General features: G+C 40.9%; 3 protein-coding genes across 6 annotated transcripts; 1 reads left to right on the forward strand and 2 right to left on the reverse strand.

The window, feature by feature from the left end:
• Positions 1 to 2,838: 2,838 nt before the first annotated feature.
• Positions 2,839 to 66,710, reverse strand: LOC129541063 (guanylate-binding protein 5-like). 4 transcript variants are annotated; one of them, XM_055402716.2, is made up of 12 exons: positions 66,537 to 66,710; positions 51,688 to 51,844; positions 40,985 to 41,188; positions 39,926 to 40,053; positions 38,429 to 38,538; positions 37,975 to 38,171; positions 37,169 to 37,411; positions 35,623 to 35,903; positions 34,276 to 34,488; positions 33,402 to 33,504; positions 32,916 to 33,091; positions 2,839 to 3,087 (listed from the first exon to the last, which is right to left on the reverse strand). In XM_055402716.2, the coding sequence occupies exons 3-12, from the start codon at positions 41,178 to 41,180 to the stop codon at positions 2,854 to 2,856; spliced, it is 1,881 nt and encodes a 626-aa protein (XP_055258691.2). In that variant the 5' UTR covers positions 41,181 to 41,188; positions 51,688 to 51,844; positions 66,537 to 66,710; the 3' UTR covers positions 2,839 to 2,853. The 4 variants fall into 4 exon arrangements, with proteins under 4 accessions (XP_055258691.2, XP_088691588.1, XP_055258693.2 ...); XM_055402720.2 differs by lacking the exon at positions 2,839 to 3,087 and adding an exon at positions 30,969 to 31,192 and having other exon boundaries at positions 66,537 to 66,701; XM_088835462.1 differs by lacking the exons at positions 51,688 to 51,844; positions 66,537 to 66,710 and adding an exon at positions 44,181 to 44,259.
• Positions 42,149 to 45,178, forward strand: LOC129541065 (C1GALT1-specific chaperone 1-like). Its single transcript, XM_055402721.2, has 2 exons — positions 42,149 to 42,302; positions 42,426 to 45,178. Exon 2 carries the CDS (start codon positions 42,431 to 42,433, stop codon positions 43,385 to 43,387), a length of 957 nt encoding a protein of 318 aa, XP_055258696.2. The 5' UTR covers positions 42,149 to 42,302; positions 42,426 to 42,430; the 3' UTR covers positions 43,388 to 45,178.
• A 33,610-nt stretch (positions 66,711 to 100,320) lies between the features above and the next one.
• Positions 100,321 to 117,091, reverse strand: LOC129540380 (uncharacterized). The gene is made up of 15 exons (XM_088835464.1): positions 116,899 to 117,091; positions 111,048 to 111,132; positions 110,497 to 110,687; positions 107,994 to 108,042; positions 107,269 to 107,427; positions 106,727 to 106,914; positions 105,211 to 105,295; positions 104,727 to 104,882; positions 104,231 to 104,389; positions 103,700 to 103,878; positions 103,114 to 103,162; positions 102,585 to 102,743; positions 102,037 to 102,195; positions 101,502 to 101,689; positions 100,321 to 100,543 (listed from the first exon to the last, which is right to left on the reverse strand). The coding sequence occupies exons 2-15, from the start codon at positions 111,091 to 111,093 to the stop codon at positions 100,487 to 100,489; spliced, it is 1,824 nt and encodes a 607-aa protein (XP_088691590.1). The 5' UTR covers positions 111,094 to 111,132; positions 116,899 to 117,091; the 3' UTR covers positions 100,321 to 100,486.
• Between the last annotated feature and the right edge of the window lie 19,371 nt (positions 117,092 to 136,462).

Raw genomic sequence — 136,462 nt, forward strand, 5'->3', positions numbered from 1 at the left:
GTTGGTTTGCATGCCACTTTCTGAGAGGCTCCAGCCAGTTCCCCGGTCCCCTTCTCCAAGCTGGTTCTGCCCATGGTGATCCCTTATACACATCTTCCCTAACAAAAGGTAAGAATAGCCTTGTCTCACATCACTGATGGTTACTGCTGGGTAACGCTTGAGACTCCTAGTCATTCTTCCTGTCAGGAGGTGTTGGGGTCCTTTAATGGACCAGGACCTGGTGGTCCAGAGGCGACGATAAGAAAGTGAAAGAGAGAGCCAGAGGGAGGGAGAGAGAGAGAAAGAAAGAAGGAAAGAAAGAAAGACACGGGGATCCAAGCTCTGATGGAGCAAAGGTGCTTTACTGATTTTTCTGTAAGTATATATAGGCTGTGAATGTGAAATTGAAGTCGCTCAGTCGTGTCCAATTCTTTGCGATCCCATGGACTGCAGCCTACCAGGCTCCTCGGTCCATGGAATTCTCCAGGCAAGAATACTGGAGTGGGTTGCCATTTCCTTCTCCAGGGGCTCTTTCTGACCCAGGGATCAAACCCAGGTCTCCCGCATTGTAGGCAGACGTTTTACCATCTGAGCTACCAGAAGAGCCCATATATAGGATGTAGTACAAGAAATTTCTTTCATCGATGATAAAGATCAGAAAACCAAATGTACAGTAACCGTTACCAAGGGAACAGGGGATAATAATGGTCACAATGTCAAAAGACAATCCATATCTCAAGAAAGGGGGTACAGACTAAGCAGTTTTGTCGTAAAAAGAATGTTTACTAAAGGAGACCCAAGCCTGTCTCACACAATGACCTCAGTTCCTGGGAGTAGTGTGCTACTCCACTTGAAAAGAAACAGAGGACTTGTGAGAAACAGCACGTAGGAATCCTCCTGTTAAACACTCCCCGACAAGGGGGCCCTTCACAGACTCACTGATTTGTAAACGAGTTGAGGTTGAAAAAAAAAAAAAGCACCTTATCCATCTTCCCACGATCCAATCTGGAAAAGATCATAGTAAGAGTCAACTAATGTGCCCTCTCCATGGGCGATGCATTGGTCTTGGTGTGGAGGAAAAGTGAGCCTAATTCTCAGTTCCATTGAGGTAGCATCTAACAAATAATGGGAACTGTTAACCCTGTATAGAACACTGGCTAACAAAGTGAAGTGTGTTAGTCACTCTTCGTGACGTGATGGACTGTTGTAGCCTGCCAGGCTCCTCTGTTCATGGAATTCTCTAGGCAAGAATACAGAAGTGGGTAGACATTCCCTTCTCCAGAGACTCTTCCTGACCTCAGTATCAAACCCGTGTGGGTCTCCTGCTTTGCAGGCAATTCTTTACCGTCTGAGTCACCAGGGAAGCCCAGGTTAAATTAAAGAAAGCATTTTACTCAGTGTTTATAAATGCAACAAGTTTTAGAAATGTCCACATCCTGAATTCCATATTGATCAAGCTTGATACTTGTAAGTCTAAATGTATCTAATTCGGGTCTCTCTGATAGTTGTACCAAGAAAATTAGGAAGTGTATAGGCTAAGGCTCTATTCATTTAGGACACAATGAGGCCATCCTATAATCAACATACATGGAAGCCCAGCTCCTTGGGAGATGTTACATGTACACTCTAAAGCCTAACATAACAGAAAATGGTGGACTCTTATAGATTTAAGGGCTTCAGCAGAATCCAGACGGATTTGAGGCAGTTGGTGAATCAGAAGCCATTTGTGTTTTTCTCTAAGATCATGACTTCGCTTAAAACTTGGGGTCAGTGCTTCATGAAATGCCTTGGCATTATTCATCAGGCATTGCCCAGGTTTGATCTAGACTTAACTTCAGTTGGTGCTTTGGCATTTTTTCCCATTCTCTCAGCCTTGAGTCAGGGTCTATTTTCCTTAAAGTTTTTATCTTTTTTTTTTTTTTTTTAGAATGTATTTATTCTTAAATGGAAGATAATTCTTTTACAATGTTGTGTTGGTTTCTGCCATACAGCAACATGAATCAGCCATAGGTATACATATGTCCCCTCCCACTTGAACCTTCCTCTCACCCTATCCCACCCCTTTAGGTTGTCAGAGATCACTGAGTTTGAGCTCCCTATGTCATACAGCAAATTCCCATTGCCTATTTATTTTACATATGGTATTGTGTATGTTTCAATGCTATTGTCTTAATTTGTCCCACCCTGGCTTTCCAGGTGGCACTAGTGGTAAAGAACCTACCTGCCAATGCAGGTAGACAAAAGATAACAGGGGTTCGATCCCTGGGTCAGGAAGATCCCCTAGAGGAGATCTGGAAATCTGTCCATGGAGAATCCCATGGACAGAGAAGCCTGGCAGGTTGCAGTTCTTAGAGTTGCACAGAGTCGGACATGACTTAAGCAACTTAGTATGCACTCCTTCCCCTACTGTGTCCACAAGTCTATTCTCCATGTCAGTGTCTCTGTTCCTGCCCTGCAAATAGGTTCATCAGTACCATTTTTCTAGATTCCAGATATATGTGTTAATATAGAACTTTTTTTTTTTTTTACTTTCTGACTTACTTCACTCTGTACAGGAGGCTCCAGGTTCATCTACCAAAAGTTCACTCTTGAGCCATCATCTGTTGCTGCTTCTTTCATAGTTTCTGACTTAGTAGCTCCCATTCCTTCTTAACTGCTTCCTTAGCCCAGTCTACTACCCATGAAGGTTTTATGAAGAAAGCAACAGTTAGACCTATGCTTTGCTGTCCTGAGACCAGAGAAATAAAGTTAAGAATAGTTGCAAAATTTCTGAATCCACTCAGTGTACATAACATCAAAGGCATGTATCAGAATATGACGGGCAACTCAAGGCCTGTCTGGCTGGACGTCCAACTATAACCTCACTTGTTATTTTCAGATAAGGCAGAATGTGTTCCACAGAAAAAGATGATGCTCCTCATTATAGGAAGATACCCCACTCAAATATGTCAGAAGGCACTGCCGAAACCTACTCATTTGCTGTGACCTGAGCCCTGCCCCTATACCTGCTAGGTCCTTCTCTCCATTGGTGAGAGCTTTGTCTATCTGCAGGATGGATTCCTGTATTGTTTTCTGTGACTGCAGGGAACACTGGGAGACTTCAGTCACCTGAGGAAACAAGGAACAAAAGTATTTCAGGTAAGAAAGATCTAGAGGGCTTCCTGGTGGCTCAGCAGTTAAAAAAAAAAGAGTCCACCTGCAATGCAGGAACAGAGAAGGCAATGGCAACCCACTCCAGTACTCTTGCCTGGAAAATCCCATGGACGGAGGAGCTTGGTGGGCTGCAGTCCATGGGGTCGCAACGAGTCGGACACGACTGAGCGAACTTCACTTTCACTTTTCACTTTCATGTATTGGAGAAAGAAATGGCAACCCACTCCAGTGTTCTTGCCTGGAGAATCCCAGGGATGGCGAAGCCTGTTGGCTGCCGTCTATGGGGTCGCACAGAGTCAGACAAGACTGAAGCGACTTAGCAGCAGCAGCAGCAGCAATGCAGGAGATGTAGGAGATGTAGATTTGACTGGGTCAGGAAGATCCCCTGAAGAAGGGAATGGCTCAGTTCACTTCAGTTCAGTTCAGTCACTCAGTCGTGTCTGACTCTCCGCGACCCCATGAATCACAGCACGCCAGGCCTCCCTGTCCATCGCCAACTCCTGGAGTTCACTCAAACTCATGTCCATTGAGTCAGTGATGCCATCCAGCCATCTCATTCTCAGTCGTCCCCTTCTCCTCCCGCCCCCAACCTTTCCCAGCATCAGAGTCTTTTCCAGTGAGTCAACTCTTCGCGTGAGGTGGCCAAAGTGTTGCAGTTTCAGCTTTAGCATTAGTCCTTCCAATGAACACCCAGGACTGATCTCCTTTAGAATGGGCTGGTTGGATCTCCTTGCGGTCCAAGGGACTCTCAAGAGTCTTCTCCAACACCACAGTTCAAAAGCATCAATTGGCAATTTGATGTTGGCAATTTGATCTCTGGTGCCTCTGCCTTTTCTAAAACCTGCTTGAACATCTGGGAGTTCACGGTTCACATATTGCTGAAGCTACCCACTTCAATATCCTTGCCTGGAGAATCCCATGGACAGAAGAGCCTGGTGGGCTACATACAGTACATAGGGTCACAAAGAGTTGAACAGGACTGAAGTGACTGAAAATGCATGCACATGAAAGATCTAAACTCTTGCTAGGGAAATTAAAATGCCAAATCTGACCTTGTAAACTTTGTATCAGTTAGGAAAATTAAACAGATAACCTTGTTTAGGCTTCAGAGACAAAACAGAGCATGCCTTGACCTTGCTTCTAACCTGCCTGGATACTGCCCTGATTGTGAGTACCCTGACTGCCTGCTGTGAGTACAAGCCTTGAGGCCCCATAGAAGATAGAGGACAAATCTTGAGATTTTTGAGCCTCTGGAGGGGGTCTGGCCAGTGAAGCCCAAGACTTAACAACATTCCAAGTTTTTACACAAAACAAACAGCATTAACAAGAAATCAGAACTGCAATTTTCTGACAGATTGATGATGATATCAATTTGCCTCCTGTGATTATAAGCAGGAATCCCAAATTGCAATTTTTGACATCTCACCCATGAAGAAGACACACTGCCTGGGACATTTCCCCAGTCAGGACTCCAGATGTGCTGTGTCATGGGACTTGCCGGCACTATTTAAGTCTTGGGTGTTGGTCAAAACCCAATTTGGTGATGTATCCTCTGCTGTTTCTATTTCTGTTTTCTTATAATGTTAGTATATTGAAAGCTTCTCTAGTGGCTCAAGCAGTAAAGAATCCACCAGCAATGCAGGAGCTGCAGGAGACACCAGTTCAATGCCTGGGTCGGGAAGATCCCCTGGAGGAGGGCACGGCAACCAACTCCAGTATTCTTGCCTGAAGAATCCCATGGACAGAAGAGCCTGGCAGCTACAGTTCACGGGGTCCTAGAGTCAGACACAACTGAAGGGACTTAGCACACACACATTTTGAAAGTAAGCCAGATAATTCTCAAATAAATATTGGTATTATTTATTTGTATAAAACAAGTGGCTTATTTTAACAAATCCTTTGAATGTGAGATGAAAGTGAAAATTTTCTGCAAAACAGCACCCAAAGATCTTGCTTTGTTTTGTCTTCTTCCTTATCACTCACAAACAGCAAATATTTGCTCCTTGCAATTCTGGAGTCTGGGAAGTCCAAGATCAAGTTGCCAGAAAATGGGTGTATAGTGAGAGTCACTTCCTGGTTCATAAACAGTGCCTTCTCATCATGTTGTGACATGAGGAAGTTGTGGGGGAGCTCTCTGGGTCCTCTTTTATAAGGGCACTAATCCCACTCATGAAGGATATGTCCTCACGGCTTAATCAGCTCCCAAGAGTCTCACCTCCAAATACTTTAGGGATTAGATTTTAACATATGAATTTTGGAGGGAGAAAAATATTCTGTCTGTAGCACAAAGGAACTGTTAACAGATTGATACTAACTAAGGAGACGTGACAACTAAATACATTTTGGGTCCTGGCACAGAAGGGCACTCAAAGATGTGTGGAATAAATGATTAGCATCTGGATTTTCATAATAGAAGCAGAATCGGTCTCCAGTACAAGAATCTTCAGAGAAACTGCAACTGCTCATATTGATGAGAAAGCCTTGTGTCCTGAGAAATCAGATCATGGAAATAGAGTGAAATACAGTTGGTTTGGACTGAATTTCCAGGCTATGCTGTCTCTCTGGGCTCCTTTGGATGGTTTGAGGTGCTAGTGCTCATTTGTGAAGACAAGATGTGTGTAGATGAAGGTGCAGATAATGATACATCAGCCCAAGCGTTGTAGGTCTGGAGAAGAACTGGAGGAGAGCTTTGTCCTGAAAACAGAATCCCTTCTGGAACAGCACTGGCAGGACATCATGGGGCCTGTGTTTCAGCACTTTGTTGATGGGTCCCTGTGGTTCCACAGGTGGCCCAGCAGGGGACTTGGTCCACATTTGTGTCTTTATTTCCCTGGTCATAATATACATTCCAAGCTGTTTGGTGGGACCTACAAACCCTCCTTTGTTTTCACTTCTCTTCTTTTCACAGGTATTTGTAAGGTCTCTTCAAACAACCATTTTGGTTTTTTTTTTCATTTCTTTTTCTTGGGGATGGTCTTGATCCCTGTCTCTTATACAATGTCACGAACCTCTGTCCATAGTTAATCAGGCAATCTATCAGATCTAGTCATTTAAATCTATTTCTCATGCCCACTGTATAATCACAAGTGATTTTATTTAGGTCATATCTGAATGGTTTAGTGGATTTCCCCACTTTCTTCAATTTAAATCTGAATTTGGCAATAAGGAGTTCATGATCTGAGCGACAGTCCGCTCCCAGTTTTGGTTCTGCTGATTGTATAGAGCTTCTCCACCTTTGGCTGCAAAGAATATAATCAATTTGATTTTGGTGTTGGCCATCTGGTGATGTCCATGTGTAGAGTCTTTGTTGTGTTGTTGGAAGACAGTGCTTGCTATGACCAGTGAGTTCTCTTGGCAGAACTCTATTAGCCTTTGCCCTGATTCATTCTGTACTCCAAGGCCAAATTTGCCTGTTACTACAGGTGTTTCTTGACTTCCTACTTTTTCAGTCCAGTCCCCTAAAATGAAAAGGACAACTTTTTTGGGTGTTAGTTCTAGAAGGCCTTGTAGGTCCTCAAAGAACCGTTCAACTTCAGCTTTTTCAGCATTACTGGTCGGGGCATAGACTTGGATTACCGTGATATTGAATGGTTTGCCTTGGAGATGAACAGAGATCATTCTGTCATTTTTGAGATTGCATTCAAGTACTGCATTTTGGATTTGTTTGTTGACTCTGATGGCTACGCCATTTCTTTTAAGGAATTCCTGCCCATAGTAGTAGATATAATGGTCATCTGAGTTAAATTCACCCATTCCAGTCCATTTTGGCTTGTTGATTCCTAAAATGCCAACGTTCACTCTTGCCATCTCCTGTTGCTGCTGCTGCAAAGTCACTTCAGTCGTGTCCGACTCTGTGTGACCCCATAGATGGCAGCCCACCAGGGTTCCCCGTCCCTGGGATTCTCCAGGCAAGAACACTGGAGTGGGTTGCCATTTCCTTCTCCAATGTGTGAAAGTAAAAAGTGCAAGTGAAGTCACCCAGTTGTGTCTGACTCGAAGTGGCCCCATAAACTGCAGCCTACCAGGTTCCTCCATCCATGGGACTTTCCAGGCAAGAGTACTGGAGTGGGTTGCCATTGATTTCTCCAGCCATCTCCTGTTAGACACTTCAAATTTGTCTTGATTCATGTACCTAACATTCAGAAAAAGAAACACAAAAAAGCAAAATGGCTGTCTGAGGAGGCCTTACAAATAGCTGTGAAAAGAAGAGAAGCAAAAAGCAAAGGGGAAAAGAAAAGATATACCCATTTGAATGCAGAGTTCCAAAGAACAGCAAGTAGAGACAAGAAAACCTTCCTCAGCAAAGAAACAGAGGAAAACAAGAGAATGGGAAAGACTAGAGATCTCTTCAAGAAAATTAGAGATAACAAGGGAACATTTCATGTAAAGAAGGACCGAAATGGTATGGATGTGACAGAAGCAGAAGATAGTAAGAAGAGGTGGCAAGAATATACAGAAGAACTGTATAAAAAAGATCTTCACGACCCAGATAATCATGATAGTGTGATCACTCACCTAGAGCCAGACATCCTGGAATGTCAAGTCAAGTGGGCCTTAGGAAGCATCACTATGAACAAAGCTAGTGGAGGTGATGGAATTCCAGTTGAGCGATTTAAAATCCCAAAAGATGATGCTGTGAAAATGCTGCTCTCAATATGTCAGCAAATTTGGAAAACTCAGCAGTGGCCACAGGACTGGAAAAGGTCAGTTTTCATTCCAATCCCAAAGAAAGGCAATGCCAAAGAATGTTCAAACTACCACACAGTTGCACTCATCTCACACGCTAGTAAAGCCATGCTCAAAATTCTCCAAGTCCGGCTTCAACAATACACAAACCATGAATGTCCAGATGTTCAAGCTGGTTTTAGAAAAGGCAGAGGAACCAGAGATCAAATTGCCAGCATCCGCTGGATCATGGAAAAAGCAAGAGAGTTCCAGAAAAACATCTATTTCTGCTTCATTGACTATGCCAAAGCTTTTGACTGTGTGGATCACAATAAACTGTGGAAAATTCTGAAAGAGAGGGGAATCCCAGAACCCCTGACCTGCCTCTTGAGAAACCTGTATGCAGGTCATGAAACAACAGTTAGAACTGGACATGGAACAACAGACTGGTTCCAAATAGGAAAAGGAGTATGTCAAGGCTGTATATTGTCACCCTGCTTATTTAACTTATATGCAGAGTACATCATGAGAAACACTGGGCTGGCTGACACACAAGCTGGAATCATGATTGCTGGGAGAAATATCAATAACCTCAGATACACAAATGACACTACCCTTATGGCAGAAAGTGAAGAGGCACTAAAGAGCCTCTTGATGAAAGTAAAAGAGGAGAGTGAAAAAGTTGGCTTAAAGCTCAACATTCAGAAAACTAGGATCATGGCATCCGGTCCATCACTTCATGGCAGATAGATGGGGAAACAGTGGAATCAGTGGCTGACTTTATTTGGGGGGGCTCCAAAATGACTCCAGATGGTGATTGCAGCCATGAAATTAGAAGACACTTGCTCCTTGGAAGGAAAGTTGTGACCAACCTAGACAGCATATTAAAAAGCACAGACATTAATTACTTTGCCAACAAAGGTCCATCTAGTCAAGGCTATGGTTTTTCCAGTGGTCATGTATGGATGTGAGAGGTGGACTAAAAAGAAAGCTGAGCGCCGAAGAATTGATGCTTTTGAACTGTGGTGTTGGAGAAGACTCTTGAGAGTCCCTTGGACTGCAAGGAGATCCAACCAGTCCATCCTAAAGGAGATCAGTCCTGGATGTTCATTGGAAGGACTGATGTTGAAGCTGAAACTCCAATACTTTGGCCACCTGATGCGAAGAGCTGACTCATTGGAAAAGACCCTGATGCTGGGAATGATTGTGGGCAGGAGGAGAAGGGGACAACAGAGGATGAGATGGTTGGATGGCATCACCGACTCAATGAACATGAGTTTGGGTAAACTCCAGGAGTTGGTGATGGACAGGGAGGCCTGGCTTGCTGCAGTTCATGAGGTTGCAAAGAGTCAGACACAACTGAGCAACTGAACTGAACAAACCCTCCGTCACAGCTTTCTCTCTAGCTTTCCATCCTTATCCCATAAGTGATGCCTCCCACCACCCACTGAGTTACAGCATACAAGAACACAATTTCTGTTTTTTCATATATTTGTATATATTTTTTCTTGTGCTTTGATGCTCATCCACCCTTTCTCAACCAGAGTAACACTAAGTGATACTACTTCTAGTATCTTGTATCTCTTCTTCCCCCGACTTTTCCTAAGCTCTCTTCCCAATTTGGAATGGCTGTCAGGTCCTTTGAGTCGGCCCTTAGCTATACCACATGTCTGATGTATGACTTTGAATAACTTAACTTCTTTGTGCATCGCATTTCTCAATTGTATATTGTGGGCAGCAGTAGAATCTAATCCATAATATTATTCTTGAGTCTTAACTTGGTAATCCAATGAAAGCACCTTAGAATATGCCTGGTACAAAAAATGCGTACTCATTGTGCATTAGCTGTTAGGAACCTTTCTTCTTATACTATTCCTTGTCCATCATCATCATCTTCATCATCATCATCATCTGTGTATTCTAGTATAATAACTCTTATTAAACTGGATTCAATCAACTATTATATTTGCATTTCAGAATAATCACTGTGCAATCAAAAATGTGTCTTAAATATTGTATCTCCTGTTTTAGAAAAAGTCAGTACAAGAAAGAAATCTCATTTACTTGGATTCATTATTCTAAACTATTTTTAGAAATATTTGTGGTCTCTTCAAGAATATCTAATTGTGGTTATAAAAAGATAAAAAGTCAAGCTATCACCATGTTCTACTTTTCCCCTACAGCTGGTACTGTTTGGTCTTAGGCCTTCAGAAAGAGGAATAAAGACCATTTGACTTCTTTCATTTACCCATCTCTGATCTCTCCTTGGGCTTCCCTGGAGACTCAGATGGTAAAGAATTTGACTGCAATGCAGGAGACCTGGGTTTGATCCCTGGGTTGGGAAGATCCTCTGGAAAAGGGAGCAGCAACCCACTCCACTCTTGCCTGGGAAATCCCATGAATTGAGGAGACTGGTGGGCTAAAGTCCACAGAGTTGCAAAGATTCCTTATCTTAACTCTTTTCCTGGGCACTAATTTATAGTCAAGTTCAACCTTTTCTTTGCCTCTAAGTAGAGATTGTGTCCTCCAGGAACAGAGAAATCTCTTGAAATAGTCTCCACTGTGGGCTCTAAAAGCAGTTTCAGCTCAGCCTGGCAATAACTGACAGATGCCTTTTCATTCTGCAACAATAAATCATCCTTCTTTTTTCTATAGTATCTTGCCAGGGAAATGTAGAAAATATAAAGAAGCTGCTATTAACAGAAGGGATGCTCCAACTGTGATTCTGATGGTTTTAGAGTGGCTGGAATTTGGAATGGGCAAGGTATCTAGAAACTTGTTTGAGAGTCAGCCACTTCTGACTAATTTTCAAGGTTACCTATGGAAATTCTCTTAACTCCCTGGGGCCAATCTCATTATCCATAAAATGATGAGTTTGGCAACCATGAACTAGAGATACCCTGGTACAACTGTAGTATGATTAATAGTGACCCAACAACCAATAATGAGCAATAGAAAGTTGGATTGTGGCTGAAAGCAGAGCTTCCTCAAATAACTTGTATTGCTATGAATGAAAATTTACATGTAGAAAAAGTAACTTGCCCAGTAATGGCTCCAAGCACTCTGAACATAGTGTGGAACCTTTCATAAGTACTTTGATGATGACTTGAAGGTGTGAAGATACGGAAATGGACAAATTCCCTTGCTTTTGATAATTACAATTCAGATTGTTTTCTGGCACTTTATCAATATGAACTAAGACTTTTTTGGTCAGACTTTATTTAGTCTGATTCATGTTGATATACAGCAGAAACCAACACAACACTGTAAAGCAATTATCCTCCAATTAAAACTAAATAAATTAAAGAAAAAGAAATTCTATATGCCAAAAAAAAAAAAAGACCGAAAAAAGCTTTCAGTGATTGTGTCTCTAGTAAGCAGAATTAAAAAGTCCCTGGAGATATCTCTCCTCTAATATATATACACTGCATTGTCCCTGGAAACTGGCTGTTTTCATCCTATGCTTAGGCTACATTATAGAACACAATTTAACTTTTAAGAAATTGGAAGCTGACCAGGGTTGCATTACCTAATCACATGAGAATATTTCCTGGTGCTCTCCAGAACTGTGGAGCTCAGGCCTGTCCCCAACAACTTGCATAGCCTCAAGAGTGGAGGGAATACAACCGATAAAAATCATTCTGAGGTTCAGTTCAGTTCAGTTCAGTTCAGTCGCTCAGTCGTGTCCGACTCTCCGCGACCCCATGAATCACAGCACGCCAGGCCAGCAGCTATAAATTGGTGATAGTCAATCTCCATTTGGAAGGGCTGCCTGAGAGGCCTTGGGATTCTCCGGAAATCAAGGCCGCCGAGTGTCTCTTTTTGGAGGATACCTGAGCTAGCCACCCAATTCTCCCAGGTAAGGCAGTCCAGATTTTCTCAGTTCTGCCTTTGGGGGAATATGTGAATTTGTGTAAGTTAGGTCTTGGAATTATGTAGATGCCTTGAACTCCCAAGAGTCTGCTCCTATGAACAGGTTTCTTCTGACACTTGCCCTGTGCCAGGTCCCTAGCTAACCTGATCTGCTTGGCCCACCCATGCACAATATGAACACTGTTAGCCAGACTTGGGAAGGCCCAAGTTTTATTTCTCTCTTGGTAAGAGTTGGAAAGTCTTGCATGGCACAGGGAACTCTGCTCAATAATTATTGCCTATGAAAGCATGAAAAAAGATCTTACCTCTGTGAGCCTCCATGTTCTTAACAATAGGTAGGTAAAACAATAATTCTTTCTGGATTTGTTACTGTATTGGTTGATAACAAATAACTTAATAAATCATTTTTATTTTGCCAGGATTAATATACTACTTCTTCAGTGAGCAAGTGAGGCCATGAGTTCATATGGCCATACGTCCTGTAAACTGTAAAATGCCTAGAAATCTGATTGACAGATTATTTTGTCAGAAAAAAAATATAGATTGGCTTAACACTTCTCCTCTGTATGAAATATCTTATTTCATTTTATCTGTTGGGGAGCAATATGAAGTAAAGCAGGGTTTTGTTTTTTGGGTTTTTTTTTTTTGGTGTCTTATAAGCAGGAGAAATTAAAGAGTTCTTGGAGTTAATATTTCAAAAAGCTTTGGGGAAGAGTTTACACAGCTGGGTATTTCAGGTGTTTTGTTTTCTTTCCTTTGTTTTTTGCTTTTACTGTAAAGGAGATATCCAAGCAAATAAGCTTTAAACTTTAATTAAACAGGTAAATTAGATTATTAGATTGTATAGATGACTAACAGCTTCCAAAAGTTTTTATCTGTAAAGTCTTCGTGATGATTAAAAATGTCCCAAATCCCTATGTACAGCAAGTTACCACAGCTGATTCTGATGTAACTTGTGCATGGGCCATGCTTTTAAAAAGTGCACGCTAAATGAGTAAATTTATAGCTATTTTTAACAGTTTGTGAGTGTAAAGAGCTCATCAGGCACTCTATCTATCAGATCTAGTCCCTTAAATCTATTTCTCACTTCCACTGTATAATCATAAGGGATTTGATTTAGGTCATATCTGAATGGTCTAGTGGATTCCCCACTTTCTTCAATTTAAGTCTGAATTTGGCAATAAGGAGTTCATGATCTGAGCCACAGTCAGCTCCTGGTCTTGTTTTTGCTAACTGTATAGAGCTTCTCCATCTTTGGCTGCAAAGAATATAATCAATCTGATTTCGGTGTTGACCATCTGGTGATGTCCATGTGTAGAGTCTTCTCTTATGTTGTTGGAAGAGGGTGTTTGCTATGACCAGTGCATTCTATTGGCAAAACTCTATTAGCCTTTGCCCTGCTTCATTTCGTGCTCCAAGGCCAAATTTGCCTGTTACTCCAGGTGTTTCTTGACTTCCTACTTTTGCATTCCAGTCCCCTATGATGAAAAGGACATCTTTTTTGGGTGTTAGTTCTAAAAGGTCTTGTAGGTCTTCATAGAACCGTTCAACTTCGGCTTCTTCAGCTTTACTGGTTGGGGCATAGGCTTGGATTACTGTAATATTGAATGGTTTGCCTTGGAAACAAACAGAAATCATTCTGTCATTTTTAAGATTGCATTCCAATCCCAAAGAAAGGTAATGCCGAAAAATGCTCAAACTACCACACAATTGCACACATCTCACACACTAGTAAAGTCATGCTCAAAATTCTCCAAGCCAGGCTTCAGCAATATGTGAACCGTGAACTCCCAGATGTTCAAGCAGGCTTTAGAAAAGGCAGAGGAACCTGAGATCAAATTGCCAACATCTGCTGGATCATGGAGAAAGCAAGAGACTTCCAGAAAAACATCTATTTCTGCTTCATTGACTATGCCAAAGCCTTTGAGTGTGTGGATCACAATAAACTGTGGAAAATTCTGAAAGAGATGGGAATACCAGACCACCTGACCTGCCTCTTGAGAAACCTGTATGCAGGTCAGGAAGCAACAGTCAGAACTGGACATGGAACAACAGACTGGTTCCAAATAGGAAAAGGAGTACATCAAGGTTGTATATTGTCACCCTGCTTATTTAACTTATATGCAGAGTACATCATGAGGAACGCTGGGCTGGAAGAAGCACAAGCTGGAAACAAGATTGCTGGGAGAAATATCAATAACCTCAGATATGCAGATGACAACACCCTTATGGCAGAAAGTGAAGAGGAACTCAAAAGCCTCTTGATGAAAGTGAAAGAGGAGAGTGAAAAGGTTGACTTGAAGCTCAACATTCAGAAAACAAAGATCATGGCATCTGGTCCCATCACTTCATGGGAAATAGATGGGGAAACAGTGGAAACAGTGTCAGACTTTATTTTTTTGGGGGCTCCAAAATCACTGTGGATGCTGATTGCAGCCATGAAATTAAAAGACGCTTGGAAGGAAAGCTATGACCAACCTAGTCAGCATATTAAAAAGCAGAGACATTACTTTGCCAACCAAGGTCCGTCTAGTCAAGGCTATGGTTTTTCCCGTGGTCATGTATGGATGTGAGAGTTGGACTGTGAAGAAAGCTGATCGCCGAAGAATTGATGCTTTTGAACTGTGGTGCTGGAGAAGACTTTTGAGAGTCCCTTGGACTGCAAGGAGATCCAACCAGTCCATTCTAAAGGAGATCAATCCTGGGTGTTCGTTCATTGGAAGGACTGATGCTAAAGCTGAAACTGCAATACTTTGGCCACCTCACGCGAAGAGTTGACTCACTGGAAAAGACTGATGCTGGGAAGGATTGGGGGCGGGATCACCGACTCGATGGACATGAGTTTGAGTGAACTCCGGGATTTGGTGATGGACAGGGAGGCCTGGCTTGCTGTGATTCATGGGGTCGCAAAGAGTCGGACACGCCTGAGCAACTGAACTGAATTATTCCATAGAATATAGCTTTGTAGAATATGAAAATAAATATAGTTATTACAAAAATAAGCAAGAAAAAACCTACTGCGATGTAAACTGTCTGTAGGTAGGGGCCCTCTTGTCTCTTTTTCTCGGTTTCTCCAATGCCCGATAGGGGGCAGTTAGAAAATGCTTGCAGGAGGGAGGAGGAGACTGGAGGAAGCGACCCCACCCCGGACCTCAGCAAAGGGGCTGAATTTTGATCCTCAGTCAGAGAAGGGATATCAGCCTCCTTTCCGCAGTTGAGGTAGGATTCATTCCTCTGCCTTTGTAGGGCTTTGTAGGGCTTTTTGTGAAGCCCCCAGGAGGATGCTGGAGGAGGAGCAGCGCATCTTGCTTTGGTCTCGCAACCGCAACCACCACACAGCATCGCTGCGCGGCGGCCAACTACCTTTCAGCTTGCAGGGGAAGCGGGGGTACGGCAGTGCGGTCTGTGCCGGAAATTTTTGTTGTTGTTAGCTAACGGAAATGTGCATGGATGACCACACTGTGGAGCGAATTTGTGTAGTGCGCGGGGGAGCTGTAGCTGGGGGATAGGTTCTCAGTTCTCAGCTGCCTTTGCTCGCCCCTCGCGCTCTCCCTGCGTCTGGCTTCGGAAATCGATTGTTTCAGTTCAGTTCAGTCGCTCAGTCGTGTCCGACTCTCCGCGACCCCATGAATCACAGCACGCCAGGCCTCCCTGTCCATCACCAACTCCCGGAGTTCACTCAAACTCATGTCCACAGAGTCGGTGATGCCATCCAGAAAAGAAGAGAGGCGAAAAGCAAAGGAGAAAAGGAAAGATATAAGCATCTGAATGCAGAGTTCCAAAGAATAGCAAGGAGAGATAAGAAAGCCTTCCTCAGTGATCAATGCAAAGAAATAGAGGAAAACAACAGAATAGGAAAAACAAGAGAGCTCTTCAAGAAAATTAGAGATTCCAAGGGAACATTTCATGCAAAGATGGGCTCAATAAAGGACAGAAATGGTATGGACCTAACAGAAGCAGAAGATATTAAAAAGAGGTGGCAGGAATACACAGAAGAACTGTACAAAAAAGATCTTCACGACCAAGATAGTCACGATAACGTGATCACTGACCTAGAGCCAGACATCTTGGAATGTGAAGTCAAGTGGGCCTTAGAAAGCATCACTACGAACAAAGCTAGTGGAGGTGATGGAATTCCAGTTGAGCTATTTCAAGTCTTGAAAGATGATGCTGTGAAAGTGCTGCACTCAATATGCCAGCAGATTTGGAAAACTCAACAGTGGCCACAGGACTGGAAGAGGTCAGTCTTCATTCCAATCCCAAAGAAAGGCAATGCCAAAGAATGTTCAAACTACCGCACAATTGCACTCATCGATTGTTTAGTAGCTGAAAATCAAGCAGGGATGTTAAAGCCCTTGGGGATAAGGCGAACCGAAAGAAGAGTTCATTTTGTGGTTTAACTGTTGGAGTTTTTAACGTGTGTGTTTTTGTTTTTTCTTTCTTAAAAAACTGGGGAGCGGTCTGTGGGATGAGGCTGGTGACAAGTCGGCTTGGTTCCTCTACACCCAGCACTGGAAACCCAGGTGTTCCAGAAACAGGCCTGGCCCGTGTATCACGGGTGGCTTGGGTTTCCTTGGCCTCAATAAATACAGAGCAGCAGCCGTGAATGTGACAAAGTAACTGTGGGATGAAATAGTTCAACAGACCTTTTCTCAGGGGTGCTTTGTCAGGAAAGAGGTTTGGGGTTTTGTTTGCGTAAATGGTTAATTTTGGTAATTTTTGCTTACGCATTTCCTTTTTTTTTTCTTTCTCCCACAGCTTTTAAAAAGAGTACTTTTGTCGTTAACATACCTACTCTATTCATAACAATAAAGATATGTGCAGTATGTTCGTGTATGAAGCCTTGATATTATATAGATATTATAGATACAATCACTACGATTTTGATGTAGATTCTTCCTGATTTTTTCCTTTCTTATATTAAGGTATATCTGTATTTTGATATCCTGAAGCTTATATAATTTGGGGTTCTACAGAAAATAAAAAATAAAAATTAAAAAAAATTTTAATTAGCAAATAAATTCTAAGTAACATTTTCTTAAAGCGGGGAGTGCTACAGAACTTTATATTACCTTTTTTTTTTTTTACATTTGTTAGAGTACTTTCTTCTTATTATCATATTTGAATTTCATTGTACACAATAGTTTCTGGTATTCTTAATAATGTTGAGCCATACAGAAGAAACATTTTTAGTGCATTTTAAAATTTCATTCCATTATACTGAGCAACAGAATGACAGTTATAATTAAATCGACCTTTTACTGTTTTTGTTGCCTTCTGAATAGTTACAGGTAGGAGCTGTTTTGCTAGAACAGCGTGGTCTTTGGTTCATTAGCTAGCTTTCTTTTTTAATTTATTTTTTAATTGGAGGATAATTGCTTTACAATGTTGTGTTGGCTTCTGCCATACAACAATGTGAATCAGTCATTTTATATGTGTGTGTGTGTATATATATGTACACACATATATACTCCCTCTTGAGCCTACCCCCACCCTCTCCCCCTAGGATCACAGAGCACAGAGGCTGAGCTCCCTGTGTGATAAAGCAGCTTCCCACTAGCTATCTATTTTACACATGATAGTGTATATATGGCAACGCTACTACTTTCTTAGTTTCTCCCACCCTCTCCTTCTGCTGTTGTGTACACAAGACAAGCCTGGACACATGACTCCACCCCTTCATCTGTCTTAGGGTTCTTTAGATCTTTAGTTGTAGATCTTTTCCGGAAGTTTCCAGTTTTTTTCATCCATGGTTGTTCTGCAAATGGTTGTGACTTTGGTGTGCCTATGAGAGGAGGTGAGCTCAGATGAGTGTCTTTCTACTCTGTCATCTTGTGTGGTCTCCTGAATTTAATATTGAGTTATTAAAATCCATTTTTCTTTTATATTTGATGTAATGCTATTCATCACATTTTCTTAGGAAAGTTTACCTTTAAGTTGTGATTATATACGATCTTTCCTAATATTAAAGCTAAAATGTACTCGTCCAATATAGTATCATGGTGAAATTAGATGATACGTTACTTTCTTTTTCAAAAAAAACTTTACAAAATGTGTGAAGTAAACATAATTTTCTATTTCAACATTGCCAGCATACCATCTTTTGACATTAGTTCACTCAGAGTCTGAAAGGACTTTGAGAATTCTGTTAGTTTTTCTTAGTGAAGTTTATTTATCTCTAAGTGGATTTAGCTAATCTCTAGTATTTGTTTGTACTTTTCCGATTTATGATATTAAAATCAATGCAGATTTTCAATTCGCTTAACTCTAAGTTGGCAATAAAAATATTATTTACTCAATGTGTACCTCAAAGGGTTGCTACATATGTAAGCTATTAGAATGAATCTTCTAAGGAATAATTGGCATTAAACTGAAAGCTGTATTTCTTTTTTTAAAAACTATTTTAACACTTGGTATGTACCCACAAAGATGGACTCTTTAATCTTTAAGTCAGTTTAAAAAAATCAGTACAAGTAAATGAGTAATAAATGTGATTGATTCTATATTGATTCAGTTCAATTTGACAGACATTTAATTGTGTAATTATTATATGCTTATCCCTGTAATAGGTATAGACTGTGACATGGTCCCAGATATTGAAGTGTTTACAATCTTGAAAGGTGAGAGTTTTCTAAGAAAAACAAACAGAGGAAATCTGGTGGTGGTTTAGTTGCTAAGTCATGTCCGATACTAATTCAAATAATAATTAGTATATGAATATGTATGTGTTAACATGAATGTATACACATGAATGAGTATATACATATAAAGTTTCAGGTAACAATGAAGAATGGTAACAAGTATATGGGTGATGGGCATAGGAGGTAGCTATTCTAGCTGTGTTAGTCAGAAAAGGATTCTCTGAGGAGGTAACACATACAAAAGTTGTAAATAAAGGGAGGGGGTAAGCAGTTTGAAGAGGTAGTGGAATAGTGTTGCAGGCAGGAGATCAGCAGGTTGCTGAGGTGAGAACAAGCTTGGTGTGCTCAGGAAACCATGAGATGGCCTGTGTGGCTGCCACGCCGATTAGTGTTTCCAATTGTCTTTATTTGGAATGGTTAAAATTGAGCAATACTGTCTTTTGCCAGCAACACCTGAACTCTCATTTTACTGGTACATGTAACCCTGTGAGATACCCATTGTCACTGGATATTTAAAGCAAATTTCTCACTCTTGGCAAACCTATACCTTGAAGGGGGCACATAGTATAAAATAAGGTAGAAAGATAGCAGTGCTATCACAATGTTACAAATGAAATATTTAAGTCTGTTTCAGAGCAATGATTATATTTGGCAAGGTTATAGATGGTTTCAAAAGGAGGTGTACATTCTTCTGGGTCTTGAAGGGTGACTCAGATTTCATCAAGGAGAGATTAGAGGAAATGTGTTTTAAAGGAATAGAATGAGAAAATATACAATGGCAATGAATAAGGGTTACACATTAGCCGGAGTCCACTGTAGCCAAAAGGCCCATTGCAGATGAATTTGAAACATCAGTTGTGACCTAGATCATAGACTTTCTTCCAAAGACAGGTAGTCTTTGTAGATTACCAAGAATGCTCAGAATTGTGCTTGCTATCACTGGAGAAAGAGTTCATTTAGGCGGCAGTTGCTACAGCTTAGAAGACATGTTATTGTCCCTTCACTCTTGGCTTGAGTAGGAATTTTGCTCCATGAGATCATTCAGGGATGCAGCTCCCTTGCATACTGTTGTTCTCTACCTATCAAGTCATTGTATTCACCTGCAAGATCAAAGCTTGACTGCTGCCACATCTGTGACCCAGGCAGTAGGAAGGAAAAAAAGGATTCAGAGTCCAAGTTCAGAGTTCTCTCGCCCAGATGCAGTAGTGACATACATATGTAATGTAATGTAACGTAACGTAACGTAACGTAATGTGTGTGCTCAGTCATGTCCGACTCTTCACAATCCCATGAACTGTAGCCCGCCAGGCTCCTCTGTACATGGAATTTTCAGGCACGAATATTGGAGTGGGTTGATATTTCCTTCTCAGGGGATCTTCACGACACAGGTATTGAACCCACATCTCTTGCATCTCTTGAGTCTCCTGCATTGGCATGTGAATTCATTACCACTGGGAAATTCATTACCACCTGGGAAACCCTGAGATACATCTACTTTTATTTATATTTCATGTGACGCTTAATCACTTGTCCATACCGAGCTGCAAGCGTAGCTAGAAAAATATTGTCTTAGTTGGACTGCATCATCTTGTGAAATATAATCATACATTAAGGAGTGAAAATTTTGTTATAACACTAAAAATATATGCAACAATATATCAGAGACAAATTTCTTTAATGAATCCTGAAACAGTCTTGGCCATTTTGAGAGCTGAACCCAAGCTGGGCTAAGTATAGTGGCCCTGTACTTCCTGAGACACAGATTGACGTAGAAGGAGGGTGGGCACATGACTCAGACCTGAATAATAACAGTCCTTTATCTCCTCACTGGATCCAAGAAGTCCTCTTTTCTCTCTTACATTTTTGGCTTTATTTTTAATATGGCTTATTCAGGCTATAAAGATGGGTTTCTAGAGAAGAAGAGTCTAAGGAGAGTTAGTTCTTTTTGAATGTAAACAAGATACCTTTAATATTTAATAATGGAGGCAAAAATAAATTCAGATTATTTCTTCCAGATTCCATGATTTGTAAATGTTCCAAGGAACATTTTTTAAATTACACTTGAAAGTTCTGTTACAAGAGTATAATATTGGTAAAGGAAACTTTATTAAAATGGCTTATTAAACTGGTAGAATTTAATGGGGCTGCATTTAAGTGATATGAAAATTTTCCTATTCTATTAGTGAATTCCAGAAAAAATGGTCTAGCATGTTGTTTTAGAAATGGTGGGATTCTTTGAAACCTAGGGTGCTCAGCTATTGGGCCTAGTGAAAATATTCAGACAGGAACAATCTCATTATTTAACATCCTGCTACATAAAGTTTGGAAAAGTTGAAAAAGCTGACCTCCATCGGGTGCTCACAGAAAATATTAAGTGTAGGGCAGGAGGTATGAGGAGCTGCCTTGGTGGGGCAGGCAGGCTGGACATTTCATGGTCAGAGGTTATGCATCTGTACCTAGAGAAGAGAGATGACTGATATTGTCACCAGGAGACTTGAGATGAATTTCAGGTAATTGCAGCCCACCACAGGGATAGAAATAAGATCATAAAGAAATAAAAGACCCATATGATGCAGGTGTTCAGAGTCTGCTAAAACTGGGAGTGGAGCAGCAATACTGAGAAAAACCTTTTGGCATTCCAGGTTTTACATAAAGAACAATGTAATTGCAGAACTCCACTGGAGAAATTTGAGGCTTTATTCACTTAAATTAGCTATATCATAAACAAAACCCATGTCCACCTGAACTATAACTATACTGAATCATCTTAACAGAAAAGAGATGTACCCATTTCTAAGCACAAATACTCTTTCAGTCCCAACTATTTTTTACACAGTCACCAGCATTCAGTAAAAAAATATGAGACACAGAAAAAAATTGAAGGAAAAGCTATCCATTGTGAAAACATAAAGCAAGCAGCAGAAATAGAGATAGACCAAGTGCTGGAACCATCAGACAGCCCTTTTAAAATCACTATGATTATTATGTTAAAGGATCTAGTGGGAAGATAAACACAGTAGACAGATGTGAATTTTCAGCGGAGAACTGGAAACTATTAGTAGAGTCAGATGGAAATACTGTAAATGACAATTAAGGCGTCCTTTATAGCCTTGTGGGCTATAGTCCATGGGGTCGCAAAGAGTCGGACGTGATTGAGAGACTAACACACACTTTAATGGGTTTAGCAGATGACCAAGTGAGTACACAGTGGAGGAAAGAATCAGAGAACTTTAGACAGGTCAATAGAATTTAAACTGAACTGTGAAGTTATTCAAGGAATGAAGAAATAGCTGAGCATCCAGTAGCTCAGTTATCATAAAACAATATCAAAAGCTTTGCTATACATGTAATATCAAAAGATCAAAAGGAAAGAGAACCTTCCAAAATTACTGAAAGACAGCACACTACAGCTTCAGAAGTTCAGAGAAACCCAAGCAGGTTAAATGCAAAGAAAAACACAACATAGGCAGAGTAATGAGATCTAAACAAAAAGATCTTGAAGGCTATCAGAAAAACAGATGCTACATACAGGGAAACAAGGGTAAGAATATGAACAACTTCTTTCTGGAAACTCTGCAAGTTAGGGAAAATGGAAAAACATTTCTAAAGTACTGAATAAAACAATATTAACTCAGATTTCTTTACTCAGTAAAAAAGTCTCTAAATGGATATAAAAATACAGAGATTTCATAGCAAAGCTGATAGAAATATATTTTAATGGACTCAGTGTAAATCCAGTGAAAATTTATACTATTGTTGGTGGAATAAGAAAGTGAAGTCACACAGTAGTGTCCAACTCTTTACGAGCCTATGAACTGTAGCCTACCAGGCTCTGCACTCCATGGAATTTTCCAGGCAAGACTACTGGAGTGGGTTGCCATTTCCTTCTCCAGGGGATCTTCCCAACCCAGGGATCGAACCTGGGTCTCCCGCACTGCAGGCAGATGCTTTACCATCTGAGCCACCGAACCCCTGGCGAAATAAAGGTGACTCTAAAATTTATATGAAGATTTCTTATTTGTAGGATAGATACAAGAAAGTATCCCTCTAAATATGGCATCATGTATTTGTGAATGTGAAAAAGACAAAAGACTCTCTCCTATCACTCCTTGAGAGGCACTGATGTTCCTTCTGTCCCTTTTCCTTCAACACGGGTTCAGCTGTTCTTTTCTAAGGCTAACTGAGTATATTCCCTTTAAGCTACATCATCGATGGTGACCATAAGCACTACTACAGATCCAGCCCCGGAGTCTTGACTGTTCCTCGTTTGCCCTAACACCATTCCACAGGAACAGATTTGGTGCCTCTCAATTGAGGCCAATTGGAAATAGTATCTTCACCTCTTGGTCTTAAGATCCAATCTGTGAAATTAAAACAACAGCTATATAATTTGACATCCTTTGTTACCTGTGACATCTATTTCCAAAGGTGTAGATGTATATGAGAAGATTATCATAAATTTGAAATGTATACATTTCTAAAGCATTTCAAGACTACTTCATTTTAGGTTAAGAAGTTTTCAAATTTGTGAAAAATTTGGGCCTCATGTCAATCAAACTTTGCTGTCAAAAGCAATTTTGCATCTTGCCTATATGTCATTATTATAGCTCCAGTGCCATCAAAACCAGCATTTGTATTGATAAACAGAGTTAATAGACACAGCATAGTCTATTGCTGTGTCTTACTTAAGAGCAGTAAGTATATTGGAAATCTGACAGTTTGTAATACGCTCTACGTTAACCATAGCAAGCTTGGAACTTTCGATAAGTGACTTAATTTTACCCAGTCTCATCTTTAAAAAATCTTTATAAAAGAAGGAATAATGAAATCAGTATTGATTTTGAAGATACTGTTCTTTTCAACCAAGACAGTTCCTTGGAAATTAAATTGTACATTATCATTTTCCTTTATGAATTATACAGCTTGCAAAGGCTGTATAATAATAAAGTATTATTAGTAAGTGCTCCAGCAAAATATGCTGTGGTCTTTGACACCTTTGAAAGTTCAGTTCAAGTCTGGAAGTACAGCTGAACAGTAAGAACAAGACTCTATCTGATTGTGGGAAATTCAGCATAATAAAACTCTGCAAAGAACAGGAAAAAGATGTTAAAATATTTGTTTTTCTTCCTTTAATAACAAATCATATTTTGAGCAACTAAAAAATTTCCAACTCCTATAATGTAACCCAATTGGGTAATTCATATAAAACCCCACCAGGGCTTCCCTGGTGGCTCAGTGGTAAAGAATCTGCTTGCAATGCAGGGGACAATGGTTCAATCCCCGGGTCAGAAAGATCACCTGGAGAAGGGAATGGCAACTCACTTCGGTATTTTTGCATGGAGAATTCCATGGACAGAGGAGCCTGGTGGGCTACAGTCCATGGGGTTGCAAAGAGTCCAGACACACTGAGCTACTAAGTTTCACTTTTTGTGTAATGTTTCTATAGGCTTCCCAGGTGGTGCAAGTGGTAAAGAACCTGCCTGCCAATACAGTAGACATAAGAAATGCAGGTTCCATCCCTGCATTTGGACGATCCCCATTGGGAAGGGGGCACAGCAACCCACTCTAGTATTCTCGCCTGGGAAATCTGTGGACTGAGAACTCTGGTGGACTACAGTAGTCCAAAAGGTTGCAGAATCAGATATGAGTGAAGTGACTTAGCACACACGCACCATGATATTTCTATAATTTTTAAGAACTATTTTCCTGGAACTCTTTTTTTCATGAACTTCTTATTGTAAAATTCAGACTTAAATTGAAGAAAGTAGGGAAAACCAGTAGACGATTCAGGCATGAACTAAATGAAATACCTTATGATTATACAGTGGAAGTGACAAATAGATTCAAGGGATTAGATCTCATAGAGTCCCTGAAGAACTATGGATGGAGGTTTGTGACATTGTACAGAAGGCAGTGATCGAGATCATCCCCAAGAAAAAGAAATGCAAAAAGGCAAAATGGTTGTCTGAGGAGGGCATACAGAGCTGAGAAAATAAGAGAAACAAAAGGCACAGGAGAAAAGGAAAGATATACCCATTTGAATGCAGAGTTCCAAAGAATAGCATGGAGAAATAAGAAAGCCTTCCTCAGTGATCAATGCAAAGAAATAGAGGAAAACAATACAATGGGAATGATTAAAGATCTCGTCAAGAAAATTAGAGATACCAAGGGAACTTTTCATGCAAAGATGGGCACAACAGAGGAGAGAAATGGTATGGACCTAACAGAAGCAGAAGATACTAAGAAGAGGTGGCAAGAATACACAGAAGAACATTAAAAAAAAGATCTTCATTACCCAGATAATCACGATGGTGTGATCACTCACCTAGAGTCAGACAGCCTGGAATGCAAAGTCAAGTAGGCCTTAGGAAGCATCATTATGAACTAGTGGAGGTGATGGAATTCCAGTTGAGCTATTTCAAATCCTAAAAGATGATGCTGTGAAAGTGCTGCACTCGATATGTCAGCAGATTTGGAAAACTCAGCAGTGGCCTCAGGACTGGAAAAGGTCAGTTTTCATTCCAATCCCAAAGAAAGGCAATGCCAAAGAATGTTCAAACTACCACACAATTGCACTCATTTCACAGGCTAGCAAGTTCAGTTCAGTTCAGTCACTCAGCTGGGCTCGACTATTTGCGATCCCATGGACTGTAGCACACCAGGCTTGCCTGTCCATCACCAACTCCTGGAGCCTACTCAAATTCATGTCCATCGCATCGGTGCTGCCATCCAACCATCTCATCCTCTGTCGTCCCCTTCTCCTCCCGCTTTCAATCTTTCCCAGAATCAGGGTCTTTTCCAGTGAGTCAGTTCTCTGCATCAAGTCCCCAAAGTTTTGAAGTTTCAGATTCAGCATCAGTCCTTCCAATGAATATTCAGGACTTATTTCCTTTAGGATTGACAGGTTGGATCTCCTTGCAGTCCAAGGGACTCTCAAGAGTCTTCTCCAACACCACAGTTCAAAATCATCAATTCTTCAGTGCTCAGCTTTCTTTAGAGTCCAACTGTCACATCGATACATGACTACTGGAAAAACCATAGCTTTGACTAGATGGACCTTTGCTGGTAAAGCAATGTCTCTGCTTTTTAATATGCTATCTAGGTCGGTCATATTTTTTCTTCCAAGGAGCAAGCATATTTTAATTTCATGGCTGCAATCACTTCCTGCAGTGATTTTGGAGCACCCCTCAAAATAAAATCTTTCATTGTTTCCATTGTTTCCCCATCTATTTGCATGAAGTGATGGGACCGGATGCCATGAACTTAGTTTTCTGAATGTTGAGTATTAGGTCAACTTTTTCACTCTCCTCTTTCACTTTCATCAACAGGCTTTTTAGTTCTTCTTTGCTTTCTGCCATAAGGGTGCTGTCATCTGCATATCTGAGGTTATTGATATTTCTCCCGGCAATCTTGAATCTAGCTTGTGCTTCATCTAGCCCAGCATTTCTCATGATGTACTCTGTGTATAAGTTAAATAAACAGGGTGACAACATACAGCCGTGATGTACTTACTTCCCAATTTGGAACCAGTCTGTTGTTCCATGTCCAGTTCTAACTGTTGCTTCCTGACCTGCATACAGATTTCTCAGGAGGCAGGTCAGGTGGTCTGGTATTCCCATCTCTTTCAGAATTTTCCACAGTTTGTTGTGATCCACACAATCAAAGGCTTTGGCATAGTCAATAAAGCAAAAGTAGATTTTTTCTGGAACTCACTTGATTTTGTGATGATCCAGCGGATGTTGTCAATTTGATCTCTGGTTCCTCTACCTTTTCTAAATCCAGATTAAACATATGAAAGTTCACGGTTCATGTACTGTTGAAGCCTGGTTTGGAGAATTTTGAGTATTACGTTACCAGTGTGTGAGATGAGTGCAACTGTGTGGTAGTTTGAACATTCTTTGGCATTGCCTTTCTTTGGGATTGGAATGAAAACTAACCTTTTCCAGTCCTGTGGCCACTGCTGAGTTTTCCAAATTGCTGGCATATTGAGCGCAGCACTTCCACAGGATCATCTTTTAGTATTTGTAATAGCTCAACTGAAATTCCATCACCTCCACTAGCTTTGTTCGTAGTAATACTTTCTAAGGCCCACTTGACTTCACATTCCAGGATGTCTGGCTCTAGGTGAGTGATCACACCATCATGGTCACCTGGGTCATGAAGATCTTTTATGTATAGTTCTTCTGTATATTCTTGCCACCTCTTATTAGTATCTTCTGCTTCTGTTAGGTCCATACCACTTTTGTCCTCTATTGTGCCCATCTTTGCGTGAAATGTTCCCTTGGTATCTCTAATTTTCTTGAAGAGATCTCTAGTCTCCCCCATTCTATTGTTTTCCTCTATTTCTTTGCATTGATCACTGAGGAATGCTTTCTTATCTCTCCTTGCTATTCTTTGGAACTCTGCATTCAAATGGGTATATCTTTCCTTTTCTCCTTTACCTTTAGTGCTAGAAAAGCAATGCTCAAAATTCCGCAAGCCAGGCTTCAATAGTATGTGAACTGTGAACTTCCAGATGTTCGAAGTGGATTTAAAAAAGGCAGAGAAACTAGAGATCAAATTGCCAACATTTGTCAGATCATCAAAAAAGCAAGAGAGTTCCAGAAAAACATCTACTTCTGCCTTCTTGACTACACCAAAACCTTTGACTGTGTGGATCACAACAAACTGTGGAAAATTCTTCAAGAGATGGAAATAACAGACCACCTGACCTGCCTCTTGAGAAAACTGTATGCAAGTCAAAAAGTAGCAATTAGAACTGGATATGGAAAAATAGACTGCTTCCAAATGGGGAAAGAAGTATGTCAAGGCTGTTTATTGTCACTCTGCTTATTTATCTTCTGTGAAGAGTACATCATGAGAAATGCTGGGCTGGATGAAGCACAAGCTGGAATCAAGATTCCCAGGAGAAATATCAATAACCTCAGATATGCAGATGACAGCACCCTTATGGCAGAAAGCGAAGAAGAACTAAAGAGCCTCTTGATGAAGGTGAAAGAAGAGTGAAAAAACTGGCTTAAAACTCAACATTCAGAAAACTAAGATCATGCCATCCAGTCCCATCACTTCATGGCAAATAGATGGGGAAATAATGGAAACAGTGAGATACTTTATTTTCTTGGGCTCCAAAATCACTGCAGATTGTGACTGCAGCCATGAAATTAAAAGATACTTGCTCCTTGGAAGAAAAGCTGTGACCAACCTAGACAGCATATTAAAAAGCAGATACATTGCTTAGCCAACAGAAGTCCATCTAGTCAAAGCTATGGTTTTTCTAGTAGTCATGTATGGATGTGAGAGTTAAGTTATAAAGAAAGCTGAGCACTGAAGAATTAATACTTTTGAACTGTGGTGTTGGAGAAGACTCTTGAGAGTCCCTTGGACTGCAAGGAGATCCAACCTGTCAATCCTAAAAGAAATGAGTCCTGAATATTCATTGGAAAGACTGATGCTGAATCTGAAACTCCAGTATTTTGGCCACCTGATGTGGAGAACCAAATAATTGGAAAAGACCCTGATGCTGAGAAAGATTGAAGGATGGAGGAGAAAGGGATGACAGAAAATGAGAATGAGACGGTTGGATGGCATCACTGAGTTGATGGACATGAGTTTGAATAAGCTCCAGGGGTTGGTTATGGACAAGAAAGCCTGGCATGCTGCAATCCATGGGATTGCAAAGAGTTGGACATGACTGATGACTGTACTGAACTGATTTTACTGGGGCTGGATGGCATCACCGACTCTGTGGATATGAGTTTGAGTGTACTCCGGGAGTTGGTGATGGACAGGGAGGCCTGGCATGCTGTGATTCATGGGGTCGCAGAGAGTCGGACACGACTGAGCGACTGAACTGAACTGAACTGAACTGACTGAAAATAAAGAAACAAAAAGGAAATAAAATGTATAAGAAAATATTTAACTTTTACTATTAAAATAATTTTCAGTCATTTGGGGGAAATACAGAAATCCCTGAAGATGTAACTATTGGGAGAAAAAGAAGCCAAAATGGTAGAATTATTTTTAAAAATTTTATGGTTATTTACAGCTAAAATATATATATACATATATTTATAAAACCTATAGTTTTTTAATAAAAATCAGTAGGCTTTCATATGTGGTTGCAGAGTTACACTCAGTTCATTTTAGTACTGTAAAGTGAAAGAATTTTCAATCATTTTAGGGAAATACGGAAATCCCAATAGACATAACTATTGGGAGAAAAAGAGCCAAAGTTGTAGAATTATTTTTAAAAATTTTATGGTTATTTACAGTTAAAAAATATATGTACATATATTTTTATAACTTATAGTTTTTAATAAAAATAAGTAGGCTTTCATATATGATTGCAAGCAATTACACTCATTTAATTTTAGTACTGTAAGCAAGAACAAAGCTAGTGGAGGTGATGGAATTCCAGTTGAGCTATTTCAAGTCTTGAAAGATGATGCTGTGAAAGTGCTGCACTCAATATGCCAGCAGATTTGGAAAACTCAGCAGTGGCCACAGGACTGGAAGAGGTCAGTCTTCATTCCAATCCCAAAGAAAGGCAATGCCAAAGAATGCTCAAACTACCGCACAATTGCCCTCATCTCACACGCTAGTAAAGTCATGCTCAAAATTCTCCAAGCCAGGCTTCAGCAGTATATAAACCGTGAACTCCCAGATGTTCAAGCAGGTTTTAGAAAAGGCAGAGGCACCAGAGATCAAATTGCCAACATCCGCTGGATCATGGAGAAAGCAAGAGAGTTTCAGAAAAACATCTATTTCTGCTTTATTGACTATGCCAAAGCCTTTGACTGTGTCGATCACAATAAACTGTGGAACATTCTGAAAGAGATGGGAATCCCAGACCACCTGACCTGCCTCTTGAGAAACCTGTATGCAGGTCAGGAAGCAACTGTTAGAACTGGACATGGAACAACAGACTGGTTCCAAATAGGAAAAGGTGTACGTCAAGGTTGTATATTGTCACCTTGCTTATTTAACTTATATGCAGAGTACATCATGAGGAATGCTGGGCTGGAAGAAGCACAAGCTGGAATCAAGATTGCCGGGAGAAATATCAATAACCTCAGATATGCAGATGACACTACCCTTATGGCAGAAAGTGAAGAGGAACTCAAAAGCCTCTTGATGAAAGTGAAAGGTTGAAGCTCAACATTCAGAAAACAAAGATCATGGCATCTGGTCCCATCACTTCATGGGAAATAGATGGAAAAACAGTGGAAACAGTGTCAGACTTTGTTTTTTTGGGCTCCAAAATCACTGCAGATGCTGATTGCAGCCAGGAAATTAAAAGACGCTTGCTCCTTGGAAGGAAAGTTATGACCAACCTTGATAATATATTAAAAAGCAGAGACATTACTTTGCCAACCAAGGTCCGCCTAGTCAAGGCAATGGTTTTTCCCGTGGTCATGTATGGATGTGAGAGTTGGACTGTGAAGAAGGCTGACCGCCGAAGAATCGATGCTTTTGAACTGTGGTGTTGGAGAAGACTCTTGAGAGTCCCTTATACTGCAAGGAGATCCAACCAGTCCATTCTAGAGGAGATCAATCCTGGATGTTCATTGGAGGGACTGATGCTAAAGCTGAAACTGCAATACTTTGGCCACCTCATGCGACGAGTTGACTCACTGGAAAAGACTCTGATGCTGGGAAAGGTTGGGGGCGGGAGGAGAAGGGGACGACAGAGAATGAGATGGCTGGATGGCATCACCGACTCTGTGGACATGAGTTTGAGTGAACTCCGGGAGTTGGTGATGGACAGGGAGGCCTGGCGTGCTGTGATTCATGGGGTTGCGGAGAGTCGGACACGACTGAGTGACTGAACTGAACTGAACTGAACTGAAGCAAGGCTCAAAATTAAATGCCAACATTTGGGGCTTAAAATTAAATGAGCCCCATCATATTGTTTGTCACATTATGCTGCATTCCTTATACTATTTATTTACAGACTTAAAGGATTATAAACAAAATCCAATAGAAATTGGTTCATAATATAAAATATCCTATTTAAATTATGCCCTTGGTGAGGATAGAAGGAACGTTAGATTTCTTTAGCTTTTCAGCTTTTGACATAATTTCCATGCTGGTAGTTCTTTCCATCTTCTAGAGTACTTCTGTTTCATTATGATGTTATTTGCTTACAGCTTAGAATAATCTAAGCAGATCGTCTACTAACCATGACCAGGAATCATATAATTACCCAAAAACTGAGTGTCCTCCATCCAGTTGGGAACCATATTGTATACTGTCTGCACTAAGAAGCTTGGTTAGTTTTTGTTTGTTTTTGTCATCGATGCTTCTCCCTGATGGCCTCCAGCACAAAACCATTTGGCAAGAGTGATATCCACCGGAGTTCAATCAAGATCCATGTGACTTGGGTTATTACACAAACACTCCCCACTCCAGGTCACTTCCAATCCCCACTGAGAAAAATATGGAAAATTAGAGGTACAAGAGAAAGTTTCCCTGATAGAACCTGCCCAATATCACTGCCAAGAGGCAATGATAAAATGTCCCCTATAATAAAAGTCATAATCTTTTTAAGGAAGCAATCAATACTTAAACTATTGGTGCATTTACTAAGAAATCAGTAAAGTGCACGTTTTACCCATTGAGTATCATAACTTAATAATTCAATACAAAAGTTCAATATAATTATCATGAAGTTTATTTAAATGATGATTGTGTCAAGTTCTATAGTTTCTTGTTCCTCTGTGTCTTCAGTGAAAATGAACAAGCAAATGAAGTTCTAGTGTTTAGCTCTTTAGTAAGATTCATGTATCATCTGGTGAGTCATTTCTCAGAAGATTCTGGAGTTCATTGTGAAGTTTTCTAGTCTCAGCTTGGAATTTCTCCTTGAGCCTTTTAACCTCTTCCTAAAGAGTGATACATAAAACGAAACAGCTGAGCAAAAAGTGGTGTCCAGGTCATTGTTTAGGGAAAGTGCCAGTCACTGACTTTCCCTAACTTATTTTAAGCAATCAGTAATAAAAGACAGTCCCTAATTCCTCCTTTCCATTTGTATCCGTTTTACCTCTTACTCTTGCTTTCCTACTTGTGTAATTCTTCTTCCCAGTCTGTTCCTGTAGCTGCAGAAACATCATCTCTCAATCCCTAAAATATTGGTATCCTAAGAATTATATCCTAAGACCCCTTCCTCCTTTGTCCTTAAGCAATCTGAATCACATCTTGACTTCAGTTCTCATGTACACACAAATGAACATCAGATCTAGTATTACAAGGAGAGGTGGAAGTTAGTAAAATGCACATTTTATCCATTATGAATATCATAACTTTATAACTCAATACAGAAGTTCAACTGGGTGGTCTAGGTGATATCCTCAATCAGGTGATGAGTCTGAGCCTTAAATCAGGGAATTTGTTCCATGTCTCCACAGTCACAGGGTTAAAATAGAAGGAAAGAATGAGATCAGAAACCCTGGACTGAAAATACTGTCCTTCAGTGCGGGTCTGTAATCTCAAAATTGTCTTGAAACAGTCCTTGGAAAACAAAAACCTACAGGTAGATCAGCCATGATGGGGAGGATGCCCTTTGTCTCCTAAGGGTGCTCACAGAAGAATGTAAGACTAGGTTTGTAGATATGAAAGCACTGCAGATCCCACTCACTGGGAAGGCTGTTTTGATAACTTGCTAGGCTGTGTGATAGTGGCGTTAATTATCTCTTTGGAACTTAATTTTTCTAATCAGAAAGATGGGGGCATAATGGCCCTAATTCACTGAATAGACTAAAGAATGTGTGTATGGTGCTTTGTACAGTGCTTGGCAGATAGGGACTACTGCCACCTGAGTGACAATAATTGCAGAGGACTGGATGAAACAAACTCTGCAACTTAAAGGCCTTCAGAACCAGCAACAATTAAGGTAAAAACAGGGACATGGACATAGTGATATGAGATTAATTTAGCAAGGTAGTCTATGACCAGAGGAAAAGACTAGCTAGAAGCATGAGCAAAATAGCAAAAAGACTAATTACTGTGGGTTAGAAATGTCCTTGGATTGTGCTTAACAAATTATAGTGCTTATGCTGTGCCAAGCAGCATTCTAAACTCAAGTATTGACTCATTTAAGCTTCAAAATAGCCCTATAAAATAAGTAATATTAATATAACTATCTCCAAACAATATATTTAGTAAGAGGTGGAGCTGGGTTTCTCACGCACACTATTTGATTCCAGAGTCTTTGCCCTAGGTCGCATATTGTGCTGCCTCTTCCATGTAGTTGGCGCTTCACGGTCTCACTGATAGAGAGAGGCTGCTACTGCTAAGTCACTTCAGTCGTGTCCGACTCTGTGTGACCCCATAGACGGAAGCCCACCAGGCTCCCCCATCCCTGGGATTCTCCAGGCAAGAACACTGGAGTGGGTTGCCATTTCCTTCTCCAATGTGTGAAAGTGAAAAGTGAAAGTGAAGTCGCTCAGTCGTGTCCGACCCTTAGCGACCCCACAGACTACAGCCAACCAGGCTCCTCCATCCATGGGATTTTCTAGGCAATAGTACTGGAGTGGCTTGCCATTGCCTTCTCCGGATAGAGAGAGGGGAGTGTGATTAAAATGCAGAGGTGAAATAGCTGATGCGTACCTGGAGCTGACACTCCATGGCCTTCTGTTGCTGTGCCTCCTGGTATACTCTGTTTGTCTCCATTAGTCTCACTCGTTCCTGATTTAGTGTCTTCCTCAGCTCCGTCATTTGCTGATGCTGTGTTAGACTTTCCATCAACCTTTGTGCTTCAGCCTTCGTAAACTCTTCTCTTATACCTACCTCGGAGAGGAAGAAAATGACAAACCTCTCTAGGATTAAAGTACCCTTCCTTCTGCCCCCACTCCCTTATCTGTTATTGCCGCTACTTCATAGATAAAATTTCCTTGGTCATTTTTTTCTCCCTGCAAGCAATCATATGGTAGCTGAGGGTATATGCCCTATTCAGGCATAGACTGAGGAGCTAAGAATAGTACATCTTTGCCATTCTAGCTCTAGTTTAATGATCCCAGGTTTAATCAGGTCAAATTAACTTAAAATGTGTAGAATTTCTGTGTTGCATTCTTTTTTTCCCCATTTTTTTCTCACCTTCAATCTCCTTTTCCATTGCTGTGAGAGCCAGGTCTGTCTGCAAAATGGTAAGACTCACAGACTCCTTGGACTCTAAATATTTCTGAAGAGCTTCCTCAGCCTAAGAACCCCAAAAAATATGATCAGAAGTAAACAATGATTAGAAATGTTGTAAACCTCTTTATTTCCTTTTCTTCTCAGCATCTTTTCCTCCCTAGAAGTGCTCAGCCTGTACTTAGTGGAACTGTCGATCAAGCCTCTTCTGTCAAGGGGTGGACACAGGCTTCAAGCTGGCCTATTGGAGTACCCAAAGCCACTTGATGCAGAAGATTTGGGTATAGGTGACAAAATACTGCAACTTCAGCGTTTTAAAGACTGATATGGGTGCCAGGAAAGATTTCTTCTCTCCCATGAAACTGAGGTCATGAAGGGCTAGTTAAGCTGGGAGCTATCGGTGTCATCTTTGCTGCTATGTGGTGTGAGGCTGCCTGAGAATGAAGTCAATGGTGAGGGAAACAGAAAAAGCTGGATTTGGGATAGGAAAGAAAGAAGGAAAGGAGAACACTGATTACATTGTTACATGTAATCGACTGATTAAACTCTTGGGCATATCTATATTAATACAACTAAATTTAAACATTTTGCTTTTAGTTTATGTGCATTAATGAATTATTTTCTTAGGTTAGTTCATTTACTGGGATTCTGCCCTGTGTATCCAAAAAAGTCCATTTATTTGTTGCAATAAATGTTGATGGTTGTAATAAAAGTCTGGTGATTATGGCAATAGTCTAGTTCAGTTCCACAACTATTATTCTTCCTGTCTGTCGTCATTGATTTTTCGAAGAAGACCCCCCACAATCCCCCCATAATTAATACATAAAACTAAGGATACCTGTACTCCTTTCCTGGGCTCCTGATTGTACTTTGTCTTCAGCTCTTCTCTCTTCTGAATGAAGAGACCATGGCCCCCGGGTTTTGAATAAACCCCTTGCTTCACATTTTCTTCTAGAGGATGAAAAATATCCTGAAGTAAAGCTAAGCAACGATTCAGTGATGCCTCCGAGTTTTGTTTACGAAAGTCATTCTGTTTGGCTACTAGCTGCATCTTTAAGGGGATAAAGACACATGGAAAAGGTATTACCAACACTTCAGTAGTTTTAGAAATGATTCACAAAGAGAATCTTTGTATTTTTTCTGGGAATTCAAAGACTACAAGCAATACTATATTCTTTCTACCAAACCTATTGTAAAAAAAGTTCCATGGATAATACATTGTAGAAAAGTGACTTTACTTTTGTATTTGAAGTCTCTGGACACCCCTTTCTTTTGCCTCTTCTACTTTAGATAGAATCAGATCTCTAACCTCAAGCCCTAATTTTAAATGCAACCTACTGTGTTACTACTGTTTCAATATTATATTGGGTCTGGGATTTCCAGTGAGGAGGCAGAATGGATAATTGGCCTGAATAATGAGCATATGCTATTAAATCTGAGGAGATAATCTTTTATAGAGCCTTTGGCAATTATGTATGCTTAATTAATAAAAAAGGAAAGTTAATACTTTATGAATACAATTTTTTAAGGGATAAGATTGCTTTTAAAATACTAGTCCATGGGTGTAACATAATAAGATGAGTTATCTGTGTGTGAAACTTTCAGAATCTATAGGGTCTAGGGGCTTCCCTGCTGCTGCTGCTGCTGCTAAGTCGCTTCAGTCGTGTCCGACTCTGTGTGATCCCATAGATGGCAGCCGACCAGGCTCTGCCGTCCCTGGGATTCTCCAGGCAAGAACACTGGAGTGGGTTGCCATTTCCTTCTCCAGGGGGCTTCCCTGCTAGCTCAGTAATAAAGAATTTACCTGCAATGCAGGAGATGCAGGTTTGATCCCTATGTTAGGAAGAGATCCCCGGAGAAGGAAATGGCAACCCACTCCAGTACTGTTGTCTGGGAAAACCCATGGACAGGGGAGCCAGGAGGGCTATAGTCCATGGGGTTGCAAAGAGTCGGACATGACTTGAGACTAAATAATGACAACAACAGTTGTGTCCAGGGTAGTTATATGCTTTTTGTTGTTACTTGTATTCAGAATAATAGTGAAATCTTGGTCACATAAGTGATAGTCATTATCTCTCAGTCTAGTAAGAGTTGTTTTTCTTAAGTCCACATTTTGTATCGCATAGCGACATTTTGCCTTTTATTGCTCCTAAGTCCCATGAACTATAGCAAAAAACTTAATTACCTCTAATTTTTTCCGGTACCCTTGGTCCTCATCCTTGAAAGAGTTCTTCATGAAGACTTCAATGGCCTCTTTCTCACTGGCCCTGTGCAGGTCCAGCAGTTCCTGAAGGGTTTCTGTGGGCAGCTGCAGCTTCTGGCCCATCAGCTGGTCATAATGGGCAATGGCCTTTTGCACTGCAGCCAAGTTCTTAATCTGGGCCAAGGTCAGGGCTTCACTTTCCATGCAGGGCAGATCCCCACTGTTGATGGCATTGACATAGGTCTGCACTAGGTTCTCTAGATCTTCACAGGGGGAAGAGATGCTTGAATTATTTGCAGAGAAACAGGATATGCTCTGAACTAATTCTGAGAATGTTAATTTAGCATATTCAGCCTTCTACAGTGTTCAAATGGCTCAAGTAAGTTCCTTTGGGAAATTATGTGATCAAGAAGACAGGTCTTTCATTCTCTGAGAAAAGAAAGTGTTCAAAGGAGAAAACTGAAGATTTGTGTGATGACCTACATTTCATCACTTTCTAACTGGGCAATGAGGAGATGATTAGAAAAAGTCGTGTGTATTCATTTACTTAGAATATTATAGAACTTTTGCCTGTTTACTCTTCTCTTTCTTTCTTTCTTCCTCAGATTTCTATTCCCTTCAGAATTCCCTTTTCTCCTCCACTTGAACATGTAAAGCTGGTGTGAGTGTTACCCTCACCTGCAAAAGCACAAAGTAGGCAAATTAGACCGGGTCACCCTACTCTTTGTTGGAACTTTCCTGTTTGTCCCCCTCATCCTTTGCCTACTTGTGTTTGCACTCATCTTCCCTTTAGATTGTAGCAATAATTTACAATATGGACTTCCCTAGCTCAGACTCTAAAGCATCTGTCTACAATGCAGGAGACCCAGGTTCGATCCCTGGGTTGGGAAAATGCCCTGGAAAAGGAAATGGCAACCCACTCCAGTATCCTTGCTTGGTAAATTCCATGGACAGGGGAGCCTGGTGGGCTACAGTCCCTGGGGTCGCAAAGAGTTGGACACAACTGAGTGACTAACAAATAATAATTTACGAAGTTCTAAGACATAGAGTATTTAGGAACAACTGGATTGAGAAGTCTGCTTAGATTTCTTGAAGGGTTTTAGACAATCTGGGCATCTTTGTTTAATATTTGTGTTAAGTATGTTCTGTTTCTACAATGTATGTCTTCCCATTTTCTGCCTATCTAAGGCTGAAAAGTACTCACTGTACTAACAAGTACTCACTGTATTGGTGGAACAAGTACTGCCAACCCATGCGGATTAGTCTAGTTCAACAGTGGATCTTTTATAGTCAGAACTCTTTTAACTTGACCTTTTCTTCAGGTTATTCTTCCTATTTTATCTTATTTTGCAAGCATTACTAAAAACATCTAGAAATATTTTTGGAAATATTTAATAAATATGATACCTATGATTTTCTTGGTAGCATTTAACTATGCATTTTTAGCATTGACAGTGGAAGGAGAAATTGCAACAATGCTCTCATTCTCTACTTTGAATTGAAGGAAAACCCTTGAAAAGGTACTCACGAGATCCACTGGCCTTGATGCCTCCTGAAAGAGTTTTAGTCTTGGAATGGCTAAAGATGTAGGAACAGAAATCTGCCACCTGTTGTACAAACTTAGGATCAAGATCATCATTATTCAGTGTCTCAAGCTGGGTAAGCTTCTTCTGGTGAGTGGGCAAGTCAAAAATGAAGCATTTCTTTACTGGAAAGAATTTCTGTATACACAGACGGGGCAGATTAAAATTTTGAAGATGTTGATTGGTGCCTGAGAAGGGAAAAATAAGATTTATTTAGTATCAAATTAACATTCATTTTAATCTATTTCCCACAAATAAATGTGCCCTCTACCTGAGGTTGAGCTTCCCTTGTGGCTCAGCTGGTAAAGAATCTGCCTGCAATGTGGGAGACCTGGGTACAGTTACAAAGATCCCCTGAAGAAGCGAAAGGCTATCTACTCCAGTATTCTGGCCTGGAGAATCCCATTGACTGTACAGTCCACGGGGTCACAAAGAGTTGAACACAAGTGAACGACTTTCACTTTCACTCTCTGATGTTATTTATTTCATTACATTTTCACAAACCCAAAGCAAAAGATTAAAAGGTGATCATCCAGGGAAAGGAAAATGGAAAAATAATTTGCTCCAAGAACAGGGAATAATATAATTTAATATGGATTCTATTAGTTCATTTAAGTTAATAGTATTAATTATTTATGTGGTCATCTAGTCAGCTGAGTAAATACAGGAAACTATAAGTTTAACAAGCAACATACAAGAGATAACTTCTTGTGCTACTTTTCTCCCTCTTTCCAAAATTGGAGTCTGTTACCTTGCTTTGGTCTCAGTGAATTCTCCAGGTATTCATCTGCTGTGATGAGTTTCCCATTTGCTTCCAGGTCAAAGTAGAAATCTCTCAGAGTCCACACTAAGTCTGGACAGACTCTCACAAAGTCAGCTGCATCATCTACCCCATTAAGATCAGGTGAGGTATCTATTCTGAGCAGATGTGACACTTCTGTCACATAGCTGAGATGTAATTAAGGAAAACTTTTGGAAATAGGACTGCATCTGAGCCATATTTAATTCCATGCCTTTATATGCTTTTGTATTCTCTTTGGGTTGTAACCAAGTCCTCATTTCATTCAGTAAACATAAAGACTTTGTCTTGTTCTTTTAATGTTCACAGTGTTTTCATCTTTTTGTTTGATACACAAGGACTCATGAGCTGGTGAATGGAGGAATTCTTTCTGGCTTTGGTGCCATCCTGGACCACAAAAGGATACTGCAAGAGGTCGATAGCCCCCTGGTCAATTTTGTTCATGGTGTTGTATACAAAAGTACTACTCAATAGTAGTGCCAGTACAGATATATGGGTGTCATTTGTCTTGTCGCCCTAGAAGTCAGAATAAATTTCAGTCATGTCTCATGGCACTCCCATATGAGCAGTTACTAAAAATAGACCCTTGATCTACAAATGTTAAACAGAACAAACTAAAATGGTTGTGAGAAACATGGGAATTTTAGTTCTGTCATTAGCATTGATAATTTTATATAAAACCATATTTTGTTAACTTATCAGTCCCTCTTATAACTGGTTCAGTTCAGTTCAGTTCAGTCGCTCAGTCGTGTCTGACTCTTTGCGACCCCATGAATCACAGCACGCCAGGCTTCCCTGTCCATCACCAACTCCCAGAGTTCACTCAAATTCATGTCCATCGAGTCGGTGATACCATCCAGCCATCTCATTCTCTGTCGTCCCCGTCTCCTCCCACCCCCAATTCCTCCCAGCATCAGACTCTTTTCCAGTGAGTCAACTCGACACATGAGGTTACTGGTTAGGTATTTGCAAAATCAATAGTCAAAGCTACTGAAGGTAACCAGAGTAGTTCAATTCAAGATTTTCAACTGTGTAAAACAAAATTGGTCTGTATGCATAATATATGCATCTATTTTATTGAGTAACTATTATACACAGGGAAGTTCACATTACTGATCTTATCTAATACTCAAAACAATGCTGTGAGGATAAGTTTTTAACTACTGTCTCTATGTTACAGGTAAGTAAACTAAAGCAAAAATAGGTTGATCATTTTGAATTGTGGTAAATCAAAAGCAAAATGAAGACATAAAAAACAAGAGAAGTACAAGAGAAAGATCCAGTTTTGTGCTCAAGTCAGCTCATATCAGCTTACAACAGCAGGTTGTGTACATCATTTCTGAGCCTTGAGTTTAGTGACTTCACTTTGGTAGCTTGGAGTCAGCTGTGATGGGAGTACTTTGAAAACTAGAAAGTACTACAAATCAAGGCTTTTTTTCTTGCCAGATAGAAGTGGAAAAATAACGTGCATCTCTTGTGCAAATGATAAAATGGATGAGACCAAAGGGGAAATAGGAGATTTGAGGAGACTTATTCTTGTTTGTCAAAGTCTTAAGAGCTGCAAGTAGCAGGATCCTGATTTGGACTCAAGTTCTGCTGCCCTGAAGCCCACTGCTAACCTTTGTCCTCTGCAGGGTCAGACTCATAACGATGATTTTATTTGCACCGTCTCTCTCTTCAGTTCGGTTAACTGCCTAGCTCCACATTAGCACAGTCTCCTAATTGTGATTCTGGCTTTCACACCTATTTTTCTCACTTCAGGTTTCTAAAATTTGACTATTAAAAACAGAAAGGGGGGAAAAAAGTATACCCTGGTCAAGTAGAAGTAAAAAAAAAAAATCTCCCCGTGTAAAGGGTGTTCAGGGATGAAGAGGTTGATTAAAAAGAAATTCTTGTTCCTTACCTTCTCTACGTCTCCGAGTCCCTCAGTGTCAAGAAGAACCAGGGTGTGGTTTGGTTTCTTGGGGTGAGGCACACACCACATCCAGATGCCCTTCGTGTGAGACTGCACTGTGGATCCAACTGAGAAACCTACAGCAGGAGTTGAGATGCTGTAATAGAGGAGTGGATCTGGAAACTGGACACTGTCTTAATAGGTGAGCGACCATTTAAGGATGTGAGAGTTGGACTGTGAAGAAAGCTGAGCGCTGAAGAATTGATGGTTTTGAACTGCGGTGCTGGAGAAGACTCTTGAGAGTCCTTTGGACTGCAAGGAGATCCAACTAGTCCATTCTAAAGGAGATCAGTCCTGAGTGTCCATTGGAAGGACTGATGCTAAAGCTGAAACTCCAATACTTTGGCCACCTCATGAGAAGAGTTGTTTCACTGGAAAAGACTCTGATGCTGGGAGGGATTGGGGGCAGGAGGAGAAGGGGACGCCAGAGAATGAGATGGCTGGATGGCATCACCAACTTGATGGACATGAGTTTGAGTGAACTCTGGGAGTTGGTGATGGACAGGGCGGCCTGGCGTGCTGTGATTCATGAGGTTGCAAAGAGTCGGACACGACTGAGCAACTGAACTGAACTGAAGAAGTTTATGGAAAGCAAGGTGAGGATATGGAAGAAAATATAACTCTATATTTTTCTGAATTACAATAGAAGAATGTGATAAAAGAATGCCAAGTACCATAGGGCTGGAAATTTGACATTTTTTACATGAATATTATACTATCAAAATTTAGTTACTTATAATTACATATGTAGAAGTTATTTCACTGATGTCTTATAATTGGAAAGTAGTGTAATTTTTCAAAGTAGATACTAAGGGAAAAAATGAGGTGATTTGTCAGAAGCAGAAGTCTACCTTTCATCTCCCAGAAGATCATTAGCTAGATTTGAGCCAAGCAATAGCTTTCAATATTCCTCCCAGGTCTCTCACTTCCTCTCCTCACATCACTGTCCTGCATGCTGGGAGTGGGTGGACAGAAGGGACTTGGCTGGGCTCTGCTGGTGTCACTCACCCTTGTTCTTCCCAGCCAGCTTGTTCATCAGGTAGGATTTGCCTGTGCGGTAGAGGCCCATGATAGCCACCACCACAACAGGCTGCCTTATGGCAGACAGGATCTTCAGAGCTTCTTGATTAACCAGCAGTTGCCCATTAGTGTTCTCAATGAGGCACAAGGGTTCTGGCATGTGATTCAAAGGGGCCATGTCCATGGTGTCACCTGATGTTCAAGGAAAGACATGGGATAGACTGAAGTTTCTATTCTTAAAGTAGAGAAAAGTCATTTTGCTTCCTCAAACTGTACACATACTTCTCCCCAGATAGTCTAAGTTTCTGAAGAAGTGAATAATAATAAATAAAAAGATAGTAAAAAGGGTCATTGTAACATAAGTCCAAGCGCTTCAACACAAGAGAAGTCCTAAACTCAACAACACAAGAGAAGACTCTACACATGGACATCATCAGATGGTCAATACCGAAATCACATTCATTATATTCTTTGCAGCCAAAGATGGAGAAACTCTATACAGTCAGCAAAAAAAAAAAAAAAAAGACTAGGAGCTGACTGTGGTTCAGATCATGAATTCTTTACTGCAAAATTCAGACTTAAATTGAAGAAAGTAGGGAAAATACTAGACGATTCAGGTATGACCTAAATCAAATCCCTTACAATTACATGGTGGGGTCGCTCTCGCAGTTTCCACGCCCGGCAGGTGCGGCGGTAGGAGCTGTCGGCGGGTCGTACGCGCGCACGCACGCCTCTCTGGGTGTCCGGTTTGGTATGGACTCTTGCCTAGAAAATCCCATGGATGGAGCAACCTGGTAGGCTGCAGTCCGTGGGGTCGCTAAGGGTCCGACACGACTGAGCAACTTCACTTTCACACATTGGAGAAGGAAATGGCAACCCACTCCAGTGTTCTTGCCTGGAGAATCCCAGGGATGGGGGAGCCTGGTGGGCTTCCGTCTGTGGGGTCACACAGAGTCGCACACGACTGAAGTGACTTAGCAGCAGCAGCATGCGGGTCACGCCAGCCCGACGCGCTTCTCGGAACTTGGCAGAGGGCGGGGAGAAAAGGCGCGCTACGTGCGCGCCGGCCCTTCCGACGTCGGTGCGGCGGGAGGCTCCGCCCGGCCGAGGGCTTCTTTGCCCCGCCCCTTTCCCGCGCCGTCGTGGCGGCCACTTCCGGGCCCTCCCCACCTTCTGCGAAACCAACGAGAGGACACCGCCTGCATCTAGAGCAGCCCGACCAGGAACGTAACCGAGTGGCACGCGAACGTGAGAGAAAAGCTGTGCGCGGCTGCGCTTTCCCGCCCCTGAGCCGTTCTAGACGCGGGTGCTGGGGCTTCGGCCCGCACCTGGAGCTGCCGGCGGAGCAGCCCCCGGAACGACCCCGCCCCTCTTCAGGGTAGGCCTGGGCCCTGGCTCACTCCCAGCATGCTCCACGCGAGGATGCCAGGAAAAATGCTTTCTGAAAGCAGTTCATTTTTGAAGGGTGTAATGCTTGGAAGCATTTTCTGTGCCTTGATCACTATGCTAGGACACATTAGGATTGGTCATGGAAATAGAATGCACCACCATGAGCATCATCATCTCCAAGCTCCTAATAAAGAGGACATCTTGAAAATTTCAGAGGATGAACGCATGGAACTCAGTAAGAGCTTTCGGGTATACTGTATCCTCCTTGTCAAACCCAAAGATGTGAGCCTCTGGGCTGCAGTGAAAGAAACTTGGACCAATCACTGTGACAAAGTAGACTTCTTCAGTTCTGAAAATGTTAAAGTGTTTGAGTCAATTAACATGGAAACAAATGACATGTGGTTAATGATGAGACAAGCTTACAAATACGCCTTTGATAGATATAGAGACCAATACAACTGGTTCTTCCTTGCACGCCCCACTACGTTTGCTATTATTGAAAACTTAAAGTACTTTTTGTTAAAAAAGGATCCATCACAACCTTTCTATCTAGGTCACACTGTAAAATCTGGAGATCTGGAGTATGTGAGCATGGAAGGAGGAATTGTCTTAAGTATAGAGTCAATGAAGAGACTTAACAGCCTTCTCAGTATTCCTGAGAAGTGTCCTGAACAGGGAGGGATGATTTGGAAGATATCTGAAGATAAGCAGCTTGCCGTCTGCCTGAAATATGCCGGAGTGTTTGCAGAAAATGCAGAAGATTCTGAAGGAAAAGATATATTTAACACCAAATCTGTTGGGCTTTTTATTAAAGAGGCAATGACTAATCACCCAAACCAGGTAGTAGAAGGATGTTGTTCAGATATGGCTGTTACTTTTAATGGACTGACACCTAATCAGATGCATGTAATGATGTATGGGGTATACCGTCTTAGGGCATTTGGGCATGTTTTCAATGATGCATTGGTTTTCCTACCTCCAAATGGTTCTGACAATGACTGAGAAGTGAAACAAGAGCATGTATATGATCGCCGTACAGGACATGTGTTGTTGTTATTTGTAGTAACAACTGCCTGTATATCCAACACAGCAGTATGTTTCTTTGTTTTCTTTTTCAATTTGGTGGCACTGATTTATTCCCACATTGAAGTTTAGTAGTACATTTTTAATTGGTTGGATATTTTTTTTCTTAAAAAATATGATAATTTCAACTGTGTTGGAAAGAAATGTCTTAAGAATAATAATTTTACAAATAAAGGATATATTTATAAGTAATAAAAAAATATTATATGGTGGAAGTGACAAATAGATTCAAGGGATTAGATCTGATAGAGTGCCAGAAGAACTATGGAAGGAGTTTCGTGACATTGTACAGGAGACAGGGATCAAGACAATCCTTAAGAAAAAGAAATACAAAGAGGCAAAATGGTTGTCTGAGGAGGGCTTACAGATAGCTGAGAAAAGAAGAGAAGCAAAAGGCACAGGAGAAAAGGAAAGATACACCCATCTGAATGCAGAGTTCCAAAGAATAGCAAGGAGAGACAAGAAAGCCTTCCTCAGTGATCAGTGCAGAGAAATAGAGAAAAACAATAGAATGGGAAAGACTAGAGATTTCTTCAAGAAAATTAGAGATACAAAGGGAAAATTCCACGCAAAGATGGGCACAATAAAGGACCGAAATGGTATGGACCTAACAGAAGCAGAAGATATTAAGACGAGGTGACAAGAATGCACAGAAGAACAATGCAAAAAAGATCTTCATGACCCAGATAATCACCATGGTGTGATCACTCACCTAGAGACAGACATCCTGGAATGCGAAGTCAAGTGGGCCTTAGGAAGCATCAACGTGAACAAAGTAAGTGGAGGTGATGAAATTCCAGCTGAGCTATTTCAAATCCTAAAAGACGATGCAGTTAAAGTGCTGCACTCAATATGCCATCAAATTTGGAAAACTCAGCAGTGGCCACAGGACTGGAAAAGGGCAGTTTTCATTCCAATCCCCAAAATAAGCAATGCCAGTGAACATCAAACTACCACACAATTGCACTCATCTCACACGCTAGCAAAGTAATGCTCAAAATTCTCCAAGCCAGGCTTCAACAGAATGTGAACTGTGAACTTCCAGATCTTTAAGCTCATTTTAGAAAAGAAAGAGGAACCAGAGATCAAATTGCCAACATCCGCTGGATCATTGAAAAAGAAAGAGTTCCAGAAAAACATCTACTTCTGCTTTATTGACTATGCCAAATCCTTTGACTGTGTGGATCACAACACACTGTGGAAAATTCTGAAAGAGATGGGAATATCAGACCACCTGACCTGCCTCCTGAGAAATCTGTATGCAGGTCAAGAAGCAGCAGTTAGAACTGGACATGGAATAACAGACTAGTTCCAAATGGGGAAAGGAGTACATCAAGGCTATATATTGTTACCCTGCTTATTTAACTTCTATGCAGAGTATATTATGTGAAATGCCTGGCTGGCTGAAGTGCAAGCTGGAATCAAGATTGCTGGGAGAAATATCAATAACCTCAGATATGCAGATGACACCACCCTTATGGCAGAAAACAAGGGAGAACTAAAGAGCCTCTTGATGAAAGTGAAAGAGGAGAGTGAAAAAGTTGGCTTCAAGCTCAACATTCAGAAAACAGATCGTGGCATCTGGTCCCATCACTTTCTGGCAAATAGATGGGGAAACAATGGAAACAGTGAGAGACTTTATTTTTTGGGCTCCAAAATCACTGCAGATGGTGACTGCAGCTACGAAATTAAAAGACGCTTGCTCCTTGGAAGAAAGAAAATGTGTGACAAACCTAGACAGTATATTAAAAAGCAGAGACATTATTTTGCCGAAAAATATCTGTCTAGTCAAAGCTATAGTTTTTCCAGTTCATATATGGATGTGAGAGTTGGACTATAAAGAAAGCTGAGCACTGAAGAATTAATGCTTTTGAACTGTGGTGTGAGAGAAGACTCTTGAGAGTCCCTTGAATGCAAGGAGATCAAACCAGTCAATGCTAAAGGAAATGAGTCCTGAATATTCATTGGAAGGACTGATGCTGAAGCTGTAACTCCAATACTTTGGACACCTGATGGGAAGACTGACTCATTGGAAAAGACCCTGATGCTGGGAATGATTGAAAGCAGGATAAGGGGATAACAGAGGATGAGATGGTTGGACAGCATCACCAACTCCATGGACGTGAGTTTGACCAAGCTCCTGGAGTTGGTGATGGACAGGGAAGCCTGCCGTTTTGCAGTCTGTGGGGTTGCAAAGAGTCATACATGACTGAGCTACTGAACTGAACTGAGGCCCTTCAGAGTTCTACTAGAGGATGCTCCACTGGTTCTTAAGTATTTGGTGAATGTGTAGAAAAGCATTTTCTGAATCTAAACTACTGCTAGTTTGAGTCTCGCTTTTCTCCATTGGCTTTTATCTTGCTTATGTTTCTTAGTTTCTATCTCCCTGAATCCCCAGGTTGAACCTTTATGACCACTATTTGTTCTATTACACTTTTTTCCTTTACCCAATATCAACCTGCTTTTCTCTAATTTAGGACTGTGTCCAGCCAAAATGCATTAAACTAAATCCTGCCAGGTCCTTATGTACCATTGTCTAGCAAATAGTAATTGCTTACTTCTTAAAGCTTTACTTTTAAAGAATTTTTTATATAAATATGTGTTATTCAATCAAAACTTTAATGATTGATCATTTTATGAATGAGAAAGTGAGTGAAAATATTTTCTTAACACCTAACCATTATAAGATTCAGATTATGGAATGCTGCTGCTGCTGCTGCTGCTGCTAAGTCACTTCAGTCGTGTCCGACTCTGTGTGACCCCACAGACGGAAGCCCACCACGCTCCCCCATCCCTGGGATTCTCCAGGCAAGAACACTGGAGTGGGTTGCCATTTCCTTCTCCAATGTGTGAAAGTGAAAAGTGAAAGTGAAGTCGCTCAGTCGTGTCCAACCCTTAGCGACCCCACGGACTGCAGCCTACCAGGCTCCTCCATCCATGGGATTTTCTAGGCAAGAGTACTGGAGTGGCTTGCCATTGCCTTCTCCGGAGATTATGGAATAAAATGTATGAAAACCTAAATATGTGTGAGATTCCTTGACTTCTATTATTCATAATTTTGATCTTGCTTGTTAAAATAAAGCCTATTTTCCTATTCATTCAGGGCACTTTTTATAATTTGAAAAATTATACTTGAATATATATATATATATGTTTGATTCATTTTTAGCAATTCAGAACTCTTGCAGCAGAGTTTTCTTTTTTGTTTAGTGTGTCTGGACTTAATAGCTTTTCAGAATGGTCCATTGAAAGTCATCAGTTGGTATCCCTGATACGCCAACTGGTTCCCCAAACGGCCTTCACTGTAACAACTATTTTCTAACTTCTTAATTTTAATTCTTGTAACCAAAAGAATCCCCAATGAAACAGTTTTAAAACTATCTGAAATGTAAATAAATGCTTGCTTTTCTGCCTTGCCATATTATAAAGAATGATTATCTTTCATTTTCAGTTCAGTTCCGTTCAGTTCAGTCGCTCAGTCATGTCCGACTCTGCAACCCCATGAATAGCAGCACTCCAGGCCTCCCTGTCCATCGCCAACTCCTGGAGTTCACTCAAAAACATGTCCATCAAGTCGGTGATGCCATCCAGCCATCTCATTCTCTGTCATCCCCTTCTCCTCCCGCCCCCAACCTTTCCCAGCATCAGAGTCTTTTCCAGTGAGTCAACTCTCTGCATGAGTTGGACAAAGTATTGGAGTTTCAGCTTTAGAATGAGTCCTTCCAAAGAACACCCAGGACTGATCTCCTTTAGAATGGACTGGTTGGATCTCCTTGCAGTCCAAGGGATTCTCAAGAGTCTTCTCCAACACCACAGTTCAAAAGCATCAGTTTTTCAGCACTCAGCTTTCTTCACCATCCAACTCTCACATCCATACATGACCACTGGAAAAACAAAAGCCTTGACTAAATGGACCTTTGTTGGCAAAGTAATGTCTCTGCTTTTTAATATGTTATCTAGTTTGGTCATAACTTTCCTTCCAAGGAGTAAGCATCTTTTAATTTCATGGCTGCAATCAGCATCTGCAGTGATTTTGGAGCCCAAAAAAATAAAGTCTGACACTGTTTCCACTATTTCCCCATCTATTTCCCATGAAGTGATGGGACCAGATGCCATGATCAAAAAGGACAGAATGATCTCTGTTCATTTCCAAGGCAAACCATTCAATATCACAGTAATCCAAGCCTATGCTCCAACCAGTAATGCTGAAGAAGCTGAAGTTGAATGGTTCTATGAAGACCTACAAGATCTTTTAGAACTAACACCCAAAAAAGATGGCCTTTTCATTTTAGGGGACTGGAATGCAAAAGTAGGAAGTCAAGAAACACCTGGAGTAACAGGCAAATTTGGCCTTGGAGTATGGAATGAAGCAGGGCAAAGGCTAATAGTGTTTTGCCAAGAGAACATACTGGTCATAGCAATCACCCTCTTCCAACAACATAAGAGAAGACTCTACACATGGACATCACCAGATTGTCAACACCGAAATCAGATTGATTATATTTTTTGCAGCCAAAGATGGAGAAGCTCTATACAGATAGCAAAAACAAGACCAGGAGCTGACTGTGGCTCAGATCAAGAACTCCTTATTGCCAAATTCAGACTTAAATTGAAGAAAGTTGGGAAAACCACTAGACCATTCAGATTTGACCTAACTCAAATCCCTTATGATTGTACAGTGGAAGTGAGAAATAGATTTAAGGGACTAGATCTGATAGAGTGCCTGATGAACTATGGACAGAGGTTCGTGACATTGTACAGGAGACAGGGATCAAGACCATCCCCATTGAGAATAAATGCAAAAAAGCAAAATGGCTGTCTGAGGAGGCCTTACAAATAGCTGTGAAAAGAAGAGAACCAAAAAGCAAAGGAGAAAAGGAAAGATATAAGCATCTGAATGCAGAGTTCCAAAGAATAGCAAGGAGAGATAAGAAAGCCTTCCTCAGCGATCAATGCAAAGAAATAGAGGAAAACAACAGAATGGGAAAGACTAGAGATCTCTTTAAGAAAATTAGAGATACCAAGGGAACATTTCATGCAAAGATGGGCTCAATAAAGGACAGAAATATATGGACCTAACAGAAGCAGAAAATACTAAGAAGAGGTGGCAAGAATACACAGAAGAACTGTACAAAAAAGATCTTAATGACCCAGATAATCACGATGGTATGATCTTCCATTTTAGAAGCAATTATTTACAACAGAAGCTAAAATCTCACCATCTGCTTGCCTTTTTTAAAAGGGATATCCTACAATAAAAAGGTCTGGATTCCCTTGTTAGCTAATGTGAAAATTCCTTTTTAAAAAAGTATGAAGACCCATTCCCCCTTTCCTTAATTTCCAACACCCCAGAGATTATCTAGGTGACAGATAAATAGAAATTGCTTGGGAGCAAATGAGAGATCCATTGCAAATGACATAGCCCCAGGACATGAGAGCCAGAAATGCACAGTCCAAGCCAGATTCAAAAAGAGAGGATTCCACATAATTTTACATTCCCAAAGGCCAAATCTCTTTTTACTTTAACCCATTTCCAAAGCAATATTGGCATCTTATATTTGTTGAGTCCTATTGTCTGATGTATTTATAGCAGGAATCACAGTCATTTTTAGATTAGAAAGATATGGAGACATGACTTACAACAATTAGCTAGAAAAACAGAAGATAACAATCAAAATTTATTTGTAGATATTGAGAGCTTACCAGATCTCTTGCTATGGGATGATGTCACGAATGATAAAGGAAATGAATTTGAATTTTCAGGCCACTTAATAAATAACATTAGGGCTGTGTATTTATACTAGTGGAAGTATTTTATATATTGTCACCAGATGTTATCTGGTAGCATCTTTAATGTTAATCGAATAACCCAGCCTCCAAAATGTCTGCAGATTCATTGTGTTTGAGCCTCATGTGTAACTGTCGCTCTGCTATCATAACTCAGTTTATGATGTGTGCTTTTGTTATTGTTGTTTGCCTTCACTTTGCTTTGTGTTGTTTTTGGTTTGAATTTGTAGAGGAAAAACTCTTATAAAGGAGAAAAATGGAAATCAAACAAGAAGGAGATGTGCAAAGTATGTGCCATGAAATGAAGGAGGAAACAGCCAGAACAGGCTCTATCTTGAAAGCAAGACTCCATCTTGGGCCGGACTGTGGACTTTGAGCTCTATGCCCAGTTATCTATGGAAGCAACAAACCAACTGGAAAACCTGGCCCCTAGAAGAAAGAGTCCCAGGGCTTGTACCTAGACTCTCTGCTGCCTAAAATATACCCTAATTATCTCTGTAACCTAATAGAATCATGCATTCTATTATGCTTATACATTCTATATATGCTTATGCTTATATATGACCACAGGCCTATTGATAATTCTCCACCGTTAACTACCTAGGCTTAAGGCATATGAATCATGGGTTAGCTTTGATTATATTTTTATTTTTCCTTTGTTCAGACTAGTTTCAGGGAATTTGGGGAGGCGGGTTTGTGCATTTAGGGTATATAAGGTTTTCACAAAAAGTGGTCAGGGTCCTTGGCTAAGAGGAGACTCTGCCTTGGGCCCGCCGGTGTTATAAACTGCACTCCAATATCTGCATTGTCCTTCTGAGTGAGTTTGTTTCCCAAAATGCGTGGCTACAACAATAGTACATTCAAAGGGGAGAGAGTTCCAAGGAGTGAACAAAATTGCCAGACAGTTTTAAGTGCTCAAGAAGGGCAACTGTTATATTAAGTGATTCTTAATGAGATGGCTGGATGGCATCACCAACTCGATGGACATGAGTTTGCGTGAACTCTGGGAGTTGGTGACAGACAGGGAGGCCTGGCGTGCTGTGATTCACGGGGTTGCAAAGAGTCGGACACGACTGAGCAACTGAACTGAACTGAACTGAATAGTAACATCACTAGAGTAGCAGAAACAATACAAAATACAAAAGGCCTTAAGGAATGAGAGGGTGTCAAGAAATCAAAGCTAATTAATTTAGGATTCTTTTTGAACAAAGAAACCCATCTTCAAACAAAGTACAAGACTAGGAATAAAATATGTAGCCATTTTCATGAAGCCTTGCTTCATTGTACATTCTGGGATTCAACTTTTTTCCTTTTTTCTCTTTTGTTCTTAATGTAAGCAAGCCATTTACATTACATCTGATTCAGTGCTGTTTCTCATGAAAATAAATATAATAAAAATAAGAAATATACATAGTTCTTGAAAAATTCAGGCTGCAATTTGAAGGCTCTTAATCAGGTTTTATCAAAGACAATCTAAGTGGTAGTTACAATCCCCATGGGTCATAAGGTGACAAAGAAAGAAAAACAGGGTGAAGACATTTCACACTCTCTGTCCCCACACATGTTCCTGTCTAATTCAACCACCAGCAAAAGGAACTGACGATGAATTCTGCTGCCTGGATGACATCACCACAATTTACCTTTAACGGGGCTCTGACAGTCCACATAGAGCTCAGCTGCATCATACCATGAACAGACTATTTTTAACTGGAGGAAAATTGCTTTACAATGTTGTGTTGGTTTCTGCTATACAATAATGCTAACCAGTCATAATTTTATGTATATTCATACATAGCCTCCCTCCCGTCCTCTCATCCCACTCCTCTAGGTCATCACAGAGCTCCAGGCTGGACTCCCTGTGTTAAAGAGCAATTTCCCGCTAGCTAGATACAATGGCAAGCCACTCCAGTACTCTTGCCTAGAAAATCCCATGGATGGAGGAGCCTGGTAGGCTGCAGTCCGTGGGGTCGCTAAAGGTCGGACACGACTGAGCGACTTCACTTTCACTTTTCACTTTCACACATTGGAGAAGGAAATGGCAACCCACTCCAGTGTTCTTGCCTGGAGAATCCCAGGGACGGGGGAGCCTGGTGGGCTTCCGTCTATGGGGTCACACAGAGTCGGACACGACTGAAGTGACTTAGCAGCAGCAGCAGCAGCTATTTTAAGAAGGAAATGGCAACCCACTCCAGTGTTCTTGCCTGGAGAATCCCAAGGACGGGGGAGCCTGGTGGGCTTCCGTCTATGGGGTCACACAGAGTTGGACACGACTGAAGTGACTTAGCAGCAGTAGCAGCAGTGTATACACGTCATGCTACTGTGTCAATTCGTCCCACCTTCTCTTTCTCCTACTGTTCCACAAGCCCATGAATGGCATTTTTAAAACATCCTGACGCCTTCAAACACTTCCCCCACCCTTCCCCCAGTATTACCTTAACTGTAAACTCAGTAGCAGAAATCTTTTAGAGCTGATAAGAAAGCTGCTTCATTGAAAACTTGAGTTCTTGCTCCTTCTCAGTTTACTTGTGTTGGTTTCTGATGTCTTTTTTCCTTACCAATCCTAGGGCTTTCTTTTCTCTTCACCCGACTCTGCCAGAGGACAAAGGATTAGATTATGAAACAGAAACTCGTAGTTGAAGGAAACTGAAACCAAAAGCCAAATTCTGTGACTAAATGATTCCAGCCGGAGTTTCTTGGTTTGGATGTATTTGGACTGATTTCCCAGAAACTGCATATTGTCCGTGGAAGAGAACTTTGAAATCATTTGCATTTTTTCCTTCTCCAAACTGTCTTCAAAGCTGTGAGAAACCACAGTAAGTCTACAGTAATAGTGACTGTATCCCCAAAGTAAGGAAGCAGCCATCCTATGCAATTCAGGTCCTCTCTTGCTAAATATTTAGGAATTTTGACAGAATTTTTTTTTTTTTTTCTGAGAAAACCTGGCTTTGACACACGGAATAAACGGCTGTATAATTTCAGTGGGAAAAAAAATCTTCCTAAATAGATAAACCAGATGCTAAACAGTTTTCAAGAATTTTAAAAATAATCTGTCATTAAGTGGTCAACAAATGGATTTTTGCAACTGCGTCTTTCATCAGTCAGGCAAATATTCAAAGCACACAGTTTGCTTCATAAACTTAAATGTCAAGTTCCTTCTTCAGGATTAAGAAGTTCTCAGCTATCATTTCTTTAAATAAATTCTCTGCTCTCTTCTGCTCTTTTCCTTCTGGGAAACCCATTACCCTAATGCCTTTCCTAAAAGAATCAGTTCTTACAGAATTTCCTCATTTTTAAATTCTCTTTCCACTTTTGCCTCTATTATTTCTAGATTTCTACCTTCAAACTGACTAATTCTCTTTGCCGTGTGGTCTGCTCTGTTTCTAATACTTTCTAATGCATTCTTTATCCTGCTTATTGAGTCCTTCAGCTGCAGAATTTCTATTTGACTCTTTTTTTAGTGTTTCAGTCTCTTTGGCAAAGTATTCCTCCTGTTCATTTATTTTATCCCTGAGTTCACTGAACTGTCTTTCTGAATTCCTAGAGCACTGTCATTTTCTTTGTGTGATACAGTATTACTGTTCATGAAGTGAAGAGTCACTGGTTCTTCTGCTGATACATTTGAAGTAGTGAACACCTTTCTTCTTTATGTAAAGCTCATGTGTGTGTCTCTGGTTCCATGTTTTTGTTTTTTTTTTTAAAGAAAACTATGCATTTATTTTCACAGATATTCATGCTTTTTCAGATTCTTTTCCTATATAGGTTATTACAGAATATTGAGTAGAATTCCCTGTGCTATATATCCTTATTGATTACCTATTGTATATATAGTAAGGTGTAAATATTAATCACAAACTCCTAATTTATCCCCCCCCCACTTGTCCCCTTTGGTAACCATAAATTTGTTTTTGAAGTTTGAGTGTCTGTTTTTGTTCCGTAAATAAGTTTATTTGTATCCTTTTTTTCAAATTCTACATGTAAGTGATACCATATTTTTATTTGTGGGACTTACTTCACTTAGTGTGCTAGTCTCTGGGCTCATCCATGTTGCTACGAATGGCATTCCTTCGCTCTTTCCTGCGGCTGAGTGATATTCCATTTTGTTTATGTGCCACCTCTCCTTTGCCTGTTCCTCTGTCAGTGGACATTCAGATTCTTTAGAAATTGGACCCCATCCTTTGTTTTCCATAAGTGGCACTATGGAAAACTTAGCACTAGCTAAAGTTTTTAATTTATCTGAGCTGCCTCTGGTTATACCTGAGGGTTAGCACTTTCCACCCTCCACTGCCTCTGGCAGAGTTGCCCCTCGGTGTCTACTTGTCCAGACTTGTGCCTCTGGGGTTGCTGGAGCCTTGCTGCTCGCTTGTGTCCCTGGTATCACCATCTGGGGCACCAAAGTGGCAGATCCTTCTCTAGAGACCCTCAGTTCAGTTCAGTTCAGTCACTCAGTCGTGTCCGACTCTTTGTGACCCCATGAATCACAGCATGCCAGGCCTCCCGGTCCATCACCAACTCCTGGAGTTCACTCAAACTCATGTCCATCGAGTTGGTGATGCCATCCAGCCATCTCATTGTCTGTCGTCCCTGTCTCCTCCCACCCCCAATCCTTCCCAGCATCAGACTCTTTTCCAATGAGTCAACTCTTCGCATGAGGTTGCCAAAGTATTGCAGTTTCAGCTTCAGCATCAGTCCTTCCAATGAACACGCAGGATTGATCTCCCTTAGAATGGACTGGTTGGATCTCCTTGCAGTCCAAGGGACTCTCAAGAGTCTTATCCAACACCACAGTTCAAAAGCATCAATTCTTCGGCGACCAGCTTTCGTCACAGTCCAACTCTCACATCCATACATGACCACGGGAAAAACCATAGCCTTGACTAGATGGACCTTTGTTGGCAAAGTAATGTCTCTGCTTTTTAATATGCTATCTAGGTTGGTCATAACTTTCCTTCCAAGGAGCAAGCGTCTTTTCATTTCCTGGCTGCAATCAGCATCTGCAGTGATTTTGGAGCCCAAAAAAATAAAGTCTGACACTGTTTCCACTGTTTCCCCATCTATTTCCCATGAAGTCATGGGACCAGATGCCATGATCTTTGTTTTCTGAATAGACCCTAGCATCCCTTAAAGGGAAAGTCAACTAAGAATGACTCTATTTTATTCCTACAATATGACATTTGGTTGGTTTTCCAGGGCAAGCTGAGACCACACTGGGTCGTTGTCTGACCTATTGTAGCATAAATTTTTAGTCATGGTGATGGTGAATACTCAGTTTTTGGACTGGAATTTATCTGAGGTGAAATTGGAAATATCAGCTCCTATAAACTCCACTCCCAAATGCAGGCTTTATAGAAGTCGTATGTGAGTATAGTAGATCAATTAAAGATGTACTGTAGGAGGCATCTCTTTTCCTAAGACTTCTTTGCTCATCACAACTTTGATGGGTATACAAGCCTTCAGTTCACTTCAGTCACTCAGTCGTGTCCGACTCTTTGCGACCCCATGAATCGCAGCATGCCAGGCCTCCTGTCTATCACCAACTCCCGGAGTTCACTCAAACTCATGTCCACAGAGTCGGTGATGCCATCCAGCCATCTCATCCTCTGTCGTCCCCTTCTCTTCCCGCCCCCAATCCTTCCCAGCATCAGACTCTTTTCCAGTGAGTCAACTCGTCGCATGAGGTGGCCAAAGTATTGGAGTTTCAGCTTTAGCATCAGTCCTTCCAATGAACACCCAGGACTGATCTCCTTTAGAATGGACTGGTTGAATCTCCTTGCAGTCCAAGGGACTCTCAAGAGTCTTCTGCAACACCACAGTTCAAAAGCATCAATTCTTTGGCGATCAGCTTTCTTCACAGTCCAACTCTCACATCCATACATGACTACTGGAAAAACCATAACTTTGACTAGACCAAGTGTAGTTTGTTGGAAAAGTAATGTCTCTGCTTTTTAATATGCTGTCTAGGTTGATCATAACTTTCCTTCCAAGGAGTAAGCATCTTTTAATTTCATGGCTGCAATCACCATCCACAGTGATTTTAGAGCCCCCAAAAATAAAGTCTGACACTATTTCCACTGTTTCCCAATCTATTTCCCATGAAGTGATGGGACCAGATGCCATGATCTTAGTTTTCTAAATGTTGAGCTTCAAGCCAACTTTTTCACTCTCCTTTTTCACTTTCATCAAGAAGTATTTTAGTTCCTCTTCACTTTCTGCCATAAGGGTGGTGTCATCTGCATGTCTGAGGTTATTGACATTTCTCCCAGCAATCTTGATTCCAGCTGGTGCTTCTTCCAGCCCAGCGTTCCTCATGATGTACTCTGCATATAAGTTAAATAAGCAGGGTGACAATATACAGCCTTGACGTACTCCTTTTCCTATTTGGAACCAGTCTGTTGTTCCATGTCCAGTTCTAACTGTTGCTTCCTGACCTGCATATAGGTTTCTGAAGAGACAGGTCAGGTGGTCTGGTATTCCCATCTCTTTCTGCATTTTTCACAGTTTGTTGTAATCCACACAGTCGAAGGCTTTGGCATAGTCAGTAAAGCAGAGATAGATGTTTTTCTGGAACTCTCTTGCTTTTTCCACGATCAGCGGATGTTGGCAATTTGATCTCTTGTGCCTCTGCCTTTCCTAAAACCAGCTTGAACATCTGCAAGTTCACGGTTCACACATTGCTGAAGCCTGGTTGGAGAATTTTGAGTGTTACTTTACTAGCGTGTGAGATGAGTGCCAAAACTCATTCTCTTTCTACTTTGATGACTCCACACTCTGTTCTTACTGTGTCTGCTTTCCTCTACTCACTACCTTGAGTTTTAGAGCAAACATTCCTGCTAAGACTTACATCCTTGTATTTACCACCCCTGCTCTAACGGACATGTGAATAGATTTTTATAAACATTCACATTTCCCCTTCTATCATGAATTTTGGGGTGAAGTGTTCAAATCCAAAATGTGTGTTTCACCTTTTTATCATATGTTATCCCAGCAACATATGTTACACTGCTAGAGAGGACTGAATTTAAAATTTGAGGCATTATAAATTGTGCCCAGACCCCCTTGCTCTGAAAACTATGTGGAAAAATTTCTTACAGGAGTGTAGAGGCATGCAGCTTAAAATGAATTACATTTTGAGGGCTCTGAGTTTTTGGTGATGTTTCCAGAAAAGCAGCAGCTAGTTGTGAAATTTTTCTAGCCAGTGAAAAACCGGTGGGCACAGTGGAAGAAAGAGGTATTTAGAAACCATCTTAAAAGGCACCCTCAGGGACAGTGGCTTTATTGCCCTTTGAAAAATTTTAATGCAATCTAAGTTTAAATATTTTAAAAATCACATTCTTGTTTTGCTAGAACAGAAAACCCACTGATTTCCTAGAATTGAGCCTATTATACAAGTAGCTGCTTGTTAATTTCTGTTTCAATCAGAATTCTGTTCCAGCAAATGCTGTTTCATAGCCTTGAATTGATATGAGAGATTGTTTTCCTGGCTGGAAAGCATTTACACTAAGTAAAGAAAAGCATAATATCTGGCTGCTGCTGCTGCTAAGTCACTTCAGTCATGTCCGACTCTGTGTGACCCCACAGATGGAAGCCCACCAGGCTCCCCCTTCCCTGGGAAATGCCTATAATTTATGGTGATAAGAAGAGAGTTCCAGCACTTCCCTTTTTATTGTTGCTTTTCAGGACCACGTGTGAGGCATTTAGATATTTTAATTCTCTACAACAACAGGCTGGTCAACATAGTGAGTTGCAGGTGGGCCTATTGCCAGGACTGATGTTATGACTTATTACTTCCTACTGTTTTCAATTCATTCTCCACTCAGTAGGCAGTGAATTTAAAAAAAAAAAAAAAACACCTCAAGCAATCATGTCATTTTTATGTCCAAAAGTTTTAAAAAGTTGAAAGCTTCCTGTTGCAGTGAGTGTAACATCCAGTGTCCTCTGTGGCCTGCAAGAATCTACATCATATGGCTCCTGCCCGCCCCTCTCTAAACCCAAACTATCTCTACCACAAGGACCTGCATTCAGGACCAAACATACCACACTGCTGCTCAATGAAGAGTTTTGAACAAAGTCTCCATATGCTTGGAAATCCATTCCTTCATTCCTTTCCTGACTCAATTTTCTCTTAGTAAAAATTCATCTTACATGGAAGCAACCTAAATAGCCATCCACAGAGGAATGCATAAGGATGTGGCATATATATATATATGTATATATATATATATGCCACTTCTATATATGAACGTTCATATATATATGAACTTCCCTGGTGGCTCAGTGGAAAAGAATCCATCTGTCTATGCAGGAGATGCAGAAACATGAGTTCTATTCCTGGGTCAGGAAGATCCCTTGGTGAAGAAAATGGCAAGCCACTCCAGTACACTTGCTGGGAAAATCCCATGGACAGAGGAGCCTGGACGGCTACAATTCATGGGGTTTCAAAAAGCAAGACATGACTGAGTGAACGCGCATGCACACACACACAGATACACACATACACACACACACATACACACACAATGGAATATTACTCTGCTTTAAAAAAGAATGAAATAATGCCATTTGCAGCAACATGGATGGACCTGGAGATTATCATTCTAAGTGAAGTAAGTCAGAAAAAGGACAAATACCATGTGATATCACTTGTATGTGGAATCTAAAAAATGATATGATTTATTTACAAAACAGAAAGAGACTCACAGACATAGAAAACAAACTATGGTTACTGAAGAGGAAAGGCAGAGAAGGAGAAATAAATTAGGAGTTTGGGATTAGCAGATAAAAACTACTGTATATGAAACAGATAAACAATAATATCCTACTGTATAACACAGAGTACTATATTCAATATTTTATAATAAACTATAATGGAAAAGAATCTGAAAAAGATTGTATATATTCTGAATCTAAGTAAGAATATATCTATTTATATAAACTGAATTTCTCAGGGAGACATTTCCAACCAACTCATGTACTTTGGGTTATCCCTTTACCCTCATGTATCCCAGTCCTTTTCAGTGTTTATCAGAAATTGAAATACTACACTTGTTGGGATGCCGATTTGTTGATGTCTTACCTTTGAACTAAAAAACTGCATGTCCATGGGGACCATAGCAGTTTTACTAACCATAGTATTCCCAGGGACAGGGGAGCCTGGTGGGCTTCCATCTATGGGGTCACACAGAGTCGGACACAACTGAAGTGACGCAGCAGCAGCAGCAGTATTCCTGCTGCCTTCCCCAATGCTTTCCACAGTGTCTAGGACATGCTGCTACTGCTAAATCACTTCAGTCGTGTCTGACTCTGTGTGACCCCACAGACGGCAGCCCACCAGGCTCCCCCGTCCCTGGGATTCTCCAGGCAAGAACACTGGAGTGGGTTGCCATTTCCTTCTCCAATGTGTGAAAGTGAAAAGTGAAAGTGAAGTCGCTCAGTTGTGTCCGACCCTTAGCAACCCCATGGACTGCAACCTACCAGGCTCCTCCATCCATGGGATTTTCTAGGCAATAATACTGGAGTGGCTTGCCATTGCCTTCTCCGGTCTAGGACATGGTTAGCAGTCAATGCCAGTTTACTGAATAACTAAATGCAATCATGTCTAAAAGTACATGCGCTTTATCAGTCAGGTCTACATTTGAGTTTGGTTTGCAGCATCTTGAGTATTTGACCTGGTAGAACAAAATGTGGGAAATCCATCCCATGATGTTCGAACATGACTTCATGAATGTGAGCCCTTCTACTACTGTACTTGTTACTGTCATTGTCTTCATCATCACCATTATCATCTCATTTTAGATTTAGCTTCATGGTTCTATGACCCAAAAGAAACCCTTGTCTCTGTGAAATAAGTATGTTGTACAAGAGGCAGTAACCTTAGAAGTTAGATTTGTCTTATCATCATTTAATGATGGCGTTGGATTTTATTCTGATACCAGTTTTTTTTTTTTTTTAATATTTACTTTCTTATATATTTATTTATTTGACTGTGCTAGGTCTTTGTTGCAGCTCTTGGGATCTTTGATCTTCGTTTCGGCATGGGGGATCTGTAGTTGTAGAGTTGCATGCAAACTTTTTAGTTGTAGCATGTGGGATTTAGTTCCATGATTAGAGGTAGAACCCAGGACTGCCCCCGGTGTTGGGAGTGTGGAATCTTAGCCACTGGGCCATCAGAGAAGTCCCTCAGTTCTTTATTTAACATTATTCTGAGTAGAAATAAAAAGAATTACAAGAGACTTTTGATACTGACAATATTTTCTTTTTCTTTTTAAAATTAATGTTTATTTTATGTTGAGCTTCCCTGGTGGCTCAAACAATAAAGAATCCACCTGCAATGTAGGAGACCTGGGTTCAATCCCTGGGTCAGGAAGATCCCCTGGAGGAGGGAATGGCAACCGACTCCAGTATTCTTGCCTGAGAAATCCCATGGACAGAGGAGCCTAGCGGGCTACAGTCCATGGGGTCACAAAGAGTCAGACACGACTGAGTGACTAACACTTTCACTTTCCTTTATTTTGAAGTATAGTTGATTTACAATGTTATATTAGTTTCATTTATACAGTAAAGGAATTCAGTTATACATATACGCATATCAGGTCTCCTGCATTGCAGGCAGATACTTTACCATCTGAGCCACCAGGAAAGCCCATTATGGTAACCCCAAATTATGAGTGAATTCATAGCTGAACAGTAATTTTAGCTTAATATATAGCAATATGGCTTTTTCAAACTTTTAAATGATAGAAATAGTCCATTGTGTGTGTGTGTGTGTGTGTGTGTGTGTGTGTGTGTGTGTGTGTGTGTGTGCTCAGTCGTGTTCACCTCTTGATAACCCCATGGACTGTAGTCCACCAGGCTCCTCTGTCCATTAAATTTCCAAAGCAAGAATACTGGAATGGGTTGCTATTTCCTATTTGCCTCTTCACTAATTCCACTCATTTTTAACAAATGTATTTATTTCTGACAATAATTTAGACATAAGATGGAAAATCACTTTTAGTATTTTGCAAGGGTCAGAAACCTTTTGGATTAGCCTCATCCTGGGACTCTCAAGTTCAAAGATATAAGCTTAAACCCTACTTTATGGGAGAGTTTACACATTGTACCGCTTCGCCTAATTCAGCTATTGAGAACCTTACATCAGTCTAATATAATCCTTCTACTTGAAATCTTGTCTGTATTTTGGTCTATCAGTCCCAAGGATATAACATCTTAGCAAAAAGTTTTTACTTTTATCACTACAAATAATAGAAGAGATATTTATTACCCCTTGAAATGATAAAAAAGTCACACTTATTCATTCATCCAACCATTTATCCATTCTTTCAAATACCCCTGAGTTTTACTATGTTTTAATTATCATATTTTGTCCTTAGGACTCAATAATGAACATGCCCTCAAAAAACAAACAATTATATTTCAAGCAAGATAAAGAAGTTTGAAGCTAAACTTAGGTATTATTTTCAACTTTGAGTCTTAATCTCTAACCAGAAAAGAAAAATGTATATATTAATCACATTTATTACTACCTAAAGAATCTTATGCAAAGTCCTATAGAGGGCAAACTACGTGAGGACAAGAACTTTACTTTTCTCTCTTCATACAATCTGGAACAACAGCAGGTAGAAAATAAGAATTCAGCAAACAGTGCAAATATATGTTGGTCTTAATATTTTTATTGAAAGGAAATAAAAGCAACATTCTGAAGAGATATATGCACTCTCATGTCTAGTATAACATTATTCATAATTGCCAAGATATGAAAACAACCTAAATGCCCATTAGCAGGTGAATGGATAAAAAAAGACTTGGTACATATGCACAATAGAATATTATTCAGCCATGAGAAAGGAGGTTATCCTGTCTTTGGTGACAACATGGATGGACCTTAAGTATATTATACTAAGTGAGATAAGTCAAGTAAAGACAAGGATTGAATGAAACACTTATATGTCAAATCTGAAAAAGTCAAGGTGCCTGCCTTTTGTTCTTCAATTTAGGGTGTTTCTACTCTAAGGGATGAACACATTTGTTTGATTTGAGCTCTCAGTGGGAACAGATTTGTATAAAGTAGTTTGCTTTTACACTTAACTCTTCAATTTGTTAGCCACATATTCATAAGATTTCTTCCTTCAAGAAGGCAAGGCGATTCTTCCTTCTGAACACTGTAAGCCACAACAGGATAGAGTCATTTACAATTTTTAGTGGAGACATGTTAGCATCCTTGCAGAAAGAGCAACTGTGGTACATGAAGTCACAGAGGACGAAACCAAACTAGGAAAGTTTAGTTCTGCTAGCCCTTAAACCACTTTAGAGACCTTAATCTAGTGCTTAAAATGCAAACTATTACCTCATGGAGTGTTCATGGAATTCTGGCAACTGATAAGAGTCACGCATGTGTGAGCCTTTTGTTTTTCCAGCAAATGCTTATTCAGTACATTTCCTGCCTAAATATACTCCACGGAGATGTACAGAAAAATATTTAATGATTCCTGTCCTCAGATGAGGGACTTCCCTGGTGGCTCATTAAAGCGTCTACCCTCAATGAGGGAGACCTGGGTTCAGTCCCTGGGTTGGGAAGATCCCCTAGAGAAGGAAATGGCAACCCACTCCAGTGTTTTTGCCTGGAGAATCCCATGAATGGAGGAGAAACTTTACTTTTATTTGAAAGCAGCAGACCATAATTAATTGTCTCTGGGTCAGGACCACATTTATTACCAAGATCCCATGTGCCTCTGCTTTAACAGGGAGACTGTGATATCTTTCCAGTATCTAGATATCTTTCCAGTATCTAGGTGTCACTAACTTGGATCCTGATTCTGAGAATCCTTGTAATGTGACATTCCCATTGCCCCAGTACACAGGTACCAAGTATATGTCCAGAGGTCCCTTAGGAGGTGAACTGGGAAAATCATTATCATTGAACTTTGTTCCAGAGTATAGGGTACTTTCTCTTGGGATCCTGCCCCCTCCCTCAAGGTGATAGGTTCCTGGTTTAAAATTGGCTCAGGTCAAGGATAGGAAATTGACTTTTTATCAGGGCTGTGTCTCAGCCTCCTGATAAACATATTCGATTCCATTTGGTTGTTTTCTCCTCATCCCTTTTGACTCTACAGATGTCCTTTTTGATTCACCATCTTCATAATTTTCTCTAGTCAAGTCTAACTGGGTGTAACTACAATAATGTTACAGAATGAATGTGTGTGCTTTCCAAAATTAATCGGATGAATCCCTAATTGACAATGCTTTCCCAATATGATGGTATTTGGAAGTGGGGGTAATGAGGGTGAATCTCTCATGAATCTGGTGAGGGCCCTCATAACAAAGAAATGTGAATTCTCTCTCCTCCTCTCCCTCTCTCACTCCCTTCTCTCTTCCTACCATTTGAGGGCAAATGTGACCATCTATGGGCTTCTCTGGTGGCTCAGCAGTAAAGAATCAGCCTGCAATGAAGGAGCTACAGGAGACACAGGTTCTATCCCTGGGTCAGGAGGATCCCCTGGAGAAGGGCATGGCAACTCACTCCATATTCTTGCCTGGAGAATGCTATGGACAGAGGAGCCTGGTGGGCTACAGTCCATGGGGTTGCAAAGAGTCGGACATGACAGAAGTGACTTAGCATACACACATGTGACCATCTATAAAGCTGGAAAAGGACCCTTACCAAGAATGCAACAATATGGACACACGCTTGTGGACTTAGAGCCTCCAGAATAGGGAGAAATAAATATCTGTAGTCCACGCTGCCCAGTCTGTTGTAATTTGTTATAGCAGCTTGAGCTAAGACAAACTATGATTCTCATCACTATCATTGTATGTACTTGACTTCTGATGTTTAAATGCCAGCACCTGGCCTCCAGGTATCAGGGTATTATCCCCAGTATTATCAGGGCATCTAGTTCTGAAATGGTGTATCCCTACTTCTCTTGGCTGCAGCAGAGAGGCCATCACTGAACATTCAAGGATGATGGGATTTCTTTCACCAGGGAATATGCCTAAGGTTTAGTAATTTTCTTCTGACACCTTACAAGTATAATTCAAAGACAGGAAGTAAAGACTAATCTAGCTGAGATATCAAAGGGTAAGAGGAAGGTTTATACCTTATTTTTGAAATAAATATAAGGGATTAAAAACTAAAGCCAAAATGAAAATAAGATTAGGATGCAAATTTAATGCTTTCTAGTGTTCTTATCCAACCTGTTGAGAAGGCTGATATCATTTCTAGAAATAATGAGCAAATTCATTATCTAATAGTCAACTTTACATTCTGTTTATTTGTATCATTATTAGTTTTGTACTTTATGTTTTCTTTGTAATTTATTAATGAAATTATAATACTGTCTTTCTAAAATTCAAAAGACAGACTATATAATGAAAAGCATGGGTCCCTTTCACTTGTGATGCTAAGTAGTTCTCCCCAGAAGAAAACAATGACTCCAGTTTCTAATGAATCTTTCCAGAGATGTTGTATGTCTACATATATATGAGTTCATATAATAATTATAATTTTTGCAGTGAACACATTATACAAAATTTTTCTCACTCTACAACATATCTTTAAGATTGCTCCACACTCATACAAACAGATCTCTACTATTAATTTGTTGACCAAATACATAATATTTCAGTATATGTACATGCAAAATGTATATTACCAATTTACAGAGGATGACATTTACATATATTCAGGTCTTTTGAAATTGAAAGTGATGCCTTGGGACTTCCCTGATGGTCCAGTGGTTAAGAATCTGCCTTCTAATACAGGAGATGCACATTTAATCCCTGGTTGGGGAATTAAGATCCCACATGCCTTGAGTCAACTAAGCCCATGTGCCACAATTATGCAGACCCAAGCCACTCCAGTACTCTTGCCTAGAAAATCCCATGGATGGAGGAGCCTGGTAGGCTGCAGTCCGTGGGGTCGCTAAGGGTTGGACACGACTGAGCGACTTCACTTTCACACATTGGAGAAGGAAATGGCAACCCACTCCAGTGTTCTTGCCTGGAGAATCCCAGGGATGGGAGAGCCTGGTGGGCTTCCATCTATGGGGTCACACAGAGTTGGACACGACTGAAGTGACTTAGCGGCAGCAGCAGCAGCATGTCATGGAGGCTGTGTCACAAAGAGAGAAAAGCCTGTGTGCCACAACTGGAGAAGCCTGTGCTTGGCAACAAAAATGCAGCAATGAAGATCCCACATGTGGCAACTAAGACCCAACATAGCCAAATGATTTTTTTAAAGTAATGCTTCAGTGAACTTCTTGTATGTATGTATGTGTATACATATATGTATGTATGTACATCTGTATGATTTGCACACATGTATTTCCTAAAGTGAACATGCTATAACAAGATATCCATTCATTTATTTTATCCAACAGGGCCAGGCATTGATACTTTCTAGTAGACACTTTTTATATTTAAAGTTTTCCTGAATGAAATGAAAAGCAATACACACCAAAAATAGGCCAGAACATATTGTCCACATTCTATAATTTCTTTGAAAGGAGAGCTACTTTTTAAGCACTAAGCCTCGATGTCCCACAAAGTCCCAAAGAAATTTAGCTGGAGAACTCAATATTGAAGTGATCTCATCACCAACTTTGTCCAAGGCTTGTGTAATCCATGGAATATTCTCATTTTTATTACTTTCAATCATTTCTTTCAAATGATTTATCTCTGCATTTATCACCTCAGACTTCATTCTAAATCTTTCCTTAAGCAGAGCATTTTAGATCTAAAAATAAAGTGAGGAGGGAAGTAACATTTTTAAAATCCCTAAAGGATGACAGTGTATTTAAGAAATTTATTAAACTATCAGTTTTACTCCTAAATTTGTTCTCTTTTACTCAATCATAAAAGGAAAATTTTGCAACAAACAATATCTCCTGGACCTGAACATTGAGAGATAGCATCATTTACAGCCTTTCTAATATTCACACACCATTAAAGTTTTACCAGGAGGCTAAGCCTGACATGAGTACATATGTAACATGATCTAGTCAAATAATGCCAGTTGAGAGGTAGCCTTTGTCTGATTGCACTAAAGATGGTACAGTTACTCGAATTATAGAAATGTGTTTTAACATGTCCAAATGGACAGTGAGAGAATTCCTTCTATGCCATAAGATAACTTGGATATCTATCCACACCTGGAAATAATGCAGCAAGTTTAGAAGCTGTCACTTGCCTTTGTTTTTCTGTCTGGACATTTCTAATAGTTTCATGTCAGCGTAGATCTACCTCAGGATCTTTGGATGATAGCAGGATACCTAGTAATTGGCAACGATCTTGGTAAAGAAAACCAGTTTCTACTAATATTAAATACATATGGTTAGCATATCTTTTAAGTCAAGCTTTGTGAGATCATTTAAAATTCTTCTGAACTGCTATTCAAACTCTTCTTATTCAGTATATTATCCAAGGGTGCACAGGAACCATATTCACCTTGAGCTCTCCAGAGTCTACTTATGCAGTAAAATTCAAAGATTTTGGAAGGATTCAAAGAGTTCAGGGTTTTAATGAATCACAAGCAGTAAACGGCAATGTCGGGGAGAGTTTAACAGGGGGATTCCTACGTGCTGTTTCTCACAAGTCCTTTGCTTCTTTTCAAGCGGACTGAGCAAGCTGCTTCCAGGAACTGGGGTCATTGTGTGAGACAGGCTTGGATCTCCTCTAGTAAACATTCTCTTTATGACAAAACTGCTTAGTCTTTCCTCCCCTTTTCCTTGAGATATGGATTGTCTCCTGATCTTGTGACTATTATAAATCCTTTGTTTCCTTGGTAATGGTTGTTGTATGTTTGGTTTTCTGATCATTATTGTAGTCGAAAGAAATTTCTTGTACCACAGCCTGTATATACTCACAGAGAAATCATTAAAGCACCTTTGCTCCATCAGAGCTTGGGTCCCCATGTCTTTCTCTCTCTCTCTCCTCGGCTGATTCCTTGGAGCGTAGAGACCCGTCTTGCCCACTCTCCTGCCCGGGCTTCTAAGGTTCTCTCAAGAAAGCACCCTGTGCCTTCACTCCCCCTCAAGAGGGTGCCCAGTGCCTTCGTGGGAGATGCAAGTCCTGTGCCAAGGACTTTATTGGTTTTCTGCGTAAACTAGGGAATATCAGCCTCTTTCTCTCTTTCACTTTCTTATCGTCGTCTCCGGACCACCAGGTCCCAGTCCATTAAAGGACCCCAACAGTGCTTCCCTCCATGGTCTTGCTGCAACCTTTGCCCATCCCTTCCTGAGGACCCAGGATAGTGACCATCAAGCACTAATAAGGCCACAGCCTGACTTACCTTCAGCTTATGCTCCAGCATCATATTCTGCTCTTTTAGGAGGTTTTCTCTTTCCCTCTCCAGCTTCTCTGTCAACTGGACTATATTTTCCTGGAGACTCCTCTCTTTTGCCACCACGTGCTGATGCTGCTCCTGCAGTTTCTGTACCAGCAGCTCCTGTTCTTTCTCAATTATTTCATTTCTAGTCCGGTCCACTACCCCAGGAAGGTTTTAGAGAGGAAGGAAAATAAGATAAGGACTGATCTCTACCCTCATGACCTCAGAGACAAAACAAAGTTGGAAAGGGAGGGGAGAACTCTCTGCATACTGCCACACACTCCCCCACCCTCACCCCGCCCCACTGTGTCAATACCACCAGGAACATACTTCAGCGTGTGACAGGAAAAGCTCTGCCTGGCAGATGTCCAGCCCCATCCAGCCACAGTTCCCCATGCTGTTTTCAGATGGAGCAGAGTTCTTCCACAGACAGAGAGGAAGCTCCTTGTATCAGGGTTGTACTCTCACACCTGTCAGAGGGCACTGCAAGAATCTACCCATTCCCCTTTGAGCCAAGCCCTACCCTGTACCTGCCACAGCCTTCTCCCCATCACTGAGAGATTCATCTTCAAACAGGATGATTCTTTCTATTACAAACTGTGACTCCAGGAAGTTCTGGAGGGCCTCATTTGCCTGAGGAACCAAGAAGGAACACAGAACTTAGATTTCCATTGGAGACATTAGTGCTGGAAAAACAAGCATTCCATATAATTTTTCTTCAAGTTTAAAATTCTACAATGGTTCCTTACAAGTCTAAGATTCTTAGAGTGACTCATTTCTCTGGTCTCTCTCCCAGTGCTACTTACTTCTACTCACTCTCGGTTCCAATCAGTCAGACAATGTTCAGTTCTACAAACCCAAGATCTCTGCTTTGTTGTTCAGTCGCTCAGTCACGTCCAACTCTTTGTGACCCCATGGACTGGAACACACCAGACTTCCCTGTCCTTCACCATATCCTGGAGTTTGCTCAAACTCATGTCCATTGAGTAGATGTTGCCATCCAACCATTTCATCCTCTTTCTTCCCCTTCTTCTCCTGCCCTCAATCTTCCCAGCATCAGCATCTTTTCTAATGAATCAGCTCTTTGCACCAGGGGGGTAAAGTATTGTAACTTCAGCTTCGGCATCAGTCCTTCCAATGAATATTCGGGACTGATTTCCTTTACGATTGACTCCTTTGATCTCCTTGCAGTCCACAGGACTCTCAAGAGTCATCTGTAACGCCACAGTTCAAAAGCATCAATTCTTCGGTGCTCAGCTTTCTTTATGGTCCAACTCTCACATCCATACATGACTACTGGAAAAAAACATAGCTTTGACTATATAGATTTTTGTTGGCAAAGAAATGTCTCTATTTTTTTCATAGCTTTTCTTCGAAGGAGCAAGTAACTTTTAATTTTGTGGCTACAGTCACCATCTGCAGTGATTTTGGAGCCCAAGAAAATAAGTCTGCCACTGTTTTCATTGTTTCCCCATCTATTTGCCATGGAGAGATGGGACCAGATGCCATGATCTTAGTTTTTTAAAGTTTAATTTTTATAGATTACACACCATACAAGATTATCATAAGATATTGACTACTATCCCTTTACTGTACATGACATCCCTGTGAATTATTTATTTTATAACTGGTAGTTTGTACCTCTTAATCCTCCTCAAATATCAAATCACTATGTTGTACAACTGAAAGTAATATAATATTGTAAGTCAACTACACTTGAATAAATTGTTACAAGATAATAAGTTCAAAAAAAAAAAAAAGAAAGCTTAATTTTAAGCCAACTTTTTCACTCTCCTCTTTCACCTTCATCAAGAGGCTCTTTAGTTCCTCTTTGCTTTCTGCCATAAGGGTGGTGTCATCTGCATATCTGAGGTTATTGATATTTCTCCTGGCAATCTTGATTTCAGCTTGTCCTTCATCCAGCCTAGTGTTTCTCATGATGTACTCTGCATATAAGTTAAATAAGCAGGGTGACAATATACAGCCTTGACGTACTCTTTTCCCAATTTGGAACCAGTCTTTTGTTCCATGTCCAGTTCTAACTGTTGCTTCCTGACCTGCATACAGATTTCGCAGGAGGCAAGTAAGGTGGTCTGGTATTCCCATCTCTTTAAGAATTTTCCATATTTTGTTGTGATCCACTCAAAGGATTTAGCGTAGTCAATAAAGCAGAAATAGATGTTTTTCTGAAACTCTCTTGCTTTTTTGAGGATCCAACAGATGTTGGCAAGGTGATCTCTGTTTCCTCTGCCTTTTCTAAATCCAGTTTGAACATCTGGAATTTCACGGTTCACGTATTGCTGAAGCCTGGCTTGGAGAATTTTGAGCATTACTTTGCTAGGATGTGAGATGAGTGCAATTGTGTGGTAGTTTGAACATTCTTTGGCATTGCCTTTCTTTGGGATTGGAATGAAAACTGACCTTCTGGTCCTGTGGCCACTGCTGAGTTGTCCAGATTTGCTGACATATTGAGTGCAGCACTTTCACAGCATCATCTTTTAGGATTTGAAATAGCCCAGCTGGAATTCCATCACCTCCACTAGCTTTGTTCATAGTGATGCTTCCTAAGACCCACTTGACTTCACATTCCAGGTGAATTCTAGGTGAATGATGACACCATCGTGTTTTCTCGATCTTTAAGATCTTTTATAGTTCTGTGTATTCTTGCCACCTTTTCTTAATATCTTCTGCTACTCTCTGATCCATACCATTTCTGTCCTTTATTGGACAAAGGATTAATCTCCAAAATATACAAGTAACTTATGCAGCTTAATATCAGAAAAACAAAAAACCCAATCATAAAATGGCCTGAAGACCTAAACAGACATTTCTCCAAAGAAGACATACAGATGTGCAGCAAGCACATGAAAATCCTCAAGATCACTCATTATTAGAGAAACGCAAATCAAAACTGCATTTTGAGATATCACATGAGATATCACCTCATACCAGTCAGAATGGCCATCATTAAAAAACCTATGAACAATAAATGCTGGAGAGGATGTGAAGAAAGGGAATGCTCTTGCACTGTTGGTGGGAATGTAAACTGATACAACCACTATGAAGAATAGTGTGGAGATTCGTTAAAAAACAAGGAATAGAACTACCATATAATGCAATACCGGCCATATACCTTGAGAAAACCATAATTGAAAGAGATGCATGTACCCCAATGTTCACTGAACACTTTTTACAATATCTAGGACATAAAGGCAACCTAGATGTTCATCCACAGATGAATGGAATACAGAAATTGTGGTATGCATATACAATGCGATATTACTCAGCTATACAAAAGAATGCATTTGAGCACTCCTATGGATGTGAGAGTTGGACTGTGAAGAAAGCTGATCGCCGAAGAATTGATGCTTTTGAACTGTGGTGTTGGAGAAGACTCTTGAGAGTCCCTTGTACCGCAAGGAGATCCAACCAGTCCATTCTAAGGGAGATCGATCCTGGATGTTCATTGGAGGGACTGATGCTAAAGCTGAAGCTGCAATACTTTGGCCACCTCATGCAACGAGTTGACTCACTGGAAAAGACTCTGATGCTGGGAAAGGTTGGGGGCGGGAGGAGAAGGGGACGACGGAGAATGAGATGGCTGGATGGCATCACCGACTCTGTGGACATGAGTTTGAGTGAACTCCAGGAGTTGGTGATGATAGGGAGGCCTGGCGTGCTGTGATTCATGGGGTCGCAGAGAGGCGGACACAACTGAGCGACTGAACTGAACTGAAGTAGATGAACCTAGAGCCTATTGTACAAAGTGAAGTAAGTCAGAAAGAGAAAGACAAATATTGTATATTAACACATGTGTATGGAATCTAAAAAAAATGGTACTAATGAACCTATTTGCAGGGCAGCAATGGAGACGCATAGAAGACAGACTTGTGGACAAACTGTGGAAGGGAGAGGGTGGGAAGAATTGAGAGAGTAGCATGGAAATATATACATTACCATATGTAAAAATAGGTAGCCAGTGGGAATTTGCTGTGTGACACAGGGAGCTCAATCTAGTGTTTTGTGACAACCTAAAGTTGTGGGATGGGGTGGGAAATGGGAGGGAAGTTCAAGAGGAAGGGGACATATGTATGCCTGTGGCTGATTTAGTTGATGCATGGCAGAAACCAGTACAATATTGTAAATTATCCTCCAAAAAAAAATTGAAAATAAATAAATACAGAATTATTAACTCCTCCTCATGTAGAAAAGGAGAAAGAACTACAGAAATTTAGATATTATTTCCAGATAAGTCTCAGTGTAAGGCAAAAGAGAAGAAATAATTTATTTCACTCAATGATAGAAAGCTAAATACTGAAAATTCATCTTAAAATGTTCTTGTAGGACAAACACACGCTTTTGTAGAAACAGCACATTAGGATTTCTCTCACAGCTTTCCAGAATGCTCGGAGTAGTCAATGGATTTTACCACAGGAGTGTAAGTCCACATCTTAACTCCAAGCCTCAAAGACACTCTTCATCTGGTAGCTAAGAAGGTGAATGAGGAAACTTTTCTCACTCTTGGAATGATATTTATCCTCTACCTTACCAAGGCATCCTTACACTTAACTATAAGAATGGAAATTGTGAGGCTCTGCCTGGATCCTCTTTCAAGACTGAAAGACTTATTCCCCCAGTTGTAGGAAGTCTGGTAAAAGAGCGTCTTCAGATGTCAGCCTCTTAATTAGAAAGAATTTCAGAACAGCCTTTTGATAGTTTATCAGTTTATCTTGTCCCAACTCAGGGTAACTCAAAAAGGCGAGTCTAGCTACAGAGTTCTCATATAATTGATAAAAGTTAGAGATTGTAATGCACTTCAACTTCTTTGTCCTTCCAGCCTACTTTTTTCCCAATCACATTTTATTCAAATCTGACAACACCTGTGGTTTTGTCAACTGGACTTAAGACTCTTTGAGGGAAGGACCTTTACTTTGGTCACTGATATCTACAGTACTAAGCCCAAAGACATGGAATTAAGTTCTTAGACAAATATCTATTAAATTTAATCAAATCATCCACCCAGTGCCAAGAAATAAAATTTTTTTATCTAATATACCATGGTATCTTCATCTTATCAGAAGTGGAACTCAAGCAAACTGTAGATTGTCTCATACTATGCTTGGATTTCTAGATTTTCAGTTCAGTCGCTCAATCGTCTCCGACTTTTTGCAACCCTCCCTGTCCATCGCCAACTCCCGGAGTTCACTCAAACTCATGTCCATTGAGTCGGTGATGCCATCCAGCCATCTCATTCTCTGTCGTCCCCGCCTCCTCCCACCCCCAATCCCTCCCAGCATCAGAGTCTTTTCCAGTGAGTCAACTCGTCGCATGAGGTGGCCAAAGTATTGCAGTTTCAGCTTTAGCATCAGTCCTTCCAATGAACACCCAGGATTGATCTCCTTTAGAATGGACCGGTTGGATCTCCTTGCAGTACAAGGGACTCTCAAGAGTCTTCTCCAACACCACAGTTCAAAAGCATCAACTCTTCGGCGATCAGCTTTCTTCACAGTCCAACTCTCACATCCATACATGACCACGGGAAAAACCACAGCCTTGACTAGACGGACCTTTGTTGGCAAAGTAATGTCTCTGCTTTTTAATACGCTATCTAGGTTGGTCATAACTTTCCTTCCAAGGAGTAAGCGTCTTTTAATTTCATGGCTGCAATCAGCATCTGCAGTGATTTTAGAGCCCAAAAAATAAAGTCTGACACTGTTTCCACTGTTTCCCAATCTATTTCCCATGAAGTGATGGGACCAGATGCCATGATCTTCGTTTTCTGAATGTTGAGCTTCAAGCCAACCTTTTCACTCTTCTCTTTCACCTTCATCAAGAGGTTTTTGAGTTCCTCTTCACTTTCTGCCATAAGGGTGGTGTCATCTGCATATCTGAGGTTATTGGTATTACTCCCAGCAATCTTGATTCTAGCCTGTGCTTCCTCCAGCCCAGCGTTCCTCATGATGTACTCTGCAAATAAGTTAAATGAGCAGGGTGACAATATACAGCCTTGACGTACTCCTTTTCCTATTTGGAACCAGTCTGTTGTTCCATGTACAGTTCTGACTGTTGCTTCCTGACCTGCATACAGTTTTCTCAAGAGGCAGGTCAGGTGGTCTGGTATTCCCATCTCTTTCAGAATGTTCCACAGTTTATTGTGATCCACACAGTCAAAGGCTTTGACATAGTCAATGAATCAGAAATAGATGTTTTTCTGGAACTCTCTTGCTTTCTCCATGATCCAGCGGATGTTGGCAATTTGATCTCTGGTTCCTCTGCCTTTTCTAAAACCTGCTTGAACATCTGGGAGTTCATGGTTCACATACTGCTGAAGCCTGGTTTGAAGAATTTTGAGCATGAATTTACTAGTGTGTGAGATGAGTGCAATTGTGCGGTAGTTTGAGCATTCTTTGGCATTGCCTTTCTTTGGGATTGGAATGAAGACTGACCTTTTCCAGTCCTGTGGCCACTGCTGAGTTTTCCAAATTTGCTGGCATATTGAGTGAAGCACTTTCACAGAATCATCTTTCAGGATTTGAAATAGCTCAATTGGAATTCCATCACCTCCAATAGCTTTGTTCGTAGTGATGCTTTCTAAGGCCCACTTGACTTCACATTCCAAGATGTCTGGCTCCAGGTGAGTGATCACGCCATCGTGATTATCTTGGTTGTGAAGATCTTTTTTGTACAGTTCTTCTGTGTATTCTTGCCACCTCTTCTTAATATCTTCTGCTTCTGTTAGGTCCATACCATTTCTGTCCTTTATCGAGTCCATCTTTGCATGAAATGTTCCCTTGATATCTCTAATTTTCTTGAAAAGATCTCTTGTTTTTCCTGTTCTGTTGTTTTCCTCTATTTCTTTGCATTGATCGCTGAGGAAGGCTTTCTTATCTCTCCTTGCTATTCTTTGGAACTCGGCATTCAGATGCTTATATCTTTCCTTTTCTCCTTTGCTTTTTGGTTCTCTTCTTTTCACAGCTACTTGTAAGGCCTCCTCAGACAGCCATTTAAATTACAAAGGGTCATGAAAAGACAAGGGGAAAACCAATAATAATTAAAAAAAAATTATCTGTGATTCTCTGTCTTACCTTTTCCACATGCCCCAGGCCTTCTGTATCTGGAAGGACCAGGGTGTGGTCTGACTTGGCAGGGTGGGGCACACACCACATCCAGATGCCCTTGGTTTCAGATGGCACTGAGGTACCCAGACGGAAGCCTGCAAGGGGAAGGGAGAAAGCAGCATTCAGTGAGAGCAGATAATCTAAGCAGCCCAGAGACTACAAGGACAGCATTGTTGAAATGTGAGTACCCCAGAATGCATAATGGTACTTTATTTTCTCAAGAATATCCTACTCTCTGTGTCATCTGTTTCAAGGAGAAGGGGATATATTAACTGTGAGAAAGATGCCAAGCAAGGGCTCAAGATGGAGATAAAGAGGTGTACATGAATCAAGCAAACCAGGGGTTACTGATAACTGTAACATGAGTATTTTGAGGGTGGTGAGATTCAAAGCCAGAGAGTAGATTGATAAGATATGTGGGAAGGGAAAAACTGGAAAAAGAAAATTGAGATTTGATTTGTCTGACAAAATAATATTTTAAAAGAAAGTGATGGCCAAAAGTATATGAAATTCAGGAATGAATTTTTACATGGTAAATATTTAAACATATTTATAGGTTCATGGGAATATTCCATGTAAAAGCAAAATGTGTTTCAAGGTAGAACCAACACAATACAGGAGTCTAGACCTCATACAGGTAAAACAAGGTAGGCTTTTGAGCATTAGTAGGATGTACCGAAATCAGATTGATTATATTCTTTGCAACCAAAGATGGAGAAGCTGTATACAGTTAGCGAAAACAAGACCAGGAGCTGACTGTGGCTCAGATCATGAACTCCTTATTGCCAAATTCAGACTCAAATTGAAGACAGTAGGGAAAACCACTAGACCATTCAGATTTGACCTAAATCAAATCCCTTATGATTATGCAGTGGAAGTGAGAAATAGATTTAAGGGACTAGATCTGATTGATAGAGTGCCTGATGAACTCTGGACGGAGGTTCGTGACATTGTACAGGAGACAGGGACCAAGACCATCCCCATGGAAAAGAAATGCAAAAGAGCGAAATGGCTGTCTGAGGAGGCCTTACAAATAGCTGTAAAAAGAAGAGAGGCGAAAAGCAAAGGAGAAAAGGAAAGATATAAGCATCTGAATGGAGAGTTCCAAAGAATAGCAAGGAGAGATAAGAAAGCCTTCCTCAGTGATCAATGCAAAGAAATAGAGGAAAACAACAGAATAGGAAAAACAAGAGACCTCTTCAAGAAAATTAGAGATTCCAAGGGAACTTTTCATGCAAAGATGGGCTCGATAAAGGACAGAAATGGTATGGACCTAACAGAAGCAGAAGATATTAAGAAGAGGTGGCAGGAATACACAGAAGAACTGTACAAAAAAGATCTTCACGACCAAGATAGTCACGATAATGTGATCACTGACCTAGAGCCAGACATCTTGGAATGTGAAGTCAAGTGGGCCTTAGAAAGCATCACTACGAACAAAGCTAGTGGAGGTGATGGAATTCCAGTTGAGCTATTTCAAGTCTTGAAAGATGATGCTGTGAAAGTGCTGCACTCAATATGCCAGCAGATTTGGAAAACTCAGCAGTGGCCACAGGACTGGAAGAGGTCAGTCTTCATTCCAATCCCAAAGAAAGGCAATGCCAAAGAATGCTCAAACTACCGCACAATTGCACTCATCTCACACGCTAGTAAAGTCATGCTCAAAATTCTCCAAGCCAGGCTTCAGCAGTATGTAAACCGTGAACTCCCAGATGTTCAAGCAGGTTTTAGAAAAGGCAGAGGCACCAGAGATCAAATTGCCAACATCCGCTGGATCATGGAGAAAGCAAGAGAGTTCCAGAAAAACATCTATTTCTGCTTCATTGACTATGCCAAAGCCTTTGACTGCGTGGATCACAATAAACTGTGGAACATTCTGAAAGAGATGGGAATCCCAGACCACCTGACCTGCCTCTTGAGAAACCTGTATGCAGGTCAGGAAGCAACAGTTAGAACTGGACATGGAACAACAGACTGGTTCCAAATAGGAAAAGGTGTACGTCAAGGTTGTATATTGTCACCTTGCTTATTTAACTTATATGCAGAGTACATCATGAGGAATGCTGGGCTGGAAGAAGCACAAGCTGGAATCAAGATTGCTGGGAGAAATATCAATAACCTCAGATATGCAGATGACACTACCCTTATGGCAGAAAGTGAAGAGGAACTCAAAAGCCTCTTGATGAAAGTGAAAGAGGAGAGTGAAAAGGTTGGCTTGAAGCTCAACATTCAGAAAACAAAGATCATGGCATCTGGTCCCATCACTTCATGGGAAATAGATGGAAAAACAGTGGAAACAGTGTCAGACTTTGTTTTCTTGGGCTCCAAAATCACTGCAGATGCTGATTGCAGCCATGAAATTAAAAGACGCTTGCTCCTTGGAAGGAAAGTTATGACCAACCTTGATAGTATATTAAAAAGCAGAGACATTACTTTGCCGACCAAGGTCCGTCTAGTCAAGGCAATGGTTTTTCCCGTGGTCATGTATGGATGTGAGAGTTGGACTGTGAAGAAAGCTGATCGCCGAAGAATTGATGCTTTTGAACTGTGGTGTTGGAGAAGACTCTTGAGAGTCCCTTATACTGCAAGGAGATTCAACCAGTCCATTCTAAAGGAGATCAATCCTGGATGTTCATTGGAGGGACTGATGCTAAAGCTGAAACTCCAATACTTTGGCCACCTCATGCGACGAGTTGACTCACTGGAAAAGACTCTGATGCTGGGAAAGGTTGGGGGCAGGAGGAGAAGGGGATGACAGAGAATGAGATGGCTGGATGGCATCACCGACTCTGTGGACATGAGTTTGAGTGTACTCCGAAAGTTGGTGATGGACAGGGAGGCCTGGCGTGCTGTGATTCATGGGGTCGCGGAGAGTCGGACACGACTGAGCGACTGAACTGAACTGAACTGAGGATGTATTTTCCTTAGCCTGGATATAAAAAACAATGCGGCAATGATAGGTATATAATAGGATAGTTATGCTTGTAGGTATAAGAAGTCCCAGTAGGGGAATATAGATTTAGAAGGAAACCTAGAAAACTTTGGGAGACCACTGTAAGTTAATGATCACTCAGGAAAGCTACCCGAGAAGGCAATGGCAAGCCACTCTAGTACTCTTGCCTAGAAAATCCTATGGATGGAGCAGCCTGGTAGGCTGCAGTCCATGGGGTCGCTAAGGGTCAGACACGACTGAGCGACTTCACTTTCACTTTTCACTTTCACACATTGGAGAAGGAAATGGCAACCCACTCCAGTGTTCTTGCCTGGAGAATCCCAGGGGCGGGGGAGCCTGGTGGGCTTCCGTCTATGGGGTCACACAGAGTCGGACACGACTGAAGTGACTTAGCGGCAGTAGCAGCAGCAGGAAAGCTACAGGAATGAAGCAGGCTTGCCTGACTATAAAGCCATAAATAAAAGCATGAGATATGAAAGAAAAATGTCACCACCCTTCTACTGATTTTTTTTTAATTGATGGATAATTGCTTTACAATGCTGTATTGGTTCTGCTGTACAACAGTGGGAATCAGCCATAAGTATACATATATCCCCTCCTTATTGAGCCTCCCTCACACAACCCTCATTGCATCCCTTTGGGTTGTCACAGACCACCAGTCTGAGCTTCCTGTGTTGTATAACAACTTTCCACTAGCTATCTATTTTACCCCTGGTAATGTATATATTTCAATGCTACTCACTTAATTCATCCCACCCTTTCCATCCCCTGCTGTGTCAACAAGTCCATTCTCTACATCTATGTCTACTCTTGCCCTGAAAATAGACTCATCAGTACTATTTTTTTAGATTCCATATATATATGTTCAGTTCAGATCAGTAGAGTTCAGTCACTCAGTCGTGTCAGACTGTTTGCGACCCCTTGAATCACAGCACGCCAGGCTTCCCTGTCCATCACCAACTCCCGGAGTTCACTCAAACTCATGTGCAACGAGTCGGTGGTGCCATCCAGCCATCTCATTCTCTGTCATCCCCTTCTCCTCCTGTCCCCAATCCCTCCCAGGATCAGAGTCTTTTCCAATGAATCAACTATTCGCATGAGGTGGCCAAAGTATTGGAGTTTCAGCTTTAGCATCAGTCCTTCCAATGAACACCCAGGACTGATCTCCTTTAGAATGGACTGGTTGGATCTCCTTGCAGTCCAAGAGACTCTTAAGAGTCTTCTCCAATACCACAGTTCAAAAGCATCAATTCTTCGGCGATCGGTTTTCTTCACAGTCCAAACCTCACATCCATACATGACCACGGGAAAAACCATAGCCTTGACTAGACGGACCTTGGTTGGCAAAGTAATGTCTCTGCTTTTTAATATGCTATCTAGGTTGGTCATAACTTTCCTTCCAAGGAGTAAGCGTCTTTTAATTTCATGGCTGCAATCAGCATCCGCAGTGATTTTGGAGCCCTAAAAAATAAAGTCTGACACTGTTTCCACTGTTTTTCCATCTATTTCCCATGAAGTGATGGGATCAGATGCCATGATCTTAGTATTCTGGATGTTGAGCTTCAAGCCAACTTTTTCACTCTCCTCTTTCACTTTAATCAAGAGGCTTTTTAGTTCCTCTTCACTTTCTGGCATAATGGTAGTGTCATCTGCATATCTGAGGTTATTGATATTACTCCCAGCAATCTTGATTCCAACTTATGCTTCTTCCAGCCCAGCGTTCCTCATGATGTACTCTGCATAGAAGTTAAATAAGCAAGGTGACAATATACAACCTTGACATACTCTGTTTCCTATTTGGAACCAGTCTGTTGTTCCATGTACAGTTCTGACTGTTGCTTCCTGACCTGCATACAGGTTTCTCAAAAGGCAGGTTAGGTGGTCTGGTATTCCCATCTCTTTCAGATTTTCCACAGTTTAATGTGATCCACACAGTCAAAGGCTTTGCAACAGTCAATGAAGCAGAAATAGATGTTTTTCTGGAACTCTCTTGCTTTTTCGATGATCCAGCGGATGTTGGCAATTTGATCTCTGGTTCCTCTGCCTTTTCTAAAACCAGCTTGAACATCTGGAAGTTTATGGTTCACGTACTTTTGAAGCTTGGCTTGGAGAATTTTGAGCATGACTTTACTAGCGTGTGAGATGAGGGCAACTGTGCACTAGTTTGAGCATTCTTTGGCATTGCCTCTCTTTGGGATTGGAATGAAGACTGACCTTTTCCAGTCCTGTGGCCACTGCTGAGTTTTCCAAATTTGCTGGCATATTGAGTGAAGCACTTTCACAGCATCATCTTTCAGGATTTGAAATAGCTCAATTGGAATTCCATCACCTCCAATAGCTTTGTTCGTAGTGATGCTTTCTAAGGCCCACTTGACTTCACATTCCAAGATGTCTGGCTCTAGGTGAGTGACCACTCCATCGTGATTATCTTGGTTGTGAAGATCTTTTTTGTACAGTTCTTCTGTGTATTCTTGCCACCTCTTCTTAATATCTTCTGCTTCTGTTAGGTCCATACCATTTCTGTTTTTTATCGAGCCCATCTTTGCATGAAATGTTCCCTTAGTATCTCTAATTTTCTTGAAAAGATCTCTTGTTTTTCCTATTCTGTTGTTTTCCTCTATTTCTTTGCACTGATCGCTGAGGAAGGCTTTCTTATCTCTCCTTGCTATTCTTTGGAACTCTGCATTCAGATGCTTATATCTTTCCTTTTCTCCTTTGCTTTTCGCGTCTCTTCTTTTCACAACTATTTGTGAGGCCTCCTCAGACAGCCATTTTGCTTTATTGCATTTCTTTTCCATGGGGATGGTCTTGGTCCTTGCCTCCTTTACAATGTAACAAACTTCGGTCCATAGTTCATCAGGCACTCTGTCTGTCAGATCTAGTCCCTTAAATCTATTTCTCACTTCCACTGTATAATCCTAAGGGATTTGAGTTAGGTCATATCTGAATGGTCTATTGGTTTTCCCTACTTTCTTCTATTTAAATCTGAATTTGGCAATAAGGAGTTCATGATCTGATCCACAGTCAGCTCCTGGTCTTGTTTTTGCTAACTCTATAGAGCCTCTCCATCTTTGGCTGCAAAGAATATAATCAATCTGATTTTGGTTTTGACCATCTGGTGATGTCCCTGTGTAGAGTCTTCTCTTGTGTTGTTGAAAGAGGGTGATTGCTATGACCAGTGCGTTCTCTTGAAAACTCTATTAGCCTTTGCCCTGCTTCATTCCGTGCTCCAAGGCCAAATTTGCCTGTTACTCCAGGTGTTTCTTGAATTCCTACTTTTGCATTCCAGTCCCCTAGAATGAAAAGGACATCTTTTTTGGGTGTTAGTTCTAAAAGGTCTTGTAGATCTTCATAGAACTGGTCAACTTTGGCTTCTTCAGTGTTACTGGTTGGGGAATAGGCTTGGATTACTGTAATATTGAATGGTTTGCCTTGGAAACGAACAGAGATTATTCTGTCGTTTTTGCGATTGCATCCAAGTACTGCATTTCGGACTCTTTTGTTGACCATGATGGCTACTCCATTTCTTCTAAGAGATTCTTGCCCACAGTAGTAGACAATGGTCATCTGAGTTAAATTCACCTGTTCCAGTCCATTTTAGTTCACTGATTCCTAGAATATCTACGTTTACTCTTGCCATCTCCTGTTTGACCACTTCCAATTTGCCTTGATTCGTGGACCTAACATTCCAGGTTCCTATGCAATGTTGCTCTTTACAGCATCGATCCTTGCTTCTATCACCAGTCACATCCACAACTGGGTATTGTTTTTGCTTTGGCTCCATTGCTTCATTCTTTCTGGAGTTATTTCTCCACTGATCTCCAGTAGCATACTGGGCAACTACCGACCTGGGGAATTCCTCATTCAGTATCCTATCATTTTGCCTTTTGATACTGTTCATGGGGTTCTCAAGGCAAGTATACTGAAATGGTTTGCCATTCCCTTCTCCAGTGGACCACATTCTGTCAGACCTCTCCACTATGGCCCTCCCATCTTGGGTGGCCCCACACGGCATGGCTTAGTTTCATTGAGTTAGATAAGGCTGCAGTCCATGTGATCAGATCGACTAGTTTTCTGGGATTATGATTTCAGTGTGTCTGCCCTCTGATGCCCTCTTGCGATACCTACCGTCTTATTTGGGTTTCTCTTACCTTGGTTGTGGGGTATCTCTTCATGGCTGCTCCAGAGAAGCACAGCCGCTGCACCTTACCTTGGACGAGGGGTATCTCCTCACGGCCACCCCTCCTGACATTGAACATGGAGTAGCTCCTCCCAGCCTGCCTGTGCCCACACAGCCACTGACACTTGTATATGGGGTTGCACCTCCTGTATTAATATCCAATATTTGTTGTTCTCTTTCTGACTTACTTCTTTCCATATAACAGGCTCCAGGTTCATCTACCTCAGATCAACTGACTCAAATTCATTCCTTTTTATGGCTGAGTAATATTCCATTGTATATATGCACCAAAACTTCTTTATCCATTCATCTATTGATGGACATTTAGATTGCTTCCATGTCCTGGCTATTTTAAATAGTGCTGCAATGAATACTGGGGTACATGTGATTTCCTGAATTGTGGCTTTATTGGGGTATATCTGTACAGTTAGCAAAAACAAGACCAGGAGCTGACTGTGGCTCAGATCATGAACTCCTTATTGCCAAATTCAGACTCAAATTGAAGACAGTAGGGAAAACCACTAGACCATTCAGATTTGACCTAAATCAAATCCCTTATGATTATACAGTGGAAGTGAGAAATAGATTTAAGGGACTAGATATGATAGAGGGAGTGCCTGATGAACTCTGGATGGAGGTTCGTGACATTGTACAGGAGACAGGGACCAAGACCATCCCCATGGAAAAGAAATGCAAAAAAGCAAAATGGCTGTCTGAGGAGGCCTCACAAATAGCTGTGAAAAGAAGAGAACCAAAAAGCAAAGGAGAAAAGGAAAGATATAAGCATCTGAATGGAGAGTTCCAAAGAATAGCAAGGAGAGATAAGAAAGCCTTCCTCAGTGATCAATGCAAAGAAATAGAGGAAAACAACAGAACAGGAAAAACAAGAGATCTCTTCAAGAAAATTAGAGATACCAAGGGAACATTTCATGCAAAGATTGGCTCAATAAAGGACAGAAATGGTATGGACCTAACAGAAGCAGAAGATATTAAGAAGAGGTGGCAAGAATACACAGAAGAACTGTACAAAAAAGATCTTCATGACCCAGATAATCAGGATGGCGAGATCACTCACCTGGAGCCAGACATCTTGGAATGTGAACTGGGCCTTAGAGAGCATCACTACGAACAAAGCTAGTGGAGGTGATGGAATTCCAATTGAGCTATTTCAAATCCTGAAAGATGATGCTGGGAAAGTGCTGCACTCAATATGCCAGCAAATTTGGAAAACTCAGCAGTGGCCACAGGACTGGAAAAGGTCAGTCTTCATTCCAATCCCAAAGAAAGGCAATGCCAAAGAATGCTCAAACTAGTGCACAGTTGCACTCATCTCACACGCTAATAAATTCATGCTCAGAATTCTCCAAGCCAGGCTTCAATAATACATGAACTGTCAACTTCCAGATGTTCAAGCTGGTTTTAGAAAAGGCAGAGGAACCAGAGATCAAATTGCCAACATCCACTGGATCATCGAAAAAGCAAGAGAGTTCCAGAAAAACATCTATTTCTGCTTCATCGACTGTTGCAAAGCCTTTGACTGTGTGGATCACAATAAACTGTGGAAAATTCTGAAAGAGATGGGAATACCAAACCAGCTGACCTGCCTCTTGAGAAATCTATATGCAGGTCAGGAAGCAACAGTTAGAACTGGACATGGAACAAAAGACTGGTTCCAAGTACGTCAAGGCTGTATATTGTCAGCCTGCTTATTTAACTTATATGCAGAGTACATCATGAGAAATGCTGGGCTGGAAGAAGCACAAGCTGGAATCAAGATTGCCGGGAGAAATAGCAATAACCTCAGATATGCAGATGACACCACCCTTATGCCAGAAAGTGAAGAGGAACTAAAAAGCCTCTTGAGAGTCCTTTACACTACAAGGAGATCCAACCAGTCCATCCTAAAGGAGATCAGTCCTGGGTGTTCATTGGAAGGACTGATGCTAAAGCTGAAACTCCAATACTTTGGCCATCTCATGCAAAGAGTTGACTCACTGGAAAAGACTTTGATGCTGGGAGATATTGGGGGCAGGAGGAGACGGGGACGACAGAGAATGAGATGCCTGGATGGCATCACTGACTCTATGGACATAAGTTTGAGTAAACTCTGGGAGTTGGTGATGGATAGGGAGGCCTGGCGTGCTGCGATTCATGGGGTGGCAAAGAGTCAGACACAACTGAGCAACTGAACTGCACTGAAGACTCCAACCCATGTGCAGGATGGTGACTATGTGCTGACCACAATCTCATAGACCCCAGACTGGTTGAAATTGGAAGACAAAGATATCAACCTCTTACCTCACTATCAACATATCAGAAGGAATACACTGCAAATTTCACATTTAAAAACTCTCCCAGGAAAACCATCAGAGAGTTCAGGCATTTTGAGCAGGAGACACCCATTCTCTCTGCGTGGCTCTTGCAATGAACTTTCTCTACTCTAAACTCCAGTGTTTGGTTTGTTTGGCCTGGCTGTGTGTCAGACACAGTAACTGAAACAATGTTGACACTTATATTCTTGTTTTCTCCTCTTCTGCTCCAGAAGGCAGTCAATGAATTTTTACAAACATGCACATTTCTCTCTCCCTCAGGAACTGGGGGTTGGATGTTAAACTAATGAAACTTTGTTTTATCTTTAGATAATTTTATCTCTGGGGACTCAACTGGTAAAGAATCCACCTGCAGTTCAGGAGACCCACGTTTGACGCCTGGATCAAGAAGATCCCCTGGCGAAGGGAATGGCCACCTCCTCCAGTATTCTTGCCAGGAGAATTCCATGGACAGAGAGTCTGGCAGTCTGTAGTTCTTGGGGTGGCAGAGTCAGATGCAACTGAGTGAATAATACTTTTACTTTCATAAGAAGAAAGAGGCATGTGGAAAATTCTAAGAGTTCAAACAGTGGCCAGATAACTTTGCTTTGGAAATCTTGTGGCAAAATGTACACAAGACAACAGAGACATGTGTTAAATTGAATTACACGCTTTGAATTGCACCACTCTGGGGTTGGTGAAGTTCCCAGCTAAGCAGCAGTTGCACAAACCATGAAATTTTTCTGGCCAGTGAAATACAATGTACCTCAGAGGAAGGGTGTGGTACCTAAAGAAAATCTGTAGATGTATTTTGGGAAAGTGACTAATTACTGTCTGAATTGTTTTCAAATTCTGCTTTCTATTTAGACTCAAAATCAGGTTTTGTTTTGATCACACGGAAAGGTTTTGATTTCCTAGAAATGAGCCTATTATAAAAAGAACTCTTCTTTCAGTTTCGATCTGAATTTTGTTTACAAGAAATGGCATTGAATGACATAAGATTTATTACTTCTGGCTGAAAACCTTTTTAAGCTAGAACATTTTAAAACTTAATTACTGTTTAAAACTTAATTACTTAAACTTACACAATATTATGTGTCAACTATATCTCACTAAAGCTGGGGAAAAGCCATGACTGGAAGTGTGTGCAATTTGGAGGTAGCAAGGGAAGAACATTACATTTCAGAGTTCCAGCCCCTCTCATTGTCATTTTTCAAGAGCAAGTATCCAGCACTTAGCATTCTAATTCTCTTACAAACAGCATGGTAATTTTAGGAAGCCCCAGACTGGTTTATTTGTAGGACTGATGGCATACCCTGGTATCATTTTTATCAGTCTCCAATTCATTTTCACTCAGTAATCATGGTGAGGTTTCTAAAACACAAAATAAGTCTTGGAATCTTTCTGCACGGAAGTCCTAGACGCAGGCATTCTCTATACGGTGGATGCCAGATCCCATCTGCCTCCTGCCTGCCCCTCCCATCCTCATATATTATCTCGGCTTTAGCATATGGACTTTTTCTTCAAGTACCAAACACATGCAACTCTTCTCTGGTCAGGGATTTTATACACAATCTCTCCTATCTGCAATTCACTTCTCTTATTTCTTTCCTAATTTTGCTCTTACTAAAAATTCATCTGAACTCTCCTTCTGTTAGGAAAGAGTGGCTGACTGATTAACCTAAATTAGGTCTCTTTTCTATACTTATTCATGGCACCCTGTGCTACATTCTTTTGCTTTGGTTATCGGAAATAAAAATACAATATTTGTTTGTATAACTTGTTTTAATGTCTTATGTATGAACTGAAAAAATGCATGAGTAGGAACTATGGTTATCCTATTAACCTCAGAATCCTAGCGCTTTCCCCCTCCCACATTGGCCAGCACGTGGTCAGTGGCTAATACATTACTTCTGAGTGACTAAATGCAGTTACATTGAAAGGTATCCACTTCGATGTCAGTAAGGACTATGTATGACTTCTGATCTCTGCACTGTAACTTTGCTAAAAAAAATATGAAAGATCCATCAGTAATATGTAAAACATGAATTGATGAAGGCGAGTCTTGCTATTATTTATTGCTCTTGTCATCATCATTATCATTGTCTACATTAGGTTGGCCTTTGATGGTTCTGTGACTCAAAAGAAACCACTCTCTCTAAGAGACGAATTATTATGCAAAGCAAGGAAGTCTAGAAATTTTACTTACTGTGGATGCTGATTGCAGCCATAAAATTAAAAGAAGCTTACACCCTGGAAGGAACGTTATGACCAACCTAGACAGAATATTAAAAAGCAAAGACATTACTTTGTCAACAAAGGTCCATCTAGTCAAGGCTATGGTTTTTCCAGTAGTCACGTATGAATGTGAGAGTTGGACTCTGAAGAAAGCTGAGTGCCAAAGAATTGATGCATTTGAACTGTGGTGTTGGAGAAGACTCTTGAGAGTCCCTTGGACTGCAAGGAGATCCAGTCCATCCTAAAGGAAATCAGTCCTAGGTGTTCATTGGAAGGACTGATGTTGAAGGTGAAACTCCAATACTTTGGCCACCTAATGCAAAGAGCTGACTCATTGGAAAAGACCCTGATGCTGGGAAAGATTGAAGGCAGGAGGAAAAGGGAATGACAGAGTATGAGATGGTTGGATGGCATTACCAACTCAATGGATATGAGTTTGGGTGAACTCTGGGAGTTGGTGATGGACAGAGAGGCCTGGCGTGCTACAGTTCATGGGGTTGCAAAGAGTTGGACACAACTGCATGACTGATTCCTCAGAAAGAAAGGAAAGACCCAAAAAGCCTCTTCACAGGAGGAATACTAACTCAGGTCTGAAGGAGCAGATTTTCCATACCCTGAATTCCCAATAAATTCACAGTGACGTTACCCATGTGAGTTGAAGGGCATCCTACTATATTTCTTATCAATATTGCAGTGACACATTTCATTCTTAACACTGCTTCATTCCCCAGCATCTTTCTCAAAGTCACCAAATTTTGTCCATGGTGTGCTTTGATAATTTGCCTCCCAACCCCTCATGATTTTTAAAGGATCCCTTCAGGCCCAATACAACTTCCTTCTGAGAACAGCTACCTCGATAACTTCATGAAATGGGGTTAAACTTCCTTGTGATCCTGAAGGACTTCTTTCACAAGTCCCCTAATCATTCCCTTCACACCTATTTACTCTAATGGCTTCCTAAATTTCCTGACTTCCCTAAGTTTCTCTGTTATCTTTGACCTAGTACCTATCTTATAGAGAACTTAAGGCAATTAGTTCTGAACTGAAGGCAGTCCATCCTAAAGGAGTTCAGTCCTGGGTGTTCATTGAAAGGACTGATGTTGAAGCTGAAGCTCCAATACTTTGGCCACCTGATGCAGAGAGCTGACTCATTTCCCTGATGCTGGGAAAGATTGAGGGCAGGAGGAGAAGGGGATGACCGAGGATGAGATGGTTGGATGGCATCACCGACTCAATGGATATGAGTTTGGGTAAACTCCAGGAGTTGGTGATGGACAGGGAGGCCTGGCATGCTGCAGTTCATGAGGTTGCAAGGAGTCGGACATGACTGAGTGACTGAACTGAACTGAACTGAAGGCAATTAGAAAGAATTTCTCCTCTTTGTAGACAAGGAATTCCACTATTACCTGGCATTTATGTGGTGCAGAGCCCCATAATAGAGTGCTATAGTAGGTAAATGTAGATTTATCCGTGCCCCTCCCTAAGATTCCCCAAGATTATTGAACACCAGAGGAAGTTGAAGGACTCTGCCCAATAATTCAGGGTTTACTAGATAAGGGACTCCTGGTTCCTACTTCTAGCACATGCAACACTTCCTCTCTGATTACTAAAAGGCCAAATGGAAAGGGGTACTGGCTATTCCAAGACCTGTTAATATGTTTCCATTCAAATTTAATAGACCTCTATTAGATATACTATCAAGAGCATAACAGCCAGAACACACTGAGGAACGATATAGCAGGTGTCAATACAAAAACAAAACAAAAAACACAGTCCTCACACCAAAATTACTAGACTCATGCAGGTCACACAGGAACACCCTCCATGTAAAAACAGTTCTTCAAGAGCACGGTGTGTGTGTGTGTGTGCTTGCGCTCAATCATGTCCAACTCTGCAGTACCATGCACTGTAGCCAACCAGGCTCCTCTGTCCATGGGATTTTCCAGGCAAGAATACTGGAGTGGGTTACCATTTCCTTCTCCAAGGGGTCTTCCCAACCCAGGGATTGAACCAGCGTCTCTCGCATCTCTTGCCTTGGCAGGCAGATTCTTTGCCACTAGTGCCATATGGGAAGCCCAAAAGACCACAATAGATAACTGTTCATTCTTTGAAGAGAATTCTCTTGATTTTTTAATCAAAAATATTTTTTAAAAATTGATTTTTTTAATTCTCTTGATTCTCTTGACTGCTTCTTCATTTTACTTATATTTTTCTGACTCTTTGAATTTAGGAGTAAGAGCATTGTTACTTCTAGGCAAGTAACTTTTTGAAGGGAAGAGAATTCCCTTCAAAGAACAATGAAACAAACTTCTCTGGTATATCAGATTATGAGTTCAAAAAGTAGCAATGAAAATACTGAAGGAATTAAGAAAGGCTAAGATAGAATTGCAAATTACTATAAAGAGAAGCAAGCAACTATAAAGAGGAGTCAACTGAAATTAGAAAACTCATTTGCAGAAATGAAATCGGAGTTAAAGACAACAAATAGCAAACTGGATAATGGAGAAGAATGAATAAGTGCTCTGGAAGATAAAACAACAAATCACCCAATTAAAACAGCAAACAGAAAGACAAATTAAGAAAACTGAAAGCAGGCATGAAATATAAAGTATCCCAATCTACACATAATAGGGATCTCAGAGGAGAAGAGAAAAGGGGATCAAAAACGTATTTGAAGAAATTATGGCTGAAAACTTCCCAAGCCTAAAAAGGAAACAGATATACAGGCACAGGAATGACTCATCCCTTCAAAAAGTTACTTTCCTAGGAGTAACAGTGCTATTACTCCTAAATTCAAAGAGTCAGAAAAATATAAGTAAAATGATGAAGCAGAGGGGCCATTACCCAAACAAGATGAACCCAAAGAGATCTAGACATACTACAATTAAAATGTTAAAATGTTAAAGAGAGGATTCTAAAGGAAGAAAGAAAAAGCAAAGAGTTAATTGCAAGGGAACTCTGGCAAGTCTATCAGCTGATTTCTCTATGGAAATTTGCAGGCCAGAAGGGAGTTGAAAAATATATTCAAAGTCCTGAAAGGGAAAAACTTGCAACCTAGGATAATCTACCCAGAAAAATTACCATTTAGAACAGGAGGAGAGATAATTTCTCAGGTAAACAAAAGCTACAGAAATACTGCTGCTGCTGCTGCTGCTAAGTCACTTCAGTCGTGTCCGACTCTGTGTGACCCCACTGACGGCAGCCCACCAGGCTCCCCCGTCCCTGGGATTCTCCAGGCAAGAACACTGGAGTGGGTTGCCATTTCCTTCTCCAATGTGTGAAAGTGAAAGTGAAGTCGCTCAGTTGTGTCCGACCCTTGGCGACCCCACAGACTGCAGCCTACCAGGCTCCTCCATCCATGGGATTTTCTAGGCAAGAGGACTGGAGTGGTGTGCCATTGCCTTCTCTGTATTTTCTTCTTCCGTTCCGTTCTGTCGCTCAGTCGTGACCGACTCTTTGCGACCCCGTGGACTGTAGCCTACCAGGCTTCTCCGTCCATGGGATTCTCCAGGCAAGAATACTGGAGTGGGTTACCGTTTCCTTCTCCAGTATTTTCTTCTTAGTTGTCTTCAATTCTAGCTACTTAGTTCCATTTTTCCCTTCCGAACTATGCTCATTCTTACTGCTCCATTTAGTCTCTTCCTGAAGTCTGCTTTAGTAACTTAGATAGACTGGCTTAAGTCCTCTTAAGTTTTTCAATTCTGCTTTACTGATAGACTCTTACCCCAACTCCCACCCCCACTGACAATGACAGGCATTGATGGATCAACTTTGAAGAAACAGAAGGGTAACCTCAGCCTGCTATCCAAAAAGAAATATTGAAAGGTCTTCTCTAAATAGAAAAGAAGCACGAATCTATAGGAAAGAGAAAAATCACAACAGGAAAGTAAATCACTTAAGCTAATACACAGATTTTAAAAATCAAAAAAGTTTCTGTGAAAGTGGCAACAACAAAAATGAACAGTAAAATGATAAACATGAAGATGTAAAAGAGGACATCAAAATCATAAAATGTATATCTTGGAGTTTTATGTCACTTAAAAATAAATTCAAGAGGAAGGAACAAGATGGCGGAGGAATAGGACGGCGAGACCACTCTCTCCCCCACATATTCATCAAAAGAACATTTGAACGCGGAGTAAAGTCCACAAAACAACTTCTGAATGCTGGCAGAGGACATCAGGCACCCAGAAAAACAGCCCATTGTCTTCGAAAGGAGGTAGGAAAAAACATAAAAGATAAAAAGAGAGACAAAAGAAGTAAGGACGGAGCTCCATCCCGGGAAGGGAGGCTTTAAAAAGAGAGAAGTTTCCAAACACCAGGAAACACTCTCACTGGCGAATCTGTGGTGAGCCTTGGAACCTCAGAGGGCCACATAACCCTCTTTTTTTTTTTTTAAGATTTTTTTAAAACCCACAGATTATCCACCAAATGGTAACTCCTGGCGAAGAAGCAGTGCAGACGCCTGCATACACCATCAGCAAGCGGGGGCTGGGCAGGGAGGAGCCGGCTGAACTGCTTAGAGAGAGGACTGGGCTTGAATGCAGCGAGGGCAATCTGAGAGAACTGGGGAAAGCAAAGCCGCTGGGGTAGCTTCCCCACGAAAAGGCGGAAAGCTCTAACCTAAGACTCCACCAGCCCCGTTCACAGAACAAAGGGCTGAGCAGAGCAAGCCAGCTGCGGTCGGCCCATCCCCCATCCCCCGCCGAGACAGGCAGGGAGGGCAGTCAAAGCCGGAGGGGGCAATCGTGGCCCCAGAAAGGCATCCGATATCAAACTGCAGCCAGGCTTAGTTGCTAATCAAGACTTCTTGGGCTCAGGCCGGTCGATATCTGCCTGAGAAGGTGCGCCAGTTGTACACCCAGAAAACCGAGTGGCAGGGACTGGGGAGGCAATAAGTCGCAGCGACCATGCTCGCCAAACACCTGGTCACCTGAGCTGCTCGGACCGGGTAAGGCACAAAACGCAGGCCCAAACAAGTCTGCGCCTTTGTGGAGTACCTGGGAACCTGAACTTGTGCCACTCAGACCTGGGAAGTGCACACAACCCAGAGCCGGCCTCGGACAGTTCCCGGCAGAGCAGAGCAACCTAGAGCCTGTGCAGTGTAGACTGGGACAACACACGCGCTGTGAGCGGGGGCAAACCCAGTGTGACCGAGACGCTGCGAGCACTCCCCACAGACGCCAGAGATATTTGTCTGCAGCGTTCCTCCCTTCCCAGAACAGGACTGAACAACTGAGCCTTTAAAAAGTGTCCACCCGCACCCTAGTGTCAGGGCGGAAATTAGACACTGAAGAGACCAGCAAACAGAAGCTAAAACAGAGGGAACCCCTTGGAAATGACAGACAGAGTAGTCTAGAGGCTACTCCAAGAATAAGACCAAAAACCAGAGGCAAGAGGCTTAAGCCTGAATCCTGAGAACACCAGAGAACTCCTGACTCCAGGGAACATTAATCGACAGGAGCTCATTAAATGTATCCATACCTACACTAAAACCAAGCACCACCCAAGGGTCAACAAGTTCCAGAGCAAGACATACCATGCAAATTCTCTAGCAACACAGGAAACTAGCCCTGAGCTTCAATATACAGGCTGCCCAAAGTCACTCCAAACCCACTGACATCTCATAACGCATTACTGGACACTTCATTGCACTCCAGAGAGAAGAAATCCAGCTCGACCCACCAGAACACCGACACAAGCTTCCCTAACCAGGGAACCTTGACAAGTCACCCGTCCAACCCCACACACAGCGAGGAAACTACATAATAAAGAGAACTCCACAAACTGCCAGAAGAGGGAAAGGCCACCCCAAGTAAAGCAATATAAGCAAGATGAAGAGGCAGAGAAATACCCAGCAAGTAAAGGAACAAGGTAAATGCCCACCAACACAAACAAAAGAGGAAGATATAGGGAATCTACAAGATAAAAAATTTCGAATTTTGGTGGTGAAAATGATTCAAAATCTTGAAAGCAAAATGGAGTTACAAATAAATAACCTGGAGAAAAGGATTGAGAAGATGGAAGAAAGGTTTAATAAGGACTTAGAGGAAATAAAAGAGTCAATATACAATGAATAATGCAATAGATGAGATCAGAAACACTCTGGAGGGAACAAACAGTAGAATAACAGAGGCAGAAGACAGGATAAGTGAGCTAGAAGATAGAATTGTAGAAATAAATGAAACAGAGAGGAAAAAATAAAAACGAATTAAAAGAAATGAGGACAATATTAGAGACCTCTGGGACAATGTTAAACACTCCAACATTCGAATCATAGGAGTCCCAGAAGAAGAAGACAAAAAGAAAGACCATAAGAGAATATTTGAGGAGATAATAGTTGAAAATTTCCCTAAAATGGGGAAAGAAATAATCACCCAAGTCCAAGAAACCCAGAGAGTCCCCAACAGGATAAACCCAAGGCGAAATACTCCAAGACACATATTAATCAAATTAACAAAGATCAAACACAAAGAACAAATATTAAAGGCAGCAAGGGAAAAGCAGCAAATAACACACGAGGGGATTCCCATAAGGATAACAGCTGATCATTCAACAGAAACTCTTCAGGCCAGGAGGGAATGGCAAGACATACTTAAAGTGATGAAAGAAAATAACCTACAGCCCAGATTACTGTACCCAGCAAGGATCTCATTCAAATATGAAGGAGAAATCAAAAGCTTTACAGACAAGCAAAAGCTGAGAGAATTCAGCATCACCAAACCAGCTCTCCAACAAATGCTAAAGGATCTTCTCTAGACAGGAAACACAGAAAGGGTGTATAAACTCGAACCCAAAGCAATAAAGAAAATGGCAACGGGATCATACTTATCAATAATTACCTTAAATGTAAATGGATTGAATGCCCCAACCAAAAGACAAAGGCTGGCTGAATGGATACAAAAACAAGACCCCCATATATGTTGTCTGCAAGAGACCCACCTCAAAACGAGGGACACATACAGACTGAAAGTGAAGGGCTGGAAAAAGATATTCCACGCAAATAGAGACCAAAAGAAAGCAGGAGTAGCAATACTCATATCAGATAAAATAGACTTTAAAACAAAGGCTGTGAAAAGAGACAAAGAAGGAAACTACATAATGATCAAAGGATCAATCCAAGAAGATATAACAATTATAAATATTTATGCACCCAACATAGGAGCACCGCAATATGTAAGACAATTACTAACAAGTATGAAAGGGGAAATTAACAACAATGCAATAATAGTAGGAGATTTTAATACCCCACTTACATCTACGGATAGATCAACTAAACAGAAAATTAACAAGGAAACACAAACTTTAAATGATACAACAGACCAGTTAGACCTAATAGATATCTATAGGACATTTCACCCCAAAACAATGAATTTCACCTTTTTCTCAAGCGCACATGGAACCTTTTCCAGGATAGACCACATCCTGGGCCATAAATCTAGCCTTGGTAAATTCAAAAAAATTGAAATCATTCCAAGCATCTTTTCTGACCACAATGCAGTAAGATTAGATCTCAATTACAGGAGAAAAATTATTAAAAATGCCAACATATGGAGGCTGAACAACACACTGCTGAATAATGAGCAAATCATAGAAGAAATCAAAAGAGAAATCAAAATATGCATAGAAATGAATGAAAATAAAAACACAACAACCCAAAACCTCTGGGACTCTGTAAAAGCAGTGCTAAGGGGGAAGTTCATAGCAATACAGGCACACCTCAAGAAACAAGAAAAAAGTCAACTAAATAACCTAACTCTACATCTAAAGCAACTAGAAAAGGAAGAAATGAAGAACCCCAGGGTCAGTAGAAGGAACGAAATCGTAAAAATTAGGGTAGAGATTAATGCAAAAGAAACAAAAGAGACCATAGTAAAAATCAACAAAGCCAAAAGTTGGTTCTTAGAGAAGGTAAATAAGATTGACAAACCACTAGCCAGACTCATCATGAAACAAAGGGAGAAGAACCAAATCAATAAAATTAGAAATGAAAATGGAGAGATCACAACCGACAACACAGATATACAAAGGGTTATTAGAGAATACTATCAGCAATTATATGGCAATAAAATGAATAATCTGGAAGAAATGGACAAATTCCTAGAAAAGTACAACTTTCAAAAACTGAACCAGGAAGAAATAGAAAATCTGAAGAGACCCATCACAAGCACAGAACTAGAGGCTGTAATCAGAAATCTTCCAGCAAACAAAAGCCCAGGTCCAGACGGCTTCACAGCTGAATTCTACCAAAAATTTAGAGAAGAGCTAACACCTATTCTACTCAAACTCTTCCAGAAAATTGCTGAGGAAGGGAAACTTCCAAACTCATTCTATGAGGCCACCATCACCCTAATCCCCAAACCTGGTAAAGATCCCACAAAAAAAGAAAACTACAGGCCAATATCACTGATGAAAATAGATGCAAAAATCCTTAACAAAATTCTAGCAATCAGAATCCAACAACACATTAAGAAGATCATACATCATGACCAAGTGGGCTTTATCCCAGGAATGCAAGGATTCTTCAATATCCGCAAATCAATCAACGTAATACACCACATTAACAAACTAAAAAGTAAAAATCATATGATTATCTCAATAGATGCAGAGAAAGCCTTCAACAAAATTCAACATCCATTTATGATAAAAACCCTCCAGAAAGTGGGAATAGAAGGGACATGAATGAAATGAAGTTGCTCGGTCGTGTCTGACTCTTAGCAACCCCAAGGACTGCAGCCCAGCAGGCTCCTCTGTCCATGGGATTTTCCAGGCAAGAGTACTGGAGTGGGGTGCCATTGCCTTCTCCGAGAAGGGACATACCTCAACATAATAAAAGCTATATATAACAAACCCACAGCAAACATCATCCTCAATGGTGAAAAACTGAAAGCATTTCCCCTAAAGTCAGGAACAAGACAAGGTGTCCACTCTCACCACTACTATTCAACATAGTTCTGGAAGTTTTGGCTACAGAAATCAGAGCAGAAAAAGACATAAAAGGAATACAAATTGGAAAAGAAGAAGTAAAACTTTCACTGTTCACTGATGACATGATCCTCTACACAGAAAACCCTAAAGACTCTACCAGAAAACTACTAGAGCTAATCAATGATTACTGTAAAGTGGCAGGATATAAAATCAACACACAGAAATCCCTTGCATTCCTATACACTAATAATGAGAAAATAGAAAGAGAAATTAAGGAAACTATTCCATTCACTGTTGCAATGAAAAGAATTAAATACTTACGAATATATCTACCTAAGGAAACAAAAGACTTGTACATAGAAAACTATAAAACACTAGTGAAAGTAATCAAAGAGGACACTAATAGATGGAGAAATATACCATGTTCATGGATTGGAAGAATAAATATTGTAAAAATGAGTATACTACCCAAAGTAATTTATACATTCAATGCAATCCCTATCAAGCTACCAATGATATTTTTCACAGAACTACAACAAATAATCTCACAATTTGTATGGAAATACAAAAAACCTCGAATAGCCAAAGCAATCTTGAGGAAGAAGACTGGAACTGGGGGAATTAACCTGCCAGACTTCAGGCTCTACTACAAAGCCACAGTCATCAAGACAGTATGGTACTGGCATAAAGACAGAAATATAGATCAGTGGAACAAAATAGAAAGCCCAGAGATAAATCCACACACCTATGGACACCTTATCTTTGACAAAGGAGGCAAGAATATAAAATGGAGAAAAGACAGTCTCTTTAACAAGTGGTGCCGGGAAAACTGGTCAGCTACTTGTAAAAGAATGAAACTAGAACACTTCCTAACACCATACACCAAAATAAACTCAAAATGGATTAGAGAGCTAAATGTAAGACCAGAAACTATCAAACTCCTAGAGGAGAATGTAGGCAAAACACTCTCTGACATAAATCACAGCAGGATCCTCCAAGACCCACCTCCCAGAATATTGGAAATCAAAGCAAAAATAAACAAATGGGACCTAATTAAAATCAAAAGTTTCTGCACAGCAAAGGAAACTATAAGTAAGGTGAAAAGACAGCCTTCAGAAAGGGAGAAAATAATAGCAAATGAAGCAACGGATAAAGGATTAATCTCCAAAATATACAAGCAGCTCCTGCAGCTCAATTCCAGAAAAATAAATGACCCAATCAAAAAAATGGGCCAAAGAACTAAACAGACATTTCTCCAAAGAAGACATAAAGATGGCTAACAAACACATGAAAAAATGCTCAACATCCCTCATAATCAGAGAAATGCAAATCAAAACCACAATGAGATACCATTTCACACCAGTCAGAATGGCTGCTATCCAAAAGTCTACATGCAATAAATGCTGGAGAGGGTGTGGAGAGAAGGGAACCTTGTTACACTGTTGGTGGGAATGCAAACTAGTACAGCCACTATGGAGGACAGTGTGGAGATTCCTCAAAAACTGGAAATAGAACTGCCATATGATCCAGCAATCGCACTCCTGGGCATACACACCAAGGAAACCAGTATTGAAAGAGACACATGTACTCCAATGTTCATTGCAGCACTGTTTATAACAGCTAGGACATGGAAACAACCTAGATGTCCATCTGCAGACGAATAGATAAGAAAGCTGTGGTACATATACACAATGGAGTATTCAGTTCAGTTCAGTTCAGTTGCTCAGTCGTGTCTGACTCTCTGCAACCCCATGAATCACAGCACGCCAGGTCTCCCTGTCCATCACCAACTCCCAGAGTTCACTCAAACTCATGTCCATCGAGTCGGTGATGCCATCCAGCCATCTCATTCTCTGTCGTCCCCTTCTCCTCCCGCCCCCAACCTTTCCCAGCATCAGAGTCTTTTCCAGCCATTAAAAAGAATGCATTTGAATCAGTTCTAATGAGGTGGATGAAACTGGAGCCTATTATACAGAGTGAAGTAAGCCAGAAAGAAAAACACCAATACAGTATACTAACGCATATATATGGAATTTAGAAAGATGCAAATGATAACCCTGTATACGAGACAGCAATAGAGACACAGATGTATAGAACAGTCTTTTGGACTCTGTGGGAGAGGGTGAGGGTGGGATGATTTGGGAGAATGGCATTGAAACACGTATGTTGTCATATGTGAAATGAATTACCAGTTCAGTGTCGATGCATGTTACAGGATGCTCGGGGCTGGTGTGCGGGGATGACCCAGAGGGAGGATAAAGGGAGGAGGGAGGTGGGAGGGGGGTTCAGGAGGGGGAACTCATGTACACCCGGGGCGGATTCATGTCAATGTATGGCAAAACCAACCAATATAATATTGTAAAATAATTAGCCTCCAATAAAAAATAAAAATAAAGTTAAGTTTGAGACTCCATAAAAGTCTCAGCAAAAAAAAAAAAGGGTCTATGGTTATATAAATAATCAGGTCAAGTTTATTGAGAACAGATCTATTTTTTAAACAAGCCCTAATTTGGTCATATTTGGTAAAAATGAGGGTGATTTTAGGGAGAAAAGGGTGTTTCAATAAATGTTAAATCCCAGTTTGTTAATGGCAGTCTACCAATGGAGGTAGTAAGACTCATTTCTTGGATAGTTCCTTGCTGTTATGTGATATTAATGTAAAATTTAATTGAATTCTTAAAGAACACCCTAAGCTTGTTTCTGAAGCTTATCTCAATGATCTATCTTTGGATGAAGATCAGATGCCTCATGACCTGCAACCAGGACTAAAAAAAAAAAAAAGGACATAATTTAAAGGACTGTCTCCAACCTGGATAGAAGGACTTTTTTCAGAAGAAATTACACTACACCAGGATGAGAAGACAACGACATCAGAGGTAGACAGCTTGCCCAAGATGCTGGACCTGATTCGTATGATCATTTACAATGTTTTCTTGACTTCTTAGCCCTCTGCATATAAATCAAATGCTTTTCTACCATAGGCCTGATCCTATGCTAGTTTTAGAAATTAATCCAATTGTCGGGTTTGTAGACATGTAAAAGCTCATTCTGCTTATACAAAAACTCTGTTAGACTTGTGCCATCCTAATGTCCTTAAACCATGGCAACAGTCTGCTTCTAAATTGGAAAATTAAAAACAATAGCTGGAAATCAGAGTCAGGGCTATGGGAAATCCAATATGGCTGCTTGGCTTTTCCCAGCTCTCTGACAAACCTCATTTTTTATTTGATGGGTTAAAGCCTCCCTGGCTACAGGGCCTCCATAATGAAAAATCACGGAATATTAAGTTTTGTAAATTGTTACATTAAGTGTCTAGTTTTGTTAATGTCTAGTGTTTACTAAGACTCACTGCTGAGACAGTTCCTTGTTACGTGATACTGCTAAAAGATTTAATTAAGTTATTAAAAAAGACACTCTAGGTTAGTTTCTAAGGCTTATCTCAGTAACCAATCTTCAGATAAAGGTCGGATGCTCCATAATGTACAACCAGGAGATTAACACCAGACTATAATCATTTAACGAATGAAGTCAGGTGACTTGGGGTATACCTACCAGGCTTTGTCTAATGAAAGTTTTACTAATAACTGCTAGCTATGGCTATATTATTTTCTATGTCACTTGTTTCACTGAGCCTGTGATATACTGCTGAACTGACAGTTCCATATGAGATCAATAATTGTAATAATGTGACTCTGGGTATGGGAAAAAGCAACAAGAGGAAATATTTTCCTGGACCAGGAGGCTAGTAAGACAGTGGTCCAGAGACTTTTGCTACTTGCAAGGCCTGGTCCAATTTTAGCACACTGAGTGGCCCATCACTTCCCTAGACCTGGGAATGAGCCTTCCCAGCACCGCAGGACACAATGGCCATGAAATGGTGTCACATGGTCAGATATGTGGCTATGAAGGGACCCTGGAAGTTGGTACTTGCCAGCTGCCTCTACAAAGATTACATCATGACCATTGCAAGCTGCTGACCTTCAACACCCCCTGAAAGAAGTTCAGGGTGAAAATCAGGAATGAGGCACTCTGTGCTCTGAAAAAAAAAAAAAAAAACTGGCAGAACAGGCCTTCAGATAGTTAGATCTTTTCAGAAAAAGGTTTTATGAGTTCCAATTCTTGCATCTTCTCATACCTAGAAAAACACTGACGTCATTAATGATGAAATCTGCTTTGGCTATTAAAAAAAATTTTTTTTTTTGTCTTACAATTAAAAGTCAAAATAGAGTAGCTATGGTTCAGACATCCTGGGAAATAACTATTTCCCAGATATCCTGAAAAATGATATTATGGGTGTGATTTCAGATTAGACACTGTGACCTAATGTAGAACTTAATGCTCCTGTAATGCATTTTTGCTTCTGTACTTTGCTTGATGCTCGTAAAACCAAAGTTACTCCATTTAAGATAAGGTTGTTTTTAAGTAAAGATTCCTAAAATTGTTTTTGAAAAAATAAAAAAATTAAAAAGAAAAAAAAGAAAAGTTCCCAGTCTAGAGTAGAACTGAGAGACTGAGAACACTTGGCATTCATGTTGTTTTATGAATTTCAGATAATTGATATGTACTATCAATTATATACCATATATTTTGTTGCCCCTAGGGTAAAAAATTAAAATAAAATAAAAATAAAAAGATCCAGGTCCTTCTTACTCTACCCTAAAAAAAAAAAAAAAATCAAGTTTCCACATTTCTTTTATAATTATCTGACATTTACCATTTTTATCAAGATTATTTTTAATGTTTAAATCTAAAGTCAAGCTGGAATATTCTTTGTGCTGTTAGGAGCCCTAAAATCTGAGTAGCCAGGATAGGCCTGAGACCTTGCTTAGGCCTAAGTTTTGATTTCCTGGAGAGAGGGTGGAGGCTAAGTCCACAGAAACTCCTCCCTAAGAAGATCCCGCCGGCGCCAAAATTAAGAAACTCCTCCCTAGAAAAGTCCCGCCGGCGCCAAAAGTCAGGCCAATCAGAGTAAAAAGGGAAATCCCCCAGAAAAACCCCGCGCGTGCTTATAAACTGGCCAATGAGCTTCTGCCAGCCTGATCTTTTGAACAGAAATAGGTGCTTATGTAACCTGAGACTATAAAAACCGCTGTAACCTGGGCTCGGGGCTCTTGTCCCACTCCACTGCGCTGGAGGAGGCATGAGCCCTAGCTCGAGCTAGAAATAAACCCCATTCTTGCTTTTGCATTGCTGCAAGTGTCTTATTCTACCAGTATGGGGGAACCGGACTCAGGGCATAACAGTGCAAGATTTATAAGTGATCTAGTCACTCTCATTCTATATGGCTGTCCAATAGACTGACAACACTTCATGTACTGTTTATATTTTCTCACTAATCTGAAACTACACTATTCACATAACCTTAATCAGGTATGTTGTTGGTTCTATTTTTAGACTATGTAGCATGCTGTTATTATTTGCCTTCATATTTATGCCTTGATGGCACATTGTTTTATTTTTAGACTATGTAGCATGCTGTTATTATTTGCCTTCATATTTATGCCTTGATGGCACATTGTTCTAATGACTGCAGTTCTATAAACTTCATTTATAGAAGAAATTATGGCTGAAAACTTCCCAAACCCTACACCTCTTCTGAATTTTCATGGCTTTTTAATGTGTTTGATCAGCTCAATTTAAAATTCACAGTCAGCTTTTGTGAAAGTTTAACTCAAAACACATAAAATTTACAGGTGAAGTAACACAATTGTTTTGTATAAGAAATTAGTCCTTTCCTCTCAAGAAAACAGTTTACATATTCATTTGTATAATTATCCATATGTGACTTTCAGAAGCATTACTTCATAAAATTTTTCTTTTTTTAAGATATTACAAATCTGACCTTCTCTTTGTCTTCTACTCAGTTGTTTCCATTTCCACTTAAATTAACTATCCAGCCACACTAATTCTTTCCTTTGTGGGCCAGGAATTGATGTTCTACAGTAGATGATTTTTCTATTTTTTATATTAAAACTTTAACGATAAAAGAAAAAGTACATACATAAATAAAAATAATCCAGATCAAAAAAGCACTTGTGAAAACTTTTAATATTACCAGAATTTAAAAGAAACAAACAAAAAATATGAGTAATTAGTCACCACACATGTTTTATCTTCTCCCAAACTGAGACTAAAACAAAACGCTGTGAAGTATTTTCTTTGTCATTATCTTCCTGTGTCTATGAACGTCAGTCCTTTTCAGTGTTTTCCTCATTATCCTTGTCATTATCATCATTCACTGCAGCCTAAAAATGTATGATGTGTTAGTAAACAGAAACATTTTCAAAATCTCAATATATCAAAAACAAGGTTTTCCATTAACAATTTATTTTCTTTTAAAGAGTTCTTTCTTATAGGATCATGAGAAGTTATTATGCTCATCAGAAATATCTCCTGGTTTAGGTTTGGGTGGTGAGAGGATGCATAGCACAAACTTACTCATACCCATCACTAGGGTTTCTCTACAGTCCTAACCAGGCATGAGGACAATTGTTATAAGGCATTTCAGCCACATTTATGCTATCTGGGTGAGGGCCTTCCTTCCTTGTGAATGGCACAAATTCTCTCCACATCTTAGAAATACTGAGAACTCCTAAGTTGATCAAGAAAACTGGTATAAATAATTCCAGATGGGAGAAGACAGAACTTCTCCTCTACTAAAGGCTGACTCTGGCAGTTTAAACTCACCTGGAGACAGCTGCAGCCAAATTAGGAGCTGGCAGTTGCCCATATTTCTAAGTTTGTGCATATTTGAATACTTTAGGTTAGCAAGGATCTGTATTAGGGTCTTTGGATGTAGTAGCAGCCTGAAAACTGGCAGGAAGCTTAGTGAAGTGAACCAATATCTGCTTCTGAGAACATCCACCTGACAACCCTGGGAACCCCACTTAAAACTGGCTCCAGGAAAAGTCCAAATATCAACTAGGAATCCCTCAAAACAGCAGCACAAGCCCTGGGAAAGTTGTCTATAGTCTATAAATTCTTGAAATTATCAAGGTCTTCTTAGACTCTTGACAAACTCACTATGAACAGAACTCAAGTGTCCAGACATAAACCATTAAAATCCCAGGGTTTCTAGTGAATCTAAAGCAGTAAAGAATCCTGGTGCTTCTCTCTACAACTTTGCTTTAATTTTCACCCATCCCTTCCTGACATTCCAGGGCTCTGTTCCACAGTCACTGCCCAGACCCAGACCAGACTTACCGCCAGCATCTCAATCCTCTCATTCATCTTTCTCAGAAAGTTGTCTCTTTCTCTGTCCTCTTCTGTCATTTGAACTCTAAATGCCTTGAAGGCTCTTTCTTGGGCCTCAAACTTTTGTTGCAATTCTTTAAGCTTTTGCTCTAAAAGCTTCTTTTCCCTCTGAGCAGCCTCTCTTTTGGCCTGCTCTTCTGCTCCAGGAAAATTATACATAGGGAAGAAAACAATAGTCAGAGGTACAATCCCCAATCCCCAACCCACCACTTTCTCAGTGACCATACTTTCTTGAAAAAAGCAGATGGACATGTCTGAATTCACCTGTGATCACACATCAAGGGCAGGTGTGAGAGCGTGCTAGGACAGGGGCTGACTAGCTGACTGGACCCACAATCATAACTGGCCTGTTGTCTTCATAGGTAGTAGAGTGTGTTCAGAGAAGGAAAAGAAGGGCCCTGCTTCTGGAAGTTCCTCCAATCAGAGTTCTCAGAGAACACCCACCAACCCCACCCCACTGTGAAATGAGCTCTCCCCGCAGTACCTGCTGAGGCCTTTTCACTTTCTCGCATCTCCTCTGTCATTTCAGCTCTTAATCTCTGAAAGACTCTTTCTTGGTCCTCCAAATTTTGCTGCAGTTCTTTAACATGTTTTTCAAGAGACTCATGTTCCCTCTCAGTGGCCTCTCTTTTGACCTGCTCTTCTGCTCCAAGAAGAGTTTAGAGAAGGAAGGAAACAACAGTCAGACCTGAGAGTGACAACCCCCAACCCCCAACCCTCCATATCCTCAGGAACCAAACTGTCCCGAAGAAGCAGGTAGACATTTCCACCTGTGCCTGTGACCACACATCAAGGGCAGATTTGGAAACATGCTAGGGAATGCCCTACCTGGCTGGATGCACCCACACCCACAACTCAAGGCCCTGACTGGTTGGCTGGACCGACAATCGCAACTCTGCTATTTTCAGATGAAGCAGTGTGTGTTCACAGGAGTGAGGAAGCTCCCTGTTTCAGGAAGCTCCTCCTGTTGGAGTCTCAGGGGGCACTGCAGGAACATTCCCACCTGGCTGTGAAATGAGCCCTCCCCTGTACCTGCTGAGGCTTGCTTTCTTTCATTCAACTCCTCTGTCATTTTGACTCTTAATACTTCAAAGACTCTTTCTTGGTTCTCCGATTTTTGCTGCAATTCTTTAACCTTTTCTGCAAGAGGCTCGTTTTCCCTTTCAGTTGCCTCTCTGTTGGCCTGCTCTTCTGCTCCAGGAAGATTTTAGAAAGGGAAGAGAACAACAGTCAACCCCAAGAGGTAGAGCCCTCCACTTTTACGTGACCAAACGGTCATGTAAAAGGAGATGGACATGTCTACACACACCTGTGACCACACACAAGGGCAGGTTTGGGAATCTTCTAGGAAAGGCCCTGACTGAGCGACTGGACCGACAACCACAATTAGCCTTGTTTTTCAGATGAAGCAGAGTGCATTCCCAGAAGGAGAACTCCCAGCTTCTGGAATTTCCTCCCGTCAGAGCCTGAGAGGGCACTGCGGGAACCTCCCCACCCCACTGTGAACTGAGCTCTCCTCTCTACCTCCTAGGTTTCTTTCCTGCATCACAAAGGAGCTCACCTTTCTTCCTTTTGTATTCCTCTAGTTTTTCTGGTAACCTCAGTAAGCGCTGGAGATCAGAAAGAGGCAAAGACATGTCAGGCAGGTCTAACCTGTGCTGAACATCCACTGAAATATTCTGAGAAATGAACTCCCCTGAGTAACATTCCTGTCTGGCTTCATATTTTTCACAGGTTGTATTTTACTGCTTGCATCCCTTCTGGTAACATCTGATCTTGGATAATATGTACAAATTTTCAAATTTTACACCATACTCTTCTTCCAGGAACATTCCATAAAGCACATTCCCCAAGTGAAATCACTGTACACACTTTGGTAAATTTGTATCAATGATATTATATATTTTCAGTATTTGAAATTTATGGTTTGTGAAGTATAACTCAATAAAACTGTGTAAGAACTTGAAACTTGAAGTTTAACTTAAATTGTTAAAGAATGTCGTCTAAAACTCAGGGCTTCCAATGAATTAGAAGCAGTAAAGAACAATAGTGCTTCTCTCTATGACTTTGTTTTATTTTTTACCCATCCCTTCCTGAAGGTTCAGGCTTTGTTCCAAAGTCACTGCCCAGACCCAGACTAGACATACTTCCAGCATCTGAATCCTCTCATTCATCTTTCTCAGAAGGTCATCTCTTTCTGTCATCTCCTTTGTGAGTTTGACTTTAAATCTCTCGAAGGTTCTTTCTTGTTCCTCCAACTTTTGCTGCAATTCTTTAACCATTTGCTTCTTTTCCCACAAAGAATCCTCCCATTGGGCCAGCACTTCTGCTCCCAGAAGATTTCAGAGAGAGGAGAGAAGAAAACAATAGTCAGCACTGGGAGCTACAAGCCCACAACCAATAACCCTTGCTTTCTGAGTAACCAACTGTCTGGGCAAAGCAGATGGGCATGTCTTAAATTCACCCGTGACCACACATAAGGGCAGGTGCGAGAATGTGCTAGAAAAGGGGATGGCTGGTTGGACCTCTAACCACAACTCGCCTTGTTATTTTCAGATGTAGCAGTGTGTGTTCACAGAAGGAGAGGAAGCTCCGTCTCTGGAAGTTCCTCCTGTCGGAGTCATAGAGGGCACTGCAGGCACCTCCCCACCTTACCATGAGCTGGGTCCACCCCATACCTGCTGAGGTATTTTCTCTTTCTCTTTGTTTCTCTGTCTTTTTGACTCTGAATTTCTCAGAGACCCTTTCTTGGTCCTTCAGCTGTTCCTGCAGCTCTTTAACCTTTTGCTCAAGAAGTTCCTTTTCCCTCTCAGCTGCCTCTCTCTTGGCACACTCTTCTGTTCCAGGAAGATGTGAAAGATATGAGGAAACAACAATTAGATCTGAGAGTTATAACCCTTCACACACCACACCCTCCCCCCTACAACCGTCCAATTTCTCAGTGATCAAACTGTCGTGAAAAAGCAGATGGAAATGTCTGGGGGATCCCCTAGGAAAATCCCTGACTGGCAGGCTGGACCTACAGCCGCAACCAGCATTATTATTTTCTCATATAACAGAGTATGTTCACACAGGGCAGGAAGCTCCCTGCTTCTGGGAGTCCCTCCCATCAGTATCCTAAAGGGAACTGCAGGAACCTCCCCACCCCATTGTGTGCTGAGCCCATTCAGGTACCTGCTGAAATCTTAAGTCTTTTTCTTGTTTTCTCTATCATTTTGCCTACAAATTCTTCGAAGTCTTTTTTTTGGTCCTCCACCTTTTGACTTATCTCCTTATACTGTTGCTCAAGAAGCTCCTTTTCCCTCTCAGATGGCTCTCCTTTAGCGCATTCTGCTCATCCAAGAGGAAAGAAAACAACAGTCAGCCTTGAGAGGTACAACCTCTTCTACCCACTAAACCTTCACTTTCCCAGTGACCAAACTGTTGTGGAAAAGGAGATGGCCATGGCTATCGTCACCTGTGACTACATATCAAGGGCAGGTTTAGGAATCTGCAGGTTTGGGAATGACTGGTTGACTGGACCTAAAACCACAAGCCATCATATTTTCAGATGAAGCAGAGCATGTTCACAGAAGTTCCAGAAGTTCATCCTGTCAGAGTTCTCAGAGGGCACTGCAGGAACCTCCCCACCCACACTGAGCACAGCCCTCCCCGGTACCTGCTAAGGTCTTGGCTGCATCACAAAGGAGCGCATCTGTCTTCTTGCGGCATTCCCCTAGCTCGTCCTTTATCATCCCCAAGATCTGGAGATACAGAGTGGCAGACACGTCAAGCCGGTCAAACCTGAACTCCCCATTGATATATTCTGAGAAAAGAACTATTCTCAATAACATTACCTGGTTGTGTTCAATTGCCTACAAGTTTTCAAAATCCTGCCTACCTCACTAACTCTCCAGCTTCCTCTGCTAGTACCGCTTCTACCATCCATGAAGGTTCCACTAGTCAGAAAAATGTGCAGTTTTACAAATACAACCTTGGTCCCCTTCATATTTTCTGTATGCTGTTTTTCCTGCTTCTGGCTTTTCAGATAACATTCTACTACAGATAATATGTATAAATTTTTCAAAATTTACATCACACACCTTTCTTGGGAAGATTAACTGAACTACCTTCCCTGTATGAAATCACTGTACTTTTATGTGCATAAATTTGTATCAATTATACAAGTACATTTAATTAAATATAATTGTACATATAAATGCCTGAAATTTATGGCTTATGAATTACATCTCAAGGAAACTGTTTACATAAACTCGAATCTCTGCATCTCAGAAAAGAAGTGCTGAAATAGTCTAAGACATACTAGCAAGTATCTTTATTCCTTGAGTTTTCCAGGTGAAATGTAGGGGTTTTTAATATAATGTCTATAGTTCCTCACAGCTGTAGCTTCTTCAGATTCTATCTATAGTGTGTGAACAACTGTAATACAACTAAAAGCATAATAAAGATAAAGAAAGCTTTGGTAGGAGAAGCTCTGCAGAGGAGCTAGAGTTGCTCGGAATGGGAGTGAGTGCACAGTAAAAGTAACAATCTCAAAATAACTTGTCTTTTCTAAGCACATAAGGAAATTATGCAAGTGCTTAGTCAAGGAGGACATTTGTACTGAAGTTGCTTCAGAGGTCAGACAGCTGTCCAGAGAAAGTGCTTTAGTTTGGAATAGAATGTTATAGTCTATTAGAACTCTTTCAGAAAAATTGGGATCCCCCTACTATGAATAGCACTAAATCTGTGGCCAATAAGATGGCCTTTAAGTAGTGAGGGCAACGAGAAGGATCAACTATTAAGAAAAATGACGAGGTACTGCTTCAGTAACTTATCCTGCTTGCATTAAAAATACTCAGAATGTCTACTTGTTAAGTCTGGGAACCCCATTTAATACTGATTCCATAATCAACCAAGAATCTCTCAAAACAGCAGCACAAGACTTGGAAAAGTTATTTATATTCTATAAATGTTTGGAGATACCAAGTTCCTCCCGGACTCTTCAAAAACTAACTGTGAGCTGAACTCAAATGGCTGGATATAAGCCATTAAAATCTCAGAGCTTCTAGTGAATTGAAAGCAATAAAGGAGAATAGTGCTTCTCTCTGTGACTATGCTATAATTTCTACCCACCCCTGCCCGAGGTTCCAGTACTTTTTCCACAGTCACTGCCCAGACCCATACTAGGTTACCTCCAACATCTCAAACCTCTCTTTCATCCTTCTCAGAATGTTTTCTCTTTCTCTCATCTTTGTCGTGTTGAGTCTAACTTTCTTCGAGAAGGCACTTTTGTTGTCCTCCATCTTTGACTGTAATTCTTTAACCTTTTGTTCAAGAGGTTCCTTTTCCCTCTCAGTTGCCTCTCCTCTGGCCCATTCTTCTGCTCCAGGAAGGATTTAGAGGAGGAAGAAAACAACAGTCAGATCTGAGACCTTCACCCTCCAGAACCCAACCCTCCTTTCTCAGTGACCAAACTGTAGAAGCAGGTGGACATGTCAAATATTTCAAGTCACTTGTGACCACACATCCACGGCAGTTTGGGGAGTGTGCTAGGAAAGGCCCTGGAAGCCTGGTTGGACCTATATCAACTTACTTTGCTGTTTTCAGACATATCTTAGAGTGTGTTCAGAGGAGGAGAAGAGGGTCCCTGCTTTTGGAAATTCCTCCTGTAGCAGTCTCACAGGGCACTGCAAGAACCTCCCCTCCCCACCGCGAGCAGAACTCTCCCCCGCACCTGCTGAGGTCTTCTCTCTTTCTCCTATCTCCTTTCTCATTCTGGCTCTTAGTCTCTCCAAAACTCTCTTTTGGCTCTCCAACATTCGCTGCAGCTGTTTAACCTTTCGCTCAGAAGGGTCTTCTTCCCTCTCACTTGTCTCTCTTTTGATCTGCTCCTCTGTTCCAGGAAGATTTTTAGAGAGGAAAGGAAACAACGGTCAGCTCCGAGAGCTTCAACCTCTCGTCCCCCAAACCTCCACGTTCAGTGACCCAACTGTCTGAAAAAAGCAGATGGCCATGTTTGAATTCACCTGTGACCACACCTAAGGGCAGGTGTGAAAACATGCTAGGAAAGGTCATGACTGCCTGGCTAGACCTACAACCACAACCCTCCTTGTTATTTCAGATGTAGCAGAGTAAGTTCACAACAGGAGAGGAAGTTCCTCCTTCTGGAAGTTCTCCTGTCAGAGTCTCAGAGGGCACTGCAGGAACCTCTCCTCTCGACCGTGAGGAGAGCCCACCTTGTACCTGCTGAGGTCTTTTCTGAACCATGAAGGATCTTTCTTCTTTTCAAATTTTAATCAAGATTTTGCTATTTTTTTTTAATTGGAAGAAAATTGCTTTAGAATGTTGTGCTGGTTTCTGCCATACAACATGAATCGGTCATAATTATGTATACACATATATATACACATATACATATGCATATATCCAGTCTTTCTTGAGCCTGTCTCCACTCCTCACCTTTCTTCCTGTAATATTCCTCTTGTTCTTCCATTTTCTTTCTTACGATCTGGAGACACAAAGGGACAAAGACATGTCAAACTTAAACTTCCACTGAAACATTCTGAGAAATGATCTGCTTCAAGCAACACTTCCTGGTTGCTTCTCACTGCCTACAGGTAAATTTTCTAGATCCCACCTTCCTTGCTACCCCTGCAGCCTCCTCACCATGTTGTTTCCCTCTCAATATTCTAGCTTCCACCCATCAGAAGAATGTGCAGTTTTATAAACATGCAAACTTGGGGACATTTATATTTTTCATATGCTGTTTTTTTCTGCTTTTGACTCTTCTGATAACATCCCACCTTGAATAAGATGTACCAGTTTTTCAAAATTTACATCATATGCCTCTTTCAGGAAGATTTCAGAGAATATCTTCCCAATGTGAAATTAGTGTACATTCACATGACTAATTAGTATCAATCATGAATTTTTAATAAATGAAATTTTATTGATAGTTTTTAAATTATCTCTCAATAAAACTGTTTAAGAAAACTTGAATTACTCCATCTGGGAAAATAGTCTTTTTGTGGCAACTAATAAGTGTCATCTCCTTGAGCCATGTTTGCAAGATGTTTAATTTACATTATGTAATCTCTATGGTTCCTTGCAGTTGTAGCATCCTGAGATTCTATCTACAGGATACGGTTAACAGTAATACAACTAAAAGCAAAGTAAAGATGAAGACTGATCTGGTAAGAGAATCTTCCCAGAAGAACTTGGTTTACTGTGAATATAGAGAATGTACAAAAAAAGCAACAAGCTAAAAATAACCGAGGTGTGTTCCAAGTAGATAAGGAAACTTTGGGCATGTTCTGTCAAGGACATCTGAGTGTCTTTGCTCTGCTTCAGAGGTCAGACAGTTTTCCAGAAAAAGTGCCTGAGTTTGGAACAGGAGGAGATCACTTGGAGTAATATAGTGATTTAGACTCTCTTAAGAGAAGACTCTTGAGAGTCCCTTGGACTGCAAGGAGATCCAACCAGTCCATTCTAAAGGAGATCGATCCTGGGTGTTCACTGGAAGGACTGATGCTAAAGCTGAAACTCCAATACTTTGGCCATCTCATGTGATGAGTTGACTCACTGGAAAAGACTCTGATGCTGGGAAAGATTGGGGGAGGGAGGAGAAGGGGACAACAGAAAATGAGATGGCTGGATGGCATCACCGACTTGATGGACATGAGTTTGAGTGAACTCCAGGATTTGGTGATGGACAGGGAGGCCTGGCATGCTGTGATTCATGGGGTTGCAAAGAGTCGGTCACAACTGAGAGACTGAACTGAACTGAACTGAAAGGAATCAAGATCCTGTTACTATGATGGTGGTTTAGTCACTAAGTTGTGTCCAACTCTTATGAACCCATGGATTGGATAGCCCACCAGGCTCCCCTGTCCATGGGGTTTCTCAGGCAGGAACAGTGGACTGGGTTGATCTTCCCAACCCAGGGATTGAATCCAAGTCTCCTGCATTGCAAGCAGATTCTTTACCACTGAGCCATCAGGGTTTGAATAGTAGTAAATCTGTAGCCAATAAGATGGCATTAAGGTAGAGTGGGTGACATGAAGAATCAACTATTAAGACAAATTACATGTACTGCTCCAGTCACATCTCCTGCATGTAGTAGATACACTCAAAATAACCACCTGATAACCCTGGGAATCCTATTTAATACTGACTCCATGAGATCATCCAGGAATCCCTCAAAAGAGCAACACAAGCTCTGGGAAAGTTTTTATTTATTTTTAAATTAATTAATTTATTTTAATTGGAGGCTAATTACTTTACAGTATTGTGGTGGGTTTTGCCATCCATTGACATGAATCAGCCATGGGCGTACATGTATCCCCATCCTGAACTCTCCTCGCATCTCCCTCCCCATCCCATCCCTCCGGGCTGTCCCAGTGCACCGGCTTTGAGTGCCCTGTTTCATGCATCGAACCAGGACTGGTGATCTATTTCACATATGGTAATATATATGTTTCAATGCTATTCTCTCAAATCATGGGAAAGTTATTTATAAATGCTTGGTGGTTCCAAGGTCCTCCTGGAATCTTCAGAAACTCACTGTGATCAGAACTCAAATGGTTGGATTTAAGCCATTAAAAGGGCTTCCCGGATGGCTCAATGGTAAAGACTCCACCTCCCAATGCAGGAGACACAGGTTTGATCCATGGGTTGGGAAGATCCCCTGGAGAAGGAAATGGCAACCCATTCTAGTATTCTTTCCTGGAGAATTCCATGGACAAAGGAGCCTGGCAGGCTATACAGTCCAGGGAGTTGCAAGGAGTCAGACACAATTTAGCAACTAAATAACAAACCATTAAAAACGCAGAGCTTCTAATGAGTCAAAAGCAGTCAAGGACGATGGTGCTTCTCTCTATGATTTTGCTTTAATTTCTACCCATCCTTTCCTGGGGTTTGAGGACTTTTTCTACCATCACTGCCCAGACCCACACCAAGTTACCTCCAGTATCTCAATCTTCTTGTTCATCCTTCTCAGAACGTTGTCTCTTTCTCTCATCTCGCCTGTGATTTTGACTCTAAATATCTTGAAGGCTCTTTCTTGGCTCTCTAACATTTGTAGCAGTTCTTTAATCTTTTGCTCAAGAGAATCCTTTTCCCTCTCAGCTGCTTCTCTTTTGTACTGCTCTGTTGCTCCAGGAAGATTTTAGAGAGGGGAGAAAACAAAAGTCAGTCCTGAGAGCTACAACCTCTCATCCCTCAAACCTCCACCTTCTCAGTGACCAAACTGTCTTGAAAAAACAAATGGACATGTCTGACTTCACCTGTGACTCACATCAAGGGCAGGTTTGGGAATGTGCTAGGGAAGATTCTGACTGGCTGCCTGGACCTACAACCACAACTTTCTTTATTATTGTGAGATGAAACAGAGTGTGTTCATAGAAGGAGAAGGTCCCTGCTTCTGGAAGTTCCTCCTGTCAGAGTCTCGGGGGCCGCTGCAGCAGAATTGTGAGCAGAACCCAACCCCACTGTGAGCAGAACCCTCCCCTCTACCTGGTGAGGTCTTTTCTGTATCATCAAGGATCCCATCTTTATCCATGCAGCTTTCTTCTATTTCTTCTTTTATTGTCTTTCAGCTCTGGAGACAGAAAGAGGCAAAGACATATCAAGTAGGTCATATTCAGAATTCCATTAAAGTATTCTGACAAGTGAACTGCTCTGAATAACATTCGCTGGTTGCTTCCAACTGCCTACAAATGCAGTTTCCAAGATTCTGCTCACCTCGCTACCCCTCCACCTCCTTGCCAGTGTTGTCTCCCCTCAACTCCACCAAACCACATGCTAGCTTCCACTAGTCAGAAGAATGTGCAGGTTTACAAATAGGTAACTATAAGCCCTTTCATATTTTTCACAATTTTTTTTTCTGTTTGTGGTTCTTCTGGAGACATCCCACCCTGGATATTATGTAAAAATATTTCACAATTTATATCCCACACATCTTCCAGGAAGATTTCTGAAAACGCCTTCTCCATGTGAAATCACTGTACATTTACCCTGGTACATATGTTCAGTTCAGTTAGGTCACTCAGTCGTGTCCGACTCGTGGCAACCCCATGGATAACAGCATGCCAGGCTTCCCTGTCCATCAGCAACTCCCAGACCTTACTCAAACACATGTCCCATCGAGTCATCATAGGCCATCTTCTGTCATCCCCTTCTCCTCCCGCCTTCAATCTTTCCCAGCATCAGGGTCTTTTCAAATGAGTCAGTTCTTCACATCAGGTGACCAAAGTATTGGAGTTTCAGCTTCAGGATCAGTCTTTCCAATGAATATCCAGGACTGATTTATTTTAGGATGGACTGGTTTGATCTCCTTGCAATCCAAGGGACTCTCGAGAGTCTTCAACACCACAGTTCAAAAGCATCAATTCTTCGGCATTCAGCTTTCTACATGGTCCAAATCTCACATCCATACATGACTACTAGAAAAACCATAGCTTTGACTAGATGGACCTTTGTTGGCAAAGTAATGTCTCTGCTTTTTAATACGCTGTCTAGGTTGGTCATAGCTTTTCTTCCAAGGAGCAAGTGTCTTTTAATTTCATGGCTGCAGTCATCATCTGCAGTGATTCTGGAGCCCAAGAAAATAAAGTCTCACTGTTTCCACTGTTTCCCCACTCCATCTATTTGCCATGAAGTAATGGGACTGGATTCCATGATCTTAGTTTTCTGAATGTTGCACTTTAAACCAACTTTTTCACTCTCCTTTTTCACTTTCATTTTTTAGTTTTTCTTTGCTTTCTGCCATAAGGGTGGTGTCATCTGCATATCTGAGGTTATTGATATTTCTCCTGGCAATCCTGATTCCCACTTGGGCTTCATCCAGCCTGGCATTTCACATGATGTACTCTACATATAAGTTAAATGATCAGGGTGACAATAAGCAGCCTTGACGTACTCCTTTCCCAATTTGGTACATTTGTATAAACTGTAAATTTTAAATGCATTAAATTTATGGTGTTTGTTTTACACCTCAATAAAACTGTTGAAAGAAACTTGAATTACTCCCACCTCAGAAAAAGAAACTGAAATACTCTAAGACTACTAGCAACTTTCTAAGCCCCCTGAGTCTTCTGTGTGAAATGTTGGTTTGTATTATGGTTCCTCACAGTTGCAGCATCCTGAGATTCAATATACAGGACATGATTTATAGTAATACTACTAAAAGCAAAGTAAAGAAATATCTGGTAAGAGAATCTTCCCAGAGAAACTTGGGTTACAATGAATGGGAGAGAGTACACAGTAAAAGCAACAAGCTCAAAATAACTTCAGTTCAGTTCAGTTCAGTCGCTCAGTCGTGTCCGACTCTTTGCGACCCCATGAATCACAGCACGCCAGGCCTCCCTGTCCATCATCAACTCCCGGAGTTCACTCAAACCCACCTCCATTGAGTTGGTGATGCCATCCAGCCATCTCATTCTCTGTTGTCCCCTTCTCCTTCTGCCCCCAATCCCTCCCAGCATCAGAGTCTTTTCCAGTGAGTCAACTCTTCACATGAGGTGGCCAAAGTATTGGAGCTTCAGTTTTAGCATCAGTCCTTCCAATGAACATCCAGGACTGATCTCCTTTAAGTGTGTTTATAAGTTTCAGTCAAGGAGGACATCTGAATTCTATACTGACTTTGATTCAGTGGTCAGACAGATTTCCAGAAAAATTGCCTGACTTTGGGAAAGTGTGAGTGTTAGTTGCTCAGTTATTTCCAACATTTTGCAGCCCCATGGACCGTACACCTGCAGGCTCCTCTGTCCATGCCTTGTCAGTATTCCAGGCCAGAATCCTAGAGTGGGTTGACATTCCCTTCTCCAGGAGATCTTCCCAACCCAGGGGTCGAACCCAGGTCTCCTGCATTGCAGGTGGATTCTTTACCATCTGAACCACAAAGAAGCCCTGAACTTAGGAGAGGAGGACATAAATTGGAGTAATATAATCTATTAGAACACTCTTACTCAAAAGAATCAGAATCTTTCTACTATGAATGGTAGTAAACCTGTGGATAACAATGTGGCTTCAAGGTATCAGAGGTAACAAGAAGCATCAACCATCAAGACAAATTATCATGCACTGCTTCAATGACTCTGGTTTGTCATATTTGATGGAGTAGTCCATTGTTGTTTAGTTGCTAAGTCGTGTCCGACTCTCTTGTGACCCCCTGGACTGTAGCCTACCAGGCTCCTCTGTCCATGGGATTCTCTAGGCAAGAATACTGGAGTGGATTGCTATGCCCTCCTCCAGGGGATCTTCCTGACCCAGGGCTTTGAACCCGTGTCTCCTACACTGGCAGACGGGTTCTTTACCACTGAGCAACCAGGGAAGCCTGGAGTACTCCATTACATCTTATCTGTAGGCCATCTTTAACAGTGCCAGGACCATTTTTGTGGAAACCTCCTTCTGCACAGCTGCTCAGTTTCCACAGTAGGACAGAGATTCTCCAAATAAGGAACCACCCATTGTTGAAGGCATCCAGGAAGGTCACCACAAGCATTCACAGTACTGGATAAGTCAGGAAATTCAGGGGAGCCATGATAAATGATCAATAACTCTGAAACTACAAACCTACAAATTTGTAGGTTTGTATAAAACTACAAATCTAAATAATTTGTTAAAATCATTTATCATATCCATGTAGTATCAACATGAGTGTGAGCAAACTCCAGGAGATAGGAGAGGACAGAAGAGCCTGGTGTGCCGCAGTCCATGGGGTCGCAGAGTCAGACACAACTTAGCGACCAAACAACAAGTAGGAAAATCTTCAGAAACCACATCTCCTGCTACTAAATTAGGGATTTCCTTTCTATTAATCTATATGGATCTCCAAGTCACTGCATTTTAAAAATGAAAGTATCTTCTTTCAGGTAACATACTCTGGTGTATTCTGAAAGAAGAATGTCCCAGAAAAACATATTAAAAATAAAACAGAGCAGTGAAGCCAATGCTGAGGGAGGACCTGGGACTAGGGTGACCTTGGGAACACAAACCATGAAATGTTAAGACACAGATTTCATGCATCTCTTCTGTTTCCTGGTCTTAGTTGTTGAGAACAGCTATAGAATTAGTGATAGGGATAGCAAGTAGTCATCAAAATCCGAGATGATTGACAATTCCAGTTTGACATATGACAAATCAATGAAATACAGTATCTTTAGAACCATTTATACTATTCAAGAGATTGAAGGAGTTTGGGTTCCAAAAGGGAAACAATTTTTGTTTCTTTTCTTTTTTAGAAGTCATCAAAATCCTTTTGGCCACACAGTTTAACAATCACCCTCTGTGTAGGGAAATTGAGTCATCAGAAAATTGGTTTTATTTTTCCAGATAGAAATGTGGGTCTACATCAAGAAAAAGATGTATGTTAAAAAAAAAAAAGAAAAAGAAACAAAAAGACGTGTGTAATAAACCAATAAAAAGTATATCTTAATTAAAAAGTCAATGAAGAATATCTGTTCTTCAGTGAAGTATAACTGTTCAAAAATATCCATGTAAAAAGACTCAGAACTGAACTCTTCCCTCTGGAGGGTCTGTACAACTCTTGGACACGTCTACCACAGGACTACATTACGGAAGCAGAAAGCACTGCTTATTTCCCAGAAGTGCTGAGTTGGTCCTTCCCAATTTTCAGAAAGTATCCAGAAACAAGCAGCCCCATGGGGTGTCAGAGGCAGCTTGGGCCTGAGCAATGGCTTACAACCAAGGCCAGGAGGCATCATGCTTGTTTCCCAAATTTTGAGGGTGTGACCGGGGGTAAAATGAGGCTGCCATGTTTAGGCTCCCTATTTGTTTTGGGGGTATCATTTTTTTTCCCTTATTCAATAAATAAAAGCAGCCAGAACTGTCTGAGTCAAGTGTGGTCTTGGTCTTTACTCAAAAAAAAAAAAAAAGAAAGAAAAGTGTAGGCAATGAATCTAGTGGGGAGCCTGTTGAGAATCAGTGATGAGCCTCTCAATGCATACACAATGGAGAAAATGCGTCTTTCCCCTACCCCTTCTCCAAAGAACTAGGAGAAGATTCTAATCTCTCATCTCTCCAGGCAGGGTTCTTTCCACACCATGGGCTGCTGTCCTGGCTATGTGACAGGATGTGAGGCTGTCAGCTCCCAGCTACCACTGCTGCAAATGGAAAAGCTGAGATTTGCCAGAACTAAAGCAAGCATCTGACTCCTGCAGTCCAGACCATCAGACTATATTCTCCCTCACCTCTCCATTCCTCACACACCATTTTGAATCAGAAATTAAAGAGTTCTGATCTCAAGACTAATTTACATGCAAAAGAAAGTTGACAGATTAACATTTCTTCTCCAGAGCTCTTCATTAGTGAGTTCCAGAAAAAGCTCCCAGTGGTTTACCACTCATCCTCGCTTTCTTTTTTCCTCCCACTTTTCTGCTGCTATTTTCTAGAAAGTGTTAGTTGCTCAGTCTTGTCTAACCTGCAACCCCATGGACTGTAGCCCACCAGGCTCCTCTGTCCCTGGAATGCTCCAAGCAAGAATACTGGAGAGGGTAGCCATTCCTTTCTGCATGGGAATCTTCCCGACTCAGGGAACAAACTCAGGTCTCCTGCATTGCAGGCAGATTCTTTACGTTCTGAGCCATTTTACAGAAGTTGAAAAGAAACTGAGACATGTTTTTCATTCTCACAAAGGGAGTAGAACAAGAAACTGAAACTGAAAATAACGTTTGTGTTTTTGTCTTGCTTTGTTTTTGGTAAGGACTACACATTTGGAAACAATGAAGGAGAAAAAATAGACTTAGACCTTATGGTTTATTTTAAGGGAAAGTGTGAGAATGAATTATTTCACATAAATGCAAATAAGAATTTCTAAAAAATAAACTTGTATGTTGCTGCTGCTGCTAAGTCGCTTCAGTCGTGTCCGACTCTGTGCGACCCCATGGACTGCAGCCTACCAGGCTCCTCCATATGTTGAGGACCTTCTTTTCTGTTTCTCCACTACCCAGCAGGGTAGTCAGGTGGTGTCTGAGGTGGGAGGAGGAGGGAGGAGGAAGCAGGGAGCAACCCTACTCAGCTCCTCTTTTAGGAGGCGGGATTTAGTCCCTCAGTCCTAAAAAGGACCTCAGCCCCCTTTTCCGAAGGTGAGGCGGAGTGGATTCCTCCTCCCCAGCGAGGCTCTTTGCCGTAGCCCGGGACTGAGTCCCCGGGAGGAGCAGCGCATCCAGGCACAGGATTCTCAGCCGCACCAGATCCAAAGGAAGAGGCAAAGCGGCCCTCACACCCTCCCGCCCAGGCAGCTTGGCAGCCTCCCCTCCCGCAGTGTGGGGTCTACGCCAGGGGATCCGCTGTTGTTCAGCTAACAAAAATGTGCTTGGAAGGGGAAGTGTAGGAGGAAACTTACTTGGCGCACCGGGGGTCAAATCCTCAGCTGCCTTGGCTCTTCCCTGGGGCTCCCCTTGAGTCTGGTTCCTCCGAAAACCTGCTCTGCTCTTTACAAGCTGAAAAACGAGAAGGTTTTTACAGCTATCTGTTATGGGTGAGGTTTATGAGTAATGAAACCGAAAGGACACATGCAGTATCCTAAGGTTAATTGCTACAGGTTTTTTTCTTTCTTAACCGAGGCTAGAGACTCAGAATGTGGGCAAAATCCAGGCAGCTCCCTCCTACACACTTGTCTTCGGTGTCCCTACCCCACAGTGGGAACAGAGCAGCCGATGTGATTGCTTCTCAGGGGTAATTTTGAGAAGGCAATAAAGGAGTTTGGGAGGTTTAAATTTTTGCTTTGAATCTTTTCTCTCTCTCTCTCTTAAAAGTACTCTTGTTATTAATTAGGCTTTCCTGGTGGCTCAGCTGGTAAAGAATCCTCCAGCAATGCAGGAAACCTGGGTTGGATCCCTGGGTGTGGAAGATCCCCTGGATAAGGAAAAGGCTACCCATTCCAGTATTCTTGCTTGGAGAATTCCATGGACAGAGGAGCCTGGCGGGGTACAGTCCATGGGGTCACAGAATTAAACCCAACTGAGTGACTAGCACTTTCACTTTTCATACATAGTTTCACTGAGGAGGTATCATTTCTGTTGGATCTTAAAAAGTGATTCAGTCTTTTTAAACAGTAACTGAAGGAAGTAGATTTTAAAGCAAATGAAGGCAGTGAGCAGATGTACAAAAGTAGGGGCTAATTAGCCCCTTTGTAATCAGGTCCATGTAACCAGTGTAACAGACTCACTGAGAATAACATTGAAAGACTTGGTTCATAGACTGTATTCCGCAGGCAGATAGAGACTTTGAAGGTTATTAGGCATGCTGAGTCATGTTTGAGCTCCCTCTCTCTGATGGCAGAAAGAGAGAATAAAATGAGGACACTGGAGATAGAGATGGTTTGGGAGGGTGGTTCTATGTAAATTAGAAGACATATTACAGTCCCACCACTCTAGGTTCCAGAGAGTCATTCAGAATTTAGGGTTCCTTCCATTCTGCTGTTCAGTACCCATTAAGACATCACAAACATGTGGAAATTCAAAGGTTGACTGCTGCCACATCAGCTGATATCCAGATCAGTTCAGTTCAGTCGCTCAGTCATGTCTGACTCTTTGCGACCCCATGGACTGCAGCACGCCAGGCTTCCCTGTCCATCACCAACTACCAGAGCTTGCTCAAACACGTGCATCGAGTTGGTGATGCCATCCAACCATCATCTCATCCTCTGTCGTCCCCTTCTCCTCCTGCCTTCAATCTTTCCTAGATAGTAAGATGGATAAGAGTGACTGGTGGAGAACAGGCTCAAAGTTCTCTGGCATAGACCCACAAGTAAGGTACATATACTTCTAATCATCCTTCTTGTGCACATGGCCACACCTGGGTGCAAAAGCAGCTAGAAAAGTAGAATCTCTACCTGGTTTGCCATGAGCTCATCTCATAAAATAGAATCAATCATAGTGTTTACAGCTGAAAATTCTGTCAAACCACTAAAAGTATACCCAACAATATCAGAGATAGATTTTTAAAGTGACTTAAACTTGGTAACTTCTAGAATTGAAACTTAACTGGGTTAAGGATAGTGACCCTGAACTTACTGAGACACATATACTGATAATGAGGGTTGGGCACTGACCCAAGTCCAGAGAAAAAGTTCTTTCTTCCTCATCAACTGGATCACAGCATCCTGCCTGCCCTCTCTTTCTGCCTCACTCTTTTGTTTTGGTTTTTATTTTGTTCCATGAGGCCATAAAATAAATATGATTTTAGAGATGTAGAATATAAGGCTAGCTAACTCTTTTAGCCTTTAAATCAATATTTTTATTGTTATTTTATTACTATTTATCATATTTTAATGTTTATAATAACTTATTTTAATGTTATTTGATTATGCTAATTTATTATTATCATTATTATTACTGAAGAAAAATACCCTTGGAGTCATCTCCCAGCTTCCATGGGAGAACTCCAGAAAGAGTTACATGGGAAATTATTGCAAGATAAAATATCTTTTAAGAAATGTTTTCTATAAATCTTGTTCACAAAATATAGTATTGGTTAAGGAAGAATTATTAAAATAATATCCTAAACTGATGGAGGATAAAGAGATGTTATTTAACTGAAATGAAATTTTACTCATCTTCTATTTAACTCCAGAAAAGATGACCAGCCCAGCATCTTGTTTTAGAAATAATATGTTAATACCGTCCAGCTGTACCCTAGAGGAAGAGTGTGGTCTCTAAGGAGAAGCTTCAGAAGCACTTTGGGAACACAGATTTAATTGTCTGACCAGTTTTCACATTCTGCTATAGATTTAGATTTTCAAAATCAGGCTCTTCTTTTCCTCTTACAGAAGAGCAGCTGATTTCCTAGAAATGAGTCTGTTGTAAAAGGAGCTCTTCATTACTTTCAGTTTCAGTCTGGATTCTGTTTAAAAGAAATGCCATTTCAAGTGGCCTCAAGTTATGTAAGACACTGGCTGGCTGGAAAAGCTTTATGCTAGAGCATTTTAAAACCTAATTACTGTTCACCTTAAACTATGTGTGTATGTGTGCTGTTGCTTAAGTCATGTCCAAGCCTTTGTGACACCATAGACTGTAGCCCACCAGGCTCCTCTGTCCATGGGATTCTCCAGGCAAGAATACTGGAGTGGGTTGCCATGCCCTCCTCCAGGGGATCATCTCGACTCAGGGATTGAACCCACATCTCTTATGTCTCCTGCATTGGCAGGCAGGTTCTTTCCCACTAGCACTGCCTGGGGAGCCCTCACCTTAAACTGTGTTATATATCAATTATATCTCAATAAAGCTCCTCATGACTGCAAGCATGTGCCATTTGGTGGGAGCAAGGGGAGAAACATCATGTGAAATAAAGTTCATATTTTATGGCGAGAGAAGGAAAAATCAATCGTATAAATTTTCTGTGCCCTTTGCCCGCCTCTCTCCCTCCTAGGGTGCACTATGTATCTGCATTAGGTATCAACAAAACTTCCACCATGGGCAGAAATACCTGCTCAGCCGTAAACAGCAACATTCCCCTGGCACCAAGACAACTTCTTAAAAGATAACATTCCTTCCTGATCTCATAAAGGGCCATGATGATGCTTCATTCTAGGTTATGTGAACAACCAATAATATGCCATTTAATGTACAGCTGCTGCTGCTGCTGCTGCTAAATCGCTTCAGTCGTGTCCAACTCTGTGTGACCCCATAGACGGCAGCCCACCAGGCTCCCCCGTCCCTGGGATTCTCCAGGCAAGAACACTGGAGTGGGTTGCAATTTCCTTCTCCAGTGCATGAAAGTGAAAAGGGAAAGTGAAGCCGCTCAGTCGTGTCCGACTCTTCGCAACCCCATGGACTGCAGCCTACCAGGCTCCTCCATCCATGGGATTTTCCAGGCAAGATACTGGAGTGGGTTGCCATTGCCTTCTCCATAATGTACAGCATCTGTCTCCAAAATCTTTTATCATTGACTTGACTTTTAACAGATGGAACAGTTCTTAGAGCTTTCTGAGATGCTCTTCTCAAGTTATAATTCTCAAATCTGACTCAAATAAAATTTCTGATTTCTCTCGTAGATCAACAGATTAATTTTTCATCAGCAACTGCATCAAAGAGTTACAGCACCTTTCATTGTTATTTTTTCAAGATCAAGTATATGGCACTTAGCGTTTTAAGTGCTTTATAAACAGGTTTTTCATTTTAGGAAGCCCCAGACTGGTCTATTTGTAAGATTGGTGGCATAACCTGGTACTATGTGTGTGCTCAGTCACTTCAGTTGTGTCTGACTCTTTGCGGCCCCATGGACTGTAACTTGCCAGGTTCCTCTGTCCACAGGATTCTCCAGGCAAGAATACTGAAGTGGGTTGCCATTCCCTCCTCCGGGGAATCTTCCAGACCCAGAGATCAAACCCTGGTCTCCCGCGTCTCCTGCATTGCAGGCAGATTCTTTACCAATGAGCCGCAAAGGAAGTCCCAGGTTCATTTTTAGCAATCATCAATTCATTTTCACCCAGTAGTTGCAATGAGTTTTTAAATTACAAAGTAAGTCATGTCACTTTCATGCACAAAGTCTTAGAAGCATACATTCTCCGTATGGAGGCTGCGAGATCTTATATCATCCAGCTCCTGTCTTCCCGTCTCCTTGTAACTGGTTATCTCAGCTTCAGCATGCGGAGCTTCCTTCACGTACCAAACACACCCAACTCTATTTCAATCAGGAATTTTTCACACAAACTCTCCTTCTGTCTGCACTTCACTTCTCTCATTTCTTTCCCAACTGTGCTCTTACTAAAAATTCATCTGAACTCTTCTTCTGTCAGGGAAGGATTACTTAAACTAGGTCTCCTTTCTATACTTATTAATATTAATAAGGAATGCAAACATTCCTTTGTATTGCTTGTCAGAAATTCAAATATATTTGTTTGTGTAACTTTTTTGAGGAATAAATAATATTTTTTATTGCTAAGGAAAAGACAATCCCAAAGAAAAATAGCATAGTTATGAACAGATAATTCACAGAGGTACAGATCTTAATTTCTAAAATAAAACTTGAAAAATGCACAATCTCATTTTTAGTTAAGGAAGTACCAATAAGGTAGCAATTAACTTTTTAATGTTTTATTTATGAGCTAAAAAATGTATGAGCAGAGACCACGGTTGCTTTACTAATCCCAGAATCCTCAAGGCCTCCCATTGTACCTAGCACATGGTCAGTGGTCAATATGTATTTTTTAAGTGATTAAATGAAGTTACATTTAAAAGTAGCCACTTTGATATCAGTCAGAATTGTATATGACTTTTGCTCTCTGACGTGTAACTTTGTTTAAAAAAATATGGAAAATCCATCAATAATATGCAAAACATAAATTGATGAAGGTAATCTTGCATTTGTTGAGAAGGACATGGCAACCCACTCCAGTACTCTTGCCTAAAGAATCCCATGGACAGAGGAGCCTGGTGGGCTACAGTCCAAAGGGTCGCAAAGAGTTTGATATGACTGAAATGACTTAGCACACACCCACATCGTCATCCTCATTACCAACATCACCATCATCATCTACATAATGTTTGCCTCTGTGACTCAAAAGAAACCAGTCTCTCTAAAAGATAAGTGTATTATATTTAGGGATTTTACTTAGGCTTATTTTGATTTGATACTGAGAGTTTCAGATTTTATTCTGACTTCATTTACATAATATTCTGAATAAAAAATAAAAGGAAAATACACTGAGAAAAGTTAGTAAAATAAGGCACACTTCCTTACCCATTAATAAAGCAACAAAAAGCATAAATCTGAGGAAGCACAGCCTGAATTTGTGAATTGAATCCTATTGCTTTTATTTTCTACACCAAATCAGGCAATTTAAACATCTTAAGGCAAAGAAGCGGAGAAGGCAATGGCAAGCCACTCCAGTACTCTTGCCTAGAAAATCCCATGGATGGAGGAGCCTGGTGGGCTGCAGTCCGTGGTGTCGCTAAGGGTCGGACACGACTGAGCGACTTCACTTTCACTTTTCACTTTCACACATTGGAGAAGGAAATGGCAACCCACTCCAGTGTTCTTGCCTGGAGAATCCCAGGGAAGGGGAAGCCTGGTGGGCTTCCGTCTATGGGGTCACACAGAGTCGGACACGACTGAAGTGACTTAGCAGCAGCAGCAGCAGCAAGGCAAAGAAGACATCTTCTGTAGACTTTGTTAAGTGGCTCCTTTCTCCATACTTTTCTGCAACCCTGAAGATCGGTCAAGTCCAGGAGCACCAATTATGAGACTGGGATGCATTTGCATAGAGATGGTTTTGATTATTCCAGCATGGTAGCTCCCGATGGTGCTGATTTGGCCCCCAGGTGACGTTTGACAATGTCTAAGGACATGTTTGCTTGTCGTAACTGGCTTGGTTAGTCGTCTACTTTGGAAAGTTTTCCTGGAAAAACTGGGCGCGTCTCTTGCCCCAAATGGATGGCCCACAGCCAATACCTGCTGTGGGGTATTGATAGCCAACCCTTTGCTGCAAGGAGGAACCCACTCTGGTGCTGGTTGTGCTACAGTGGTCTCATGGGACCAGCTTGAAGCCAGTTTCCACCTGAGACTGTAGCCTTTTTTATTTTTATATTCTTTTCCTCTCCTGCTTCTCTCACTCCACTTCTACTGAAAGCACTTGCTCAGTGAGTCATTTGTACAAAACTATAGCTCTCAGTCTCTGCTTCAGAGGAAACTGACCTAAGACATTACAAATCCTGCTTTGTGGTTTAGTATATGTAAACTTTGTGTGAAGGCTCCAAGTCTGTTTAAAAGAATGAGTATTATGTTTCAGGGTGAAGGTTCTACAATTAAACATTAAGCCAAGTTTGTTCATCAAGTTTTTTTTTTTTCCCTGTGTGGCTTCAAAGCCTCTTTTTTTTAATTTTTTTAATATAAATTTATTTATTTTAATTGGAGGCTAATTACTTTACAATATCGTAGTGGTTTTGCCATACATGGACATGACTCTGCGTGTACATGTGTTCCCCATCCTGAACAACACCACCCCCCACCTTCTTCCCCATCCCATCCCATCCCACCCCAGTGCACCAGCCCCAAGCACCCTGTCTCATGCATCGAACCTGGACTGGCGATCCATTTCACGTATGATAATATACATGTTTCAATGCCATTCTCCCAAATCATCCCACCCTCGTCCTCTCCCTCAGAGTCCAAAAGACTGTTCTATACGTCTGTCTCTTTTGCTGTCTCGCATACAGGGTTATCATTACCATCTTTCTAAATTCCATATATATGCGTCAGTATACTGTATTGGTGTTTTTCTTTCTGGCTTACTTCACTCTGTATAATAACATCCAGTTTCATCCACCTCATTAGAACTGATTCAAATGTATTCTTTTTAATGGCTGAGTAACATCACTTCATGGGAAATAGATGCGGAAACAGTGGAAACAGCATCAGACTTTATTTTTTTGGGCTCCAAAATCACTGCAGATGCTGACTGCAGCCATGAAATTAAAAGATGCTTACTCCTTGGAAGGAAAGTTATGACCAACCTAGATAGCATATTAAAAAGCAGAGACATTACTTTGCCAACGAAGGTCCGTCTAGTCAAGGCTATGGTTTTTCCAGTGGTCATGTATGGATGTGAGAGTGGACTGTGAAGAAAGCTGAGCGCTGAAGAATTGATGCTTTTGAACTGTGGTGTTGGAGAAGACTCTTGAGAGTCCCTTGTACTGCAAAGAGATCCAACCAGTCCGTCCTAAAGGAGATCAGTCCTGGGTGTTCATTGGAAGGACTGATGCTAAAGCTGAAACTCCAATACTTTGGCCACCTCATGTGAAGAGTTGACTCACTGGAAAAGACTCTGATGTTGGGAGGGATTGGGGGCAGGAGGAAAAGGGGATGACAGAGAATGAGATAGCTGGATGGCATCACCGATTTGATAGACATGAGTTTGAGTGAACTCCGGGAGTTGGTGATGGACAGGGAGGCCTGGCGTGCTGTGATTCGTGGGGTCGCGGAGAGTCGGACACGACTGAGCGACTGAGCTGAACTGAATATTCCACCGTGTATATGTATCAAAGCTTTCTTATCCAGTCATCTGCTGATGCACATCTAGGTTGCTTCCATGTCCTGGCTATTATAAACAGTGCTGTGTGTTCATCAGGTTTTTAAGATATTTTCTAACTTCTCCGATATTTCGGTCTTTTATTTTCTGAATTACTGAGATGTGTAAAAGTCACATTTATATTTCACAGTACAGAAATTAAAAGCTTTCTCTGTTCTTTGTCTGATTATGAGATAAGTGAAAAAAATTCATGCTTAAATCATCAAACTCAAAATTATTCACCTTTACTCTCCTCCAGAATAATTCAAAGACTTTAGAACACTTGATCTGTAGCCCCAATCTTCCTGAACTATTTTATGTTAATTCTATCCTCTCATTTTTTTCGTCTGAGCATATATTATTATGATTGTTTCATGCAGCCAGTCATTTATTGATTGTTTCACATTCTACTGCTGTCTTAGATTTTCATTTGCTTTTGCATTTCAGACTTCCTGCCTCTCGGATCTTTTTACTTCTGCTTAAAGTGAAATATTTATTATTTCAATTAGAGTTGATGTGCTCATGGTAAACTTTCCACCAGATATGAATTTTGTACCCATTTTTGAATGTTTTTTCCAGCATATATCTAGGTTAACAACTATCTTTTTCTTTACCTTGCACTTTCTCTCTTGTACTATCGTTTCGTGTCCATTGATGCTGCTGAGAAGTCAGCTTTCACTCTCTTGCTGTGAACTAAATATGTTCTTCTTCTGTAAATATTCTTCAGACAGTCTCATTTGCATGCCATAACTTCACTCTGATTTCTCAGGTGTAGATTTACCATTTTTCCCACTTGGATTTAATCTTGCATTTGCACATGGATGATTTTTAAAGTTCTGGGAAATTCTCTGACATTGTATCTTCAAATACGGCCTCTCTCTCATTTCTCTTTCCCCGGCTACTACTTTTGATTCCATATCAGTTAGACATCTTGTTCCATTCCCTCCATTACCAACCTATTCTTCACCCTGAATCACTTTTTATGATGTTTCCCTACCTCAATCAGTTTCTCTTCCTTTGGGTCAGATCTGCTTCTTAGCCATTTAGCTCCTCCCCTAGAGACAAAGATGCCGTCTTGAGGGTTCCTTGGAGTTCACTTTTCCCCTCAAGTAGAGCTTGATCTTAATCCTTGTCCTTTCCTAGCCCAACTTTAGTAAGAATCCTGCTAAGTTTACTGAGATTCCCCTACCCTTGATTTATGATTAAATTTCTCATCACCCACTCTTGATGTTATGAACTAAATGTTTGTATCCTTCCAAGACAGAATTTGATATCAACAACTGAGGTGCTAAAGTTTAACAAACAGCTTAAAATGTGCAAGCAGCTTTGGAACTAGGTAATGGCTAGAGGCTGAAAGAGTTTTGAAGTAGGTGCAAGAAAAAGCCAATACTGCCATGAAGAGAACTAGAAGGGTGATTCTAGTGAGAACTCAGAAGGAAATGAGGAATGTGTTTTTTTAAACTAAAGGAAAGATGATTCTTTTCATAAAGTGACAAAGAAACTGCCCCAATTTCTTCATGTTCTACTATTTTGTAGAAAATAGATGAAACTAGAAATTTAGTTGAGGAGATTTCTAAGAAAAGTGTTGAGAGAGAAGCTTGATTCCTTCTAACTGCTTATACTAAAATGTGAGAAGACAGAAAATAATGAAGCTGTAAATGTTAAGGAAAGAGGAACCAGAATGTAAAGATTTTGAAAACTCTCACTCAGGCTGACCACATTATAAAAAATAAGGAAGTATAGCCAGAAGAGCACAGTAAAGCTGTGGTGGCAGGACCATTTGATAAGGAAATCAGTGTGGTGTGAAGCATGAATTTAATCAGCCATCTCAACACAAGGCAAGAACAGAGCTGGGACCATCCCCACAGAAACACTGCCAGCTGGAACTGCAGGAAACCGACAAAGTGGGATGAAATGAAGAAAGACTGTTGGACTTCTTAGATTCAAGAGAACTGGACCATAGAGCTCTTTATCAGCTAATAAGCACTCTTCTTCAAGACAAGGGAAGAAGAACCCCAAATACAATTCAGAGGTCATCAGGGCTGCCACTTCCACCTTAGGCACAGAGTTCGTGGACATGTGGTTTAGGAGTACAGGAACGCCTTTATTTTTATTTCGAGGGGTAAGGAAAATGCCCAGCAGAGAATCTGTGGCAGTATGACCTCCACCCTACAGAGCCACAGGCACATGACCCCTGCCAGGGAAAGCCTCACCCACCACAACCCCCACCAGGCAGAACACAACCCTCACCAGGCAGAACACAACCCCCACCAGGCAGAACACAACCCCCACCAGGCAGAACTGTGGAGGCAGGGCCAATGACTCAGTGAGTCCTGGGGCAGAATTCTGCCCCAATAAATATAGAAGGCAGTGCATTGAAAAAAAGAGGATTATTGTCCTGCCTTAAGATCTAGTAGAGCTTGCCTTGCTAGGAATTTAGACTTGCTTAGGACCCTCACACCTTCCTTCTTTCTCTCCTGTTTTTCCCTGTGGGGATGGATTGTATATCGTTATACTATTTGTCCGTGCCCCACCATTGTAACTTGGAAGCACGCAACTTGTCTGGGTTCACGGGTTCACAGCTGGAGAATTTTGCCTCAGGATGACTCCCACTGCAAGCCTCATCCATATCTGATATAGAAGATACTTATGTGAGACTTTGGACATTACATTTTAGAGATGGTGCCGGAATGTACTAAGAATTTTAATTTTGAGCCTGTTGGGATAAAGTGAATGTATTTTGCACATGTAAAGGACATGCATTTGGTGGGGCCAATGATATAATGCCATGGACATAATGTTTGTGTTCCCGCAAAATTCGTATGTTAAAGCCAAAATTCCCAACGTGATAGTATTTGGAAATGCGGCTTTTTGAAAGTAATTAGATCATAAAGTAGAACCTTCATGAATGGACTTCAGTCCTAATAAAAAGATAATGAAACATAGGCTCTCTCTCTGCTCTCTGCCACATGAAGATACAATTAAAAAAACAGTTATCTACAAACCACCAGAGGCAAGATCCAGTAGCACATTGATCCTGTACTTCCCAGTCTCTAGAACTATTAAAAAGTAACTCCTGTTGTTTAAGCTGCCTGGTCTATAGTATTTTTATTACAGCACCTGAACTAAGACTCAATGTCTAAGCCGTTGGTCTGTCTTTAGCACGAGTCCTATTAAGCCAGTTTAGCAAGAATTTCCTTATCCTTACCTGCCTGTCTTGATGCTGCTGCTGCTTCTGCTAAGTCTCTTCAGTCGTGTCCGACTTTGTGTGACCCCATAGATGGCAGCCCACCAGGCTCCCCCTGTCCCTGGGATTCTCCAGGCAAAAACACTGGAGTGGGTTGCCATTTCCTCCTCCAGTCTTCGTGCTGAGTTGTATCTAACTCTTTGGGACCCCATGGACTGTAGCCCATCAGGCTCCTCTATTCATGGAATTTCCCAGGCAAGAACACTGAAGTGAATTTGCCATTTCCTACTCCAGGGGATGTTCCCAACCCAGGTATCAAACCCACATCCCCTTCGTCTCCTGTATTGGCAGGCGGAGTCTTTATCACTGTGCCACCTTCGGTAATTTTTCATCCACCGACCCTCTAACTCTGCTTGTCAGCTATATATTCCCAACTGACTTTACTACACTTGTATCAGAGCTCAATATTTCTTCTCTATTGCAACAGCTTTGACCCCTTTTGCAAACATCTTAAGTAAAGCCTTCCTTGCCATTTTAAGAAGTGTTAGTATACTGTTTCTATTACAGTCTATTGCTGCGTCAGATTCACCATTGTGCTCTGCAGAACTTTCACCTTGGACTTCAGTTGTACACCTGTTAAAATTTTTTCTTCATTCCTGACTGATTGATTAGAGATCAGTTACTGTGTTCAACTCCTATCTCAGTGCTTCAGATGATAGCATAGTAAGGACAGATTTTTTTATTCTTAACAGTCTGTGTGTAATCTTGAAACTGCATTAGAATTCAGACATCAATGATCTAAAGTGTGAGAGTTTCTCAGTTCACACCCCCATCTTGAATCCCTGCTGACTACTTTTAACTTAGAGAATCCCAGTAATAAAAAGATGCCAAGATCTTTCATTCAGACCTTGAGAGCCTTCTTGGCCTTCCCAAAATACTATTGTCTACACTCCATCCTCCAGTGTCTCCATATTCCCCTCTCCACTGTCCCTTTTCCTTCTGCTCTTAAAATGCTCTTCTACCTTTCAGTTAACCTCTGAGATAAAAGTATTGAATCTCCACCTTCTGTAGATGATGCTCAAGACACTCCCACCACTTACTCACAATCAAAACTGAACATAGAAAGTAACATTTAAACCTTGGTCTTAGATTGAATTTCTCAACTAAAATCCACCAAGTCCCCAAAGGAAAGAGAGAAATTTATTTAAAAATTCAGGAGTTGTTGGGTGCTTACTCTCTGAGATCCTCCAACTTAAATCAACTTATCCACTTATTTGTGGAGATGCCTTTCTTTAGTTTTGGAAAGCTAAAGGAACTACTATCTTGGAAAACCTTAAGAGATCTCAAACCACTGCAGGGTCCAGTGAGGGGGTAAAAAAGTCAAAGAAAAATCATTAGAAGACATTCTGAGTTTTATCCTGTTAAAATTGATTGGTCATGTATTCAACCTTGAAAACAACTAAAGGAGAAACTATGACAAATTATCATCAGCAATGAGACATTACTTAGAAAGAGCATTCAGGACTTAACTCAGTTACCAAGCAGCCTTTGCCCTAGTCACAGCTTTCCGAATGACCTAAGATTCACGCTTCATGACACTATCCCCTCAAAAAATGGCTATTGTTAAAATACTGAGATGTCTGAACTTCAGACATTCTTAAAAAAGTTCTTAAAAAAACAGAAAATGTATAATCATATCATATGACTTTATAATTAAAGCAATTAGAAAAAGTTAAATGAAAACAAAATCCCATAATATGGGCCTGCACTGATCAGAATGCTTGCTGGTATTGCAAAGAAAAACTCTATTGGGTTTGGGAATGGCCAGCCTTCAGATGGAAAGAAAAGAACCCAAAACCCTCTTCACAGGAGAAATACTAACTCAGCTCTGAGAAAGCAGACATTCCATGCCCTTCCTGCTGCTAAGTCACTTCAGTCGTGTCTGACTCTGTGTGACCCCATAGATGGAAGCCCTCCAGAATACCCCTTCCCTGGGATTCTCCAGGCAAGAACACTGGAGTGGGCTGCCATTTCCTTCTCCAATGTGTGAAAGTGAAAAGTGAAAGTAAAGTCACTCAGTCGTGTCTGACCCTTAGCGACCCCACGAACTGCAGCCTACCAGGCTCCTCCATCCATGGGATTTTCTAGGCAAGAGTACTGGAGTGGCTTGCCATTGCCTTCTCCATTCCATGCCCTTAATTCCCACTAAATTCACAAGATGATGTTACCTTTGTGAGTTGAATGGCACCCAATCATGTGATTATTTCACAATCACACTTCACAATCATGTGATTGGCACCCAATCACAATATCATAGATATTGGAGCGACACATTTCGCTCTTAACACTGTTTCTTTTTCTGGCCCCTTCAAAATTGCCAAACTTCCATAGTGGGCTTTGACAATTTGCTTCACAATTTGCCTGCCAAACCCTCAATATCTTTATAAGATCCCTTCAGTGTCAATACAATTCTCTTCTTAGATCAACTACCCCAATAACTTTGTGAATTGGAGTGTTAAACATCACTGAGACCCTGAAGGACTTCTTTCACAAGTCTCCTATTCACTTCCTTCACACCTGCTTCCCCTAATGGCTTTGCCCGACTTCCCTAATCGTCTCTGTCCTCTTCAACCTTGTACCTATTTTGAAGAGGACTTAAGCCAATTAGTGGACAGAATTTCACCTCATCGTAGACAAGAAATTCCACTGATATTGGCATCTATGTGGTGTAGAACCCCAACATAGAATGCTATGATAAGTAGAGGTAGATCTCTCCATGCTCCTCCTCAAGAGTCCACAATGTAATTTAGCATTAGATGGATTTGAAGGACTCTCCCCAATAATTCAAAGATTATTAGATAAGGGACTTCTGGTTCCTATTTCTAGCCCATGCAACACTTTCATTCTGGCTGTTAAAAAGCCAAAAGGAAAGGGTACTGGCTCTTCCAAGACCTAACATACTAATATGTTCCCTTTCATCTAGGAGATCTCTATCCTGTGCTCTATCAGTGTTCCCCTTCCTTCACTCAACCCCCAATCCACCCATGTCAGACTTTCCCCTTCCCATTCTAGCCCTTAAACGCTATACAGCCACTCAAGGTTTAGGCTTCTTTCCCCTCTGGGACTTTTGAGAAATGTAGGAACCTCAAATGCAACTACCAGAGGCTGATAAGACTAATTGCAACAAAGTGGATAATTTATCCACTCAGATGAGTTTTTATTTATTTATTTTTTGTATATATTTTTTTCTTTTTTGTAATTTTTATTTTTATTGGAGGCTAATTATTTTACAATATTATATTGGTTGGTTTTGCCATACATGGGCAGATTCATGTCAGATGAGTTTTTAAAACACCCAGATACCTGGTAGTCTATAGTCTGCGTAAGATTACATATCACCGCAAAAGAAAAAACTTACAAGTCTCTTCTGACTTTCGCTACATTTCACCAATTTTGATAAGCTGTATTTTTATTTCAATTCATACATTTTAAAATTTCCATTGAGACTTGTTTGACATATATAATATAGAGGTGCACTGTTAGTATCCAGCTGTTTTAGGACTTTTCAGATATCTTTCTGTTATTAGTTTCTAGTTTAATTCCACCATGATCTGAGACATGCATTGCAACATTTCTGTTCCTTTAAATCATTAAGGTGTGCTTTACCATCCATAATGTGGTCTTTTTGCTGTTGTTCAGTCACTCAGTCATGTCCAACTCTGTGAATGACGGACTGCAACACAACAGGCCTCCCTGTCCTTCACCATCTCCCAGAGTTTGCTCAAACTCATGTCCATCGAGTCGGTGAATCCATCCAACCATCTCATCATCTGTCATCCCCTTGTTCTCCTGCCTTTCACAGCATCGGTGTCTTTTCCAGTAAGTCCGCTCTTCCCATCAGGTGGTCAAAGTAATGGAGCTTCAGCTTCAGCATCATTTCTTCCAATGAATATTCAGGACTGATTTCCTTCAGGATTGACTGGTTGGGGATCTCCTTGCCATCCAAGGGACTCTCAAGAGTCTTCTCAACTCTTGAGAAAAGCACTATTCGAAAGCATCAACTCTTTGGCACTCAGCTTTCTTTATAGTCCAACTCTCACATCCAAACACGACTACTGGAAAAACCATAGCTTTGACTATATGAACCTTTGTTGGCAAAGTAATGTCTCTGCTTTTTAATATTATGTCTAGGTTTGTTATAGCTTTTCTTCCCAGGAGAAGCATCTTTTAATTTCATGGCTGCACTCACCATCTGCAGTGATTTTGGAGCCCAAGAAAATAAAGTCTGTCACTGTTTCCATCTATCTTGGTGAATGTTACATGTGAACTTGAGAAGATTGTGTAACCAAAAAGCAGAAACAACACAATTATCCACCAACATTATGAATGGGTAAATAAAATGGGTTACCTATCACTTCACACTGGTCAGAATGGTTATCATCAAAAATACATAAGTACCAATGCTGTAGACAATGTGGAGAAAAGGGGAATCCTGGGTACACTCTTGATGGAAATATAAATCTGTGCAGCCATAGTGGAAGAGTATAGAGATGACTCAAAATCTAAAAGTAAAACTATCATATGACTCAGCAATTCCACTCCCGGGAATATATTTTAAAAAAAAAAAAGTAGTGAGAGAAGAAACACTAATTTGAAAAGACGCATGCATCTCAACTTTAACAGGAACATCATTTGCAATTGCCAAAGTATGGAAGCAACCTGGGTGTCCATTAACAGATGAATGGATAAGGAAGATACAGCATATATGCACCATGGACTACTACTCACTTATAAAAAAAAATGAAAAATTTCTATTTGCAGCAATATGGATGGAACTGGATGGCATTATGCTAAATAAAATAAGCCACAGAAATACACTACATGGTATCAGTGACATGTGAAATCTAAAAAATACAAGAAGCTAGTGAATACAACAACAGAGAAGCAGACCCAGATATAGAGAACAAACTAGTGGTTACTGTGGGGAGGAGGGAGCGACCATAGCAGGGTGGAAGCAGGGAAGGTACAAAATATTGGATGTAAAGTAAGCTACAACCCAGAGAATTTAGCCATTAAATTGTAATAACTGTAAATGAAGTGTAACCTTAAAAGTTGTATAAATTTTTTAAAATTTTTAAATAAAAATAAAATGCAGTATATTTTTGCCATGGAATAATATTCACCCTTAAAAAGGAAGGAAATTCTGACACATCAACATACATAAACCTGAGAACATTATGCTAAGTGAAATAAACCTATCACATAAAATACTGTATAACACCACTTATATGAGGTATTCAGAGTAAAGTTCATAGAAAACAGAAAGTTTACTGAACTGAACTGAACCAGGAAATTGGTGAGAAGGAAATGGAGACTTGTTTATTAGATACAGAGTTTCAGTTTAGAAAGATGGAAGAGGCTAAGAAACAGACAGCAGTGATGCTTGCAACAACTGTGTGCATATACTTAATTCCACTGAATTGTACTCTAAAAATAGATAAAACGTAAACATTATGTTGTATATATTTCACCACAATGAAATTCTAATTGAAATTTTAAATGAAAATATTTAAAATTAAATATTTTAAGTGGAAGGAAAATAGAACTTGATAGTTTCTGCCTTTTATGTATTAGTGGACAGTCAGCAGGGACTGAGAGACATTGGGTCCTCTCCTAGTGCAAATATATCAGAGAGGAATTCATTAATTTGCGTTTGGTCAGGGACTGCAATCAGTCCCAGGATCAGTCAACTGGGCCAAGAGTGAGCACCATATTCAGTGCAACATGAGACTGTTGGGCATAAAAACAGTGGTCAGGGAATAGGATCATACTGATGAAGTAAAAGAATTCCATTCAAATAACAATGCTGAGGAGGGAAGGCACCTTTCCAAGGAAAGAGATACGAGGAAGAACATTCTAGAGTTGATATACCAGTTGTGGTCAGTCATAGAAACAGAAACCACTTCAGTTTGTTTAAACATAATAAATTTGTACAAGTGGTACAGGAACAGAGATCAAAGACAGAGGCTCATGCAATAACCCTGGGGGCTAAGTAATTGCAGGAAGAAACAACATCCTAGGCTATAGAAACAAGAGACTGATACTAATGCTGAAACGGATAAAGATGCTGATACTGACGTCTGCTTGAGGCCTGGGCCTCAAGCAGAAAGTGAAGCCTCACAGGCCTCTATTGAGGGAGTTGGAGCAACAAAGATGTACCTCCTCCCAGACTCTACCTGAGGAACCCAAGATGCAGAGACCTCAAATTGTCCCTTCCTCCTCACTCACAGTTTTCATCCAGTGCTGCATATCTTGGTTGAACCTAGTAGGCAGGCAGGGGGGAAGGAGGAATGTGTGCAGTGCTGAGCTAAAACTTCCACAGCAGTGGGGAGCAGCAGGAAAGGAACAGAACAGATCTCAGAGCAAACACTCCAAAACCAGCAACGATAATTTCTCCAGACACTGGTGTTAGAGAGATAAAGGGATCTTATTATTTTAAAAAGGGCTGGAAAAGACTCATGAGCTCATTTTAGCTAGTTAAAATGTTCCATCACTCAGACCTGAGATGGAAAATCACTTTGAATATCTACCTAAGTTCAGAAACCTGTGTCATAACTTCACTCTGGGACTCCAGAGTTAGGGTTCAGAGCTATAACGCTCAAACCTTGCTCTGTGAGAAAGCTTGCACATTTTTCCTATCAAGACCTTTGCATCAATCCATTAACATAATCCTTCTACTTGAGATCTTGTCTGTATGTTCTTTCCATCAGATGGAAAAACACAACATTCTCAGCAAGCACCTTTACTATTTTGACTACTGGTAATGGTCAATAATGGATATTGATTATCCCTTGAAATGATAAAGAAATGTTACACTGATTTATTCAGCCAACCATTCATCTATTTACTCATTCTTTCAATCATCATGTATCCTGGGTTTTATTATGCTTTAACATTATCTTATTTGGTCCTTAGGATTCAGTAATGCACAATTACATTCCCAGACAAGAAAGACTAGATTGAAATCACACTTAAAGAAGGACTATTTGGTTTCTACACTGAGTCTTACTCACTACCCAGGTAATAAATATACACAACATTTATTACAACCTAAATACTGCCATAATATTATATAAGGTACATACAGGGTGTAATCTGCATGAAAACAGTATCTTTACTTTTCTCTCTTCAGATAATCCAGAACAATGGCAGGTAGAGCATAAGAATTTAGCAAACAGGGTAAATAATTGGAACTAAAGATTCCTTAATAAGTATTAGAACAGGTGTATGAATAAACTGTTAACTACTTTTGAAAGTTTTCTCTTTTTTTAAATGATCAATACAAGTTGATTTTGTTTTTTTTTTTTTATTGAAAGGAAATGGAAACAGTATTTCACAGAGATATCTGTACTCTCATGTTTATTGCACTATTAATCACAACAGCCAAGATATGAAAACAACCTAAACACCAATCAATAGATGCATGAACAAAAAAGAAGTAATACATATACACAGCAGAATGTTATTCAGCCATGAGGAAAGAGGATATTCTGCCATTTGCGACGATACAGATGGACCTTGAGTGCATTATACTAAGTGAATTGTCAGACTAAGAAAGACACATGCTGTATGATGTCACTTACATGTCAAATCTAAAAATGTCAAGACTTCTTTATGTTCTTCCATTTGGGATGTCTCTGGTCTAAGGGAATAGGACATTTGCTTAATTCAAGTTCTCAATGAGAAAAGATATACAGGTATTTCTATAGAATAATTTGCTTTTCCACTAAGCCCTACCATTTATTGGCCACATACTCTTTGCTAAACGGTTTCTTCCTTAAAAGACAAAGTCCTTCTCCCTTCTGAACACTTGAAGACACAGTTATAGTAGATAAAGTCATTTAAAATCTCCAATGGAGATGTGTTAACATCCTTACAGAGGCAGAGAGATTGTGATACGCAGAGGGGGTCACAGAGGAGGAGACTGTGCCAGAAAAGTTTCTTTTATTCTGCTAGCCTTTAAATCAACTTAGAGATCTTAATCTAGTGGGTGAAATCCAAATTATCTATTCCTTCAGGCCTTTGGTGTGTTCATGGAATTCTGGGAATTGATAACCGTCATGCATGTGTCAGCATTTTGTGTTTCCAGCAGATTCTTAGGCAGTATACTCTGTGCCTAAACATACTCCATGAAGATGTGCAGAAAAGTAGGTAATGGTTTCTGTCCTCGGATGAACTTTGCTTTCATTTGAAAACAAACACTAGACAAAATTTGTTGCATTGCACCTGGGCCAGGACTGCATTTATTACCAGATCCCATGTGCCTCTACTTCGACAGGGACACTGTGAAGTCTTTTCAGGTTCTGGGTATCACTGCAAATTTGGATCCTGATTCCAAGAGTCCTCAGAACATTCAGGCATCCCATTCCCCAGCACACAGATACCAAGTAAATTTCCAGAGGTCCCCTAGAAGGGGAATGGGAAAATCATTATCGTATAACCTTGTTCTAGAGTTGCAGGATCGTTTCTCTTGAGATCCTGCTCTGCTCTCCAGGTGATAAGTTCATTTTCTAAAATTGGTTTAGATCAAGGCTGCAGACTTTCTTTTCATCGAGGCTACCTCTCAGCCTCCTGATAAACATCCTTGATTCCATTTGATTGCTTCTTCCACATCTATTTCGACTCTAGTCATCCTGTTCTATTTGCCATATT

This window comes from Moschus berezovskii, chromosome 4 (assembly GCF_049115385.1).
Source record: "Moschus berezovskii isolate FMDL1 chromosome 4, NW_MosBer_1.0, whole genome shotgun sequence".
NCBI classification, from domain to species: Eukaryota; Metazoa; Chordata; class Mammalia; order Artiodactyla; family Moschidae; genus Moschus; species Moschus berezovskii.

Coding starts and splice junctions, on each gene's coding strand:
- LOC129541065 (XM_055402721.2), top strand. CDS start 42,431: ATGCTTTCTGAAAGCAGTTCATTTTTGAAGGGTGTAATGCTTGGAAGC.
- LOC129540380 (XM_088835464.1), bottom strand. CDS start 111,093: ATGGATAAAGATGGGATCCTTGATGATACAGAAAAGACCTCACCAG. Junction 101,690..102,036: donor AAGTGAAAAGGCCTCAGCAG/GTACTGCGGGGA, acceptor TTCCTGGAGCAG/AAGAGCAGGCCAAAAGAGAG. Junction 100,544..101,501: donor AGAGGATTGAGATGCTGGCG/GTAAGTCTGGTC, acceptor ATACATTTTTAG/GCTGCAGTGAATGATGATAA.
- LOC129541063 (XM_055402716.2), bottom strand. CDS start 41,180: ATGGACATGGCCCCTTTGAATCACATGCCAGAACCCTTGTGCCTCATT. Junction 38,539..39,925: donor GACTCGGAGACGTAGAGAAG/GTAAGGAACAAG, acceptor TCTGACTTCTAG/GGCGACAAGACAAATGACAC. Junction 34,489..35,622: donor GGTACCGGAAAAAATTAGAG/GTAATTAAGTTT, acceptor ATCCCCTTAAAG/ATGCAGCTAGTAGCCAAACA.